General features: G+C 42.5%; 1 protein-coding gene across 1 annotated transcript; it reads left to right on the top strand.

Moving 5' to 3' along the window:
• The first annotated feature begins 28728 nt into the window (after positions 1-28728).
• Positions 28729-108372, top strand: MSN (moesin). Its single transcript, XM_052663355.1, has 13 exons — positions 28729-28946; positions 81345-81428; positions 92960-93055; positions 94388-94662; positions 95971-96054; positions 96759-96905; positions 98330-98426; positions 100107-100270; positions 102578-102708; positions 102969-103129; positions 104320-104412; positions 104758-104982; positions 105566-108372. The coding sequence occupies exons 1-13, from the start codon at positions 28935-28937 to the stop codon at positions 105728-105730; spliced, it is 1734 nt and encodes a 577-aa protein (XP_052519315.1). The 5' UTR covers positions 28729-28934; the 3' UTR covers positions 105731-108372.
• The last annotated feature ends 35807 nt before the right edge of the window (positions 108373-144179 follow it).

Here is a 144179-nt window from a genome sequence, read left to right as displayed (position 1 = left end):
TGCCATTTTGAATTCATACCAGCAATGTATGAATGATTCAGTTTCTTCATCATTATCAGCGTTTGGTGCTGTCATTTTTTTACTTTAGACATTTTTGTGGGTTTATAGTGATATCTCGTTATATAACCTGAGCTTTTTCATAGTGTTCACCTCAATGGAGTTCATGTGAGAGTTCATGTGTGTAAAGTGTATAGCATAGGTAGGTAATGCCACCTATGGTTATTACAAAAATGTTAATGATATCGTCCCCATCCTCAAAATAGTCATTATCTTATGGGAGAAAAAGACATGGGAACACATAATGTCAAACAATATCAATCCAGATGACATTAAATGGAGATGGCATTAATCAGAAATTATGAGATTCCAGACTGGGGATAAAAGATGGTTAAGGAAGATTTCCTAGGAAAGGTGATTTTTAGCTAAATTCTGAAGAACAAGTTAGTTTAGCTAAGCAAAGGGAGGGGTGGCATGGATGCATTTCCAATAGATAGTACATATGGAGTATGGTGGTCAGAAGTTTAATATGGCTATGATATATGAGATTGCAGTGAAGAAAAGTCATAGATGGGGCTGGGGGAAAGCAGTGAGGGATCAAGCAGGGACTTACTACAAAATGGAGTTTAGAATTAATCTCATAGGTACTGGGGAGCCACGAAATCCCCAGAAGTGACATTTGGCCAGATTGGAGACTTTTACGGTGCCCGTCATCTCCTAAGGCTTCTTGCTCAGATTCTTGTTGTCAAGGAGCTGGCTAATTTCTGGGTCTCTGACGGGCTGGCCATGCTTCCTTTTCAATGGTTTCTTACAAAAAGCTCCCTACATATTAGACATATTTATAATTCCTCCCCAACCTATCACCAAACAAAGCCCAAACATGGCCATAAACACATCATTAATCACATCTCAGTTCTTATTAAGACAATAAATATAGGTTTCCATGTTTAACCCCCTGCTCCAGTTTCCCATTTTTCCCCAGGCTTCTTTCAGGATTTCTTGCTTTCTCCTCCTGTTTCTGCCCTAGCAAAATTCAGAAAATCTGTGTTGCCTCATCTGTACCAGGAAGTGTGTTTTCTTTAATGGTCTGGCATTCCCCAAAACTATTTGTAATAAATTGAACTCTTCTCACACTTGTAGATTCTTTATTTTCTTTTAATTTATTTTTTTAATTTATTGACTGTTCTGGGTCTTCATTGCTGCACACAGGCTTTTACTAGTTGCGGTGAGCAGAGGCTGCTCTCAAGGCTTTTCCTTGTGGGGGCTTCACTTGTTGTAGAGTATGGGCTCTAGGGCACGCAGGCTTCAGTAGTTGTGGTAGATGGGCTTAGTTGCCTCACAGCATGTGGGATCTTCTAAGACCAGGGATCAAATCCAGGCTTTGGCAGGCAGATTCTTAACCACTGTTGCTGAAGCTGAAGCTTCAAACTTCGGCCACCAAATGTGAAGAGCTGACTCAATGAAAAAGACCGTGATGCTGGGAAAGATTGAAGGCAAAAGGAGAAGGGGGGCGACAGAAGATGAGATAAGTTTAGATAGCATTGCCAACTCAATGGACATAAATTTGAACAAACTCCGGGAGACAGTGGAGGACAGAGCAACCTGGTGTACTGAAGTCTATGGAGTCACAAAGAGTCAGACACAACTTAACGACTGAGCAACAACAACAGTCTTGACCACTGAACCACCTGAGTATTAGAAACACTTGTAGTTTCTAATGGTTTATTCTCTTGTCAACGTCATGAGTACTCTGGCAAGTCACTCAGTCACGTCAGACTCTTTGCGACCCCATGGACTGTAGCCTACCAGGCTCCTCCCTCCATGGGATTCTCCAGGCAAGAGTACTGGAGTGGGTTGCCATTTCCTTCTCCAAGATGGATATCAGCTCTATTTTATTAAAAAGGATGCTGAATTTCAGAAGGATAAAGTCACATACTGAAGCTCACACTGTTTTTAGGGCAAAGTTGGGCCTTAAGCCTATGTGGTCCAATGCCTTACTAGTAGATTAGACACCCCTTCTTCACTTTCTTGGCCAAATCTCTTTGTTCTCTCCCTACTGGTCCTTGCAACCCCCAAAGGACAGGCTTTGACTTGAAAGTTTCTACTTCTTGTCCAAGGACTCTGACAAAATGATTGAAAATGAGCAGTCAGAGAGGCATCCAAACAGGTCCAGAAGGAAAGCATATCATTTCATCACTGTACACTAGCCCCTAGATCCATGGTGGCACATCAGGGGAAAACCTTTAAAGGCCTCAAAAGTTTAATAGATTCTGGTCCCCTTGCCAATATGTAATTCAAAATAAAAACAATAAGGTGTTGAAATCACTGTACAGAATTCATTAATATCTGGAGTGTTTTTAAATATCAAATAGAAAAGTGTTCTCATTTTAGAGGTCACTTTTTTGTCCACTGGCTTTGAGGGTGACTATTTATTGGCCCATCTGCACTACATGGTAGGTATGAGTTCCTGATGACAGTAGTGTGCAAATATGTGGCCTGTTTGGGCTGACTGCCAAGCTTGCCTTGGTCCTTCTGTCTGTCATGGCCTCTGGGAGGCCCTGTCAGTTCCCACCCTGAAGAACTGGATTTTGTAAGAACTGTCTCCTGGACTCAGTTCAGGCTTCTAGACACAAATGTTTGGCTTGATGCAGGAGTTTAGGACAGGTCCGGGGACTGAGGTTCACTCTTTTCCCTGGCTCCCACTCCTTTTTTCTCTGCCTATTTCTGACTATATATATCCCTTTCCTTCTTTCTCTTTGCTTTTTTCTTGTCCTCCCTACTTATTCATATCTCTGAATCTTTCTCCTTCTTTGCCCTAGTCTCTCAGACTCTTTATCCTTTTCTTTTATCCTTTCTGTCTCCTTCCTTGTCATTCTGTCTTTCTCTATTTTCCTCATATACCAATCTTTCTTCCTTTGCTTTTTGATCTCTGTATATGTGTGTCTTGGTCTCATCATCTCCATCTTTCTCTTGTTTTCTTTCCCATCCCAGAGCCCACAGGGAGTTTTAAAGAGGATAAGTTGCTATATCTTGGGCTTTCTCTCTAGAGGAGTTAGGGATGGAGATTTAGGGCTAAATTTGAACTTCTCAAGTGTGGATTGGGCCCTCCAAGGAGATAACTAAAGCAGAAGGGAAAACTGGTTTATTCAGTAATAGAATGGAGGCTGGGGTGGGAACTTGGCAAAGACTGTGAGTTCCAATGTTCAGTCAGTGTCCTGGCCCTGTGAGTGAGGCCTTGAGGCTACTTTTGGAAGCTTTCAAAATCTCCCAGAAGACTCCTACCCTTTCCAATCAGCCTGGGCTGTCAGAGGATTCACTGATGATAAAAGAATTGAGGCCTGCCTTCTGTCTTTCCTGAGCTCTGACTAGCCCTGAGAAAACAATAATATCACTGCCCCAGAGTGGGGTGTCATGGAGAGAGAGGGGAGTAGTGGCAACTCATGGTAAGATAGCCAGGGAGCACAATGGAGGTGATACAGCACCTCAAACCCCAAGATGCCAAAGTATTCCATCTTGAAGGTATCCTAGAGATCAGCTGGTCTTGCTCCCTCAATATGTATACACGGGGAAGACTGAAAGTGGCACTATTAATATTTCTCTTAAAAGAAGGGAGAAAAAAGAAATCTCTTAGATCCATTTCTGTCACCTCTGCCCTAGCTTACTATCTTTGTCATAGATTGTTGCAATAGCCTAGTTTTTCTGCTTCTAGACTGTCTCTGAGCAATCTAGCCTCCTTATTTGCCAGACAAGCTTATCATAATTTGGGGTTGAGGTGGAATTGCAGGAGTGTGTCACACCTGCTTAAAACCTTCACCAGCTCCCAAGTACCTATTGGATAAAATCCAAAATTCCTTAGCTAGATATATAAGCCTAACCCTGTTTATTAGCCCCCACTTATCCTTCTAAATTATCCTCTTACTTGTTATGCTTCCCTTTGGAATGTTCAAACTCCCTGCCACTTTCCATATTCTCCTAACCTGACATTCTCTCTTTCCCCTCTCCCAACATCCACCTCTTCCCCAAAAAAATTTCACACATTTCTACAGATAGAAATTAAAATAGCTTATTGAATACCTACTTTCTGTCAGGCACTGTGCTGGGTGCTGGAAGTGTACAGTGAATGAAACCAGAGCAGGAGGACACAAGTGGCAAATAGGTAATGAATATAAAGAACACATGGTAGTCCTCTCATTTTATGGATGAGGAAACTGGGTCTCAGAGAGAGAATATGATTTGGCCACAGCATACAGCTAGTGCTGAGATCCCAAATGCAAATTTGATCCCAAATGCTAACTTTAACTTTGGTACTATTTCCACTATTTCTACTACCTACCTACCTGATCCTGCTGCCTTCAAATCATTTCCTTCACCTACCTATCTTAGCTCTCAAAATTATTACCCCATTAGAAAAGTACTCTTGTGCAGTAGCATTTGCTTCCAAGAATCCCCTATTAATGTGTCAAGACAGCATACCTAGAAGCCTGAGAACGCAGCACTTCTCAATTTATGAGCTTCAATGTAGCAGTCACCTAGCAGGAAACAGAAGAAAGTGGGTGCCATATGCTGAATTCTGATGGAAGGCAGAAGAAAGATATAGTAGTCAGAATGAGGGCTTAAATGTATTAGAAGAAAATATAGATTAAAATTTTTATAACCTTGACAGGATAAAACAGAAATAATAAAACAAATATTGATAAAGTTGACAATAGAAAAAAATTGCATTGTGAAAAATTAAAGTCAAAAGACAAAGGAAAAACTGCTGACATATTTGTAAGATATTTGACATATAAGGGGATGATATCCTTAAACTATAAAGGAATTTTCTAAATCAATAATAAAAAGAGAACACCTCAGGGGAAATTGAACAAAGGAATCAATTTATAAAAGAAGAAACATAAATGACTAACTTAATATTAAAAGATGCTCAACCTCACTAGTAATTATATAAATGGAAATAAAGAAGGGAATGTTTTTGTCTAGCATATTGGCAAAGATTAAATTGACTGATATCCAGTCTTGGTAAGTATGTGAGGATAAAAGTACTCACATGCACTGCTCATGAAATGAAAGCTAGAACAATCTTTGAAGATTATTTGGTGACCTGTATAAAAATTTTAAAGTTGCTTACCTTTTGACTCACTGAGGAATAAATGTGGACTAGACTGCAGAGGTATATGCATAAGGTTATTCATTACAATGTTGTTTGATAATACAAAATGAAAACCCAAGTGCCCTTTGATAGCAGAATGCACGAATAAACTATGATACATCATACAAAGAAACACTATGCAACAACTTAAAAATGGTGAAATAGATTTATATTAGTTGACATAAAAAGATGCCCATGAAATACTTTTGAGTGGAAAAAAAAGCAAATTATAAATTAGCATATAAAAAGTATAAATTATGGTTGGTGTGTGTACACCTCTCTTTCTCTCTAGCTTTATGGTTGTTATTGTTCAGTCATGTCCAACTCTTTGCGACCCCATGGTCTGCAGCATGCCAGGCTTCTATCCTTCACCATCTCCCAGAGTTTGCTCAAATACATGTCCATTGAGTTAGTGATGCCATCCAACCATCGTGTCCTCTGTTGTCACCTTGTCCTCCTGCCTCCAATCTTTCCCAGTATCAGGGACTTTTCTAATGAGTCAGCTCTTCCCATCAGGTGGCCAAAGTATTGGAATTTCAGCTTCAGCATCAGTCCTTCCGATGCATATTCAGGGTCGATTTCCTTTAAGATTGACTGGTTGGATCTCCTTGCAGTCCTAGAGATTCTCAAAAGTCTTCTGTAACACCACAGTTCAAAAGCATCAATTCTTCAGCATTCAGCCTTCTTTATGGTCCAACTCTCACATCCATACATGACTACTGGAAAAACCATAGCTTTGACTAAACAGACTTTTTTCCATTTCCTTTGTCACAAACACATTAGCCTTCTGACCATTGTACTAGGCACTACAAATTTATATATTAAGAGAAATATTATTTTTAGAAGAAATTCATCTGTACATTGGGTAGAGTCCTCTAGGGTCCAGCTTCGGGCATGGTATGTTAACAGGCACACAGACAAATGATAAATTAGAGTTTATCCAGAGGGACATAAGTAGGTTAGAAGGGACACAACTCACGGAAATTAGGTGAAGGTGCTGGAAACATTCCAGGGAAACTGATTCTGGTTTAAATAAAAGAAACTCTTAAAATGCCCTAGTTCTCTTGTTGATTGAGCAGGATGTCTAGCTAGGGATGGGGAGTGAGCTTCTCACCACTGGAGGTATGTAAGAAGAGGGTTAGGGAGTCAGATGGCTTCCAAGTCAGTTCTCTTAGAGTTTCTGAGAATCTCAAACCTGACAAATATTGTGGACCTGAACTACCTGCCTGAGACTGATGGGAAAGGCAAGGGTGGGAGTCCCTGAGAATTAAGCCTAATGGGATTTACAGTGAGTTAGAGCAAAGATCATGATCAGCCTGGCTTCCCACCTCCTGACCCTTGGAGAGATCTCCCCTTACCTCTCCAGGCCTCTCCTCCCCACCAGCCCCTTTTTTTTTTCTACAGCATCTAACCAGTGGGAATTGCAGGGCTTCCCACAAGGAGACTGGAACTCCTACAGCTGTTCTCTCCGTGGGGTCAATTCAGTTCAGTTCAGTCGCCGAGTCGTGTCTGACTCTTTGTGACTCCATGGACTGCGGTACACCATGCTTCCCTGTCCATCACCAACTCCTGGAGCTTACTCACACACATGTCCATCGAGACCTTGGGGTCAGAGAGTTTAATTGGCTCCATTGTTAGGCTGAATAGATAGGCCATTACCTAGGTGGTGTGAACCCAAGGGCACTAAGCAGATCCTCTTGTTTTAAGAGACTTCCCCAATGTCTGAGTTTTCACCATTAGTGCTTCGTCCTTTGAATCTTGAATGCTTTCCAAAGTTCCTTTGCAAAAATGCCAATAATTCCAGGAAGGGGATCACCTTAAGCTGCCAGGAAAAGGGGAAGAGGGGGAAGAGCTTCTGCATTCTGCAGAGAGCCTCCTCTGAGTGTCTAGAGAAGTTTTGTACACTGGGAGGCTAAGCAAAACAGAAGAGGGGAAGAAGACTTTGAAGAGGAAATTTTTCTATCCACGGGCCCAGTCTACTATGTGGTTAAAGCTTAGAAGAGCTAGACTCAGTAGCTGCTAGGCCTGGCTACACATTAGAATCACCCAGAGAACTTTTAAAAATACTGATGCCCAGATTTCACTCAAGCACAAAAGATTCTGACTTAATTGGTCTGTGGTGGGTGCAAGCATATTCATTTTTTGCAAATCTTCCCAAGTGATTCTAATAAGCAGCCAGGACTATGAACCAAGTTAAGAAGAGCCCTGCCAGATATAATCTATTGTGGGAGGGAACAAACAGGGTTAGATCTGCCTCCTGGTTCTCAGTAGTATGAAACCATAGGGAAGGGAAAGTACTAGCTCTCTGCTCCCCAGCTATACCCCTTGCCTAAAGGGTGATTAGAGGCAGGTGGGTTAGTTACTTGTATAGGTGACCAAACTTTCTGGTTTTCCTGGGAATTTTTTGGTTTTAAAACTGAAAGTCCGACATCCCCAGCAAATTGGAAAAGTTGATCACCCTACACAGGCTGAATGAAAGTATTTAAACCTTAAGTCACTTATTTGACCACAGACTTAAAACCATTACTTTCTGTCCCTCAGTTTTCTTTTCTATGAAATAGGGCTAGCCTTTGAATGCTTATACTGACTCTCTCACTGGCTGTTGTATAATGAATTAGCGTTAGTGAAAGGGCCCAATGATTTGTAAAGCACTCCACACACTACTGGATGGAATGTTATAAATAATAAGCACTACCTGCCAGGTTGTAAAGGTCATAAGATTCTTGCCAGTTAAATCTGTTATGTACATTGTGGTGATGGGCTGGTTCTCATTTATCCTTTTCTTCTCCCTCATGTGTTTTTTTTTTACCTCTTCCTTCAACATTTAAAAAAGTCTAGGATATCAGAGGTGGAAAGTACTTCAGACACCTTTCAGTCCTATCCCACCATTAAACAGCTGAAGAGAGAGAGACCTAGGAGGTAAAATGACTGATCCAAGATCATCATCCAAAGCCAGAGCTGGGATTCAAACTCAGAACACCATGATGCCCAGTCCCTTTATTCCAGAGTTATGTGACATTGCCCAACAACTTCCTGGACCCCCCCTAAGTCCATATGTCCTTTTTGAGGGCACTGTGTTTAATTTTTCCCACAAACACTGAGTATAAAGAGAAAAAGAAGCTCAAGGGACTATGGGAGTTCAAGACAGGGGAACCCTCTCAGATAAGATGAGCTGAGACTAGAAGAAAAGTAATAGCTATTTAGGTAAACAGGGGTGTAGAGGGTGAGGGAAGCTAGAAGGGAAAGGGCACTTTAGGCAGTGGGGAAAGCAGACCCAATGGCCCAGAGAAATCAAAATTGTCCAGTGGTTGGTATGACTAGAAAGCATGGTAATCAGTAGCTAGACAGATGAGACTGGTCATATATACCCAGCTAAGGGGTCTTAACTTTAGCTTTAGATGTCAGAACACCACTCTTCAGTTTTAAACTTGGGTCAGGTATTTAACTCTCTTAAACCAATTGTAACTCCAGGATGAATAGAGTGGAATTAATAAAAACAATGTGAGAGTTAGCATTATCCTCAATCTCAGAACAAAACACTCACTTTCCTGGCCCAAGTTGCTGAGTAATGGAATGACACCTAACCCTTACTCACCCCTGGAATACCGGGCTGGGAGGAGGCCCAGCTCCTACGTGGAGGTTCAGCTCCTCAGCCCCACCCTCCCCTGTCTGGGCTGAGTTTAGGCTGAGCCAGGTAGACTCTGGGCCCAGGCTGGCTGGTCTTTAGGCTGTCCCTCAGAGAATATGCTTTCCAGGTTGCTCTGGGACAAGGGGACTAGGGGCCTTGGGTCCCTTTACCCCTAGCAGTTCTTCCCCCTGGAAATAAATGCATCACCCAAGATCTCTGCTCTGATTGTTTCAGTCTGTATTGGTGGAGTGTTCCCTATCTGTATTCTGGGCTTCATGTAATGACCTCTTCAATTCAGTTCACTATAGCACAAGGCTCTTTCTTTCTCCCCCATGGAGTTTCCCTGAAGCATGTTCATTCACTGACAGTCTAATGAGGAAGGCAGACAAAAATAATTATAGAGCAGTGGGAGAGTTGGGTGTCCAAAGCATAGTTGTAGCACAGGGAAGGAAGGGAATTTCTGTGGTGGGGGAGGCAGCTTTCCAGGGAAAAATGACATTTGGCTTGAGATGTAAAGGTTGATAGGGGTTGGTCAGGGAGAAAAGGATTATAAAAGTGAGGGAGCAATAGACTTAAAGGAATAGAGATTTGAACTTACCTGGGGATGATTAGGTGTGGTTCCAGCACAGAGGAAATGCATGATGGTGCTGGAGAGAGCAGAGAATGCAGGAAGGAATGTTGAGATAAGATTGCTCAGCTGCCTCCTAGGCCTTTCCACCCGATGGTTCATGGGTACCTCAAACTCACTGTGTCCAAAATCTTCATCTTTTGCCCCATAAACTGGTCCTCTTCTAAAATTTCTAATCAATGAGTCCTGGTAATTCTACCTCTTCAATCTCCTGTAACTTATCCTCTTCTCTCTGTTTCTCATACCACCACAAATGCTGAGTACAAAGAGAAAAGGAAATTCAAGGAACTATGGGAGTTCAAGACAGGGGAACACTCTCAGGTAAGATGAGCTGAGGCTAGAAGGAAAGTAACAGCTCTTCAGGTAAACAAAGGTGTAGGGAGTGAGGGAAATCAGCAAGGAAAGGGCATTTTAGGAAATGGGCAAAGCATACCAAAAGCAGACTTAGTTCAGTACTGAAGAATTAATATAACTTTTCCCTTTCTAGAAAGAAAATTATGTGACTGATCATGTCTTTCTTTTAATATGGACCACAAGATTCTTGTAGTTGTTAAGTTGCTAATTCTTTGTGACTCCATGGACTGTAGCCCACCAGGCTCCCCTGTCCATGGGAAATTTTCCAGGCAAGAATTCTGTAGCAGGTTGTCATTTCCTTCTCCAAGGGATCTTCCTGGACTAGTATAATATAGTAGTTACGCTACTTGGATACTGGCTAGGATCAATTCAGTTCAGTCTCTCAGTCGTGTCCTACTCTTTGCGACCCCATGAATCGCAGCACGCCAGGCCTCTCTGTCCATCGCCAACTCCCGGAGTTCACTCAGACTCACGTCCATCGAGTCAGTGATGCCATCCAGCCAGTTAATCCTCTGTCGTCCCCTTCTCCTCCTGCCCCCAATCCCTCCCAGCATCAGAGTCTTTCCCACTGAGTCAACTCTTCGCATGAGGTGGCCAAAGTACTGGAGCTTCAGCTTTAGCATCATTCCTTCCAAAGAAATCCCAGGGCTGATCTCCTTCAGAATAGATTGTTTGGATCTCCTTGCAGTCCAAGAGACTCTCAAGAGTCTTCTCCAAAACCACAGTTCAAAAGCATCAATTCTTCAGCGCTCAGCCTTCTTCACAGTCCAACTCTCACATCCATACATGACTACTGGAAAAACCATAGCCTTGATTAGATGGACCTTAGTTGGCAAAGTAATGTCTCTGCTTTTGAATATGCTATCTAGTTAGGTTATAACTTTTCTTCCAAGGAGTAAGCGTCTTTTAATTTCATGGCTGCAGTCACCATCTGCAGTGATCTTGGAGCCCCCCAAAATAAAGTCTGACACTGTTCCACTGTTTCCCCATCTATTTCCCATGAAGTGATGGGACCAGATGCCATGATCTTTATTTTCTGAATGTTGAACTTTAAGCCATCTTTTTCACTCTCCTCTTTCATTTTCATCAAGAGGCTTTTTAGTTCCTCTTCACTTTCTGCCATAAGGGTGGTGTCATCTGCATATCTGAGGTTATTGATATTTCTTCCAGCAATCTTGATTCCAGCTAGTGTTTCTTCCAGTCCAGTATTTCTCATGATGTACTCTACATATAAATTAAATAAGCAGAGTGACAATATGCAGCCTTGACATACTCCTTTTCCTATTTGGAACCAGTCTGTTGTTCCATGTCCAGTTCTAACTGTTGCTTCCTGGCCTGCATACAGATTTCTCAAGAGGCAGGTCAGGTGGTGTGGTATTCCCATCTCTTTCAGAATTTTCCACAGTTTATTGTGATCCACACAGTCAAAGGCTTTGGCATAGTCAATAAAGCAGAAATAGATGTTTTTCTGGAACTCTCTTGCTTTTTCCATGATCCAGGGGATGTTGGCAATTTGATCTCTGGTTCCTCTGCCTTTTCGAAAACCAGCTTAAACATCAGGAAGTTCATGGTTCACTTATTGCTGAAGCCTGGCTTGGAGAATTTTGAGCATTACTTTACTAGCATGTGAGATGAGCACAAATTCTCAGCTCAAAAGTGTCAGCCCTAGTGGCTTCCATACCTGTCTTCTCTTCTTACTAATTTATCCTTTTCTCACCATCAACAGTTAGTTAATTCCATAATTTTGTCTTTCTGATTCTAATGTCTATCATCATGATTTTTAAATTGCATTTATTTATTTATCATTTTTTCTGTGGTAAGTTACTTCAGATCATTTGTGGAATATTGAGAGCTGGAAGAATTGACAGATGATTGGCCCACAGGAGATAAAATATGCCAGATCCTCATTATTTTCACCTGCACTATTACAATGGCTTCCAAACTGAGTTCTATATGTTACAGCTCCAGTTTGTCTTCTTCTGGCCTGCAACACTATTCTTTCTGGAAACAAATCCTGATCAAGACATCCACTTGCTTTAAAATCAACAGCAGTTCCTCATTGCCCTGAGGATAACATTAAAAACCCTTAATGTGAATTGCAAACCACTTTGCAAACTTACCACCTCTCATTTATTGTACTTATTGAATACCAGTTATACTATGTGCTAAATACTGTGCTGGGCACTGGCAATAAATAGTGATCAAAAATAATGTACTGTTCCATATGGTAATGGCACAAAAACAGAAATACAGACCAATGGAACAAGATAGAAAGTCCAGAGATAAACCCATGCACCTATGGGCACCTTATTTTTGACAAAGGAGGCAAGAATATACAATGGAGAAAAGACACTCTCTCAAATAAGTGGTGCTGGGAAACCTGGACAGCTATGTGTAAAATAATCAAATTAGAACACTTCCTAATGCTATATACAAACTCAAAATGGATTAAAGACCTAATTGTAACACCAAAAACTAAAAGACTCAGTGGAAAAGATAGGCAGAACACTCTGTGATATAAATTGCAGTGATTCTCTATGACCCACCTCCTAGAGTAATGGAAATAAAAACAAAAATAAGCAAATGGGACCTAATTAAACCTAAAAGCTTTTCACAGCAAAGAAAATCATAAACAAGATTAAAGACAACCCTCAGAATGAGAGACAATAATTGCAAATGAAGCAACTGACAGGGGATCGATCTCCAAAATATATAAGTAGCTCATGTAGCTCAATATCAGCAAAACAACCCAATCAAAAAATGGGCAGAAGACCTAAGAAGACATTTCTCCAAAGAAGATATCCAATAAACACATGGGAAAAAAAATGCTCAACATTGCTTATTATTAGAGAAATACAAATCAAAACTACAGTGAGGTATCACTTCACACCAGTCAGAATGGCCATCTTCAAAAAATCTACAGACAATAAATGCTGGAAAGAATGTGAGAAAGAACTGTCTTGCACAGCTGGTAAGAATGTAAACTGATACAGCCACTATCAAGAACAGTATGGAGATTTCTTCTAAAAAAAAAACTAGGAATAAAACTATCGTGTGTGTGTGTGTGTGTGTGTGTGTGTGTGTGTGTGTGTGTGTGTGTGTGTGGTTAGTCACTCAGTCATATCCGACTCTTTGCAACCCCCTGGACTGTAGCCCACCAGACTCCTCTGTCCATGGAATTCTCCAGGGAAGAATACTGGAGTGGGTAGCCATTCCTTTCTCTAGGGGATCTTCCCAACTAAGGGATCAAATCCCAGTCTCCCACATTGCAGGCAGATTCTTTACTGTCTGAGCCACCAGGCAAGCCCAAAACTACCATATGACTGAGCAATTCCACTACTGGGCATATATCCTGAGAAAACCACATTTCTTTCTTTTTTTTTTTTAATTTTATTTTTACTTCATTTTACTTTACAATACTGTATTGGTTTTGCCATACATTGACATGAATCCGCCACGGGTGTATACGAGCTCCCAATCCTGAATCCCCCTCCCACCTCCCACCCCATATCATCTCTCTGGATCATCCCCATGCACCAGTCCCAAGCATCCTGTATCCTGTATCGAACATAGACTGGCGCTTTGTTTCTTACATGATAGTATACATAAAACCACATTTCTAAAAGACACGTGTATCCCAATGTTCATTGCAGTACTATATATAATAACAAGACATGGAAGCAACTTAGATGTCCATCAACAGATGAATGGGTAAAGTTGTGGTACATGTATACAATGGAATATTACTCAGCCATAAAAAGGAACAAATTTGAGTCAGCTCTAGTGAGGTGGATGAACCTAGAGCTTATTATACAGAGCAAAGTAAGTCAGAAAAAAAAATTGTATATTAACACATATATATGGAATCTAAGCAGTGGTACTGATGAATCTATTTTCAGAGTAGGAAAAGAGACACAGACATAGAGAATAGACTTGTGGACACAGTGAGGGGAGAGGGTGGGACAAATTGAGACAATAGCATTGAAACACATACATCATCATATGTAAAACAGATTGCTAGTGGGAAGTTTCTGAACAACACAGCTCAACTCCAATCTCTGTGACAACCTAGAGGAGTGGGATGGACTTGGAGGTGGGAGGGAGTTTCAAAAGGAAGGGAACATATATATATATACTTCTGGCTGATTCATGTTGTTGTATGGCAGAAACCACCACAACATTGTAAAGCAATTATTCTCCAATTAAAAATAATAAAAAAAATATGTACTGGCCCTGCCCTCATAGAACTTACAATCTATTTGGGGAGACAGACATCAACCAGCTCAAGACTCAAATGAATGTATGCTTACAAACTGTAGTTAATTCTCTGGAAGAAGGTGGCTAGTTCTCTGAGGATATATGGCAGGAGTCCTAAATTTTAGAAACTTTCACAAGTAAGTATTTGATCTAAAAGAAATATGTTGGTGTTAACTAGGTGAATTGTATGTGTGTGTTTGGAGGGGAGTATGTAGCCCCTGCAGAATAAATAGTATGCAAAGATCTTTGTAGGGGATGGATTGGAGGAAGTGTGATACATTTTAGAAACAGAAAGAAGGCTAATGTAACTGGAGCATAAATAGCAACAGAAAAAGTTGTTTGAGAGGTTATAGTGGTAGACATGAGCCAGACCAAAAGGGTTTTTAAAAGTCATGACAAAGATGCTGTTCTTCATCATAAGAACTAAGGTAAGAAGCCACTGAAGGTTTTTAAACTACAGAAGATAGGATCAGATTTGCATACTGAAAAGATTCTCCTGACTGCTTTGTGGATAATAGATTGGAGGAGAGCCAGAAAGGATGTGGGGAGATCAGTCAAGAGCCTGCTGCAGTTGTCCATTTGACTCAAGTGGGACCAGGGTAGTAACAGTGGAGATGGGGAAAAGTGAGCAGATTTGAGATCTATTTATGAGGCCCATTGATAGAAGTTGGTAATGGGCTGAAATGGTAGGGGTAAAGAAGAAAGAGATGTTAAAAATAACTCAGGTTTCTAGAGGAGGACAGATTTGAGAGGGAAGATCAGAAGGGATCCACCTTTTAGAAATGTATTAGAGGAATGTGTGAGCTGAAGTCTCTGCCACATGACCCAGTGCTCCAGCCTTATCAATCTGCTTGCAGATCTCTAAATTTTTGTGATCTCTCTTGCTTTCTTGACTTTATAGATCCTGTTCCTTCTGTCTGATGTACCACTTTAATTACTTCCTCATCTTCATCCCCACTTTGCAGGAGGGAGGAGTGGCTAGAAGAATGTCTCTAAGGTGTGAATGTGCAGGATGTGTGTGCATGTGTGTGTGAATATAGAATAACCAAGTGAGTGCAGTAGTTAAAAGTGTGTGTCCTATGTCAGAGCATCAGGGTTTGTATCTTGTCATCTTCAGGTGTCAATGACATTGGGCAAGTTACTTAAATCTCTTCAGTTTCCTTGTCTATAACTCAAATATAATAAAACATGATTTGTAGTTGTTGTGATGATTAAATGAGATATTAATGCCTATCTAGCACATAGCAAGGCATCTGATAAATAATAAGCAATTAAGATTGATCATATTTATTGTTGATGGGTGTCGGTGTCTTTGTGGTGGGGGGTTGGGGTGGGCATGGGCATAGGCAAAGAAAATACCAGCCTGATATAGAAATACAGCTGCATTTCAAGGAAGAGATGAGCTTGGAAATGCAAGGTACAGGGCCTTGCTATGGACAGGGAGAAGGTGCCAATAATCACACTCTTCATAAGTCACCAAGAGAGTACTCACACCTAGGCCAGTATCCCGAATTCTATGACCTTTCTACTCAATCTAATGCTTTCTTTCACTAGAAGGAAAATGGGGGGAAAAAGTGGTTTGTAAATGTCAGGGTATACATTTCAGCAGGGAGATGGTAGAATGTTCAGGATGTGGTCTAAGGGAAGAAATAAGACAGGTGCAGCATATAGGATATATGTACAGAATATAGCATATTGGTGCAGCAGCATGTAAAGGAATGGTGGAAATAGGCAGTAGTTAAAAAAAGTTATTACTGTGTATAGTGTCTGTTGAGCTGGATTCTAGTTTCAGCTCATACTCACTGGTTGTGTGGTTTTGTGCAGGGCTCATATCTTCTGAGCCTTTTCACAGTAGGGCTGAGAATCTCTTGTCAAAACAAGGAGTAAATGAGATAATAAGATTGACATGTGGGAAAACAGACCATCACCACCACTATCCACAAATAGCAATGAGCAACATTGCTAAACACTGAACATGGCACAGAGCAGGTGCTCCAGAAGAGGTTCTTGAAAGAAAATCAATATCTGTATATATGAAACTATGAAAAAGAACATCTGTGTGGATAGACAGGTGGCTGATATACAGGACTCCTTTTCTGAGAACTAAAAGATTTAAGTGTTCCCAGGCTTCTAGCTTCTTTCTCCTACCAAACACTGGCTGGGAAGTTATTGGCCTCTTTTCGGTTCAGTCCCTTGGATGGAATGCCACCCCACACCGAGGGCCATTAGAGAGGGAAGGTGTGTAGAGCATAAGGCATGTTCAGGCTCCATTCACTTATCCAAACCAACCAATAGTAATTGAGATCCTACTCTGTGCCAGGTACTATACTGCATGCTGGGGCTATGATAGTAAACAGAACCTAGTTTCTGTCCTCATCAAAATTATGGTCTAATGGGGAGTGTAAGAGTTTTCTATGGCTACTATAACAAATTAGTACAAAATTAATTACTTAAAACAGCACCAGTTTATTCTCTTGCAGTTCTGGAGGTCAGGAATGGTATGGGGAGGGAGGATGGAGCGGGGTTCAGGATGGGGAACACGTGTATACCTGTGGCGGATTCATGTTGATGTATTGCAAAACCAATACAATATTGTGAAGTACTTAACCTCCAATTAAAATAAATAACTTTATATTAAAAATAAATAAAAATAAAATAAAATGGGTCAGCAAGACTACATTCCTCTTGAGACTCTGGAGGAGAATCCATTTCCTTGTCTTCTCCAATTTCTTGAGGTTGCCTGCATTCCTTGAGTTGTGATCTCTTCCTCTGTCTTCAAAGCCAGCAATGGCAGGTTGAATCCTTATCAAATCATTCATGACGTCCTCTCATGCCTTTCTCTTCCACTCTTCCATTTACAAGGACCCTTGTGATGACATTGGGCTCACTTGAATAATTCAGGGTAATCTCCTCATCTCAGTGTCAGCTGATTAGCAACCTTAATTCCTCTTTCTCATAAAATATAACATATTCACGGGTTTCCCAGGCAGTGCTAGTGATAAAGAACCCACCTGCCAATGCAGGAGATGTAAGAAACACAAGTTCAATCCCTGGGTTGGGAAGATTTCCTGGAGGTGAGCATGGCAACCCACTCCAGTATTCTTGCCTGGAGAATCCTATGAACAGAAAAGCCTGGTGGGATATGGTCCATTGGGTAGCAAAGAGTCAGACACGACTGAAGCAACTTAGCACAAACATAAAATATTCACAGGTGATTAGGATGTGGACATCTTTGGGGGGGGGCATTATTCTGTTATTGTTTCTACTGCAGGGAGAGGTAGACATTTAACAAGTAAATATACAGATAAAATATATTATTGAAGACTATAATCAGTGCTGAGGAAACAAATCGCTGAGATTGAGAATAAAGGATTTTGGGGCGGATGAGGGCAGAGGTCATTCTATTTTAGAAATAATGGACAAAAGAAAGAAATTATATTTAAGCTGAGACCTAAAGTAAAAGAAAGAGCCAGCTATGAGCTAGAGGAAGAGTATTCCAGGAAGAGTTTACCAGACAGAAGGAACAGCGTGTCCAAAGACCCCAAAGTGGAAAAAGTAAGACACTGAATGGTAAGTGGAAGTAGCCCAAGTCCAGCCTTTTCTAGAGAGTGGGAGAGCTCAAGTAGGAGCAGAGAACCTCACAGAAGTAAATTAAATAAAAGCAATGAGGTGAAGGGGTTTCATTACCTCCATCTCCATTCTCCATGTGGTCTATGAGGTAAAAGTCACAGGGATGAGAAGCAGACCTCCTAGTCCAGCAGGCCACCCCATGAGCCCTGCTGATTCAACTCCCTTGAAGGTGGGGGCAACGAGAATGTGGAGCACCCAAGGGCCAATGTACTTGCAGCTCAAGGATGGATCCAGACAAAGGCCTTTGCCCGGGAAGCCAGGATGTTCTCATCTCTACAGCAAGCATTATCAATCAGAAGGCCTAGAGCTGGGCAAGTTTCTGGGAGACCAAGAGAGAATCCAGGTCATAATCTTTGACTTCAGGAATTTTGGCTGGAGATCTGGAATTCATATCCTGGGAGGAATAAGACCTACTCAGTTTCCAGATCAGCTGCTAGACAAGAGAGCCCACATTTTTCCTGGGTTTCAGATACTGCCCCGAGCCATAGTAGGTACTTTGTTCAGGTTTACTCTCTGCAGAGAGACTCATGAGCCTGCTTCTGTACCTTTATTCCCCTCCCCAAGAACCACTCAGCTTCTATTTCCAGAAGATGTCCCCAAAGCAATAGAACTGTAGGATCTTCTCTCTTTGTTACTGACTTGTTTGATCCTTATTGCTCTTGATTTTGGAGATCCAGAAGAAAGAACACTGGCCTGGGAGTCAGAAGAGCTAGATTTTTCCTTAAGCAAGTTCATTCACTTCTCTTGGCCTTTATGTTCTCACATATAAAATGCGGACATGTAGCCTAGATGATGTTAAAGGTGTGATATTTCAGGATTCTGATTTGCTTTCATCTTTTCACAAGGATGTGAGAGAGGTGGCATTAGGCAGTGATGAAGGACCAAGCCAGTTCTAAGATTCAGTGTTTCTGTGAGCTAAACACAGGGCTCTCTCGCTTCTCCCAAGCACTCTGAAACTCAGAATAATTGACTAGAGGTCTTGGGACATCTGGCAGCACATTTGAGGCTTTGCAGATCTGAGGAAAGTAGAGCCGAACTTTCAAGCCCCTAATCCCAAAACCTTGGAGACAAGAGGCTGAAAGGGTTGGTGAGTGGTATGTGTGTGAGGGGAAGTGGAGAATAGCTCCTCCTTTTCCCCTGAGGCATTACACCCACCAGCAGCGCATCCTCTGGTGCCACTTGAGGGGGGGGGGTGTCCAGGAGCATATGACATGTCTGGTTCTGAGAGGCATGTCCAACCCAGTGGAAGGCAGGCCCCGCATTTTCTTCACTGACAAATATCTGCATAAGAGCTCTCACTGCATGTATACACATGGCTGGGTTGAACATAAGCAAAGTGCCTTGTGGGGAGGAGTGGAAAGAAGGGGAAGCACTCTCAAAATATAGTTAGGGATATTTGAGGCTTGCATTTCTCAGATAAAAGAAGGTTAGAATGTTTTCTGGTCTGAGACTATGGATTAAGGAATAAGAAAAAGTGAATCTAAATGTCACTGACTTGGGAATACACATCAGGAAATACACACAGATACATGCACATAGACATATAAACAGGAAAGTATGGGAACATATAGACAATACATATATGACCAAACAAAGGCATATCTGGGCCCAAGAAAACCCTGGAACCTACATCTCTACCCCAAAGACACATAGCTATGATAATCCTTTTTCCACATGCAAGCACCTTATGGTTTGCAAAAACACTTCTCATATTCAGCATTATATATCTTCTTGACAACAATCCTGGAAGGTATCAATTGCTATTATCTAAGTTTTTACAGATGAGGAAACTGAGGCTTGGGGTTAACCAATTAATTTGCCTAAATTTATCAAACTAGTAAATGGCAAAACAGGCTAAAACCAGGTCTTCTAACTTCAGATTCAGTGCTCTTTTATACTATCTCATGCTGCATTCCAAGTGGCACCTTCTTTCTCTCTTCTATATACATACAAAAAAATCATGCTGCTATGTTGCTGTACATGTGCATATCTCTATATGCTGCAGATATACATTCACATTTTCTGAATGAATAAAATGAATGGATGAATAATAATGTCAACTGGCTTAATGCATATATAAATGCATAAAGCCACCAGCAGAAGATGTTGAGCAGCACTGTTGTGGAGGCCTCAGTCAGTAATGAGGGGAAGGGTCTGTTCAAATCCCTGAGCCATCCTTCCCTCTGTTCCTTTTTCATTCACCTATGGGCTCCTTTTCAGAGCAAAGAAGCTTTCCATGATGGGCCAGTGATTTCAATTGGCCCAGGGAGATGAAAATTTTGATTCCCATACCTCAACACTTATGATGTGGGGACTAGTGGAAAGAACACAGTAGTTCTATAATAGATTTCTTCTCTGTCTCTCCCACCAGGCAATGAGCTCTGTGAGAGTGGGGACGTCTTCCATCTTTCATGGCTATATCCCTGAGGCTTAGTACAGTGCCTCCCCCCTCCCCGTGCCATCCCTCTGGGTCATCCCAGTGCACCAGCCCCAAGCATCCTGTATTGAACCTGGACTGGCAATTAGTTTCTTATATGATATTATACATGTTTCAATGCCCTTCTCCCAAATCATCCCACCCTCTCCCTCTCCCACAGAGTCCAAAAGACTGTTCTATACATCTGTGTCTCTTTTGCTGTCTCGTATACAGGGTTATTGTTACCATCTTTCTAAATTCCATATATATGCATTAGTATACTGTATTGGTGTTTTTCTTTCTGGCTTACTTCACCCTGTATAATAGGCTCCAGTTTCAGCCACCTCATTAGAACTGATTCAAATGTATTCTTTTTAATGGCTGAGTAATAATCCATTGTGTATATGAACCAAAGCTTTCTTATCCATTCATCTGATGATGGGCATCTAGGTTGCTTCCATGTCCTGGCTATTATAAACAGTGCTGTGATGAACATTGGGGTACACGGGTCTCTTTCAATTCTGGTTTTCTCGGTGTGTATGCCCAGCAGTGGGATTTCTGGGTTATAAGGCAGTTCTATTTTCAGTTTTAGTAAAACCTCAGAGGTCTTTTTAGCCACACTGCTGCTAAGACACATCTTTACCATCTTTTCCTCATGAGGTTGATTATTTGGACCAAAGCACAACAAACTGTGGAAAATTCTGAAAGAGATGGGAATACCACACCACCTGACGTGCCTCCTGAGAAATCTATATGCAGGTCAAGTAGCAACAGCTAGAACTGGACATGGAACAACAGACTGGCTCCAAATTGGGAAAGGAGTACATCAAGGCTGTATATTGTCATCCTGCTTATTTAACTTATATGCAGAGTACATCATGAGAAACACTGGGCTGGATGAAGCACAAGCTGGAATCATGATTGCCAGGAGAAATATCAATAACCTCAGATATGCAGATGACACCATCTGCAAATGAAGAAGAACTAAAGAGACTCTTGATGAAAGTGAAAGAGGAGAGTGAAAAAGTTGGCTTAAAACTCAACATTCAGAAAACGAAGATCATGGCATCTGGTCCCATCACTTCATGGCAAATGAATGGGAAAACAGTGGAAACAGTGTCAGACTTTATCTTTTTGGGCTCCAAAATCACTGCAGATGGTGATTGCAGACATGAAATTAAAAGATGCTTGCTCCTTGGAAGAAAAGTTATGACCAACCTAGACAGCTTATTAAAAAACAGAGAAATTACTTGGCCAACAAAGGTCCGTCTAGTCAAACTTTGGTTTTTCCAGTAGTCATGTATGGTTGTGAGAGTTGAACTATAAAGAAAGCTGAGTGCCGAAGAAATGATGCTTCTGAACTGTGGTGTTGGAGAAGATTCTTGAGAGTCCCTTGGACAATAAGGAGAATCAACCAGTCCATCTTAAGGGAAATCAGTCCTGACTATTCGTTGGAAGGACTGATGCTGAAGCTGAAACTCCAATACTTTGGCTACCAGTTGTGAAGAACTGACTCATTTTAAAAGACACTGATGCTGGGAAAGATTGAAGACGGGAAGAGAAGGGGATGACAGAGGATGAGACGGTTGGATGGCATGACTGACTCAATGGACATGAGTTTGGGTAAACTCTGGGAGTTGGTGATGGACAGGGAGGCCTGGTGTGCTGCAGTCCATTGGGTCGCAAAGAGTTGGACATGACTGAGGAACTGAACTGGCAACTTTTACAGGGCTTCCCTGGTGGCTCAGATGGTAAAAGAATCTGCCTGCAATGCAAGGGACCCAGGTTCAATCCCTGGGTCGTTAACATCCCCTGGAGAAGGGAATGGCTACATACTCCAGTATTCTTGCCTGGAAAACCTCATGAACAGAGGAGCCTGGCAGGCTGCAGTCCATGGGGTTGCATAGAGTCGGACAAGACTGAGTGACTAACACACACATACAACCTTTATATCTGTTATCCTTTTAATCTTTACCATCAGTCGGGCTTGTCATAAACTTTTTGCATACTGACTATCCAACCTATCCAAATTTTCTCCCAGATTTTCCTGTTCCTTCTCTTCTTCCTCCTCCTACTCATCTTTCTTTCTTTCCTGCCATTTAATTCAGGCTTATTGAGAAAATCGAATAATATAGAAAAAGTGAAAGTCACTCAGTCACGTCCAACTCTTTGCAACTCCATGGACTGTAGCCTGCCAAGCTCTTCATGTTTCCCGCATTGCAGGCAGATTCTTTACCATTTGAGCCACCAGGAAAGCCCAAGAATACTGTAGTGGGTATCCCATCCCTTCTCCAGGGGATCTTCCTGCCCCAGGAATTGAACTGGGGTCTCCTGCATTGCAGGCAGATTCTTTACCAGTTGAGCTACAGGGGAATTCCTAATATAGAAATACATACATTAAGAAGTAAAAATTCTCTGTTTACTCTCCACTCTAATCCCAGTCCCTGTTCCAGAGGTAGCAACCAATATAAATTTGCTATACATCTTTCCCCTTTTCTGGGAACTTACAAATATAAACATATTTGTTGTTGTTCAGTTGCTCAGTTGTGTCAGACTCTTTGTGACCCCATGGACTGAAGCACGCCAGGCTTCCCTGTCCTTCACCATCTCCCAGAGCTTGATCAAACTCATGTCCATTGAGTTGGTGATGTCATCCAACCATCTCATTCTGTCATCCTCTTCTCCTCCTGCCTTCAATCTTTCCCAGCATCAGTGTCTTTTCCAATGAATCGGCTCTTTGTATCAGGTAGTCAAAGTATTGGAGCTTCAGCATCAGTCCTTCCAATGAATATTCAGGACTGGTTTCCTTTAGGATGGACTGGTTGGATCTCCTTGTTGTCCAAGGGACTCTCAAGAGTCTTTTCCAACACCACAGTTCAAAAGCATCAATTTTTCGGTGCTCAGCCTTCCTTATGATCCAGCTCTCACATCCATATATGCCTATTGGAAAAACAATAGCTTTGACTATATGGACCTTTGTCGGTAATGTCTCTGCTTTTTAATATGCTATCTAGGTTTGTCATAGCTTTTCTTCTAAGGAGCAGATGTCTTTTTAATTTCATGACTGCAGTCCCCATCTGCAGTGATTTTGGATTCCAAGAAATAGTCTGTCACTGTTTCCATTGTTTCCCCATCTATTTGAAATGAAGTGATAGGACCAGGTGCCATGATCTTAGTGTTTTTGAATTTTGAGTTTTAAGTCAGCTTTTTCACTCTCCCTTTTCACTTTCATAAAGAGGCTCTTTAGTTCCTCTTTGCTTTCTGCCATAAGGGTGGTATCATCTGCCTATCTGAGGTTATTGATATTTCTCCCAGCAATCTTGATTCCAGCTTGTGCTTCATTCAGCCTGGCATTTTGCATGATGTACTCTGCATATAAGTTAAATAAGCAGAGTGACATATCTAGAAATATACAGATATTTTAATTCATAAATAGTATCATACTATTCATATCATTCTGTGATTTCAGAGTAAACAATAATAATAAAACCTCTTTTCAGAGTAGTTCCTGCTTTTAAATGCTGAATAACGTCTTGTTGTACAGATGTACCATGTATATAATCAGTCCCATAGTGATGGGTTATTATAAGTATTACAGTATATGTCCTTATAGATGCCTCTTTGTGAACAATAGTGTTTCCCTAAGATAGAGTGGTATTAAAGCATGCACACCTCCTCCATACACATAGAGCTGTGAATGAGTGGAAAAGGAGTAACAAGATAGGAATAGGAGGCTCTGTTCATTGGTCTTATTTCCTAACAGGAGAACTTGAGGCAATGTAAGGGGAAACTTGGGCCTTTAGAGAATCTGAGTTGATAGGCTTGTACGGCTGGAAATAGAATAGCAGATCTCTCTCTTTAGCTGAGCAATCTATCCTGAGCTTCAAAGATATACTGCAAGTATGCTGTGCTCCTTCCTCATGGAACACAAAGTGTGATCCCTTTCTAGGGACAACTACAGACAAGCCTGGAATGGAGAAAAAAAGAGAAAAAGCAGCAGCTGACAAGAAAAAGCAGGGTGTAGAATGGAGGCCAGATAAGCACTGCATACTCAAGCACTACAAGAGCTAGGCAGAGAGCACAAGGTGGCCAGGAAAGATCAAGGGAGGGCTTTGTGCAGAGACAAGAGCAAGCACACTGGGCTGTGTGTATGCAGTGAGACTAGCCTAGCTCGAGGAGTAGAGCTTTGCTAAGGAGCTGTGGGAGCAAGAGAAGCCTGCAAAGGTTAGGATGTGTGTATGTTGGGTGGAGGGGGTCATTGGATGTTTCTGAGCACAGGTGATCTCTGCCTTTCTGAAGATCACCAGGGTGACCATGTGGAGGATAGCCTGGTACTGCAGCCTGAAGTCAGGGAGACTAGGGAGTCAATGAGGATTCACAAAGGACACTGGCAGTGGAGATGGGGAGAGAGAAGCTGTGAAGAACAGACAGACAGACAGCAGGGCTTGGTGACCAGATGGTAGGGGGCAGGCAGACGAAAGTTAAAGATGATGACATCGTGTACGCAAAGGACAGTGCTAACAGAAAAACCACCAACAGATACAGAGCCACTGGGAAGGAGAGCTCCTGGGGAAGAAGAGGGTGAGTATCCCTTGCAGAGCCTCACAGAGAACCAGGCACCTAGCAGACACCTGATCACTGCTGGAGGCATGGGAAGGATGCACAGATGGATAGTTTCCTTCTAAGTGTATCGAGTTTGAATTGTAGGTTGTTCATGGAAGGAAGGGCCATGTGCTCAGTGGGCTGTTTTCTCTCTGGGGCCCATAGGCAGACCGGCCACATAGGTGTGGTTGCTGGACACTGGCTACTGGGGACAGGGCTGAGAGCTAGTGACTCCACTGGGAGACTGGGAAACCCTCTCTGCAGGGCTAATTTCATATTCTAAGATGGCACTGGCTCAAATTGAATTGATATTGGTTGGCTGGCGGGGGGAAAGCTCTCAAAAAATTTCCAGACTTACTACTAAGAAGCAGAGCCAGAGAGAAATTTTTTTCCCTCTCATTGTGGTCCATTAGTATGATTAATAATAAATATTCAACCCAAACTCTAGTTTTTCTTTCCAAGAAGTAGGTAGAAGATGGTTAAAAGCAAGATTTCTCTACTGCTCAGTTTCTACTCTCAGCCATATTATAGCAAGAAGACTTCTTCCCTTTGGGGAGACAAGAGTATATTTTTCTGTTATTTTCTTGTTTGTGTAAAGGGCACAGCTAGACCAATGCTTGGGCTGCTGATCCAAGGGAATTAAGAGAGAGAGAAGGACTTGGAGTGTGTAGCCTCAAGCTTATGTTTGTCCGCATCTCTCTGATACATATCTCTTCTATGAATGAAGGAGAAGAACAACTCAGAGGCTCAATTAATTCCTAAACCAAGCATCAGCCAAGAGCAATTGCGCAGAGTTAAGCTGAAGAAATCAAATTTAGATGTAAAGAAGGACTTTCTAACAGTGATGAAAATGAAAAGCAGCCCTCTGAGTGTTGGGAAACTTTCAACTGTTTACCATCCAATGGACTGGGTGGAGGAGGGGGAGGGCTTTTTTATTCAAAGTACTCCTGGCATTCAAGACTACTCCCTACCTACTTACTCTCTGATATTGCTTGTCCTGCACTATTGTGTCCTCTGAAAGAGGAATGCAATTTAGAATGCAGGAGCTTGTTTACTGCAGTGAGCTTATATCTTGAGTGGGAGGTGATTACAAGTTCAATCTCATTTCTCTCTTGAGCTTGACATAGGCTTTCACATAAATCAGCCTTATGCAGTTTCTGCTTGCTGTTTCTTAACTCTCACATTCAGAGTTGCTGCAGCTCTGGAACAGTCCCAGCCCCCTAGGAATCCTGAGCCTTTCCACTAGACTCCATGTATGGACCTAGAGCTCAGGTCAAATTTCTCCTTTTGTATCTCCTACTCCTGATTCAGACACCTCCACCCTAGCTTCATTGGACTCCACTTTGAGAATGTCCCTGTACTGCCTCTCATCTAGTTTTACTGCTTGAAAAAAAAATTGCCTGTTCCTCCTTGAACTTTGAATTTAGTTCTTCTAAAAACCCAGGTGTCTTCATACCTCTTACTTCCCTTACCCAGCCAACATATGAGGGGATGTTTAGCCCTTATTTTTACGTCTTCTCTCTACAAACACTGGAATAAACCTCATCATATCTGAATCTAATTGTTGAGATTACTTCGGCCCCAAGAACACTGAGCTAACTCAATTCACATGGGATCATGGTCGGGTGCAGGGTAGGTGGGAGGGTTCGGAAGTTCTGGCCATACAGGTATGACATATTTTACAAAGAGGTAAAAACAAAGGTATGTTTCAATGGCCATCCTGAAGAACAAGAGAGCACCTCAGCTTCCTCTGCTCTGCTTTGGAGACTTGGAGATATCAAATATAGGTCCCTCCTAGCCAGGAGGTTTCAAGTTTAACCTTCAAACAATGTTCAGTTGCTTGACCTGTAATCACCATACCAAGCTTCTGTCGGATAAAGTAGGGGTGACACTACTCTTCTGGTTCTAGTCTTCAAAAATTCTTGCTTGTATTATGGAAACAGCTTAACTGAATTCTTTGTCTTCTCTATTACTTCTGAATCCATTCTCCACACTGGTTGCCGGATCTTGAGTAAGTTCTTTCCTCTTTTGGATTCTCATTTCCCTTGACCTGAATGAGGTCTAGACTAAACACTCACTGATAGCCTATGTTTTCCTCCCATTCCCCACCCTTCTCCTCCCCAGGGGGCCAACCACCTCCTCCTCTCTCGGCCTCTCTTTCCATCAATCTCCTTAACGTCTGAACCCTTTGACTTCCTTCCCCTCACTTGAACTCCCGAGTCTCTTTTCCCTTTTAATACTGTATTCAGATGCTTGACATTCCCTAACCAGGTCTGTGTCTGTGTGTGTGTGTGTGTGTGTGAGTGTGTGTGTGTGTGAGTGTGAGTGTGTGTGTGTGTGTGAGTGTGTGTGTGTGTTTGTGTTTGGGGCATGGCATGTGGGGAATGACACACAGGGACTTTCCACTTTCCAGGATGGATAATGAAAGTTGGAGTTTCCAATCAACTTCCCCTCCCCTTTTAAGCATGTAGCCTAGTTCTAGGACCCTGTAGGCTCTAGAATATGAATGAAGGAATCAGTGAGTTCCTTGAACTCCTGGAGGAAAAGGGCCACTGCAATGTCAAGGAATGTGATTGATGTTGTTGCTACCCATGCTGCTGAGGCTTTCTGGGGTGTGCTGTTCTTCCTTGGGTCAACTGCTCAGCTCCAGAAAATGATTTGGGCAGGGAACTTTGCTTACCCTAACACTTATCAGTGAATCTTGACAGCAGTGGGAGAAGCTGAGGCACATTGACACATGGACCCCGTTGAGCTGGGAAAGCAGAGGAGTACAGAATAGGACTGCTGACTCCTGAGAGAAAATGCAAAGCCAGTCCTTATGCAACACTGCTAGACTCATCCATTGTCCTAGGAAGTTTACTTCCTTTCTTATCCTTTTATAACGTCAGACTGGGAAAGGACCTTGGAAGCCCAAGAGTTCAGCCCTTTCTTGTTACAGAAGGGGAACCTCAAGCCCAAAGAGGGGACAGGGCTTATCCAAGGCTACATAGTGGTCAGAGAGGGAGTTAATGGCAAAGCTATGACAAAATCCAGATGTCGTGACCATCCCTCCCAAATATCTTTTTCACTGCCCCAAACTGGCTCATCATCCCTGAGGTATACATTGCCCTACCTCACAAAAAATACTCAGACCATGCCTCCACACAGTTACCAGTGGATACGAGAAAGGATAGCTATGGCCCATCACTTTCAAACTAAAGCTCAGACTTAACTAGATGACTGCTACAGTTTAGAACACCTCTATGCTGGGATTCTGTGACCTTGACAAGAAGCAGGAAGGGTTCTGGCAGACGTATCTTAAAGGAATGGACTAGGGTGTATCTAACCTGGTGGAATTACCAGAAAGTGAATCACATATCAGTAAATATGTTGCAGTGGGAATACAGGATCAGGATTTCAAAAAGTTGGAGACTGGTATTTGAAGGAAGGAAAGTGAATAGAGGACAGATATAGGAAAAAGGAGTCCATTTTTGATAAAAAATGAGGATTGAGCAAGGATGGGGACAAACTATGATGGGAAAAGTCATATAGAATTCTGCAGAAGAGAACTGATGAAGCGTTGGAGAACCTGAGGCTGGTTAGCCAAGAGAAGAGAAGTTTCAGGCGGACATGAGATCTTCAGATCTCTGAGTTGTTTGGCAGAGTAGTAGATTTGTGTGGCCTCAGTTGCGATCCATAGGTGGAACCACAGAAGAGTTCAGATACACGCAGGAAGAACTTTCGGAGAGTCAGAGCCCTTTTGACAGGTAGTGAACTCCCATTAGTGTAAAGTTGTAGTCAGGGCTGTAAGCCTCTTTCCAGGGTGCGGCCTAGGGCCCAGCCCTACTTGGGAGGTGGGGCCGGATGGCCCGGATGCGAAGGGCCAAGGTCTGTGAAGGGAGTGAGAGAGGAGGCAGGCAGGCCCGGGTGAGGGCTGGGATCGCCCACTGAGGCGCCCAGGCCCAGCCAGGCCCCCAAGTAGCTGGTGTGGCCGGGCAGGGCTGGTCTGGGCGGGGCGAGGCTGGCGGCCGGCTAGAAGGCGGGCGAGAGGGCGGGGAGCGGCGCGGAAGCCCGGCCACATAAAGGAGCGGGCGGTACGACAGGGGCGGCTCTTTCCTGGGTGGGGTTTGTGAAGTCGTGGCCCGTTAGCAGGAAGCCGAGCAGTCGTCCCGACGCTAGAGAGAGACCCAATCCGAGCCCCCAGTCCCCGGAGTCAGCCGTGTGTACTGCGTGCTCAGCGCCGTCCGACAGCTCCTGGCCAAACTTCGCCAACTCTGCTCCCTTTGTCGCCACCATGCCCAAAACGGTGAGTGTCTGGGGTGGGCGCTGCCGGCCCTGGGGGCTCTTGCTGACCCTCGTAGCGCTTCGCCGATGGCCGGGGTCTTGGCCAGCCACGCGTCGGGTCGCGCTGCCGCGCCCTCGGCCGAGGCCTGGAGCAGGGAGGACTAGGGGCGGAGTCCAGTTCTGGCGCGTCCTGGAGTGTAGAGGGGTCCCGGGTAGAAGTGTGGGCCGGGCGGGGCCGGCCTCTTTCTCAGATTCTAGTTCCTTGTGTCTGGAATGCCATAGTAAGGAAGATTTCCTTAAGGGCCCAAGGTCTCTTTTTACCCCCGAAGGGCCCTGGGCGCAGGGTAGAGAATTCTCATCCGGAGGAAAACAGTTACCTCAGTCCAGGAATTGGCGCTTTTATGGGGCCAGGCTGCCTCAGACCAGGATGGGTCATGGGAACCGAGAAGCAAGTAGAAGGGTGGGAGCTGCTCAGGGCGGATCCCGCACCCCCACTCACCTTTCCCACAGCCTCCCCAGGAAGCTTCAGCTGTTTCCCACTAGAAGAGGAGAGTTGTGGACAGACTCATCGAGGCCACTTACTCTTGCCCAGGAGCGCTAACACTTCACTAGACACCAGTCTGAAAGGAGGGAAGAAGACTTTGAGAAGAAGACTGGTTTTTTCCTTCTCTTCACTCGCCAAATCCCTGCCTTTCCCATTACTCACTGGCTATTTCCTCCTGTCTACTCCAGACTGTTCTGTGAGGTGTGGACTGTTCTGTGGGGCCACACCTTTCTAGAGTGGTGGTAGCTTCTAGGATCTGGTCTCCACCCCACTGTTTTGAGAAGAGAAGCCTCCTGGGAGTGGGGCCTAGGGGGGCCGGATGCCCAGGAGGGAGGGGGGAGGGATGTGCCTGAATAATGAGCCCTGCTTGCTTTTGTGCAAGTCATGCCAAATGGCTGCCGAGGCCCTTCCCTTGCTCTGGAAGGCTGGGTGACCACCCTGGCTTGAATCTCTTAGGCCAAGCAGCTTGTTGCACTGGCTTAGGCTATGCAGTTCTGCCAGACCCTTCTTCTGAGGACAGCCTGAGCCTTGTAGAACTGAGATAGTGACTAGCAGTGGTGGGGAGGACTGAGGGTCCCTGAAAGAAATGGCTGGGGGACAGTACTTTGGGTGTGTGCTGGGCTTTGGTTGCCACGTTGCTGTGTTACAGCCTCACTGCCAAGTGATTCTTTCCTTTCCAGAACCCTGTCCTTCAGAAACAGCAAGTTTTCAACAAGTGTATACTCCCACCATCTTCATCGTTTCATTGTTCATGGTTTTATGACATGGGGCTTTTCCACACACTCCCCACTCCCATCCCACATACACACAAAGTGAGAGAGAATGGTTTTGAAAAAAGAGGTAGTGGGGGAACAGTCTCTGCCTTACAGAGGATTATAAAATTCCTTCCAGGACCCTCTCTTTGGTTTTATCTCTGTGGTTGACTCCCTGGCTCTTCTTCAGGTGTGTCTTTGCCTAAATAGGTGTGTGGATCTCTGGAAATTGACTGTGCCCTGCAACACATGTGGTATCTCTCATCCTCAGTTCTGAAATATCTATTATTTAAATGCAACTTTAATGGGCCTGAAAATGGTTTCAAAGTTTTCTAAACCACCATATCTTAGTGAAAAGTGGCAAAGAAGACAGCATGGTGATCTTCTTCCTGTTGTGGAGAGAGACTGGAGTATGAGCTGTTGGAGGTCAGGCCTAGGGTAGTGAAAGTATTTTTATGCAGACTGACTGAATCATGCTGGAAGGAGAGGGCTAAATTTTGATAGACTGGAAGCTTTGGAGAATTTCCCATGCTTTTTGCTTCAAAGAAAGTTTAACTTAGGAGAAACAACTGTATTATGCCTGTTAAGACCATGGAATCTTAACCTGAAAGGACTTTCCAAACTATCTAGTAGATCTCTCTCTCTCTCAACTAATGAGGATATTTAGGCCTAACAGGCAAGGACCTACCACCTAAGGGCACATGATGACAGAATCAAGATTGGGGTCCATGCTTCTTGATGCTCATCCCGTTGACCCTCTATTCTCACTTACTGAAGTATTATTGAAGTTGAGCCCCTTCTCTTGCTCAAAGCAAATTGACGTTTATTTTCAGGACTCTCTGGTCCTTAGATAAAAGGAAGTGGATGATTTGGGCAGAGTAACTAATGTTGGTATTTGTGTGGTCTCCTGGTGAGAGTTCCAGGTGTCACAAGGTGCCTCCTGTTACTTTTCTCATTCCTTATCCCACTGTTGAGGTATCCACGGGCACACTTCTAGTTCACTGCATACCAGCTAGTAACTTTAATAAAGGGAAAAAATTCCTTATTTTCCATTCCTTCTTCACTAGTGTGTGTGTGTGCATACTCAGTCACTAAGTCATGTCTGACTCTTTGCACCCCCTGGACTGTAGCCTGCCAGACTCCTCTGTCCATGGAATTTTTCAGGCAAGAATACTGGAGTAGGTTGCCATTTCCTCCTCTAGGGGATACTCCCAACCCAGAGATCAAACCCACATCTCCTCCATCTCCCTCATTGGCAGGAAGATTCTTTTACCACTGAGCCATCTGGGAAGCCTACTTCACTAGTGTGTTTTAGGTTACTTCTGGAGCATGACAGATAAGGAAGATAGTGGAAAAATGAATTCATTCATTCATATGAACCAATGTCTACAGTCTGTGCAGGCTTGGTTTCACTTTTACAGCCCATTTTCTCCCTTAGTCACCTCAGTTCAGTTCAGTTCAGTCGCTCAGTCATGTCCGACTCTTTGCGACCCCATGAATCACAGCACACCAGGCCTCCCTGTCCATCACCAACTCCCGGAGTTCACTCAGATTCACATCCATCGAGTCAGTGATGCCATCCAGCCATCTCATCCTCTGTCATCCCCTTCTCCTCCTGCCCCCAATCCCTCCCAGCATCAGAGTCTTTTCCAATGAGTCAACTCTTCGCATGAGGTGGCCAAATTACTGGAGTTTCAGCTTTAGCATCATTCCTTCCAAAGAAATCCCAGGGCTGATCTCCTTCAGAATGGACTGGTTGGATCTTAGTCACCTAGCTCCCTTTAAATCTGTTAAAACATGCCTTTCTGCATCCCTGCCCCCAACCAACTCTTGTATTCTGTGCCTCTACTTGCCAGTTTCCTGAGTCCACTTTAACTAGCCAGAATACAGGAGCTTATTAACTGCCATCTATACTTTGATGATGATAAGACAATTGTTAAAAAAAAAAAAAAAGTTTTCTCCCCTCTCTACCCTCTTTAAATTTTTCTTAGATCACAAAGTCTTTGGGACTCTGTATTCCCTAAAAAGTGATTGTTTTGAATTTTCAAGGTGTTCCTGAGTTTTTGGTTTATTGTTCTCATGGCAAAAGTGAGACCCACAAATAGGACGGGCTGACCTAGAATGATGCAGTAAGTCTGTAGAGAGGTTAAGATTTAAATCTGTGACTTAGTTACAGGATCATTCTTGGTAAAACCTCTTCAGTTTGTTGAGTTTTTAGCTCTAGTTCAAGAGGTCAAGGGAAAGGTGATCAAATGGTCATTGATGGGACCATCCATGTGAGCAGATGTAAAGAACCCAGCTCCTTAAAGTATTTGAGGGCTTCAGGGTCTGCATTCAGCTAAACTTTAACAGGGGCATGTGGACTGTTTATTCTCCTGCCATTCCTGGCATTGCTTGAGCCACTCGAGTGGCACTAAAGTGGTACTTGGTGAATAGAAGGCAAAATATCAGTCTTTTAACCCTTGAATCAGCCCTGCCTGTGGACTTCAAGGGTGGACAAGGGATCAGGAATGGAGGTTGTGTGAGAGACTGCTCTTTGGATTCTGCATCTATCTGTCCACTTCTTTGGTTCTCCAGTTCACTTAGCCCTCTGTGAAAGTTTAGATGGTAGAGCAGAAACCATCTTGGAGATTTCCTTTAGGCTTTTTCTTGAATAGCTCTCTGGGCAGAGATGGGCCAGTGGGGCAGGGGAGCCTTTGTGTGACCTTCAAAGGTACCAGCTAATCTATATTCTATCATCTTAGGCTTGGGGAAGGGAAGGCTGCTCTGTGAGTAGGTGACAGAGATGGTATGGATCACAGGTCTACTAACTCTTCATTATTATCTAGCTACCTGTAACAGTAGCTTATTTTAAGGGTGTTTTCACTTTTCTCTTTCTTTCTCCTCTCAGGAGATTGCTATACTGAATGATAGAGCTGGAAGGGATATTTAGAGGTCATTTGTTCTATTTCTCTGACTCCAATTCTCTCTGGATAAGATCAGTTGACAGCTAGATTTACTCTGAAATTATTCTAACAGTGTTACCTGGCAACAGTATATCTAGGTCCCTTTGTGTCTTCTGGGAGTCCCCCTCACTGGAATTTCAAGACTTAAGGTCCTTAGAAGGGAGAATATCTGGCTACCCACACTACTCGGATTGGGTCTTTCCTGTTTAATCTGGTGACAATTGGCATCATTATAGATTGGGAGCAGTCTGTTTCTAATATTTCAAAGATAGAACTGAGTTTATCATGTGTATCTTTCCCAACTCAGGATATTTTCTCCCTGCTACCTCACTCTATTCTTCTGCCCCCAAAGAAAAAATGGTATAAAGGTAGTTTCTTTTGGTGCAGTCTGCTGGTCAAGTGAAAGAGGTAGTCTTATTATGATTGACTGGTTTTGCTGTTCATCCTTCCTCTTATTTCATACTTGATAGAGCTGAAAAAGTTTTCAGTTCCAGGTTCTGATGTGTGTTATAGGAGCAGTCACTTGGAGGGTTAGCTTAGGACTGCATTAATTTGGAAGATGAGTGTTGGGAAATGGCAGGTAACCCTGACTTGATAGATTTCCTTCTTTTTCCATGTAAGAAGGACATCTTCCCTGACCTTAGTGATCCAAATGAAGTGGGCCTTTATGCAAGTTCTTTCTTCAGGCCCTCAATCTCTTCAACTTGTCATAAGAGAACTGTACTAGTAATAGATACACTCTAGGGATGCTAAAGCTGAAACTCCAATATTTGGCCACCTCATGCGAAGAGTTGACGTTGGAAAAGGCCCTGATAATCAGCTGAGAGGGACTGAGGGCAGGAGGAGAGGGGACAACAGGGGCTGGATGGCATTACCGACTCGATGGACATGAGTTTGAGTGAACTCCGGGAGTTGGTGATGGACAGGGAGGCCTGGCGTGCTGCGATTCATGGGGTCGCAAGGAGTTGGATATGACTGAGCGACTGAAATGAACTGAACTGAACTGAACTGAGGGACCCTTCTAGTACTGATGTTCCTTTATAAGTTGAGAAATTTCTTTGGATATTGTCATTTATTATAGAGAAACATTTATCATAAATTGAGTAACTCCCTAAGTTTGATCTTATTTTCTTTTTGTAAGTACATCTGTCCATGGAATTCTCCAGGCAAGAACACTGGAGTGGGTAGCCATTCCCTTCTCCAGGGGATCTTTCTGATCCAGGGATTGAACCCAGGTCTCCTACACTACAGACAGATTCTTTACCACCTGAACCACACCCTACTGATGTTCTTGAAAGCCTTGATGGTACAGACCTCAAACCTCCCATTTTTGTGTCTTCTTCCTTCAGACATTCTTTCCTTAAAATTTGAGTGCCTTCTTTGTACCAGGAAGTGTGCTAGGCTATGCTGAGAATACAGTTGAAGAGCAGTTGCTAAAAGGTATCTTCTTGTCCCCCTACACCTCTGGAGTGTTGTTTCTTCCTGGGTACTGGGTTCAGAATAGAGAGCTTCTAGCTTTGGAGTTGGTTTGTCTCATTAGTAGCTCTGACATGAATACTAGCATGTGTATTCTGGGCCATTTCTTCTTGATTCTATGGAGGGGAAAGGGCTATATCTATGTAGGGAACAAGAAAGAAACCAACTGAGAGTATATTGTAAAGATTGGGGTTGACCGAGGAGCCTCAAACACTGAAAACTTGATGGATTTCCCCTCTTTTCTTGTCACTGCCTGCCCGAAGCATAGCTCCTCCCTGCCTCTCTCCCGCCCTGCCCCCACTCCCCCAGTTCTGCTGAGAGGCTAGGAAGCTACTGAGTTATGTTTCAAGTTTACTTTAACCTCAAGTGTGGTAGTTAGATATTCTGGTAGACAGTGAGGAGGTGGTGGGCATAAACCAACCTCTTAAGGTATCTACCACCAGTGCACTGAGGGCTGGCTATTGTGGGGTGCAGCATTTCAAATGCATCTGTACTTGGGATGACCCAGAGCTTCCTTAGCCTTAAGTTGTTTCTCTTTTAGCTGATTGTTCTGAGTGGTCTGGGTTTCTCACAGAAGTGTTTTGAATCACAGAGTAAATGAGCTGGCCTTGAAACTTTTTAGTTTAAGTTTAGTTTATATTTTAGATGGGTACCAAAGCCCAGGAAAGAGAAGTGATTTGAATGAATTGGTAATAGGGCTGTGGACTAAAATTCAACTTGTCTGACCTCAGATGGGGGGAAATATTGAATGTCTGCCTTTTAAATGGAACTCACTGCAAGATACCCAGCATTTTCTTCTTTGTGCTACGGGTGACTAGAGACTTGACTGTAGGGTTAAAATGGTCCTGAAAGCAAGTCCTTCTGTGTATGTAGTGCCTAACTCAAAGGGTACTTTGTATGGAGATAATCCAGATGGTTCAGGTTCTGACCTTGCTTTTGGGATTGTTTGTAGCACTTCCCAGGAAGGTAAGTGTTTTGCTTTGACTGTGTAGCATGGTATAAAGTAGATATGTGCACAGGAGGAAGGTAAGGAGAGGAGATTAGCTATGTTTTCCTGCTTGCAACTAGGCTTCACTGTCCTAAGAGTCTTTATTGAGTAGAGTTCTTTCTTTCCCATATTCATAGCTGAAAAGGTTAGCCAGCTTGTTTAGGGTCACATGAAGTTTGTAACAGTATTGAAAGGAGAACTTGACTTTCCTGATTCCCAAGTTAGTGGTCTCTCACTGGACTTGCCTGACTTGAAAGGATGATGACTCTTTTTACTCATGGGACACCGACATCCAGAGAATTGGCTCTGTGGTGATTACATTAACAGTATGGCCATAATGCTGCAATGGAGTTCCCCTAAATAGCTTCTGCTGCAGCAGGTTTCAGTCAGTGGGTGACTCAGTTAGTTCCTCTGCGGCCTCAAAATGACTTTTTCCCCTTCCCGCCTGCCCCTCACCCAAATTCCCCACTTTCTCTTCACCATTTAAAATTTTGATCTCTGACCTCTTTGTATTCTGACTCAGTGGTCCAGCTTGACATGTTCCTTGAGTTAGGAGAATATTATGGTACTTTCTTTCACTTTGGTGACAATATTTGAATACAAACTGAAGTCTCCTGACCTCTGCTCTCACTACTTATCTCTAGGTTTTGTAGGCCAGACACAATGAAGGTGCATGTGTGCTCAGTTCAGTTCAGTTTAGTCGCTCAGTCATGTACGACTCTTTGTGACCCCATGAATCGCAGTATGCCAGGCCTCCCTATCCATCACCAACTCCCGGAGTTCACTCAGACTCAACGTCCATGGAGTCAGTGATGCAATCCAGCCATCTCATCCTCTGTCGTCCCCTTCTCCTCCTGCCCCCAATCCCTCCCAGCATCAGAGTCTTTCCCACTGAGTCAACTCTTCGCATAAGGTGGCCAAAGTACTGGAGTTTCAGCTTTAGCATCATTCCTTCCAAAGAAATCCCAGGGCTGATCTCCTTCAGAATGGATTGTTTGGATCTCCTTGCAGTCCAAGAGACTCTCAAGAGTCTTCTCCAACACCACAGTTCAAAAGCATCAATTCTTCGGCACTCAGCCTTCTTCACAGTCCAACTCTCACATCCATATATGACTACTGGAAAAACCATAGCCTTGACTAGACAGACCTTAGTCGGCAAAGTAATGTCTCTGCTTTTGAATATACTATCTAGGTTGGTCATAACTTTTCTTCCAAGGAGTAAGTGTCTTTTAATTTCATGGCTGCAATCACCATCTGCAGTGATTTTGGAACCCCCCAAAATAAAGTCTGACACTGTTTCCACTGTTTCCCCATCTATTTCCCATGAAGTGATGGGACCGGATGCCATGATCTTTATTTTCTGAATGTTGAGCTTTAAGCCAACGTTTTCACTATCCATTTTCACTTTCATCAAGAGGCTTTTTAATTCCTCTTCACTTTCTGCCATAAGGGTGGTGTCATCTGCATATCTGAGGTTATTGATATTTCTCCCGGCAATCTTGATTCCAGCTTGTGTTTCTTCCATTCCAGCATTTCTCATGATGTACTCTGCATATAAGTTCAATAAGCAGGGTGACAATATACACCCTTGATGTACTCCTTTTCCTATTTGGAACCAGTCTGTTGTTCCATGTTCAGTTCTAACTGTTGCTTCCTGACCTGCATACAGATTTCTCAAGAGGCAGGTCAGGTGGTGTGGTATTCCCATCTCTTTCAGAATTTTCCACAGTTTATTGTGATCCACACAGTCAAAGGCTTTAGCATAGTCAATAAAGTAGAAATAGATGTTTTTCTGGAACTCTCTTGCTTTTTCCATGATCCAGGGGATGTTGGCAATTTATTCTCTGATTCCTCTGCCTGTTCTAAAACCAGCTTGAACATCTGGAAGTTCACTGTTCATGTATTGCTGAAGCCTGGCTTGGAGAATTTTGAGCATTAATTTAGTAGCGTGTGTGATGAGTGCAATTGTGCGGTAGTTTAAGCATTCTTTGGCATTGCATTTCTTTGGGATTGGAATGAAAACTGACCTCTTCCAGTCCTGAGGCCACAGTTGAGTTTTCCAAGTTTGCTGGCATATTGAGTGCAGCACTTTCACAGCATCATCTTTCAGGATTTGAAATAGCTCAACTGGAATTCCACCATCTCCACTAGCTTTGTTCGTAGTGATGCTTTTTAAGGCCCACTTGACTTCACATTCCAGGTAGTGAGTGTGCGGGCTCAGACATGTCCAACTCTTCGCGACCCTGTGGACTGTAGCCTGCCAGGCTCCTCTGTCTATGGAATTTTCCAGGCAAGAATACTAGAATGAGTTTCCATTTCCTACTCCAGGAGGTCTTCCTGACCCAGGGATCAAACTCCTATCTCTTGCATCTCCTACATTGGCAGGCAAATTCTTTACTGCTGCACCACCTAGGAAGCCCCCAGTGCAGGTAGCTAGCCAAAAAAGGACGTTTCAGGCCTTTATAGAAAGGGGAATATAGAGTATTGGTGAAAAACACAAACTCTGGAACCAAATTGCTTGGATTCAGATCCCAGCTCTGTGACCAACTGTTAATAGTTTTGTAGCCTTGGGCAAGTTGCTTAACTTCTGTGCTTCATTTTCTTCAACTGTAAAGTTGAAGATACGTATCTGGTATGGTTGTTTAAGGATTAAATGAGGTAAGTTTTATAAAGGGCTTAGAACTGTGGCTAGTATCTAATCAGTGCTATGTAAATGTTATTATTATTTTATGGAACTAACCCTCTGCTGTGCTTCCATGGTGGCTCAGAGGTTAAAGCGTCTGCCTGGAATGTGGGAGACCCGGGTTCGATCCCTGGATCGGGATCCCCTGGAGAAGGAAATTGTAACCCACTCTAGTACCCTTGCCTGGAGAATCCCATGGAGGGAGGAGCCTGGTAGGCTACAGTCCATGGGGTTGCAAAGAGTTGGACATGACTGAGCGACTTCACTTTCACTTTCAACCCTCTGCTAGATAAGATGGGTAAGAATGAAGGCAGGCAGCTTGAATTCTCACCATTTATTGAGTGGTTACTAGGTACTATTTACTGTTCAGTTAAGTTCAGTCGCTCAGTTGTGTCCGACTCTTTGCGACCCCATGAATCACAGCACGCCAGGCCTCCCTGTCCCTCACCATCTCCTGGAGCTTACTCAGACTCACATCCATCATGTCCGTGATGCCACCCAGCCATCTCATCCTGGGTCGTCCCCTATTCTTGCTACCCTTAATCCCTCCCAGCATCAGAGTCTTTTCCAATGAGTCAACTCTTCGCATGAGGTGGCCAAAGTACTGGAGCTTCAGCTTTAGCATCATTCCTTCCAAAGAAATTCCAAAGAATGGACTGCTTGAATCTCCTTGCAGTCCAAGGGACTCTCAAGAGTCTTCTCCAACACCACAGTTCAAACGCATCAATTCTTCGGCACTCAGCCTTCTTCACAGTCCAACTCTCACATCCATACATGACCACAGGAAAAACCATAGCCTTGACTAGACGGACCTTAGTCGGCAAAGTAATGTCTCTGTTTTTGAATATACTATCTATGTTGGTCATAACTTTTCTTCCAAGGAGTAAGCGTCTTTGAATTTCATGGCTGCAGTCACCATCTGCAGTGATTTTGGAACCCCCCAAAATAAAGTCTGACACTGTTTCCACTGTTTCCCCATCTATTTCCCATGAAGTGATGGGACCAGATGCCATGATCTTTGTTTTCTGAATGTTGTTACTATAAGGAATACAAATAAATGAATGGAGGATACAGTTGCTGCCTTCATAGATCTATTTAACTGGAGATTTAGGGCGAACTCACTAAAACACAGTTTGAAAAAAAATGTATACATGGCATTTTCTATAGATTTTGAGAAGGGAGTTTATTGGGACATAAACAGGGTCTTGAAGGGTGTGTACCCTCAGGGGCAGTGGCTGTTCTGAGTGGGACAGTGACAGTTTCCATATGTGGGTGTAAACCAAGTGGCCCTAGGCCACACTGTTCTCTTGAAAATAAGTTTGCCTGAAATGAAGGAAGGCTTAATGTGCTTATCGTTTCAAGGGAAGCCACAGACTACATGTAAGCATAGACCAAGTTGCTCTTTCTAGGGTCATCTGGAGCCAACAAACAGTCCTGTTTCAATTGGCAAACGCCATCTGAAGGGATATATTCTGGGAGACTGTACCTTGGGTTTTCCAGCATTGGGTGAATTAACTAAGATAAATTTTGTTGTCTTTGTTGCCTATGTGGGTATGTGAGTGGCTCCTTCCTTCATGTTTCCAGATGAGCTAAACCAAGAAATAGAGCTTAGTGATTTCTCTTAAGGTCAGCAGCCTAAAGACAGCTTTTAATTCTCTCAGTGGCTTTGCTATGAGATAGGTATTTGAGAAAGGATAGAAGTGAGGGGAGGATTCCCTTGTGTTGTGATTGTGGTAGATTGAAAAGTGTGTCATTTCTGGTGAGGACTCAGCTGTAGTATCTGGGCCTTTAAACTTGGAAAAAGGATCTTTTGGGTGACTTTCAAAAAACAGCTCTTTGCCTGTGCCTGATGATAGAAGCAGATTGGATTCTCCTATCAGTGGGCTTGTTGTGGTATAAGGTTTGTGTTGACATAGTTCCTAGGCCAACGGTATGGTGACCTACCACTGTGTTAGCTTAGTAGTAATGTTTTGCCAGGTAGCTACTGTGATTGGTGACTTCAAAGGTTGAAGTTTCTTTCTGTGCTTTGTGACACTTCTACTTTGTAGGAATTTGATAGATACTTTGTACGGCCAGGATATCAATCAGAGTCTAATGAGTGAAAAATTGAGGTGTGGACATTTGATCGTATGTAATAATAACAAAGTATACAAGTATAATCATGAGAAATCTTTTTCTGGACATTTATTTGGCAGATAGGAGGGGAAATAAGGCATACCTATCAGGCCTGGTCAGCATTTCTTTCCTATCTTTAGTCTTGGCCTCCCTTAAATACCTGGGAAAGTTTAAGGCTCATTTTCCTCTAGTGAAGTATGTATAGATAAGGTTCCTAATCTTACTGTCTTGGTGTAATCTGCCTCTTACCCCTCCCACCTCCCTGTCCTTTTTCAGAAATCTCAGCCTGAAGGTTAGATAAGTATACAAAGATGTTCTAACCTGTTGTAAACTCTGACTGGAGTTGATTAATCTGTGGTATGGAGTTGGGGGGTGGGGGTCAAAGTAATAGCCCATTTAGGTGTCATTAATTAAGCTATACAAACCTTTGGTATTTTCAAAGGTTTTAAGTGAGCTAATCTTCTCTCCAAATATATTCACAGGTATTCCTGGGAGGTTGACTAATCCACAAAAGTTCCCTTGTTGAGAGCAAAAGTCATTTTTACCTTTTAATTTTTCTTTATAATGAAAGTATCAACGACAACAGAAATATATAACTGAAATAGAGCCCTTTTCTTCAGGTTCCTTACTCTTCTTGGCACTGGGGCCATGGTGGATCTAGCATATAATTGGTGAGAATATTTGCCACTTTGCTTCAGGGTTACACTATACCTCTTTGCTGTTACTTGGAGAAGTGCTCCAGCAGGACCTGAAGAAGGCCTAGGGAAAATTTAGATTTAGTTGCCTTTCTCTCTGCCATAACCCAGTCATTTTCCTAAGGTTGGGAGTTTGCTGCCTGGCCTTAGGCCAGTTGCCAGAGGAAACCAATGACTAAAGGCTTCCTCCCTGCGACGTCAGCTTCTGGAATCTTTCCTGATGATTCCCTACCAGTCAAGTATGCCTTATATGGCTATATTTTCCCCCCTGAAATGCCTTTGCCACCTCAACTAGTGTCTTATTTTTCTTCGGTACAGGGAATACCTTCCTCATGTTTGTATAATGCCACCTACAAACTTTTATTTTCTTCTTGTTTAGAGCTTGTTAGAACAGGAAGTGGCCCCTTTGTTGGGGCCAGGGTGGGGACCAGTGAGAAAGGAGAGAGGAAGATGAGAGAGCTCTGGAATGACTGATTTCTCCACCTTGCTTTCTTATCTTGTCCTCCTCACCGATGCCTAATCACCTCTCTCCTAGCTTCTTACCTAGATCTCTGATAGTCTAAGAGTAGTATTGCATGGCCTGAAGAGGCTCAGGGTGTGGAGGTAGGGTGGGGCCAGGTTGGGCTCTCAGCATCTGAAACTACTTCTTTGGAGTAGCCAAAGCCTTCAGTTGGAGAAGGCAATGGCACCCCACTCCAGTACTCTTGCCTGGAAAATCCCATGGACAGAGGAGCCTGGTGGGCTGCAGTCCATGGGGTCACTAAGAGTTGGGCACGACTGACGCGACTTAGTAGCAGCAGCAGCAAAACCTTCAGTTAAGTTCAGTTAACTTGCTCAGTTGTGTCTGACTCTTTGTGACCCCATGGACTGCAGCACACCAGAACTCTGTTAATCACCAACTCCTGGAGTTTACTCACACTCATATCCATTGAGTCGGTGATGCCATCCAACCATCTCATCCTCTGTTGTCCCCTTTTCCTCTCACCTTCAATCTTTCCCAGTGTCAGGGTCTTTTCAGATGAGTTAGTTCTTTGAATCAAGTGGCCAAAGTACTGGAGTTTCAGCTTCAGCATCAGTCCTTCCAATGAATATTCAGGACTGATTTACTTTAAGATGGACCGGGTGGATCTCCTTCCAGTCCAAGAGACTCTCAAGAGTCTTTTCCAACACCATAGTTCAAAAGCATCAATTCTTTGGCACTCAGCTTTCTTTATAGTCCAACTCTCACAACCATACTTGACTACAGGGAAAACCATAGCTTTGACTAGATGGACGTTTTTTGGCAAAGTAATGTCTCTGCTTTTTAATAAGCTGTCTAGGTTGATCATAACTTTTCTTCCAAGGAGCAAGTGTCTTTTAATTTCATGGCTGCAGTCACCATCTGCAGTGATTTTGGAGCCCCCAAAAACAAAGTCTGCCACTGTTTCCACTGTTTCCCCATCTATTTGCTATGAAGTGACGGGACTGGATGCTATGATCTTAGTTTTCTGAATGTTGAGCTTTAAGCCAACTTTTTCACTCTCCTCTTTCACTTTCATCAAGAGGCTCTTTAGTTCTTCTTTGCTTTCTGCCATAAGGGTGGTGTCATCTGCATGTCTGAGGTTATTGATATTTCTCCCAGCAATCATGATTCCAGCTTGTGCTTCATCCAGCCTAGCTTTTCTCATGATGTACTCTGCATATAAGTTAAATAAGCAGGGTGACAATAAACAGCCTTGATGTACTAGTTTCATGATTTGAAACCAGTCTGTTGTTCCATGTCCAGTTCTAACTGTTGCTTCCTGACATGCATACAGATTTCTCAAGAGGCAGGTCAGGTGGTCTGGTATTCCCATCTCTTTAAGAGTTTTCCACACGTTGTTGTGATCCACACAGTCAAAGGCTTTGGCATAGTCAATAAAGCAGAAATAGATGTTTTTCTGGAACTCTCTCGCTTGTTCATTGATCCAGCGGATGCTGGCAAGTTGATCTTTGGCTCCTCTGCCTATTCTAAATCCAGTCTGAACATCTGGAAGTTCATGTACTATTGAAGCCTGGCTTGGAGAATTTAGAGCCTTTACTAGCGTGTGAGATGAGTGCAATTGTGTGGTAGTTTGAACATTCTTTGGCATTGCCTTTCTGTGGGATTTGAATGAAAACTGACCTTTTCCAGTCCTGTGGCTACTGATGAGTTTTCCAAATTTGCTGACATATTGAGTGTAGCACTTTCATAGCATCATCTTTTAGGATTTGAAAGAGCTCAAGTGCAAGTCCATTACATCCACTTGCTTTGTTTGTAGTGATGCTTCCTAAGGACCACTTGACTTCACATTCCAGAATGTCTGGCTCTAGGTGAGTGATCACACGATTCAGTTGCTAAATTCTTTATATGTGCCTTTTGTATGCCTAGGCTTCTCACTTGGCTTTTCTGAGTGGGCTGGGCCCAACATCCTTCTTAGTCTTATCTCCAGTCCTGAGCTGTCTCATCCCAGCTTAGAAGAGCTGAACTTTTGACACAGCTTCAAGCACTTGTCTGTTGTTGTTGTTTTTTTTAATGCTTTTGAGTAGAAATGGTACACTGAAAAGACTAACAGACTGAATCAGAATTTATGGTTTTTAGTCTCAATCTGTGTGACCTTGGGCAAGTCACTTTTATGGGCCTTAGTTTTTCTATCTGTAAAATGAGAACACTGGCTTTTTCTGACATTCTGGTTACTTGTGCCTAGTCTTTAAGAAGATGATAAGAAGTTCATGGAAAGAGTGTAACAGAACAAAGACTATTTGGTGAAACTGCTTTTTCTTCTTTAGAGTAGTATTGGGAATATCATTCCCCCTGACCCTGTTCCCAGCTATCATTGTGTAAGTAGCCCTTTCTATTTCAGTGAGCTTTGCTTAAATGTATTGGATCAACCTATGACAGAGCTTGCCTTGAATATCCTGACTTGGAGAGACTACTGTTAACTGAGAGCCATGGGTGTGGGGCCTTGGAGTCCAGCCTACAAAGTACAGTCGCTGGCTATTTTGGATCCTTGGTGACTCCAAGAAGAATAGAAGACCCTTGAATTGGTCATTGTTCCAGTAGGGAAGGGGAAGACCAAGAAACAAACCAAAACTGAAATGCAAATGAAATTTGACTTCCTGTACTCCCTTCCCCTACAACATCCCTCTCCTTAGGATTATGAAATTGCTTTTGGCTACATCTAAAATTGCTAATCTCCCCTTCCCCTTCTTCTGTCTGAGTCATTGATGCCTTTGTTTCTCTTGGATCAGGAGAGCTAGATGATGTGGTCTTGGTTGGAGTGAAGGGGAGAGATTTCTAGTGAGGGAGATTGCCACAGGCCTAGTGTTCAGCCTTCAACTTATCCTGCATTTTGTGAATATGGCTTCCAGTGGTCTTAGATCTGTAGATGAAAGGGGAGGGATCTCTGAATTTCCTGTGAGGGAGTGATGGGCTTATGAGGCATAAGAGATTCACTGGAGATGGTATACCCTTGGCTGGATCTGTTTTTACCCTTCTTCCTCCTTAGTGACATTTTTTACAGTGTGTACATGCATGCTCAGTCGCTTCAGTCATGTCCAACTCTTCGCGACCCATGGACTGTTGCCCATCAGGCTCCTTTGTCTGTAGGATTCTCTAGACAAGAATACTGGAGTAGGTTGCTGTGGCCTTCTTCAGGGAATCTTCCTGACCCAGGGATCGAACCCATGCCCCCTTCATCTCCTGAATTGCAGGCAGATTCTTTACCACTGAGCCACCAGGGAAGCCCTATTTTCTACAGTACTTGCTTGTAAATCAGGGATCACAGGCTGTATCTCAGCCACCTAGGATTTGGTCATGAACATACTCTTCACCTGCTCTGAACCTTCTGAAGTGAGGGCAAGATAGAAGTCTTCTTTGTGTCTATCTTCTTTCCTTTGGCAACAAGTTCCTAGGGCAGAGAAGGCTTAGTTGGGTAAAACTGGACAATGCTTTTGGGTGGAAGATTCTTCCCCAGCATTTAGCTGGAATGGCCTCTGGCCCATGCAGGAGCTTGCTGCTTGGAGCAGCCACCTTGCTGGCAGCCTTTCCTTCTTAGGAGCCTTCCATGTGTTAAGGATTCCAGTTGCAGATGGTAGATTAGAAATGCTGTTGGTGAGGGAGAGAAAGAAAGATGATAGAGGAGAGAGATGGTGAGAAGGAAAGAGGAATCAGATAGAAGAGTGTTTATTTTTATACTTCCCGTTTTTGTAAAACCCAATATGGCATATGACAGAGTTTAGCAAATAGATGGAGACATCTTCCATAAATCCACCATTTTAACATAGCAATTATTATTCATGTGTGTGTCTCATCATATCTCACATATGTACCTTAGTTTTCCGTGGTATTATTGTATTGGTACAGTTATTGTATTTCCATGGTATTATTATATTGTACATAAGAAATCACTGAAAGCTTAGGTAAATGCACTTTAGTTTTTAAAAATGAGAATCTTTAATACCTTTACAAAATTTCATCCAATGACTATGTCATAATATACTAACCATTCCCCTTTTGGTGGGCATTTAAACTACTCCCAGCATTTGCCAGTATTTATATCACCACAGTGAATGTGAATAAGAGAAAATCTAAAACCCTTAGTGTGGTATATATGGAGAGCCCTTTGATACCTGGCTACATCATAGCTCTGTCTCTAGACTCAGGTCCCACTTGTCCCCATATGTACAATAACTATGCTGTAGCTTTGTGGGATCATTTCCCCAAGTAAGCCATACCTCTTATATCTTTTACCTTTAGCATATTTTTTTTTTCTTTCAACTTGAAATGTGAAGTGTATCTTCCTCACCTCCACCTACTCTGACACCTCCACTGGATGCTTTAATACTCCCTGTAGTATTAGTTACAGTGTCTTCTGTGTGCCCACTGTACTTTGTAAGAATTTCTGTTATGATACTTACCATGTGGTATTGCAGCCATCTGGGCTCCCATTCTGTCTCCTTTAGCAAAACAGTGGATTTGAAAGTTTCTAACTCTTCTTGCTTCAAGAAGGAGCTGTTGTTCAGGTAGAGATGGTTAATGATGGGCAGGCCTTGCACATAGTCAGTGACAGACATGGAGAAGGGTAATATATGCAGCAATAATACATGCAAGGGATCCAGTGTTGGATGAGCACCTGGTAGGACATACTCTGCTGCTACTGCTGCTGCTAAGTCACTTCAGTCGTGTCCAACTCTGTGCGACCCCATAGGCGGCAGCCCACCAGGCTCCCCCGTCTCTGGGATTCTCCAGGCAAGAACACTGGAGTGGGTTGCCATTTCCTTCTCCAATGCATGAAAGTAAAAACTGAAAGGGAAGTTTCTCAGTCATATCAGACTCTTAGCGACTCCATGGCCTGCAGCCTACCAGGCTCCTTCGTTCATAGGATTTTCCAGGCAAGAGTACTGGAGTGGGGTGCCATTGCCTTCTCCAGGACATACTCTAGGCACCAATAATAGAGAAAATACACCTTGGAGAAAGATAGGGTACATTAGCAACTTTAGGGAAGAGAGGCCTGAGAGAGAGTCTGTCTGACCTTGACCCACCAGTGCAAACTTCTCAAACCATTCCAATTCTCAGTTTCCCATCTGTAAAATGGAAAGAGTAATAGCATCCTACTCCTTAGGGTTATGGGTGAATATTCAGGCACTAATGCATCTGGAGGTGCTCTGTGAGGTATGGGGCACAGGGGAGGAAAAGTAGAGCTAGGGCACCCCATAATTTTTGTTTCAGTTGGCCTCTGTGTATGTTCTCTCTGTGTAGTTACTCACAAGCTTCTGAGCCCATAATGTCAGGTGCTATAATTTCCCTGAGCAAGCATTCCCGTAGGTACCCCACAACCTGATGCTTTTAGTGGGATATATGTAGGGAAGTCCCATCTCCCCACTTACCTGGGCAACATGGCTCCAATTGGCCCCAGCACAACCCTACTCAAAAATGGCCACAAGTGGCAGGGGAGGGAGGTACCATCTTCTCTTCAGCAACCAATGAGTGGTACTAGAGTAGAGGGTCTTCTAACATCTCTTCAGCTGGAGGTGTAAGTATTTATAGAAGCTATAGTAAAACTGGTCACCTTTCAGGCCTTCTGGCCTCAAATCAGCCAAGTACTATTAGAAGGACAGAAGTCATGTCTTCATATGCTTTTCAGAGGCCTGCCCATCCCACCTGTCTTGTGCAAACAGCTCATGGAGAGCTTTAAGGTCTTTGGATAGAGATTCTCCTCCACCTAGTGTGGTTTTTGTTTTTACCACATACTACTCATGACTCCTTCCTGCTGTCCTGGCCATCTGAAAACCCTAAATCCATCACAGAATTGTATGTTTTATAAAGGAAGCACATTACCTGAACCTATGGAAGATCTGCTGGTCATCTATAAAATAAAACAAGGGGAAGAGACTTGCTCAAGGTCATGCAGTGAGTCAGGGGCAGAAGCCAGTCTTTAAGCCAAGACTCCCAGGAGTATATTCTTTTCATTCTATCAGCTTGTTGTTGTTAAGTTGCTAAGTTGAATCTGACTCTTTGTGACCCCATGAACTGCAGCATGCCCACCTTCCCTGTCCTTCACTATCCCCTGCAGTTTGCTTAAACTCATGTCGATTGAGTTGGTGATGCCATTCAAACACCTCATCCTCTGTCTCCCCCTTCTATCAGCTTAGCTCATGAATAATTTGTTCATAAATACATTAATAGCTACTATTGTCAAATTGGAATTGTCTTGCACAGACTCCTTTGTTTAGGTCTACTAGAAAGCCAAACAACAGTTTCAGGGGCCCACTGGAAATTACCTAATGAGAACCTAGCTGGGCCCTGGCAGAATGGAGCTAAATAGTGCCAAGAAATGGGGAGGAATTTTTCCCTTTTGTGTACCTTGAAGAACCTGTTTACTTGTGAATGGCTAGCTTGTTCATAACTAATTTCTATTCCTTTTTGCCATGTCTCCACACAATACAGTAGTGTTCACACCAAGGGAGAATATTTAAATCAAAGTTTTTAGTGGAGTCTAACAGGTAGCCATGAAATTAAAAAACACTTACTCCTTGGAAGAAAAGTTATGACCAACCTAGATAGCATATTCAAAAGCAGAGACATTACTTTGCCGACTAAGGTCCGTCTAGTCAAGGCTATGGTTTTTCCTGTGGTCATGTGTGGATGTGAGAGTTGGACAGTGAAGAAGGCTGAGTGCCAAAGAATTGATGCTTTTGAACTGTGGTGTTGGAGAAGACTCTTGAGAGTCCCTTGGACTGCAAGGAGATCCAACCAGTCCATTCTGAAGGAGATCAGCCCTGGGATTTCTTTGGAGGGCATGATACTGAAGCTGAAGCTCCAGTACTTTGGCCACCTCATGCGAAGAGTTGACTCACTGGAAAAGACTCTGATGCTGGGAGGGATTGGGGGCAGGAGAAGAAGGGGATGACAGAAGATGAGATGGCTGGATGGCATCACTGACTCGATGGACGTGAATCTGAGTAAACTCCGGGAGTTGGTGATGGATAGGGAGGCCTGGTGTGCTGCGATTCATGGATTTGCAAGGAGTCGGACACGACTGAGAGACTGAACTGAACTGTACAGGTAGCTATGTAAGCATTTTTATATGTCTTTGTGAAGCAACTCAGAATTTGGCCCTAGAGTACCAAGAATAACCCAGCTTTTAAAATTTTTTACTTTTTTATATGTGTACTGCTCATGACAGCACCCTTATGTCAGAAGTCCAAGAGGAACTAAAGAGCTTCTTGATGAAAGTGAAAGAGGAGAGTGAAAAAGCTAAATTAAAACTCAACATTAGAAAAACTAAGATCATGGCATCTGGTCCTATTACTTCATTTCAAATAGATGGGGAAACAATGGAAACAGTGACAGACTTTATCTTCTTGGAATCCAAGATCACTGCAGATGGTAACTGCAGCCATGAAATTAAAAGTCGCTTGCTCCTTGGAAGAAAAGTTATGACAAACATAGATAGCATATTAAAAAGCAGAGACATTACTTTGCCAGCAATGGTCCCTATGGTCAAAGCTATGGTTTTTTCAGTAGTCAGGTGTGGATGTGAGAGTTGGACCATAAAGAAGGCTGAGTGCCAAAAAATTGATGCTTTTTAACTGTGGTGTTGGAGAAGACTCTTGAGAGTCCCTTGGACTACAAGGAAATCAAACCAGTCAATCCTAAAGGAAATTAATCCTGAATATTCTTCTGAAGGACTGAAGCTGAACCTCCAGTACTTTGGCCACCTGATGAAAGTGGTGGCCACTCTCTCTCAGGAAAGGGCTGACTCATTAGAAAAGACCCTGATACTGGGAAAGATTGAAAGCAGAAGTGGACGACAGAGGGCAAGATGGTTGGATGGCATCACTGACTCGATGGACATGAGTTTGAGCAAGCTCTGGGAGATGGTGAAGGACAGGGAAACCTAGCGTGCTGTAGTCCATGGGGTCACAAAGAGTTGGACATGACTGAGCAACTGAACAACAACTGCTCATTGTGGCATGGCCAGCAGGCAGGACTGCATTGGGTAATCTAATCCTGAGAAGTTTGTGCTCCTGAGGTTTAAGGATTGAGTTGGTTTCTCTGCTAAGAGATGGGTAGGGCCGGACATAGTTCTGGGAGGAGAGCAGGGAAATGCTATAGATCATCATGTTGGGTCACCCAGCAGCTGTATTCTGCTGCTGTTCTTGTTGTCACCACTAATGCCACCATCATCCAGGCTGCCTTAGGTCCCAGACTGCCCATCTTTTCAGATTTGGTAGAAGGTAGGCTTTTCTGTTTTACTAAAGGTAGGCTAATTTGAGGAGCAATAGGAGATACTTGTTCTCCCACACATTCCCTGAAAGAGGAGTATGGCCAGCATTTGACAGATATAGGAGTAGGCCTACTAGATAGGATTGGGTGGCCTAAAATAGCAAGAGCCTTTGAGGGTCATCTAGTCTTTAAAGGACTTTTTCCATCTGTTCTTATAGTGCTGAGCTAGACACTGTATGGAGAATATTAACAGACACAATCTGTGCTTTTTGGTAAGGCAGACAAAATAAGACTTTATTTTACAATTTTTGATTTGTTTTTTCATTATGAAACTGATACGTATTTGCTGTGGAAATAAAATAGCACTGAAAAATTTAAAATCTCCTGTCTTCTGCCCTGACTGTTCTCTAGACAACCAACATTTGTGTGAACTAGTTAGTTAATGTGAACTTAGATTCCTTTTTAAATGCATTTATACACATAGAACTTTAAATACATACACAATACAAATCCATACTGTTCAACTACTTGTGTTTTAAACTTACCGCATGGTGTGCAGCTTTTCATATCAAATCAGATTTTAGCATCTGTGTGGGCTCGTTAATAATTGATTTATCAAGTGAGTAGAACACTTAAAAGCATTTAAAAGTTTTTCACAAATGAAAAGGGCTTATATTCTTCATTGAATGGAAAACAAAGAGAACACTGTAAGGGTCTTCCTACCTGAGACCTGAGAAAGAAGGATTTCTGGAGAAGGTAGGAGTTGTGGATGCTTTTGTTGGGATAAAGAATAAAATGATGATAGCTGTTCCCCTTTTCAAGCTCTGTAGCCCTGACTTTTAGAGATTGCTGTGATTTCACCCATGCTTAAGTTATCTTAGTGGAATGATCGGTGGTAGTGAAACAAGAGAGAAGGTGGAAGGGCACAATATATAAAAGAATGATATAGTCATCAGTTCAGTTCAGTTGCTCAGCCGTGCCCGACTCTTTGCGACCCCTTGAACTGCAGCACACCAGGCCTCCCCATCCATCACCAACTCCCGGAGTTCACTCAAACTCACGTCCATTGAGTCAGTGATGCCATCCTGCCATCTCATCCTAGGACATGACAAAAACTGGTCAGAACCAACTAGGTCCAGGATGGTAGAAGACTTGCTTTCCAGTAAATCTTGAGTGTCATCATTACTCATTGTAATACGTTAGCATGCTAAATGACACATCCAACATGACAGTTCTGTTGTTGTTCAGTCTCAGTCGTGTCCAATTCTTGCGCCCCCATAGAGAGCAGCATGCCAGGTTTCCCTGCCCTTCACCATCTCCCAGAGCTTGCGCAAACCCATGTCCATTGAGTTAGTGATGCCATCCAACCATATTGTCCTCTGTTGTCCCCTTCTCCTCCTGCTCTCAATTTTTCCCAGCATCAGGGTCTTTTCTAATGAGTTTACTCTTTGCATCAGGTGGCCAAAGTATTGGAGCTTCAGCATCAGTCTTTCTAATGACTATTGAGGGATGATTTCCTGTAGGATTGACTGGTTTGATCTCCTTGCAGTCCAAGAGTCTTCTCCAACACTACAGCTCAAAAGCATCAATTCTTCAGCATTCAGCATTCTTTATGGTGCAACTCTCACATCCATACATGACTACTGAAAAATCATAGCTTTGACTATATGGACCTTTGATGGCAAAGTAATGTTTCTACTTTTTAATATGCTATCTATGTTTGTCATAGCTTTTCTTCCAAGGAGCAAGTGTCTTTTAATTTCATGGCTGCAGTCACCATCTGCAGTGATGTTTTGGGGCCCAAGAAAATAAAGTCTGACAGTTCTGAGGCTCAGCATAAAAGGCCAAAAAGTCAGCAGTGGCCCAGTAACTGGAAATCCCCACCTCTTCCCCAAAATAATTGTGATAATCCTCCTACTCAGTAGCCTAAGAAATAACCCAATGCATAAAAACTAACTGCCATATTTCAAGACTCTCTTGCTTTCTGAGATGGCTCATTCTTTGTCTGTGGAGTGTGTTTTTCTTTAAATAAATCCACTTCTTATCTATAACTTTGTCACTGATCTGTGATATGATATTAGGAACCTCAGATTTGCCCAGGAATAGTAGGGTAAACCACTTCCCTGTGCTTAAAGTAGCCCCTCTCCCTTTTCTGTGGTTTTGCCAATTTGGAGTAGTTTAATTCCAAACAGTACATGACTGAGAACCCTGTTCCTCAGACCTATTCTGGGCTGCTGTAGCTATCTGGGGTTGAGGAAAGAAGCTGTGTGTGTGTGCACACGCGCACACACACTTTGTTGGTGTTCACATTCCTTTCCAGTCTTCCCCAGGGAAGAATAGTGAAGTTGGATTAGAATCTGCTCTTCCCATACTTACCAGGGATCTTGTCTAGGTGGCAGCAAATTAGAATTTTGCAGAGTGTTCTGCTATAGCTGAGGCATCTAATTGAAGAGTTCAGAAAGAGCAATTTTTGAAATGCAAGTAAATACAGTTGACCTTCGAACAATACGGAGGTCAGGGAACCCCCCCTGCCCCACCCATGTACTGCCAGTTGAAATTCTCCTTTTAACTCTACAGTTGGCCCTCAATATCCTTGGTTCTACACCCACATATTCAACAACCAACCACAGGTTCAGCCAACCACAGATTGTGTGGTTGTAGTATGTATTTATTGAAAAAAAATAGGCTTATTAAGTGGACCGGCACAGTTCAAAGCCATGTTGTTCAGGGTCAACTGTTCAGTTCAGTTCAGTTGCTCAGTTGTGTCCGACTCTTTGTGACCCCATGAACAGGAGCACCCCCGGCCTCCTTGTCCATCCCAACTCCCAGAGTACACCCAAACCCATGTCCATTGAGTCAGTGATGCCATCTAACCATCTCATCCTCTGTCATCCCCTTCTACTCCTGCCCTCAATCTTTCCCAGCATCAGGGTGTTTTCAAATGAGACAGCTCTTCGCATCAGGTGGCCAAAGTATTGGAGTTTCAGCTTCAAAATCAGTCCTTCCAATGAACACCCAGGACTGATCTCCTTTAGGAAGGACTGGTTGGATCTCCTTGCAGTCCAAGGGACTCACAAGTCTTCTCCAACACCACAGTTCAAAAGCATCAATTCTTCAGCACTCAGCTTTCTTTACAGTCCAACTCTCACATGCATACATGACCACTGGAAAAACCGTAGCCTTGACTAGACGGGCCTTTGTTGCCAAAGTAATGTCTCTGCTTTTTAATATGCTGTTTAGGTTGGTCATAACTTTTCTTCCAAGGAGTAAGCGTCTTTAAATGTCATGGCTGCAATCACCATCTGCAGAGATTTTGGAGCCCAGAAAAATAAAGCCAGCCACTGTTTCCACTGTTTCCCCATCTATTTCCCATGAAGTGATGGGACTGGATGCCATGATCTTAGTTTTCTGAATGTTAAGCTTTAAGCCAACCTTTTCACTCTCCTCTTTCACTTTCATCAAGATGCTCTTTAGTTTTTCTTCACTTTCTGCCATAAGGGTGGTATCCTCTGAATATCTGAAGTTATTGATATTTCTCCTGGCAATCTTGATTTCAGCTTGTGCTTCCTCCAGCCCAGCGTTTTTCATGATGTACTCTGCATATATGTTAAATTAGCAGGGTGACAATATACAGCCTTGATGTACTAGTTTCATGATTTGGAACCAGTCTGTTGTTCCATGTCCAGTTCTAACTGTTACTTCCTGACCTGCATATAGGTTTCTCAAGAGATGGGTCAGGTGGTCTGGTATTCCCATCTCTTTCAGATTTTCCACAGTTTACTATGATCCACACAGTCAAAGGCTTTGGCATAGTCAATAGAGCAGAAATAGATGTTTTTCTGGAACTCTCTTGCTTTTTCCATGATCCAGCGGATGTTGGCAGTTTGATCTCTGGTTCCTCTGCCTTTTCTAAAGCCAGCTTGAACATCAGGAAGTTCACAGTTCACGTATTGTTGAAGCCTGGCTTGGAGAATTTTAAGCATTACTTTATTAGCGTGTGAGATGAATGCAATTGTGCGGTAGTTTGAATATTCTTTGGCATTGCCTTTCTTTGGGATTGGAATGAAAACTGACCTTTTCCAGTCCTGTGGCCGCTGCTGAGTTTTCCAAATTTGCTGGCATATTGAGTGAAGCACTTTCATGGCATCATCTTTGAGGATTTGAAACAGCTCAACTGGAATTCCATCACCTCCACTAGCTTTGTTCGTAGTAATGCTTCCTAAGGCCCACTTGATTTCACATTCCTGGATGTCTGGCTCTAGGTGAGTGATCTGTACATAATTTATTAAAAAAAAATTCTGGACCAGTGAACATTCCTGTTCTTAGAAGCTTGCTAGTTTGAGGGAATTGATCATGTTGAAGAAGTAAGGCAGGCAAGGAGAAGCAGGATTACCAGAAATGCAGGCTCTATTGTGCCCACTCATAGAGAAGACTGTACACACGGACATCACCAGATGGTCAACACCGAAATCAGACTGATTATGTTCTTTGCAGCCAAAGATGGAGACGCGCTATACAGTCAACAAAATCAAGACCAGGAGCTGACTGTGGCTCAGATCATGAACTCCTTATTACCAAATTCAGACTCAAATTGAAGAAAGTAGGGAAAACCACTAGACCATTCAGGTATAACCTAAATCATATCCCTTATGATTATACAGTGGAAGTGAGAAATAGATTTAAGGGCCTAGATCTGATAGATAGAGTGCCCGATGAACTATGGAATGAGGTTCGTGACACTGTACACGAGACAGGGATCATGACCATCCCCATGGAAAAGAAATGCAAAAAAGCAAAATGGCTGTCTGGGGAGGCCTTACAAATAGCTGTGAAAAGAAGGGAAGTGAAAAGCAAAGGAAAAAAGGAAATATGTAGGCATCTGAATGCAGAGTTCCAAAGAATAGCAAGAAGAGATAAGAAAGCCTTCTTCAGCGATCAATGCAAAGAAATAGAGGAAAACAACAGAATGGGAAAGATTAGAGATCTTTTCAAGAAAATTAGAGATACCAAGGGAACATTTCATGCAAAGATGGGCTCGATAAAGGACAGAAATGGTATGGACCTAACAGAAGCAGAAGATATTAAGAAGAGATGGCAAGAATACACAGAAGAAGTGTACAAAAAGTATCTTCATGACCCGGATAATCAACAATGGTGTGATCACTCACCTAGAGCCAGACATCCTGGAATGTGAAGTCAAGTGGGCCTTAAAAAGCATCACTACGAACAAAGCAGTGGAAGTGATGGAATTCCAGTTGAGCTATTTCAAATCCTAAAAGATGATGCCATGAAAGTGCTTCACTCAATATGCCAGCAAATTTGGAAAACTCAGCAGTTGCCACAGGACTGAAAAAGGTCAGTTTTCATTCCAATCCCAAAGAAAGGCAATGTCAAAGAATGCTCAAACTACCGCACAATTGCACTCATCTCACACGCTAGTAAAGTAATACTCAAAATTCTCCAAGCCAGGCTTCAGCAATACGTGAACCGTGAACTTCCAGATGTTCAAGCTGGTTAGAAAAGGCAGAAGAACCAGAGCTCAAATTGCCAACATATGCTGGATCATGGACAAAGCAAGAGAGTTCTAGAAAAACATCTACTTCTGCTTTATTGACTGTGCCAAAGCCTTTGACTTTGTGGATGACAATAAACTGGAAAATTCTTCAAGATATGGGAACACCAGACCACCTGACCTGCCTCTTGAGAAATCTGTATGCAGGTCAGGAAGCAACAGTTAGAACTGGACATGGAACAGACTGGTTCCAAATAGAAAAAGGAGTACATCAAGGCTGTATATTGTCACCCTGCTTATTGAGCTTATATGCACAGTACATCATGAGAAATGCTGGACTGGAAGAAACACAAGCTGGAATCAAGACTGCTGGGAGAAATATCAATAACTTCAGATATGCAGATGGCACCACCCTTATGGCAGAATGTGAAGAGGAACTAAAAAGCCTCTTGATGAAAGTGAAAGAGGAGAGTAAAAAAGTTGGCTTAAAGCTCAACATTCAGAAAACGAAGATCATGGTATCCGGTCCCATCATGGGAAATAGATGGGGAAACAGTGGAAACAGTGTCAGACTATTTTTTGGGCTCCAAAATCACTGCAGATGGTGACTGCAGCCATGAAATTAAAAGACGCTTACTCCTTGGAAGAAAAGTTATAACCTAACTAGATAGCATATTCAAAAGCAGAGACATTACTTTGCCGACTAATGTCCGTCTAGTCAAGGCTATGGTTTTTCCAGTAGTCATGTATGGATGTGAGATTTGGACTGTGAAGAAAGCTGAGTGCTGAAGAATTGATACTTTTGAACTGTGGTGTCGGAGAAGACTCTTGAGGGTCCCTTGGACTGCAAGGAGATCCAACCAGTCCATTCTGAAGGAGATCAGCCCTAGGTGTTCTTTGGAAGGACTGATGCTAAAGCTGAAACTCCAGTACTTTGGCCACCTCATGCGAAGAGTTGACTCATTGGAAAAGACTCTGACGCTGGGAGGGATTGGGTGCTGGAGGAGAAGGGCCCGACAAAGGATGAGATGGCTGGATGGCATCACTGACTCGATGGACATTAGTTTGAGTGAACTCCGGAAGATGGTGATGGACAGTGAGGCCTGGCGTGCTGCGATTCATGGGGTCGCAAAGAGTCGGACAGGACTGAGTGACTGAACTGTACTGAACTGAACATAACATGCCCCACCCTTCTCTTGTCTTCTTAGTTCCCAAACTTTCACAGTGGGTGGAGCAGAGCTTATGCTTGCCCAGCTTTCAATCCTGGCGGTTCTGCCATCAGAGGTTGACCTTGACTAGACCACGCCTACTATAGGCCACTGCAGGCATTATTGTCTTCCCCTTTAGACAAACAGGAAGCTGCCTGCAAATTGAGTGATTGGGGCAGGGAGAGCAAGTGTCTGAGGTCATATTCTAAAAAGGGAAAGGGAATGACATTTTAAAGAATTTCTTGGGCTACTTAAGAAGGCTTGGATCCAAAGTACTTTAGGCATTTGTTGTACTCCAGGCTTGTAGGAAGATCTGTGGTTTCAACATTTATTGTTTATGTGACCTTTTGGAAATCCCTTAACCTCTTTGAATCTACCAATCTTCATTGATAAAGTAGAGATGATAATCCTCAGTGTTGATGGAAAACTTGGATAGCATTAAAAAGCCCATGAATGTTAGTTCTGTAGAAAAGCAAGCATATAGGATTCTGGTGCTCAGAGAAGCATAAATCGTATTTTTACACCCTCTGTTGAGAAAGGCAGTAAAATGTGGTCAATGGATAAAAGACTTTCACTTCACCGTTAAGAATGGTTCTGATCCTTAAAAGAGTAAGCCTCAGTTATCAAGAAAACTTCACTTCTGTAGAACAGATCATTTATAGACCATTTGGGACCAATGACATATTGCCATATAATCAGATCTCAACTATCCATAATAAAAACATTCTTCTCCTAGCTATGTGTGGACTGCCTGACCTAAGCCATATGAGCCCAGAGAATGCAAACTCCCTTGGCTTTTGTAATAGTCCAAACAAGACATAGTTATGTAAATATTTCCAAAAAAATTCTTAAAGTAAAGTGGTTAGATCGCTACTGCTGAGTTTAGGGAGTAGCTGTCTGCTTTCCAAGTAATTCCCTGTTTAAAACAGCTTTATCAGATATGAATTGAAGGAATTCCTTTAAAGGTTGGCTGGCATTGTTCTGAAATTACTTTTTAATGTTCCTAGCTATACTAAGTCCATGTATGGACCAAAAGAATGAAAGCCCCTAACCCAAATACTGATAATTATTCACATTTGTGATCTGCATTGTTGTTGCCAAAACCATTTTTACCACTATAATTATTTTTTTACCACTATAATTATTATGTCATTTGATACTCATTAACTTTCTCCAGTTAGTAAGTTAGGAATGATTATCCTTGCTTTTTATATGGGGAAACTGAGGCTCAGAGAGGTTAAGTGACTGCAGAAAGCACTCAGATAATGCATAAGGGAAACAGGACTTGAGTGGGAGACAGAAGACTGACTTTAGACTGCATGGTGTAGAGGGTGTAGAACAGGGAAATGAGTATTGTTTCATAAAGGCCTCGACTTAAGCCGTAGTCATGATTAAGCCAGAGTTCTGAGGCTAGAAAAGAAGTTGCAGTTTTAAATTAGGCCCTTTCCCTGTTCTAATAGTTGCTAAATTCCCTTTAGTCTCTCCTAAAATACCATGGGGCTTCCTTGGTGGCTCAGTGGTAAAGAATCTGCCCATTAATGCAGGAGACACAAGAGATGTGGGTTCGATTCCTGGTTCAGGAAGATCCCCTGAAGGAGGACATGGCAACCCACTCCAGTATTCTTGTCTGGAGAATCCCATGGACAGAGGAGCCTGGCGGGCTACAGTCCATGGGGTTGCAAGAGAGTCAGGCATGACTTAGTGACTAAACAACAACAACAACAAAATATCATGAGTGAAGAATAAAATTTAGAGAGAATTACAGTAGTTGGGGTCTCTGAGTGGATGTCCACCTGTCATATTTGTTCATGTTCTGCCTGCTTGGGGCCTTGCCTGATACTTGTTTTGTAGCTGGCTTTCTGTCACCCTTCTTGCTGATGTCAGACCACTGTCTTCAGGGCTGGTCGAGCTTTCCAGCTGATTGGGCCAATAATTTACATGACTTTTGCTTTGCTCTTGGACACATAGATGTTGCTTGTTAGGAAGTGAGAATTGTTTGAGGATTGCTTAGGCCTAGCTAACATAGGGTCTTGTTTGGACCTTGGTGGGAACACAAGCATTGGTCCAACTTGTTGAGTGGAAGATGTATTGCGAAATTGTGAAAAGAGCACTCTTCTGGAGTTGAAGAACTGGAATTTGGTCTGAGCTCTGCTGCTAGCTTCCCAGAGCAATCTTGACCAGGCCTTTGCCCTTTTCGGACCATGGTGTATTCTACAAAGAATTGGTTTGACTAATGTCTGAGGGCCATTCCTGCTCTGAAAGGTTGTAATATATTCAGAGATGTTACATTCCCTCAGTAATTGCTCCTGTTCTGCTCCACTTTGGGTAGGGGGTTTGTGACACACATATTAGATATGCTCTCATTCTGTGTGATACTGGTCCAAATGACAATTCTACTAGCTCTGAGAGGTTGAGAGTAATCAGCTACACCTGGCTTTAGAGGAGAAACCTTCATAGAAAGGCTTTGGAAATCTTATGGAGTATATAATTGGGTGGAGGGTTAGGCAGGCAAGGGTGGCAGAAATCAGACATGGCCTGATCTGGGTAAAGAGGGAAGAGGTGCTCTGGAAAGGTAGTTCTCAGGGAGTCCATCAGAAACAGGCAGTAGGATGATATAATGGGGTATACAGTTTAGTGTAGTTCCTGGTCCCAAGTAGTTGGTAAGCCCTCAGGAATGTGACACTGTCACTAGGAAATATGTCACTAGAACAGTCAAAGGCTGTGGAAACAGCTTTCCTTTGTCACCATCCCCATTGTGTAGTGTGAGTTTCTTGGCGGCAAATGGAAAAACGCGTTTTGTAATGGCAGATAGGGCTGATCCTTCAAAAGAAGGGAAATTCATAATGCTTGCTTAATGTCAAAGCATGTGACGTTGAATTTACTATTGTCGATACATTTTAGTTTTGTTTTTTTTTTTTTTTTTTTCCTTGTGTATTTGAATCAAGTTTAGGAAAAGTGGGAAATTTGAACTCATGACCCTAGTGGCCCTAAGGGCTAGAATGAAGGTGGAGTTTAACTGTTAGGGCTGCCTTCCTTATAGTAGAGTGTTGAGTTCTTCATGGAACCAGCCTTCTGATCCAGTGGGAAAGACCAGCTTGCCTATACAGTTAGTTGGTCTTGGCCAGCTTGTGGAAGCATGTTGTAAACTCAGGTCTTGGCTTAGGGCTTTGAGCATCAGTATTTTTTTAAGAGCTCCCCTAGGATATTCTAATTCTGAGGCCTCTCCATGTTACATCTGAGAAAACTGAGCCTGAGAAATGGAGGTCCATACCGGTGCCCACACAGCATAAATATAGCTGAGCTGAGCTGAGACTGTCTAGGGCTCTTTCCACTCCATTTGTAGCTGGAAGTAAAGGTGACCCAGACAGCTCATTCAGGCATCCTCTAAACTTGGTTTTGGGGCCTGGATGAGATAGGAGTTATGCACCATGCCACCTGCTGCAAGTACTAGAGGAAGGGGTGAGGTTCAAAAAACTAACTGGACCCCAGGGAGGTAAGCAGCTCTCTTTAGAGCTCAAATTCAGTGTCTGGGCATGTGCATACTGGTGGTGGTGTGGGAGAAAGGATAGGACAGGATGGAAAGTGAGTAATGCTGTGGGCACCAAGGCATTCAGTTAGTGGGAACATTACAGAGAGTTGGTGAGTAAGAGCCCAAGGACGTGGTAACCTCATTCCTCAGTTACAAATAGAAGTGCTGGGCTGGGACCCTGCCCTGTGTCCAAGGTAAAGTGCTTTGGAACTGAAGACTGCTGATTCTCCATTTCCTGCTTAAGCTGGATAGCCTTTACATCTGATTAGTTCCCAGTCCTTGCTGCTCTTATACTTTCAGAGTATACCAAGCTCTGTCATAAGCCCTGGCACCATATCACAGTCTGGTCTTTTATTATTTTCCATTGTTTTGTATGTGGTACCTCAATTAAAGAATAAATTCCTTTTATGATAGGAAATAGGACTTTGTTCCTAGTCTCTCAAGGAGCACATGAAGGTACTTAGTAGAGAACAAGGCAGCACTTGGAGGATATCTTGGTTTCTTTTCTCCCTGCCCCAGCCTCCAAAGAAACTTTTGATTTGAAGAGAATGATGACTGGGAGCTTTTGGGTAAATATAGCACACACTGCATTCTGAGGGATCTACTCATTACACTTTTTCACTACTAGATGGGGAACCCTTTGAAATAGGGGCTTGTTATAAGCTCTGTATTCTGTGTATTCTCTGAGATTGTCAGAATCTCTGTATTCTCTTAATCTCCATATTCTGTAGTGCCCTGCCCCACACTTTGCAGGTGTTCAGTAGCTGCTGAATTGATTTGAAGACATTTCTTCTCCTGTTCCCTCCCTTGAGTCAGGCTAGTTTCTCTGGAAACCTATTTCCTGGGGGAAGAATCTGAAAGCTAGTGAAGAGGAAAGGGCTGTATCTGAACATTGGCTGTCAGTGGCATCCCTTGTATCCAAAAGCCCACAGTTCTTAGTATTAGTTGACTTTTAGGGTACACATACTTTCAGATATATGTTTGTTTGTTTGTTTGTTTTCCTATGGGAGGGAAAATATGAGGAGTCAGCATGGAGTGGGAGGTTAGAAGGTGGACATTCCTGAATGGTTTCTTTTTACCACTTCCTTGTGAGAGAAGTGCTAACTGGACCCTGAAGTACCTAGAGGTCCAGAGGAGAAAGGCTTGTTTGCAATGTTGGCCACTAATGGAGGTCTTTATCCTTGGAGTTTTGTGGTTAGCATTAGTTTCATTCTTAGCTTTCCCTCCCATTGAGTTTGGCAGCTCCAACTTGATTTCCTTTTGTTCTCCAAATATTTTCTAAGGGGATAGGGAGGGAAGCAAGCCACATATGTCCCTTTGTTTCTTGAGCCCTTAATAGGCTGGCTGGGAAGGTCTCCTTCTTCATACATGCCTCTTGGTCTTCAAGACCAGATGTTTGAGCCATAGGCCTAGGGATCAAGCTATCACTTACTCAGCCCCTGGTCTGGGGCCTGTTATTGAGGGGGTTCAGCTTGGCACAGGGCCCTTCTGGTATGTGAATGAGCCTTTCAGAAATAGGTGGTTAGTAGTCTAAGCTTATTATCTTTCTCCCCACCAATACCCTTATTTAGGAAGGGAATAGGCTACTGTGTATGATGATCTGGTCCAGTTTTCTTTGGTTAATTTTCAGATAAGACTCTTGCTGCCCATCTTCTATGGAAAGTAGAATGTGAAGGAGCTATTGGTTCAGGTTTGAGGTCTTGTAGATAGTGAATGGAGTTACTAGTCTAGTCTAGCAATTAGCAAACTTGTCTGTAAGGCCTGATTTTTTTCAGAATAGGCTTCACATTTTAAAAACATTGTTAAAGAGAAAAAAAGAGAACTATGCAACAGAGACCATATGTGGTCCATAGAAACAGTTTGTGACCCCATGGTACTTTATACTACCAATTTATTATACACCAATTTCTTATAAACTCATAGTTTCTCTTTCTTGAGCCAAGCATATGGTAGGCCTTTGGCTCTCTTGATTTATGACTGAGATGTTTGTAGCTAGCCTCTTCTGTGTTGGATGCTAACTAACAAAACCACTGTATCTCCTTCTGGTGTATACTTGGTGTCTTAGTCACTAGGGGTTAGAATTAGGATTGTATTCTTCTTGGAGGAGTAAGAACCTGACAAATGATGCTCTCCTCAACCTCTTTCTTCCTGTGAAAGACTTAGCTTTTCATCTCAAATGGCCACAAATCTTATAAGTAAGCAGCTCCTGTTGATGGTAATTACAGAGATGTGAAAACAAAATCACAAAAGTCCAAAGTTGAATATGACAGGGGATTCCAGAGCTGGGGCTAACTCTTCCTGCTCGCCCCCCCCACCCCCACTTCATCCCTGGCTACTTAGCCTCCTAAAATCAAACATAACTTTTTGAGAAGGTGCCTCCTTTGTGTTCTTTCCAGACTATGCCTGAACAGAAGGAATCCTGGGTACTTTTAGAGCAAGATACTGAGACTATCTGTTGTAGGGGTGATATCAGAGTGTAGCTCTTATCCAGACAGGGAGGCGCTCTTATCCAGACAGGGAGGCATTCTAAGCTCCATCTGGACCCCTTACATCTAGCGTTCTGGAGGTTTGCATTTTGTTAATTCTTGTGTGTTTATGTGGGTACATACCTGTTTGGGCACTCTTGCCCATTCTTGCCAAGTGCCTGGGAATGGAGAGGGTATGGTACCAAGGCTGAGTCATTCTCTTGGAAAAGTCAGGATTATAAGGTGTTGCACCAGATCTGCTTTAGAATGTTTTCTCTTCTCTCTTTTGCTGCCCCTACCCTTCTCCAAACACACCTAGGATTGTAGTTCTCCTGTCTATGCTCCTTTAGACCTGGACAGCTCAACCATTGAGCTTCCTGAGGGGTAACCAGGGCTGTTCCTCCTCTCTCCTTCTCTTCTGTCCCCAAAGCCCTATACCTCTACCCAACAGTATAGAAGACTTGTGGAATGTGTAAAGATGTTCTGACTCTTAGGGACTAGAGCATATTTGTGAATAGTCAGTGAATAAGGTTAGCTTAAATGGTTTTAAGGTAACAGTTAATGGTGAGCATTCCAAGTAGAGTTGCCTCATGTTTTTCTCATTACTTCTTTGGGAGGGTGTCTGGTCAGTATTGTTCAAGGTGACTTGAAAAAGGAGGATAGTAACCATAAGATAAATTTAGTGTGCTAATTGTGCAGAAATATTTTCAACCATTATTTATAGCTGCATGACCTTGAGTAAGGTGTTTAGCCTTCTGAATTTTAGTTTTCCATCTTTATTTTTAAAATAATTTTATTTATTTATTTTTGGTTGTGATGGGTCTTCATTGCTGTTCAGGGGTTTTCTCTTGTTGGGACAAATGGGATGCACAGGTTTCTCATTGCAGTGGCTTCTGTTGTTGTGGAGCACAAGCTCTAGGTGCGTAGGCTTCAGTAGTTGCAGCACGTGGGCTCTAGAGCCCAGGCTCAGTAGTTGTGGCCCATGGGCTTAGTTGCTCTGTGGCAAGTGAAATCTTCCTGGACCTGGGATCAAACCCATGTCCCTTGCATTTTTAGCCACTGTACCACCAGGGAAGTCTTTCATCTTTAAAATGGAGATAAAAATGATACTCACTTCCTTGGAATTTAGGAGAGAGAAAAGAGCTCATGCAGGATGTCTGGCATATTGAAGGTGCTTGATTAAAGCCCTATTTCTCTTAATTTATTTCATTGTATTTTACTCTCTTTAAGTATTTGAGATAAAATAATTTTAGGACCCTAGTTTAGGCTTTTCCTCTAATTTGTAAATGTGCTCCCTGCACTGTACTATCTTTCACTGCAGCCTGTTGAGGGGAAACAGTATAAGAATTTATGTGGGTATATCTTTTGCTCTGCAGAGAACCCCAGCTCTGGGGAGCCTTGAAAGTCCCAATATGAGGGAGTAGGGTAAAGGAGAAGAGGCATTATGAGACCCAGGTTAGATAGGATGGTTGTGGGATGGGTAAAAGAGAGAATGTGCAGAGGGGAAAATGGCTAGAGGAACCCTTACTCAAGAAGGCAAAACAGTTTGTGGGTCCCTGCCCCTTTGCAGAAGCCAGGCAGCCATATCTTAGGCCCACCCCAGCTCTTGCTGTGCTGGTAGCTTTCACTTCGTGTGTGTGTGTGTGTGTGTGTGTGTGTGTGTGTGTGTGTGTGTGTGTGTGTGTATGTGTATGTGTTAAGGTACAGGGGGAGGTCTTAGTGTGGTCACCCTTCCAGATATGCCTGTGAATAGACAGACTTTCTATGTGGACTGAAAGTGGGTTGTAATGGGATCTCTCAAGATCTGGAGTGTGGTTCCCCTGAGGTTTGTGGAAGCTAGGGTAGGGAGTCCTCATTAAGCTAAGCTGGAACCTTAGTGGGACTGTGCAGAAAAAAAGCCAGTTTCCAACATATATCTTGTATATTATGCCTTCTTGTCTGGCTTTGTCTTCAGGGATTTCTGTCTCTGATTGTGGCACACCCCTCCCCACATCTGATGAACTGCTGTTCAATACTGTGAAAAGTCTGTAGTGTATTCTCTTCTGATAGTTTCTGGCAAGAAGGTTGGGGAGCTGGGCAAAGAGGCCTTGACCCTTAATTTTGTACTTTTGGGAGGGATTTCACAAATTGGAAATTTTCCTGTGGCATTTGAAGGACCTACATCGTGTTTCTTTCCTCTGTGTTCTTGTACAGGCTATTTGTCTACCTGGAATACCTTGAGCTTCCCTTTCCCTTTAAAATATTTTCCCTGTGAAAATATTTTTATCATTCAGGACAGGTCTGCTCTTTCTCTAGAAACCTGCTCTTCTGCCTTCTCCATTATAGCCTGGGTCCCCTTTATGTTTCCACAGTTCCCTCTGATTACTTCTCTCACTGCTCTTGCTGTACAAGAGTATGTGGTACATACTCATACTCAGTCACTGTCATGTCTGACTCTTTGTGACGCCATGGAGTGTAGCCTGCCAAGCTTCTCTGTCCATGGGACTTTCCAGGCAAGAATACTGGAGTGGGTTGCCATTTCCTCCTCTAGCCCATCTTCCCAACCCAGGCATTGAACCCACATCTCCTGTGTCTCCTGTATTGGCAGGTGGATTCTTTACCACTGAGCCACCTGAGAAGCCCTGTCCAACATGATAATTCCTCATTTACTTGCAACCCCTCCTCTATAAGAAATACTCTCACATGCTTGCTCATTTACTTTCACATATGTACATGTACAAACTTTAGAATCATCATCTCATGGCCTGGTCCATGCTGGGTGTCTTATAACTTAGTGGTGTGTGGAACGAGCATGTGTATATATGTGACTGTCGGGAGTGGAGTTCCTTTCTGAAACACCCGAGGTAAGTAAGAGTTGGCCCTTTTTACTTTTCTAGGCCTTATTAGAATCATAGGTAAAGTTTTGGGCTCTGTTTGGATTATGGAACATCATCTATTGCCTGGGAGGCTACTGGGTAATTTCTGTAGAGATTGTAATGGGCCTTTTCCCTGCTGCTATCTAAAGAAAGTAAACCAAAGTTAGGGTAGGGGTGCTTCTTACTCTACCTGAAGAACTCTGATGTATGTAAGTGTTTGGAGTAAGTGGTTTCATGCATGCTCACTTTAGCATTAGGGGGTACAAAATTTGTAAGTTTCTGGTGGTAGGGGTGCTAAAAAACCTGGTATTGTTGGTTGGATAAAGTTAAACAGTTTCTACTGGTCTTAGTAAATTAGTAGCTGAGCTTGTGGTTTGGAGGGCAAGATGTGGCTTTATCAACTCAAAAAATACAAAGCCACCTTTTAGAGAAGTTTTGTTAACTGTGTAGGAACCATAACTAATAAGCTGGATGTCATGTCTCTGTTCTGCTACTGACTGCTCCCCTCACTGTTCCCTAAAACTTTTCTAAAACAGTCATAGATGCACAGAACTCAAGGGCATTACTTGGGCTCTCTAAAACTCTGCTTTCAGGAAGGTGACTGTAACAAAAGTGAAGACTGTGGCTACAAACAGAGGTACCCTAGGGCAGGTATGACACCAGATGACACTTTTCAGCCTTTAACACATCCACTGGAAATGGGTGCTGAGTTGGTGTTTCCATAAGGATAAATCTTGTTCCTTGATGAATGCTAGAGTTAGATTGGGCTGCAAGATTAGGTGTAAGAAAGCAGCAGGCTGGTTGGGACTGGGGATGATTTGTTTAGGGGTAATTGACCAAGTTCTCCCATATAAACCTAACCTGGTATTATACTCACTGAAGGTCTGCACTTAGTGAGGCAGCGCTGTGGAATGGCCTCTGCCTTCTGATTTCTCACCCTGTATGAATGAGGAGGCCCTCCCTGAACATTCAGATGGAATGTTCAGCCACATTCTTTGCTACTTATAGTCTGGGAAGGAAAGAAGAAGAGGAGTCAGGGTGTCAGCTGGTTAAAGAGGAGTGAAGGGAGATTGAACAATGAGTGGGCTCAGTCTGGTATCCTCTCTCCATTTCTTCCTCTGATCTTGTTGGGAGAACTGTTCCTATTGGCCTGAAGTCATTTTCTTTTACCCAGTGGCCAAAGCACTCTAGGCCCATTAAGACCCTATGTAAATCACGTTGCTTTAGCAGAAATGTTGATACTGGCACCTAAAATCCATGTGTAGTGAAACTTCAGTGATATTTGGGATCCTTTTAAAAAATTTACTGTAGCTTTGTATCTCCTGGTTCATTGATCAAGGAAGAGCATTGGCATGCTTTCTTTGTTTCCAAATATAGAAGTTGCCAATTTGTATTTCCTCAGAAAATTCATTTTTCCAGAAGTACTTTGGGCCATCACCATCTTTCTGTAGACATGGATCTTCCAGTATGGTAAATGCCCCCATGGTTAGCTGGTCACCCTTCCTGTCCTTTTCTGTGAAAGTGGGAGGTTACCGCAGATTTTTCAGCTTGATCAAGCAGATTACTCCAGCTCCCTCCCTAGTCAACCAAAGCCTCCTCCAGGGAGGGGAAGTGTGGTAATGACATTATCTTTCCCCAGGCAGCCACATGTTCTCTGAGAACAGGATGTGGGGAGGGCTGGGCCCCAGTCACAGGGTATGGGGGTGGGCGCGGGAAAGTGGGCTGGTAGTGTGGCCATGTGGGTTGATGCCTGCCTCCTTAGCTTTGAGAGGCATGAAGAGCCCTTCTGTTCTCAAGTGTTAATTCATGTGTACACCCACCCACCCACCCATGACATGTCCGTGTTCTTACTCTAAGAAAGAACTGTAAACACCTATGAGTGAGGACCAGCTCTTCAGGCTGGAGAAACTCAGTGGCAAGGAGTGGGTGGGCTCAGGCAGCCTGCTGTACCAGCCCATGCCTTGTGACTCTGTAGCCATAGGCCATTTTGGCAAGGTTTTGTCGAGGGAGCTGGGCTCCAGTAGAGAATGTGGTTGCTTTGTTGCTTCTTCCCAGGCCCTTGTCAGTCCCCTCCCTACAGATGGCTCTCTAGCACACTGAGGTGATTTGAATGTTCAGTTTGCTTTTTGCCCCGTCCTCTTCTTTTCCCTGCCCCCACTATTGCTGGGGACCTTTGGAGATGTGCTGCCTGGGGTGGGGAAAAGAGGATGTAGCTAGCTTCCTGTGCAAGGGAGGGTGGGGCGCCCGCCTTCCTGCCTGTCTGCCCACCCTCCCAGCTGCCAGTGCTTGAGGAACTGACTGTAGAGTTAAGTTCAGAGTCATAAGAGGCATAGGGGCTCTCTGAGGCATAGGGATGAGGCTTTGTTCTTCTTGGTCTCTCTTTACAGTTCTCCACCAACAGGGATTGCTGGGCTCCCTTTTCCTAGAAACACAAGGCAAAAAAGTACTTTTAGGCACCAACTGGTCCAACCATCTCATAGCACAGATAGGGAAACTGAGCCCCAGGGAGTCTTTAAGTCCTCTAAGGAATCAGTGGCAGACTTAAGTAGAATTTTACAAGGTTAGAACTGAAGCTCCCTCCCTCTCTCAAGCTGCTGGTCCAGTGGTTGACAAACTGTATTTGGCCAAGCTGGTAGCCTTCCTTTGACCAGAACAGTTCTACTTTTATGTACATTATATCTTGAAATTTCATGAGATTTTCTGTTTGGGAAAGTGAAGAGGCAGGAAGCTGCTGAAAAAAGCAATAAAGTTGAAAACAACTGATCAAGACCTACCCAGTACATTGGTCACACTCTGACCTAAGAGGAAGGGACTGTCTCAAGGTCACTGGTCCGCTGTTCTTGGCTGATTGCTTCTAGCTAATAGTGTGGCTCCCTCAACTATAGGAAAGATTGTTCCCATCCTGTGTTGCCTTGATCTTCTCCCATCCCAAGGAGAGCCCCTCTTGTAGCACCATGAGACAAGAGCTAGAGGCCATTAAATTTATTGGATGAAATAAATGATAGCAAGTAAGCCTTTGGAAGGACCTTCTTGCAACCTTAAATAAAAGAAAATTGGGAGGGCAAAGTTCCAAGCTCGGGGGACCTGGGTTCTAGTCCTGTCTCCTTCAGACTTGGACAAAGTGCCATTTACCTCACTGAACCTCCATTTCTCCTGTCTATAAAACAGTGCTGATCTGTAGATCTATAGACATCTATAGACTCTGCCTTTTGTACAGACTTGAGTTCAGCGAGAGGATGCATGTGGACAAGTGTCTTTTATTGCTTAACTGATTTTAATAACATGACATAAAACCCTTACGCCTGATATAATTGTTATGTAAAATACATAGATGAATACTGTCTTCTTTTAAAAATATAAAATAAATAAGATGTGAAAGTAGGCAAATTTACATTAAATGAATGAAAAAAAATTAAAAAGTTTTGCTTTCCATATCATTTGAAGAAGGGGAATTATAATTTTAAGCAATGTTCAAGTTTATTAAACAGATTTTTTAAGTTTTATAAATGTTTAACTTTCATCACCTTCAAGGTTTATGTTACTCCCAAATTTTGCATATAACTGAACTTTTCAAATCTGCTAACACTTGCTGAATTGATTCCACTCTGGATTCTAAGGTGTCAGTTTCATCTTGCAAATTTTTCTTTGCTTCTGCTAACATTTCTTGTGTTTCTTCCTAAGAATGGCTAATGAAAACATTACCAGTCTGATAAGGTATCATTAAGCAGTCATCTGCAAGCATGATATCCTCACAAACATCTTCTAAATTTTGGAGTTATTTCTTTTTACTTCTATTTCTTCATTTAGTTATATGATTCTACTTGTATTCCATGCTAATTTGTGTATTGTAAGACTGACATCTGCAACCACCTTCTTCATGGTGGCTTCCATCTTGGGCCATAAGTGTCTTTTAAACTGTAAAGCACTGTGCACATGGGGTTAGGATTTTTATTGTATAAGGGTGAGTCAGAAGTCCTGCATTTGATAATGAGGTTGCAGGAGAAAGGTACCAAAATGTATCAAATATCTAATACATGCTAGGTGCCAAGCCAGTTTGTTTTGTATAAATAAAGGAGATGATGCTGTTCCTCACAACTATCTTGTGAGGTAGGCATTGTTACTCCCATTTTACTTGGAGGAAAATTGATGCTTCAAGAGATCGAGGGACTGGCAGTGCACCAAGGGACTCCCTCTAGAGTCCACACTGTCCGTCATATATTTGTAAAGAGATCTTAAGAAAGTGCTGTGGTTTCCTTTGTAACTTTCCAACCCATTCCCTGATCTACTCCAGTGTCTCTCCTCTCTTGTTGGCTTCATGTCACAGCCCTGGGCTCTGTACTCCTTGCTTTCCTTGGTGGTACATATACCAAGTGCACTTAGGCGTCCTTGTTTGGCCATTAGTTGATGGAGAATCCCTTTAGGTCAGCAACCTTTTTGTTGATAAGAGGGGTTTCTTACTCCCCTGGGGAGCTGGTAGGAAGGGCCTAGGATGTGTTGCTAGTTAGAACTGGCTCTTGTCCAAGGTCATGCAACTAAAAGAAAGTAGTTGCTTCCCTTCATTGAGACTCAGTTTTCTCATTTTTAAAATGGGCCTACAGATGCTTCCTTTATATGTGCTGATAAATGTTTCACAACAAACTCTCTGGTGAAGCCACAATTTGTACTGTTTACCAATCCCAATGGTATAAATACTCTCATCACTTGTTGTTCAGTCACTCAGTTGTATCCAACTCTCACCACAGCTGATTTCAAACTACCAACATAGGATCCTTGAAGGAGGACTTATACAGAGATCAGCTCTAGTGTAAGTTGGTTCCAGTGCACTGTTATTGATTGCACCTATCTTAGAGTCCCCAGCCTGTTCCCAACTTCAACCTGTTCACATCTGTATGCAAATACAAGGCTTGCTCCCTAAGTTCCCACAGCATCTAGGAAAGGGAGAGTATCATTTAAGGTCTGCTCCTTGCCTGAAATTCTCCCAAGATAGAATGTTTAAGGGGCATAGAACTTGAGAAGATTTTGATTGAGGCTCTAATTAGAGTATTTTTGATCAATGTTGTTGGGCTGCTGAGGTATTTGTACCAGTTGTTTCCTTCCACTGTCTAATTCTTAACTAGATTGGAAGATAGTGGAAGGCTCTGGACAATGGCCTGAGGGTTTGGTCATTCCAGAAAGCACTCAGCTTACTGTTTGAAATCCCAAAGCCTCTCCTCCCTCTCCTGCCTGTAGAGCCTGCTCTGCTGGGTTCTAACCTGAAGGTCCCAACTATGAGGATCTCTGGGATAGAAAGTATTTTGGAGGATGGGAGATCTGGTTTGACCTCTCATCTCGTCTCAATAGCATCTATGCCAGGTGATGTTTCTTTAAACTTCCCAGAGGATAAGACTCACCTGGGACAAAACTACTGCTTTCCAAGCTCCTCCTCTGAAGTGTCTTTTTCAGTAAGCTTGGAGTGGGGTCCAGGAATCTAGATTTTTAAACTAGTGCCCCAAATGATTCCCAACAGTTAAGTTTGGGAAATACCACATTGCCACTGCACAATCCTCTGCCACATGGGTGTCATTTTGTCCATTTTACAGGTAGGAAGATTGAGAGATCATGGCTTGTTTTTGGCAGAGCTCGATCCTGCCCTCAGGTTTTTAGAGTGCATAGCTATGTTCCTTCTACAAGAGAGGAATTACTTTAGTAGGTAGAGAAATTGCTTTAGTATGTAGAGAAATTACTTTAGCCCCTGATCTTTTGTGGAGGTAAGCTGCATTTAACTCTGGAGAACCACTCACTAGGCCCACTGGCCTAGATGTCCCTGTAGTTACTGCTATCTACTTGGCTTTGTTTCCCTTCAGTCGAGCATCTGGCTGTCCATATTGACAGTTGACACCAGCCCTTGAGAGGCTCTATTCCATGCCAGAGGTTTGCAAATTTGTCTGGGCCTTAGAATTATATGAAGGTCTTAATTCTGATGCCTGGGTCCTGCTTCTTATATAATAATAAATCATGATCTCTGTGGGTGGGGCCAGGAAATCTGTCTTTAAAATTTTTCCCAATTGATGCTGATTAGCCTATCTACAGACCCAGTTTGTGATATTTCTGGATACCAGCTGAAGGAGTTTGGGCGTTTTGGTGGGTTGTGCTGGAGGGCTGGGAACCTGTGTATATTAATGGGACACAACTAGAGAAAATGGCAAGGCAGAGCGTAGGATGAGGAAAGAAGAGCAGGCATCCTTTAAAAGGACAAGGTAGCCTAGGTGCTCTGTTGTATTCTGCCTCACTTCAGGGCTCTGCTTCTTGGGGGGAAATCCCTATCCCTCCCAAGAGAAAAAACATTTAAAATAATGCAAGGATGTGTGTGTTTCTGCCTGATATGCATGGCTTCAAATTGTCTAACTAACTAGAAATCTAATCATATTTTAGAGTTTCCCCCAAAATCAAAGGGCCCTTAGGCTAGAAGGGCCCTCTGCAGGTCTTCTTGGCAACCCATAGCCCTTCAGTGTAGTCAAACCGGCTTTAAGTTCAAATTATTCTGGAGAGATTAAATATTTGCAATAACATGGCTAAAAGTGGAGGCGCTAGTAATCATCACATTCTACTTATGATATGCCAAGTACTTTCTTGTCTGTTATTTTAACTTAAAATCTCCTAATAACCCTGTTGTGAGGTTGATATTAGGTTCATTTTATATATTAGAAAACTGAGTTTTAGAAACAGGAAAGTAAGAGAGACTCTAAAGCATCTTTCAGCTATACCAAGATTTATTTCTCAAATGACTGAGACCATTATTTCTAGGATAAGGACTCCAGTTTTGTGAGTCCCCTAGATGCCAGGTTTGACTGTTGGCATACCAGCAAGGTTGGCAGGAAGCCAACCGTAGCTTAGCTCTGGGACCAAAAACAGAGCTTTTTTTTTTTTTTAATTGGAGTATAGTTGACTACTATATATCAAATAGATAACAGTGTGCTAGTTTCAGGTATACAGCAAAGTGAATCACTGATATCCACTCTTTTAGATTATTTTCCCATATAAGTCTTTACAGCGTATTGAGTGCTATACAGTAGGTCCTTATTAGTTATCTATTTTATATATAGTAGTGTGTGTGTGTATGTGTGTGTGTGTGTGCACACGTGCACTCAGTTGTGTCTCTTTGCAACCCCATGGACTGTAGCTCGCCAGGCTCTTCTGTCCATAGGATTCTTCAGGGAAGAATACTGGAGTGGGTTGCCATGCCCTCCTCCAAGGGATATTCCTAACCCAGGGATTGAACCCGAATCTCCTGCATCTCCTGCATTGGCTGGTGGATTCTTTACCACTGCGCCGCCTGGGAAGCCCATATAAGTAATATATATATATATATGTTAATTCCAATCTCCCGATTTATCTCTACCCCTTCCTTATAACCATAAATTTGGAAAATAGAGTTTTTTTTTTATTTAGCTGGAAGCCTTCTCTTGCCCCTACATAGTTGACTGATCCTGTCTTCAGCAGTTTTAACACAGGACAGGGCAGAAATCCCATGAGTAATGGATGGAATCCAAGCTGATTCTTAGGTCAGCTCCAGTGCCCTTCAGAGCTGGGATGCTGGAGGTTGCTGTGGTGTGTTTCTGAGCAGAGAGAATAGAGCCCTCTTCTGGTGTTCTGCGTAACTAGTGTCTCCAGGCAGCTGCAAATGGTCTGTGTTTCCAGTCTATAAATACTTCTTGTGAAACTTGTAGGCAGGAAGCTGGGTTAAGCAGGAAACTGATGCTAGTGACTGAAGCCCTGCTGGGTGTGGCCCCAGAGAGAGGCTTAATCCATGTGAGAGACTTATTAATGATAAGCCCTCTTTTCTTTAAATTCAGTGGCTTCAAAGTTTTATGAGAATTGAAGAAACTGTTGTTCTTGGCTACCTGGATATAAATCCATTCCTCAAATTCCCTGCCTCCTTCCCTGCTGTGTCATCTTCACCCTCTATACCTCCCTGCTCTGTCCCCACCTCCAGCTTGGGTCTTGGCTGTACCTGCTGCCAGAGACCTTCCCAATTAGTTGCTATCTAAGTTTTAAGAAGAAATAGGAGACCTTTTAGTTTCCTTCCTTGTGGTTATAAAAGGTTTAGTCTCTCTAGAATGAGTGATGGTGAATGTATCAGAACCTAAAAGTTAGGCTTGCCCTCTGTCATAAACTAGACTTCCATTCAGTGTCCGCTAATAGTTTTTAATGGAAGCAAGCTGGTTCTGCCTTCTCCACATAGTCTTTTCAGCTCAACATCCTGATTTGTCTACTGTTTTTTAAGTGCTAGGGTGTTTCTATTGCTTATTATTGCCAGTGAATCCAGAGCAAGGCTTTTAATCCTTGCTCTCACACTGTCCAGCAGCTGTGTGACTCTAGGCCAATGCTTCCCCTTCCTTGGACCTCAGTTTCCTCAGCTGCATATTGTAGAATTTGAATCAAGTGATCTCTAGGTTCCTTTCAGGTCTGATAGTTGGGGATTCTAGATTATTTATTCTGTTGGAGAATAAGGATGAGAAGTTCAGAAGGGTTTATTCTGAAGGAGCCAGATGAGGTTCTAGGATGAGTAGATTGAAATCTTGAGGAAATTTAAAGAGGAATGGCCATGCTAAGGAGCTTATAGGGCAGAACCCTGTGCCTAGGAGGAGAGATGAGTTAGGGTAGGGGGTAGGAGAATGGGTGGTGTTTGCTCCTGGGGTATGGTTTGGCTGAGCTGATTTTGAAAATAAGTCCTGGAGTTAGGTATAAATGGTGAGGAGCTAGTTTCCTTCCAGACCTTAATGTGTTGAGAGGCAGAGGGGGACTCTACCTCAGTCTCAGGTTAAGCAAAAGGCTGTGCAATTAAGGCTGGATTAATGGGAAAGCTGTAGCTTGCTAAGGTTTCTGATTGTTTATCTCCTTTTTACCTTTGGCTCTGTCCTGAGCTCTCCTCACATAGCGACAATGTAATTATGTCCTCATTGTTAACAAAGGTTAGTTTTGTTTGAGGTTGCTCTCCCAAATATAACTGAGCAAGTAATACCCAGGCTCCAATATGCCCTTGTCTCCCAGTTGAAGTGATTCTTAGGGAAGGCGACTGGATCAAAGCAAGTTAAAAGGAACCATTGTCTTCCGTGCCCTTTGCAGCAGTTAGAGTAACTAAAGAATTACTGCTGACCCACTAAAGGTATGGGTGTGTATGGGGTCCAGGTGGTCTCCTTTCTAGAACCTACTGGGGAAAAGCATGGCATAGGAAGGGTTAACTGTAGGCAGGTCTTGTTGTCTGTTTTAAGTAAGGGTCTGGCAATGGGCAAGAAGAGGTCAGAACAGATAACTGTACCAGGTCCCACTTCCAAGTCCACGGGAAGGAGCTGAGTTGCTGGGAAGTGAGTGAGTCAGTGGAGAAGGAGGAGGGGAAGGGAGAGGGGGAGAATGCCTCCTAGGCTAGAGATTAAAAGCAACCCTTGTTTTACCCCTTATGGAAAACAGCTGCTTGAGTCAGTGCTGTCATCTCAAGAGCCAAGACAGACCAGGCCCTGCCCTGCTTTAGCGATAGTTCTGGCAGCAGGAAATGGAGGATGCTAGAGCCTAAATAATGGGGAAAGGCAGTTTGAGTGACAATGTAGTTAGTGACTGCCCTCTGTCCATGGAAGAGACTGAAGTTCTGGGGTTGCCCTAGTAGGGCTCATCCTACCTCTGGCCACCCTTATGCACTTACCTTTGCCTTCTCCATAGCAGCAATGCCACTGAAAGCCCAGAAGACTTGGGCCTTTGAAGAATGGGGAGGTGGAAGGTGAGAGGTGAGGTCATTGAGCTCAGACCCAATTGGGCTGACTCACAAGCTCTGTCCTGGCAAGGGGGCCTTCCCAAGTAATGCTTCACAGATGTGCCCAGGTTCCCTTATACTGGAGTGTTTGGGCCTTAGCCAAAATAGTTGCCAAGGCATTGTCTGAAGTCAGCAGTGAAATCAGCATGACCAGAGAGGTAGGTGGAGTCAAGGATGGTGCTCTGGAATGTCCAGAAGGCCTGTCTTCACCACTTGCTGGCTGAGTAAGTGTGGTTTTAGTGATGTTAAGTGAGACTGTGAGTGAAGGAGCTTGGCGCATTGTTGTTAACATAATTTGCTCGTTTCCATCTTTATGTTACCTGCCTCTTTGCTCATCAGTTTCCTTATTCATGATGTGGAGTTGGTAATGCCAGTTCCTTCTGGCATACAGACAGGTCCATTGTTCAGACAAGTCAGTTGTGATTATTTGACTCTGTCTCTGCTTTGTCCTCTGCGTGTCTGCATGCTCAGTTGTGTCTTGACTCATTGTGACCCCATGGACTGTAGCCCACCAGTCTCCATTGTCCATGGAATTTTCCAGGCAAGAATATTGGAGTGGGTTGCCATTTCCTCCTTAAGGGGATCTTCCCGACCCAGGAATTGAATCCACATCTGTTGCATCTCCTGCATTGGCAGGCGGATTCTTTACCACTGTGCCACCTGGGAAGCCATCCTCCAAATTCCTCTCTGGTAAAGAGCCATATTGTAGTTCAGTAACATGGAGCAAATGAGAGGAAACTTTGTCCCGATCTCCTCTCTGTGGCCCAGCTACTGCTCATCTGGGTACTCTTGGCCCTAGGAAATGAGAGAGTTCCTTATTTGAAGTTGGCCAGGTCTAGAGGGCAAAGTTCCCCAGCTGTTGCTGTCAAGGCAGAGGTAGGTAGTTATTTTCTTTTTTAGGCCTGCCAACTGGGGACATAGGAGAGATCCAGTTTGTTGAGGGCTTTGGATGACAGACTACTGAGATGGGCTATAGACCAATGAAGGGCTTGCTTGGGAATTGTCTGTATTCAATTTTTCAATAAATAACAGTGGATTTATTGTTCTTGGGCTAGGGGTGGGTGGGCTAGTGTATATGAGTGACACCCCCACCACCACCACATCCAGACTCTTTTTGTTCCTTAAACCTTAAATGATTTCCAGAGACACAGTTTTCAAGGACAGGCTTAGACAGGGCCTTAGTTCTTTTGCTGGGGACCACATCTTGAAATGCTATCTTACCCAGGCCAGCTTCTCCATTCCTGCTGAGCTGTGGGGCTGCCTGGGAACTTTCTGCTGACTTTGGAGGCTTTATCTTCAGATTCTTGCCTTTCAAACTAGACTACCCTCGTCTCTTCATTGATAATGAAGAGGCCAGGCCCAAAAGGAAGGCAGTGGGTGCCCACTTGTGTGAGCATCCTGTGTGGCAGTGGATCTGGGCCTGCAGCTCCTTGTACACATTTGGGTCCCAAATTACTGTTAAGGAAAATGAGAGATTTTCTTTGATCACCATTTCTGCCCTATACCTATCACCCTCAGCCCTGGTCATGCTATTACCCTTGCTACCCCTACCGCCAACACACTGAAAATCAGGAGAACACAGACCCATGATCCTGTCTTCAAGACTCACATTTTATTCTGAGTTGAGTGGTGGCAAGAATAGAAGTCCCTTTGTATTGTGTTTGCTTTTCTTCTTAATTTTTTAAACCTAAAATTTTTTGTCTCCACAGTGAAGTTCAGGGAACCACAGGCTGCTTTCTCTTGAGATGCAGCCACAGTGGAATGACAGAAACTCTGAGAAGGGATTCTAGAGACATAGGTTCCAGTTTAGTTTCAACTGGACAGCATCAGATTGAAGGAGAGCTCTTTCTTGTTCTGGGGCAATGCTCTATATATGATACAGGACGTATGAACAGTTCTAGCCTCTCTGACATACTTATTCCTAACCCAGACTGAGTTCTTTTCTACCAGTTGATTTATTTAAGAAACATTTATAAACAAATATTTCAGTTAAATATTTGGAGTTATGGGCTAGCCCCTGAAGATGATAGATTGTTATGATTCCTTTGCATCTACCTTCCTGGCCTCTGTGACCACTCTTCACCTTGCAGGCCTCATTTATCCTGGAGGAGCTCTGCATCCTTGCATCTCTGTCTCCTTTTGGGCCATTGCTTTGTGTCTCTTTCTCTACCTGGGACATCTGGGTGCTCTTCGCCCCAACTTCCACATTCTCCCTTTTTCAAAATCCTTATCTTTAGATACCCTGCAAATACCACTTTGAACTGTGGTTCTGTATTTCCACAAAAAAAGTTTCTTCTGTTCTGGCATGGTACTTCTCAGGGTTTCCCTTGTATGTAATAATTTTCCTGTTATTCAGTAAGTACCTTGGAGTCAGAGACTGATTCTATAGCTCTACTGCAACCATAGTTCCCTAAACATAGTATTCCATTAATATTGGGTAAACTGAAATAAATTTATAGAGAGCTCCTTAACCTGGAGTCCTTGGGCCTCCATGAAATCCATGGGTATAATTTGAAGTGGGAAGGATCTATGAAGATGGATGGAGGAAAATTTACATGTTTGTTTTCACTGACTTCTCACTAAAATTTAACCCTTCTTTCAGTTATGAATTTAGGCCAAAAAAAGACAGTACCTGTGACTGTGTCACCAATGGAAATCTAAGATACTTTTATATTACAGTTTAGTTACTATAGATTTTTCAGAACATCATTTATGCTGAAGACAAGGTTGAAATTACAGTAATAATAACTAATAAGAACTAGTGTTAGGTAATTATATAATATATTAATAAAGAAGTACATATTAAATTTTGATAGCTATTTCAATATAATTGGTCTCTTTATATCTACTTTGTTTCATGCATTTACAAATTTCTGAGAAGTCAATCCATAGACCTCACCATACTGCTCAGAAAGGTCCATAGCACAAAAAAGTCAAGATGTAAAATGTCCCCACCTCTGAGTCTGTATACTATGCTATATCTATCTCTTGTATCTCCTTGCTTAATACTGTTCATTTAGCCAATATCTTGTGAGTACCCATTGAATCTTAGATACTAGAGAAAGTGAAAGTGAAGTCGCTCAGTCATGCCCAACTCTTTGCAACCCCATGGGTAGTAGCCTGCACCAAGCTCCTCCGTCCATGAGATTTTCAAGGCAAGAGTACTGGAGTGGGTTGCCATTTCCTTCTCCAGGGAATTTTCCCAACCCAAGGATTGAACCCAGGTCTCTCACACTGTAGACAGACGCTTTACTGTCTGAGCCACCAGGGAAGTCCCTAGATACTAGAGAGGTAACTCTAACTGAGATAGAAGTCTCAAAATGAGAATGAAATTTCTCAATATACTAGAAGGGCTATTGTCCCTTTTCTACTTCTTATCTGCCAAGTCATTGGTATTTTGAGGGCTCCCCAACTCAGCTCAAGTGTGATTTAAGGCTAGATATGGAAGCGAATATGAATGTGAGAGTATGGATGTATGGATGTGAGAGCTGGACTGTAAAGAAAGCTGAGTACAGAAGAATTGATGCTTTTGAACTGTGGTGTTGGAGAAGACTCTTGAGAATCCCTTGGACTGCAAGGAGATCCAACCAGTCCATCCTAAAGGAAATCAGTCCTGGTGTTCATTGGAAGGACTGATGTTGAAGCTGAACCTCCAATATTTTGGCCACTTTATGTGAAGAGCTGACTCATTTGAAAAGACTCTGATGTTGGGAAAGATTGAGGGCAGGAGGAGAAGGGGACAACAGAGGATGAGATGGTTGGATGGTATCACCGACTCAATGGGCAAGAGTTTGGGTAGATTCCAGGAGTTTGTGATGGACAAGGAGGCCTGGCGTGCTGCAGTTCATGGGGTCGCAAAGAGTTGAACATGACTGAGTGACTGCACTGAACTGAATTGAAGCCAAATTCTAGTCCACTGGGCCTCACTCATTCTCCCTACCTTATGAGGGTCCATTATATGGAGGTCACTGAATTGGCAGAGAGCCTGGGTAACACTGAGTCAAAGTGGCTAATCTTGCCTGCTGTCTCCCACTGAGGTACTTGCCTTACTTGTCCCTGTCTTCATGGCCTTTCCTGTCCCATTGTCAATCCTGAAATAGATTTCCTCCTTGGCTCCTTGGTGAGATTTATTTACAAAATTGTTCCCCAGGCCTGGTCCTAATCAGAATTGTTTAGCTGGCAAAATTGCTGTCTGGCACCCTCTTCCCCACTAGCTGACCCCTGTGCTCAGGAAAAGCCCATAGGTATTAAAGACTGATAAGGCTTAATGTTTTAGCTACTCCATGGGGATTTGTATCTTTGACAATTCTGCTTTTATTCCACCCCAATAGAATAAGTAATATGTGAGCATTCCTAGAAATGTAGATTAGTTTTCTTTTCAGTTTAAAGAAGAGAGGATGCACTCATAAGATCACTACCCAAAAACCAAGACTGACTAACACTTGGGTATGGTTCCAATAATCTCTTTTTGAATACTTTTTACAAAATTGAGCTCATGAAATCTTGTTGCTTACTCTTTCTTAATATTACTGAAGTGTTTTATGTGGGCATGAAATAATCATTATGAATATTTTGTTTGACCATGTAACAAGCCATCATGTGGCTATATCATATAGGTTACCTAAGCAAAATGTCCAACAACTAAAATACTTGGGGCTGGTGCCCTGGGATGACCCAGAGGGATAGTACGGAGAGGGAGGAGGGAGGGGGAGTTCAGGATGGGGAACACGTGTATACCCATGGTGGATTCATGTTGATGTATGGCAAAACCAATACAATATTGTAAAGTAATTAACCTCTAATTAAAATAAATAAATTTATATTAAAAAAAACTTAATCTTTGGAGGTTCGAAAGGGAGGAGATATATGGCTGATTCATGTTGAGATTTGACAGAAAACAACAAAATTCTGTAAACCAATTATCCTTCAGTTAAAAAATAAATTATAAAACTTAATGTTTGGTTTCTTTTAATGGAGATATTTTACACTTTGATGTAAGAGAGATTTGACATGTTGGCTTAAATTGTGAGACTTGGACTTAGATCTGAATTTAAACCCTGTCTTCCCCACTTACTAGCAATGTAACTTTAGACAAATCTCTAAGTATTCATGCCCAATGTGGAGATAATCCTGTTTCACAGGATGATTATGATTATTGGGATAGTACATATAAAGTGCCTAGTGAGTAGTAAGTCTTCATGCATGAAAGCTGCTGCTTATTGTTACTGTTAATACTATTACCACCGCTACCAAATTTTCAGCCAAAGAATCCTATCTCTACTGATGAAATATCAGCTATCGTTGACTTTGGCTAGGTGATCTATTCCTAAGAGTAGAGGGTACTTTTTCTAGTACATATGAAATACTGTGTGTTTCCATCTGGGCCTGTCCCTGTCCCTTTTCCCTCTGCTTACTTGGCTTTGGTAGCACTTCTGTCCTGCTAACACCTATCTCTGTTGAAGGCCCTTTCCTCTCTTGTGCCTAGGGAGACCAATGAGACATACATACAGGAAGTGTTAATGATGCAAGTCAGTATATAGAATCATAGACATCAGCACTGAAACGGCTGTTGGAGATTGCCTAGTATAATTGACAAACTCCATCTCCTGCACTCCTGCTGTTGCACAGGTGAAGGGAACTAAGGCTCAGGAATGGGATAAGATTTATTCAAGGTTGTAGAGTAAGCTAGTTATGGTGCTAGGCTTGGAATCCAGTGTTCTTTATCCTGCTCTTAACTTGCCTCTATGAAGACCAGTGCTGTAGATAATCCAGGCTATAGATCAGAGGTGGGGAAAGAATGCTGTGGGCTTGGAGCTGCCTCATGTAGGTGGAGAAGGCTTCCTGGAAGAAGTATAGCCAACATTTGTTTCCTTTTGATAGTAGGTTTACTTGCATTCATTTGTTTGCCCCTTGATAAGCACTGCCTTGTAGCAGTGTGGGGGTTTGTCTTCAGTAAACTGGTTGGGAGCAGAGGGCTAGGTTACTGTTTGTTTTAATGGTCCCCCTTCCTTCATACCAGTATCTAAATTCCATAGGTTCCTGCACCTTAGTTTCTTCTCCTGTAGTTGGACAGAGACTTATCCCAGGCTCTGCTGAGCATCGAGTCAAACAACTGACTTATCTCCTTTGATCTCATCCTAGATCAATGTGCGTGTGACCACCATGGACGCTGAGCTGGAGTTTGCCATCCAGCCCAACACCACCGGCAAGCAGCTGTTTGACCAGGTAAGGGAGGACTTATTGCTTCTTAGCCTCCCACTTCTCCCAATAGCTTCCACTATAATGCCCACTTTTGAGGAATTTCTTCTCCTACTCACTCCTCCAGGAGAGGTCAAAACAAAGGCTGACCTCAGCCTTAATGAAGTAGGCAAATTTTAACTCTGGCAGCCTATATCTTGGATGGCCCCAATCAGTCCTATCCTTGGGGCTAAACATGGGAGAAAAGAGAAGCGAGTAGGGTGTGACTGTGCTAGAGACTTTAAAAATGCCAGCAGGCAGATCCCTTCTCTCAACTCTGAAAGATGTAAGTGATCTCTTCTGTTTTAATGATGAGGCTCAGAAATTAAATGATTTTATTGCTCTCAGCTGGTATCTGCCTGGGATTTGAACCCCATATTCTTGTCACTGTACAACATGGCTTCTGTCACTTGGTTTTTCTTCCCAGTAGAAGGAAACCAACATATTCTTCCTGTAGTAGTGTGCTCTATGTACATTTCCCTCAAGGAATATTGGGACTTAAGATATCACAGTGGGTGAGAAATGCAATAAGAGGATACCTCAGCTCCTATAATCCTGACATGGAGATAATACTGAAGTAGTCATCCCCATCTATAATCCAAAGAATATCTCTTAGTTGTGAATCACCATTGTCAGAAAGGATGTGCTATATAACAGCCAGGTGGGGGCCATAGAATCTGTCAGCATCAAAGACTCTCCAGGGGCCAGAGGAATGTGCCTTTTGTGACCAGACTTCCAGGACTAAAAATGGGGCTCTTACTTCCAGAGACTGGAATCCCTCCAGACAGGCCATTATCCTATTTCCACACCAGCCTCTGGTGAGGTGAGAGTATGACATTGTCCTGGATATTGGGACCACATATCCCCTTCATGGATTTTCCATGCCCTCCTGCTTCCCTTTCTCCTTTGCTCTCCGTGTACTTCTGCTGTCTGAGAGCTTACACATACTTGGGAAGGGAAAGGAGGAAAGAGATTATATTCAAATAAGATCATTCTTATTTGAATAGAGGAAAGAAATAGAGGAAAACAACAGAATGGGAAAGACTAGAGATCTCTTCAAGAAAATTAGAGATACAAAGGGAACATTTCATGCAAACATGGGCACTTTAAAGGACAGAAATAGTATGGACCTAACAGAAGCAGAAGATATTAAGAGGAGGTGGCAAGAATACATAGAAGAACTGTACAAAAAAGATCTCCACAACCAAGATAACACGATGGTGTGATCACTCACCTAGAGCCAGACATCCTGGAATGTGAAGTCAAGTGGGCCTTAGAAAACATCGCTATGAACAAAGCTAGTGGAGGTGATGGAATGCCAGTTGAGCTATTTCAAATCCTGAAAGATGATGCTGTGAAAGTGCTGCACTCAATATGCCAGCAAATTTGTAAAACTCAGCAGTGGCCACAGGACTGGAAAAGGTCAGTTTTCATTCCAATCCCAAAGAAAGGCAATGCCAAAGAATGCTCAAACTACCACACAATTGCACTCATCTCACACGCTAGTAAAGTAATGCTCAAAATTCTCCAAGTCAGGCTTTAGCAATACATGAACTGTGAACTTCCAGATGTCCAAGCTGGTTTTAGAAAAGGCAGAGGAACCAGAGATCAAACTGCCAACATCTGCTGGATCATGGAAAAAGCAAGAGACTTCCAGAATAACATCTATTTCTGCTTTATTGACTATGCCAAAGCCTTTGACTGTGTGGATCACAATACACTGTGGAACATTCTGAGAGAGATGGGAATACCAGACCACCTGACTGGCCTCTTGAGAAATCTGTATGCAGGTCAGGAAGCAACAGTTAGAACTGGACATGGAACAACAGACTGGTTCCAAATAGGAAAAGGAGTACATCAAGGCTGTATATTGTCACCCTGCTTATTTAACTTCTATGCGGAGAACATCATGAGAAATGCTGGACTGGAAGAAGCACAAGCTGGAATCAAGATTGCCGGGAGAAATATCAATAACCTCAGATATTCAGATGACACCACCCTTATGGCAGAAAGTGAAGAGGAACTAAAAAGCCTCTTGATGAAAGTGAAAGTGGAGAGTGAAAAAGTTGGCTTAAAGCTCAACATTCAGAAAACAAAGATCATGGTATCTGGTCCCATCACTTCATGGGAAATAGATGGGGAAACAGTGGAAACAGTGTCAGACTTTATTTTTTTGGGCTCCAAAATCACTGCAGATGGTGACTGCAGCCTTGAAATTAAAAGACACTTACTCCTTGGAAGAAAAGTTATGACCAACCTAGATAGCATATTGAAAGGCAGAGACATTACTTTGCCAACAAAGGTCCGTCTAGTCAAAGCTATGGTTTTTCCAGTGGTCATGTATGCATGTGAGAGTTGGAATGTGAAGAAAGCTGAATGCCGAAGTGTTGATGTTTTTGAGCTGGGGTGTTGGAGAAGACTCTTGTGAGTCCCTTGGACTGCAAGGAGATCCAACCAGTCCATTCTGAAGGAGATCAGCCCTGGGATTTCTTTGGAAGGAATGATGCTAAAGCTGAAGCTCCAGTACTTTGGCCACCTCATGTGAAGAGTTTACTCATTGGAAAAGACTCTGATGCTGGGAGGGATTGGGGGCAGGAGGAGAAGGGGACGACAGAGGATAAGATGGCTGGATGGCATCACTGACTCGATGGACATGAGTTTGAATGAACTCCGGGAGTTGGTGATAGACAGGGAGGCCTGGCGTGCTGCGATTCATGGGGTGGCAAAGAGTCGGACATGACTGAGTGACTGACCTGAACTCACTGAAGATCATTGCATTACTATGAATACATCTGACTGGTGAGGGAAGAGGATGGAGATGGAGATGGTACAGGGCTGTTTTCCATTCAGATCTCTATATAAAAAGAAGGAAAATATGGCTAGAAATGTGAGACAGTTCAGGCATGTCTCCTGAGTCCCTGATGTCATATGGTAGAGTAGGATAATTGCTGTCTATGACTAATACAGATGAAAGTTAACATTTTTCCAGGGCTTCCTGTATGTCAGGTATTATGCCAGGCATTTTGTATACCATATCACTTGACTATCACAAAGCCCTATGAGTGCAGAGATTAGTACTGGCCCCATTTTACAGATGAGGAAACAAAAATCTTCATATTATTAGCTACGTCTTGGGAAAATTATTGAACCTTTTCGGGTTAGTAGTCTCATCCCCGCCCCCCACTGTGCCCCGCCCCCCACCCCCCAACCAAAATGCATCTAATGTTTACCTCACAGGCTTTTTGTGAGATTATGAAAGGGTCTATTATTTGTATCTCACTTTGTACCCAGTGGCTACCCAGTGGCTTGCAAGGATATATAAAATTCAAAAGGATAAATTAGAAATAGGTGAGAAAGACTATAAGAAAGTGCATATAGAGAATTGAGTGTTATGTGAAGCATCTGACATATAGTAGAGATGTAATGAATGATAGCTTTCACTTTCACTTTCACTCAAATGCCATGACACTTCTTGTCTCATTCATCAGATAGAGTTGAGAGATTGGCTTGAAGAGCCTCAGCCTATGTAACTTTGGATTTAGCTGGAACTTGCTTCTTCTCTGGAGTTTGTTTTATTTCAAATGTTGAAAGGTATTCATTGATATTTAATTTGAGAAAGTACAAATTAGAGGAACATTTAAACACACATTTACTACAATTAATGTGCTAGCATTCATATAGTTCACAAGTGATTACAATGCTAATCTTGAATATGACATTGCATTTTGATTATATTAAGGTTTTGCCTTCTCCCTTTGCATGCAGGTTTTATGTTGGAAAGTCTATGCAGGGATAGCCTAGTGAACTAGAAAGGGCACTAGATAGAAATTTTGGGCCTTATGGCTGGCTCTACCACTAATTCTCCTGATACCTTATACAAACCTTTCCCTCTTTGGGCTTCAGTTTTCCTGTCTGTACAGTGTCTAACTGATACCTCAAATCTGGTTATCTCAGAAATTTATGGCACTTATTTCTGTAATCCATATTTGTTTTTTTCCCATTTCTAACCCCACTATTTGGATTTCAGATGACCCCGTTCTGTAAAAAGGAGGGAAATGCTTCACTTGATTATGATTTGCAGTTGGCATATACCAGGGAGTGGGGAGGGCAAAACTACCTGACAACTTTTCCTGTATAGGCTTCTTAATGTCCCTGGGACAAAAAGGAGAAGGTGTCCATACCATAGGTAGGCTGTTGGGCCCTTTGCTTCAGACAACAATATCATTCTGAGCAGCAGCTGTAGAGAGGAGAGTATGAGCCAATGTGAATTTTATAGTCCAGCTGGGAACCAGAGGTTCCCTAGACCTCTGCCCAGACTCATTCCCAGAGCTCTGGTTCTATGCCTAATTTCTTTCAAGTAAATGACACCATCCTCTGCCTTCAACACTGGGGTCTTTGTCCATTTGTGTTGAATGGGGTAACTGTGGAGGGTGAGGAAGGTATAATTTAGAGACTAGGGCAGAAAAATCCTTGGACAAAGAAGTTTATTAACTTCAAAAAGCCACAAGACCAGGCAATTCTTTGTTAGTGTTTGTTTGGTTTGCATACTGTGGATGTGGTTCTGAGGGAAGCCCATATGGTAGGGATTCTTGGCTGGATTGGTGTGCTAGTTCTAAAATCTACTGCTTCCCTAGAAAAGCCCTTGAGAAACTTGAATCTTTTGTATGGGTGGAGAGAGGAAAGGGAGGAAACTGTGAAGTTCATGATTCCCAACCAGGAAGATCAGTGTTTTGAGAAAAATCATTTAGTGAGTACCTACTATGGACTAACTTTGGCTCGGTGTTTTAAACCTTGCAGTGACCCTGCCTATAAGAAGTGAAAGAACACACTCTAAGTTATATAGTTAGTAAATTGTAATATGGAGTTTAAATTATAGCTCTGACTGTAAATAAAACAATACTTTTCCCTACTGTGCTACACTGGGGTGAATGAGCCTGTTTGGCTCAGAGAATACTCAAGAGGATATGTATTCTCTGTCTTGAGGTCACTGAGAGGCTATCATTGGAAGGAAGGGGCAGTCATGTTCTGTGATGTCAGAAGGAACAAAGCTGGGACCCCATAGGTGAAAAGTACCAGACAAAAAGATTTGAACTCTGACACAGAATTGAGCATCTGGCATTTTCAGGGTCAAGGCAAGTCTGGACGGGAATCCTCAGACCTGTCCATGTTCACAGGCCACTGGGGGATTTGATCTTTTCCCTCTCTCCAACTTGATGAGGCATAAGGGAGGAAGTCTATTATGTTTAACCTTCTTTCAGGGAGATCAGGGGCCTAGGAGGAAGGAGCTGGACTCCTTGGGAGGGACTGACAAAAGCTTTGGGGCCATCCTGGAATCCAGCAGTTGTCTGGCTGATGACCAGAGAGGAAGCTGACTGGAGATGAAGCACACTCCTTGGCACCAGCGATAAATAATAGGCAACAATGGGTCTCCATAGCTTGAAGAGGCCCAAGGCATGGTGGGAAAGGGAAATGGGGCCAATAGTTCTTCCCACTTGCCTTTGTCTCTTGTGAGTGTGGAGGAGTGAGAACATCTAGGGAGGAGAGAGAGAACATTTTTCTATAGCAATTTTTGTCACTTAGCCCTACTTCTAAATCCTGAGGTTCTTCCAAGGGCTCGTGATTACCTAGGTGCCATAAGTTCCACTTTAAGAACCCTCTACTTGTCTCCTCCTCAGCCATGGTCTATAAGCTCTAGCTCTAGTCTAGCTCTACCTGTCCCCTCCACTTAAGGTTTTAAGCTGCAGAAAAGAAGTGAAATCTCAGAGCATCTATCCATTCATTTATCTATTCATTGACTGATTCAATATTGACTGAAGGTCTACTGTGTCTTGAGAAGGATCTCTAGGCCTATCAGATACCATCTCTGTCCTTAAGGAACTTGGAGTTACTCACCTTTGGAAACAGAAAAATACATGCAACTCTCCTCTCATGCTGAATGAAAAAACATCCTTGAGACTCAGGTTGTACATAGAGGTGGTATATAGAGCATGGGATTTAGAGTCAGCTTGGGTTCAAATTCTGTCTGGCTGTTAAGCTGTGTGACCTTGGATGGTTCGTTTAGCCTCTTAGGACTTTACTTTTCTCAGTAAAATAGTAATCACACAATTTTAGAGATTTTGTAGTCTTATTTAATCCTCGAATAAGTAAAGTGCCTGGTGCATAGCAGGCATTCTAATGTTGCTTGTTCTTATTAAGAGCTAAATAAGTGGGTGGAATTTCCCCTGGGAGTTCACATAATGGAGCCATGAAATCAAGAGGCTTTTCTGGCTCAGTGAAGTTCTTAGGATTTGTAGACTCTGCATTGAAGACAGCAATCCTCCTTTTTCCATTTTTATTTTATAAAACACCTAATATCTGTTATTGTAATAGTTGTATCTCCATCTTATAGATGAGGAACTGAGACTTGGACAGAGGAAAAGACCTGTTTAAGGTCAGATAGCTAGGACATAGTATAGTGGTTTGAATAAGGCACATAGCATTTGCAATTTTCCCAGTACCTTTTGTCAGCTGTGTCCTCTGTGACTTCCCCTTTCTTTGCCTGTTTCCATTCTAAAAGCAAAGTTTGGTCCCTATACTTAGAACCCTAGATGAATGTGCTCTGTGTTATAGAGTAGGTGGCCACTTGGGCACAGTCATTGTAGGGTAACAGAATCAGAGATGGTGACAGCCCCTCCTGGAACTTCCCAGTTGTGCACTGATTTGCTTTCAGGTAGGTGATTGATGCATTGGAGAGGGAAATGGCAACCCACTCCAGTACTCTTGCCTGGAGAATCCCAGGGACAGAGGAGCCTGGTGGGCTGCCATCTATGGGGTTGCACAGAGTCGGACACGACTGAAGCGACTTAGCAGCAGCAGCAGGTGATTGATACAGCTGCCTCGGGTATTTGGGCATTGGTGCAGTTTTGCATTGGAGAAGGCAATGGCAACCCACTCTAGTACTCTTGCCTGGAAAATCCCATGGGCGGAGGAGCCTGGTAGGCTGTAGTCCATGGGTTCGCTAAGATTCAGACACGACTGAGCGACTTCACTTTCACTTTTCACTTTCATGCATTGAAGAAGGAAATGACAATCCACTCCAATGTTCTTGCCTGGAGAATCCCAGGGGGAGCCTGGTGGGCTGCCGTCTATGGGGTCACACAGAGTTGGACACAACTGAAACGACTTAGCAGCAGCAGCGGTTTTGCACATAATGTCTCATGCACTTAAGGCTCAAGCCTTGCTTCCCTATCCTGCTCTTGGCTTCTGAAGTGACTGATTGTGTCAGTAGTTTATTTATTCAGATAGATGCATAGAGAATATGGGGAGGGGGCTTTGGGTTCTGGAATTGGCCTAATCCCCTCTGCCCTCCCCAGATCTCAGATATAAGTAGCCTTCACATGCAAAAAGAGGCAAACAGAGTTCTTTCTTACTTATGATGCTTCTGGTAATTAGTGACAATTTTCTGAGAGGCAAGTCTATTTCCCTCATTGGACCCCAGTTTTTTAGTTTATGCTGCTTGAATCCTGTAATGCTCCAGTCTGTTTTGGGGGTATTATGTGGCTGAATATAATCCACAGCCAGTATTTTGCAAACTAAAGTCCTAGCCCCCTCTAGGTGAATGTGCCAGGTTCCAAGAGGTTCACAGACCTGTAGACTGAATGTGATTTAGTATCTTGGAACATCAGTTGTACTTGTAGATATCTATTTTATTGTTAAAATATAGATATTTAAGGAGTAAACAGTAAATTTTGCACAAATGATTAAACCTTCAGGCTTCAAAGAAATTATAATTTACAGCTAGCTATCTCCTTGTATTCTGACACTTCCAACCCCACCCCCATCCCCTGGGTATATGCATTCATTATCTTCTGTGGCTTAAAAATGTCTTCCATGGCAGCTTTGAGAAATACTAGCTCAGGCCAGATAAGGTTGCTGTCTGAAATCAAAAGGAGCAAAGAAAGAATTTTTTTCTTAGAGATGCAGCCACTTCTCAGAGTGGAATGGTAATGAACCTGCTCATTGGAGCCACAGATGTTTTCCCGGAACCAGTACCTAGATACTCTTTCCCACTAGAAAATGAGGTTTCTCTTTCCTCTGAAGTAAGTTCTCATCTGGAGGCAAAGCTTAAAGCAAGCTAAGCTTGGCCTCATTCCATATTTTAGGATTTGAAAATGGGGCCAAGAGTTGCTTGATCAAATGATTCCAGCACCCTGTGGACCTTAATTGGAGATTTCCTTACAGCCTGGGGTCCATGAGTCATCTGTTTTATCCTTTGTTCTTTTTCAGTTTCAGTTCTGACTTCAGACCGTATTTCCTTCACCCAACATACTCACTTCCTTACTTTGGGACTTCAGTGGAGGCTAAGAGACATCACTCTTTCTCCAAGCCTACAGTCTAAGGAAGTAGAGCATTTATATGCATCTAATTTCTTTGTGTTCATAGGGAAGAGGCAGTGCTCAGAGAGATTAAAATGCCCTGCTGATCCTGATACCTTTTCTTTTGATATCACTTTAGCTATTACATTATCTTCAGAGATACTCTAGATCCTGGAATTATTTTAGCTCCCATGATCCTCCTCTCATCATACTCCTAACCATCCCACTAGTGAAGCAGGAAACATAGTGTAAATAGAGGCCAAGGAACTCACTCCTGAGACCTGTGGAACTGACTGTGTGGTCTGTGCCTGCCTCACTTCCTTTTCATTCTGGTGTCTCTTGAGTTTCTACACCTGGGCCGCTGGTACAGGCAAAAGCCAGTTGCTACCCTACTAGTTCTGTTCCCAGTCTGCCCTGCCATGACTTAGCATCCTGTCCTAATGGTCCATTTTCAACATCTTCAGTGGGTCTTTTTCTATCCTGGGGCTGCATTGTTTCTTGAAGCTTATTTCTTTACACCAATTGCACCTGTACACACTATGTTCTGCAGCCTTATGGAAAACCATTAATTAGGCCCTATCTTAGATATTTCCAGTGGTCGTGTATGGATGTGAGAGTTGGACTGTGAAGAAAGCTGAGCAACGAAGAATTGATGCTTTTGAACTGTGGTGTTGGAGAAGACTTCTGAGAGTCCCTTAGACTGTAAGGAGATACAACCAATCCATTCTGAAAATCAGCCCTGGGTGTTCTTTGAAGGGAATGATGCTAAAGCTGAAGCTCCAGTAATTTGGCCACCTCATGCAAAGAGCTGACTCATTGGAAAAGACTCTGATGCTGGGAGGGATTGGGGGCAGGAGGAAAAGTGAATGACAGAGGATGAGATGGCTGGATGGCATCACCGACTCGATGGACATGAGTTTGGGTGAACTCCAGGAGTTGGTGATAGACAGGGAGGCCTGGCGTGTTGCAATTCATGGGGTCGCAAAGAGTCGGACATGACTGAGTGACTGAACTGAACTGATCTTAGATATAGGATGTAAGAGGTGCTTAAAAAAATCTCGCCTATCCACATCCTCTCCCTTTATCCTCTGCAAAAAAAAAGAAAGAAAGTCACTGTCACATTTCACCATGACTACTTTGTATTCTCCATCTAAAACCTGATGGTAATGCCTATTGACTTAGACTCAGAGACTCACCTTTCCATCAAATCCTGGAAGTCTTGATCTTTCCTCATATAGTACACCTTCCCTCATTTATTTTTTTCTAATCATGTTCCTTGTTACCCAAGTTGTCAAGAGGTATGTGGGAAATGGGGCTGCATTTCTTGGTCATTTACAAATAACTTAATTAGTAGATTGGTAGAACTTCAGAGCATAAAGAAGTCATTTAAGCCACACCACTCATAGTAGATGGGGAAGCTAGATAGATGAGGAAACTGAGGCCCAGAGAAGGAAATGTATTGCCTTAAAATCACACAGCAAGTGGGAGACAGAAGTGAGACTTCCACTCAGGTTTCTTGATACCTGATTCAAGCTATGAAAGGGGAGTGTAATCATCATGAACACCCTGGTGAGCAATGAAGGTTAATATCTTGGCAATATGGCTTCTCTCCAAAGTGATTGTTGACTGAGCCTAGTGGGAAAGCCAGGAGCTATATGTAGATGCAGAGGTAGTCAAATTTCATTTTCTGGCTGGGATATCTGGGCCAAAAGAGAGACAAGGCAGTTAGTCACTTGGGAACCCCAGAGCTTCTAAGCTCTTTTGAACCCTTGGCCTTAGGAGATAGCAAATGAGAAAAAGGGTATAGGTTTTAGAGTCATATACTTACGATTCTAGTCTAGATTCTATGGTTTTAGACAGATTGCTCTCTAAGCCTTATTTTCCTCATTTATAAAATGGAAATAATAACTATCTCATGATTGTTCAGTATTTGGTACCTGGCACATAATAGGTACTTAATAAACATGATCTTTTTCCTTGAGGCCTCTGAAGCTCTAGATTGTAAGCTCTGGGAGTGACTATGGGTCTGGCCTGGCCTTGGATGCATAGTAGAAACTTTGTGGATAGATACAGTGCAGTGTGTATTTGTACATGCACATATCTATCTGTTTTGAGGGGGAGATAATGATTCATCTACAGGGAAAGACATTAGCAACGCTGGGTCCCTGCTACTTGTTTCTAACTCCAGGTAAATTTCTTCACCTCAAATTCCGCCTCCCACCCCAGTAGAAGACAATATAAAGAAGACTCCTTGATGCCTCATTAGGATATGGCTTTATTACCTCTGTCCCCAGTGGTGGGCATGCTAGGGTTGAGTCAGCAGCCAGAACTATTTACATGCTTATGTCATGGACTGGAAAACAGACCCTGTCTATCTTTTCCTGGCTGTCTTTCCTTTCCTGCCCCCTGCTCAGCCAAAATGCCCAGTAGCTGAACATCATGGGGCCCTTCAGCTACTATACTCATTCCTACTGTCAACCTGTGTGAGTAGTAAAGGAGAATCATGACTGAGCTCTAATCAGGGCTGAAAATAAGCATCTTAGCCTCTAAGCGCAGCACAGGTTTGGGGTCTATAAATACCACAGTACATTTTTTTCTTTGGGCATTGTAAGTAGGACTTAGCCTGAAGGGTATGGGCATTATTCCTAGTTGCTAAACATAAAGAAGGAGTCCAGGAAAACACGATTCAGGAGTTCAACCAACAGTTTCTACCTTTAGCCTTTACCCTACCCTGGGAGTATGGAGCTGCATGGCATAACTGAGTGGGATGGTGTTGGCAAAAAGCACTGAATTTGAATGGGTTTGGAGACAAACAATCCTGACTCTGCTACTCACTAACTGAACCTTACTTTTATTTATCTGTAAATTGGGCCCAGTTGTAATTATATCATAGGGCTATTGTGAAAATTCAAGCAGATAATGGATATCAAGTTATTGGTATGTGGTAGTGCTTATAATTGATCTAGTCCATACCTCAGCAGAAGTATTTGGTGCAGAGAGATGTTGACATTATTTCTTAGCTACTGCCCAAGTGTATTTTATTTCCAGACCTGGGTGCCTTATATCCTTTAAGGTCAGGGACCACATGGGCACCACATTTGTCTCCTCTGTGCCTGGCACAGGGTAGGCACTCAATCAATGATTGTTTTCTGTTTTGCCTTTCAGGTGGTGAAAACTATCGGCCTGAGGGAAGTTTGGTTTTTTGGTCTGCAGTACCAGGACACTAAGGGTTTCTCTACTTGGCTGAAACTCAATAAGAAGGTAATTGCTTACTCCACTGCCACATTTGGAATCCACTCTTCTACTAGACTTTGCTCAGGAGTGTAAAATGTACAAGCTGGCAAATCTAGGGCATGTAGGGCTCCATTTTTCACTGGGTGGTCTCTCAACCGCTAGATCAGAATAAGAGCAGAGCTCTTGCTCTGTCTCTATTTGGATTTGTAACAGTGAGAATGGCCAGTGTCCAAGGAGGATGGGACCCACTTATGGATCATAGTTATCAGTAGTTCTTCTAGAGGAGGTAACCTTTTTTTCCTTTCCAAACTCAAGGGCTTTAGGAAATTTGTTAGAGAGTCACAGACTACTGAACTGGAAAGAATCTTGAAAGTCTCATAATCTTATCTTGTCTATTTTCTTGCCTGTTAACTTATGCCTGCACCCCATAAAGATGTGTCCTTCTTTCTTAATTTTCTCAGTTGAACCCCAAGTGAGACGGTTTAAGTATAGTGAAAGTGAAGTCGCTCAGTCGTGTCTAACTCTTTGCGACTCCATGAACTGTAGTCCACCAGGCTCCTCTGTCCATGGGATTTTTTAGGCAAAAATACTGGAGTGGGTTGCCATTTCCTTCTCCAGGAGATCTTCCCAACCCAGGGATTGAGCCCAGGTCTCCCGCATTGTAGGCAGACGCTTTACTGTCTGAGCCACCAAGGTTTAAGTATAGGTCCATTCAAACTCTCCACATCCCAGCAGCATCTCTGCAGGAACATGGCAGTTCTCCAGCTCATCATCCTCAAACTGTCTGACTTTGTCCTTGGAGGTCTCCGTACAGTCCTATGGCTTATTTCCCCAATTGTGTCTAGAGGGTGAGTGCCCTAGCTTTTACTGGCAGATTCTTCTTTACCCAAAGAGTGGAGACTTTTGCTGGGAAAATGTGGAACCATTAGTAGCCAATTTCAGGCTTCAAAAGACAATCTGATTTGTCCTCTTGTCTAATCAATTCCCAGACCTCAGTCATACATCCTAGTCTTTGTTGATTTATGGAGTTGGAGGAGAGTCTTAAAAGAGGAGTTTCTTAAACCTACCCTCAGAATGTAGGGGCAGTTGGATATATTGTCTGATGATGGCTTAAGGGCTTATGACTATCAGCAGGTGTTAAGTTATTATAAGAAGAAATTCCCAATAGGAGGCAATTATGGATGTGGGCTTGGGTCCCCAATGAAAGTAATATGTCTCTTTTCTGAATTACCAGAATTGTTACCCAACTCTTTGTGATTATCCAAATTGATGACTTTCCAGTGTCTTCTCCCCACCCTACAGCCACTCCCCTACCCCTAAAATCTATTTTTTGAGAACATAACCCCTTGCTGCTCCTAGGTGACTGCCCAGGATGTGCGGAAGGAAAGCCCTCTGCTTTTCAAGTTCCGGGCCAAGTTCTACCCTGAGGATGTATCTGAAGAGTTGATCCAGGACATCACACAGCGACTATTCTTCCTGCAAGTGAAGGAGGGCATTCTCAATGATGATATTTACTGCCCACCTGAGACTGCTGTGTTGCTGGCCTCCTATGCTGTCCAGTCCAAGTATGGTGACTTCAATAAGGAAGTCCACAAGTCTGGCTACTTGGCTGGGGACAAGTTGCTGCCACAGAGGTGAGGTGGTGTCCTGGTGATCTGCCCTGGTCAGAGTGAGCTGTGGCCCAAAGCTGATTTATTCCTTTTATACAAGGGTTGCCAGATCTGTCCCTCTCCACTAAGGTCTGTCTGAAGACCATGTTATGATGCTCAGACAGACATACTTGCATATGGCACCATACTCTGTTCTTATTTCTCTGGTTCTCAAAATAAAACACTTTTTTCCCTCCTCTGTTTGCCTATTACAGAACTTCATTACTGTGGAAACAGTTGCTTATATTGAGAACCAGAGATGAATTGCTTCTCCTTGCCCCAGTTCCAATTTATTGATCCTTGTCACTGATTTAGACTTCTTGTATCAGAGGTTCATTGGAGTGAGAAATACTTAAACCAGGGACATGGGGAGCTCAAAACAGTCTTTTAATATTGATACCCAGTATACAGAGATTTCTCCTTTTGTAAACTTCAAAACTGAACATTCTCAAATTCTAATTATTTTTATTTTAGCATCACAACACACAGAATGAATAAGGCAGGCATAATCCTTATTTCCTGGCTAAGGAAACAGAGATGCAGAGGTACTCACTCTGACCTGCTGAATCTCCCACAGCTCATTTGTGGCAACCTGGAACCCTAGTCTCTTGATTTTTTTTTTAACCCTACTGCATCCAATCACTATTTTATATAGGCTTTTAAATTGGAAGGAAAATTATGCTTCATTCCAGTAACCTCCGTCGCAGTGGAGCTATAGCAAATGTACAAATCACCTGAAGGTATTAGGGATAGTGGTTGTGCCCTGGCACTCTACATAAATCAGTCACTGCTATAATGTCTGAAATAGCATATTTAAAGCAAGCCTTGTTTATGATCTAGTAGATCTGAGAGTTATTGTTATGATATAATTACAACTGGGCCCATTTTACAGATAATAACAGTTGAACCTGTTAGTTTTTTCCCTAAACCATTTGAAATCAGTTCTCACTTCCATAGCCACAGGCTATATCTTATCTCTGAGCAGTAGTCTCACAAATGCAAACTATTGGCCCCACAGAGATCTAGGAGAGAGTATGCATGCCTCCATGAGGCCAATTTCTCCTCTTAGTCTCGCAAATCAGCACAGTTAATATGTTACTGCTTTGCTTGGTGACCACAGCACCTTATTGGATTTTCTGGTTAAAGGTACAAAGGAAGATATTCCCACTGTCCTTCTTGGTCACCCATTCTGTATGTCTCATACCCCACAGGCACTTCCCTGTGTCTAGTTAATACCTCCTGCTATAATTTCAGTCTGCTTCTGGTGTAACTAACCCCACATTGTCTTTCCAGGGTCCTGGAGCAGCACAAGCTTAACAAGGACCAGTGGGAGGAAAGGATCCAGGTGTGGCATGAGGAGCACCGGGGCATGCTCAGGTAAGCCTACCCTAGGAACTGTGGACTCTATGCCCTTGCAAGGAGAATAAGAGTTGGTTCAGTGGGGAAGAAGCAGAGGCTAGGAACACTGGAGGATGTTGGAGAGAGACAGAAATGCAGTTTACAAGATGTAATTAGAAATGGAAGGCAAATCAGCACCATTATAAAACTGTGCTTTTTGTGGATGATGGGAGCTGATAGCCCAGATCAGGGGATCCTGAGATTCCCTCCCCTAGGAGTTTCTGAGCCACGAGGGGCCCCTCTTCAAGAATGAAATGAGGAAGGATCTTTATGAACATGGCATACCATTTGGGAGATGTCTAATTGAAGAACAAATCTTTTCATTTTGTCATCACCATCTCATTTGGGCTCTGCTAATAATGTGCCTGTGTAAAAGGCTTCTGTGATAGCTAATATGCCAGAGGTCAGCAAGAGTCAGCCTGCCTTTATTCCCCTTGGGAATCACAGACCTTAGGCTCCTATGAACATGTTTTGGTAAAAGTCACGTTTTGCTGTGTTAACCATCATCTGCTCACCTTCCATCCTCTTTTCAATCCCTTTTGGCAAGATTCTTGTCAGAAGTGGAGAGCAAGTAGGCTTTCTGTCTCCCTGGGTCTGATTCATAGGCGCCCTCCCCTTATTACTTGCCCCTTCTGCCCCCTGCGACCCCACCCCCCGCCACTGACTTCCGTTCTGTTGTTTAGGGAGGATGCTGTCCTGGAGTATCTGAAGATTGCCCAGGATCTGGAGATGTATGGTGTGAACTACTTTAACATCAAGAACAAGAAAGGCTCAGAGCTATGGCTGGGGGTGGATGCCCTGGGTCTCAACATCTATGAGCAGAATGACAGGTATAGTTCAGAGCTCGCTTTTTAACTTTTTATTTTGTATTAGGGTATAACCAATTAACAAACAATGTTGTGATACTTTCAAGTGAGCAGTGAAGGGAATCAGCCATATATATACATGTATTTATTCTCCCCCAAACTCCTTTCCTATCCAGGATGCCACATAACATTGAGCAGAGCTCCATGTTCTATACAGTAGGTCCTTGTTTGTTATCCATTTCAAACATAGCAGCATGTATATGTCCATGCCAAACTCCCTAACTATCCCTCCCCCCTGTCCTTCCCCTCTAAGAACCATAAGTTCCTTTTCTAAGTCTGTGAATCTGTTTCTGTTTTGTAAGTAAGCTCATTTGTATCATTTCTTTTTAGATTCCACGTATAAAAGATATCACATGATATTGCTCAGCTTGCTTACTTTTTTGGGCTACTTTGACACCTAGGACTTGACAAAGTATGATTTTACTTCCTGGGTCCCACCTGTATCATTCTTTTTCTACCTAGATTAGACCAGCCCAGATGATCACACAACCTCCCTCAAGCCTCTGAATCTTGGCATTGACTAGACTTTCACTGTCCACTGTGGTATCTTCTGGCCACATGTAGCTGTTGAGCACTTGAAATGTGGCTGGTCTGAATTGAGATGTGCTATAAGTATAAACTACATTGAAGACTTAGTGTGAAAAAACAATATAAAATGTCTCATTAATGCATTTTAAATATTCATTTACATCTTCATGAACATTTACATGTTCAAAATACATGATAGGATTTTGCATATACTGGTTTAAGTGAACTGTTGTTATAGTTAATTCCACTCTGTTTCTTTTTACTTCCCTGTGGCTACTAGAAAATTTTAAATTGCATGTGTGATAATTTATATTTCTGTTGGATAGCACTGGTTTAAAACTCACCTTGTCAGGATTTGTAATTAATCTCACTTCATATGATGATTCAGTATTTTTTGACCTATAATCTCTCTTGCTAAAGGCTTATCTCACTAGCTTATTTTTTTCCCTTGGTTTTCTCTTGATGAGTATAAAGATCACTATATTATTGTTTTGTGTAACTTCTGAGTCTTGGAACTCATTATTTACTGTCCTCTTAGATTTTACAACCTTGAGTAGAAGAAATCCAGTGAAGTAAGGCTGGTGATTCTTTGAGAGATTGTTACAAGGTCCATGCCTCAACAAAAAATAAAGCAAACCTTAGTTGTTGGGACAAGGGATATGTTGATTATAGTATCAGAATGTCCTTTGTGAACTCTCAGTGCTGGCAGCTGACCTGGTGGCATGTGATGATACTAGCTGAGCTGGCAATTAATCTGTCTCCTTAAGGGAGAAGTTGGTGGTGGGGAGGGCAAAGCACCAGCCCTCTATGTCCTTCTTACCTTGCGTTTGTCCTAATGATTTTGGTATCCATTTTTACAGGCTGACTCCTAAGATAGGCTTCCCCTGGAGTGAAATCAGGAACATCTCTTTCAATGATAAGAAATTTGTCATCAAGCCCATTGACAAAAAAGCCCCGGTAAGTGACTTCTCCCACTGGCCAAGGCCTAGGTAATGGTCACACTGGCCAAGGCCTACATAATGCCAGAACTAATCATGTCATTGTATATTTCTCTCCTTTCTCTGGATTTTTGTGTATGTGGATGGGAATAGGAGGCACAAAAAGTGATTGGCAATGAAAAAGGATGTTGACACCAATAAATGGTCAGGAGGCATACTCTAACTGGTGCTACCTTGCTAACTGTGTCTCAGGAGAAGCATGGATTAGGGAGAAACACAGGCAGTCTAAGTTCTGTCTGTTAGCCACTGTTTTTTACTTCCCCAAGGCTCTGGGGTAGTACATCTTATCTTTTAAAGCCTCTAGGCTTAAAAAGTGGAAATCGTTCATGTACTTAATTTATCTCTAATTGTGGAGAAAGGAGAGAGCCAGGAGAAGTCCAGATCCAAATGTTGTTCTTTTTGTTATAACTTTGCTGCTGTCCTCTTAAGACTTTTCTCCAGAGCAATCCAAATACAGAAGAATGCTTTGAGTCCAGTCATTCCTCTAACATGATTGCCATACCTGTCACATGTAGTTGCCTGTGGCTGACAAGACTGAAAAACTGGGGATTGGGAATAAGATAGAAAACTGTGGTGAGAGTCTCCTCTTTTGATGTGCTATGTCCAGCAAGGGCCAGTGGCCATGCTGAACTAGACACTTCTCATGAGGTCTCAACCTTCTTCTAGCTTTGAGGTCTCTGAACTTTCCCTGCTAAGAACTTTATATATTAGTCTCCTTCAACCCTCAATGATATTGTCAGGTAGGTAATGGCATTCCTATTTTATAAGTGATGAAATTGAGTTTCAGAGGGATGGAGTGATTTGCCCAAAATCATACAGCTAAAATGGTAGAGCTGGAATTTATACCTAGGATGTTTGACCTCTAGAGCTTGTGCTCCTTCTACTGCACTCCAAGCTATGTGAGATGGTAGCAGTTTGGGTTCAGTGGCAGAAGAGCTGGTGGTTAGCCCATCAGCTGGGGACCGTGGTCCAGTGGTATTTGTAGTAACAAACTCCAGCTCACTGGATTTTCTTGTGTGTGTGTGTGTTTTAACTGCTGTTTTGCTCAACTTTCATCAGAAAGGTAAGTAACAAAGCCAGCTGAGACCAAGGGCTTATTTAAAACACAACAACCAGGATAATTGATGTTCAGGAGACTTACATATTCATGTGTATTTACAAATACATTGCCTTATTCCAAATAGGATTGAAGGGACTGGCTCTAAGATACGCTTTTAGAAGATATAGAACCAGTACAGCTCACTAATACTACACTCACCAAGGTATTATCTAAAGATTATTGTACATCTAAGAGAGTTTCCTGAGACCCAGCAGGATATTTAATTAGCAGATGAAGTCAGTTTCTGTCTTTCAACTGGATTGAGGGTATTTTAAGATGATTTTTCATAAGCAAATGTTGAAAGAAATTGTGGCTTGGTAGGAAGAGCACTAGTTTTGGAGTTAAGAAGCCTGGGTTCTAGACCTGGGTCTGCCACTAACTTGCCATCTGACCCTGGGCAAGTCACTTCACCACTCTGATAATTGGTCTTCCCATCTGTAATATGATTGTTTCAGTGCTTTTTAACTTAGCTTTTCAGAAGGCAGAAGCCCACTTTCATCTTTCCCTCTACACTCTTTCTGACTGCTGGTTTTCTACCAGGACTTTGTTTTCTATGCTCCTCGGCTGCGGATTAACAAACGGATCTTGGCTCTGTGCATGGGGAACCATGAGCTATACATGCGCCGTCGCAAGCCTGACACCATTGAAGTACAGCAGATGAAGGCACAGGCCCGGGAGGAGAAGCACCAGAAGCAGATGGAGCGGTAGGTGGTGCGGAACTGAAGTGGGGGCTGGAGCTATGACAAGGAAGCTTTTCAAAGGTGCCAAGGCTGCTAAAGGCAGGACCTGAAGTCATCCTGGTACTGGGGGAAAGGGAGCTGTACAGGGATGACACCTCTTCCTTTAAGCCTCAGACATCCTCATCCCCAGGAATCAGGCATTTAGAACCCTAGGATTTCAGAGGTTCATAAGAGAGAGGGGCTAAAGGCAGGACATGAAGTCATTCTGGTACTGAGGGAAAGGGAGCTGTACAGGGATGACACCTTTTCCTTTAAGTAAGTCTCAGACATCCTCATCCTCAGGAATCAGGCATTTAGAACCCTAGGATTTCAGAGGTTCATAGGAGAGAGGGGCATTTCATAGTTCCCTATTATCTATAGCCCTCATGCTATTGCTCTTCTAAGTGGACTCTGGGTTGCTCTGGGCTATCTGACCAGTATAGTGGTAGTAGCAAAAGGCTCCATGCACATTTAAACCTGGACTCTATAGGATCTTTTGAGTGGAATTAGACAGAGCTACCAGATTTTTCCAGCCCTTTTGCACTGTGCCCCCTTTGCTACTCAAAGTGCATCAAGGCTTAGCAGCATCAGCATCAACTTTGAAACTGTTTAGGAAGGCAGTATCTGAGACCTACCCCAAATGTGCTGATTCAAAATCTGCATTTTAAGATCCTAGTTAACCATTTCTTCAAAGAAGATGTGTAAATGGCCAGCAGGCACATGAAAATACCCTTAGTTATTAGGGAAATGCAGTTTGAAACCTCAGTGAGGTACTATTTCATACTCACTAATATGGATATAATAAATGAAAACAGAAAATAACAGCTGTTGGCTAGGGTGTGGAGAGACTGAAACTCATGTTCTTCACTGTTGGGAATGTGAAATGGTTTAACTGCTTTAGAAAACAATTGATGGTTCCTCAAAAAGTTAAATGTAGAATTATCGTATAACTCCACAATTCCCCTCCTAAGTATATACTGAAAAAAAAAAAAAATTGAAAACAGATGGCCAAACATGTTGGCACAAACAGATTAAACAGATGGCACACACATGTTTGTAGCTGTGAAATACACAGTAGCCAAAAGGTGAAAACAGCCCAAATGTCCATCACTGAATGAATGGATAAACAAATTATTCAGCTATCCAATGAAATATTATTCAGTCATTAAAAAGAACAAAATACTGATACATACTATAATGTGAATGAATATCTAAAACATTAAGACCCCAGGTGATTCCTGTACACGTTAAGGTTTGATACCACTGGTCTAATAGATACTCTATCATAAAGAGTTTGGAATCTCAGGAAGCTTCTAATCTAGTAGGCTGGAAAATGACTCCATGTAAGAGAGGTTAGACACCAAGGTTCACATTTATTCTGGAAAAAAAAAATGGTATGAGGATCAGTTTACAGTACTGGTTCTGGCAGGAACCTGCCCTGCAGGACCTCACAGTCTAGTAGAAGAAAGGGGAAAAACAGTATATGCATAACTATTCAGGGCACAATGCTGTGTCATTCATTCACTCAATATATATTTATTGAGCAGTGAACAAAAGACAGAAATCTCTGCTCTGCTCCCATGAAGCTGTCATTCTAGTGGGATGAGACAGGGAGATCAAATAAGCATATTATAGTCTGTGATATGATAAGTACTATGGAGAAAAATAACAGGGTAGAGGGCTATGGAGAAGGATAGGGCCAACTATTTTGAGAGAAAAGACATCTAACCAAGGGAGAAAAGAAGGACTACTGGAAGAGGTGCTGAGGCAAGAAAAAGCCAATACTTAATTTATATTTACAACAAATTTTGAGAGAAAGGAGCCTAAAACTGAACTTCACAGGGCAGAGGATTAATGCCCTAGCCATAGAGATCAACAGACTTGAAGCACAGTGTATCAGTCAAAACTTTTCTCTCTGTAACTCCATAAGGTAGAAAGGGCAAGACTTACACATCTTACACATCTTACACATAGGATTACTAAGAACAAGAGCAAAGAAATAATGCAGCTAAGGTCACCCACTGGTTACTCACAGGGTAGTGGATGAGCTGGGAGTCCAGGTTGGACCTCCTGATACTGGGACAAACTGGCAGGGCTCTGAGCATACCAGCCCATGTGGGGCTATGATGTGAGTACAAGAATATAGGGAAAAGGGAGAGTGATCTTGCCTCACAAGCCCCAACTATGTTAGATGGGTGGGGACTGAGGGATCAGGGCCAGAAGGTCTTGGGGATCCCAAGGCTTCCATGTGGCCTTGATATCCTGTTCCATTCCTTCTTTCTCCTTTCCTAGTGCTCTGCTGGAAAATGAAAAGAAGAAACGTGAGATGGCAGAAAAGGAGAAGGAGAAGATTGAACGGGAAAAGGAGGAACTGATGGAGAAGCTGAAGCAAATCGAGGAACAGACTAAGAAGGCTCAACAAGGTGAGGCTTGGAGTCATCTTGGAGACTGGATTTTCCCACAGTCTGACTCTGTGAGCTGGAAACCCTTCTGTCTGAGCTGCAGACTCGGGGCATATATTCAAGATGTGGCTAAAAGAATAGAGGAATGATGAGGCAAAAGGAAGAGTGCCTAGAGTTTTTTGCCAACTGTGCCTAGGGTGAAACATTTCCAGGAAGGAAGTTAGGTGTCCCTTCTTAATCTCTGCACTGTTTACCACCTTTCCCCTTCCTTCTCTTCCCAGAACTGGAAGAACAGACCCGCAGGGCTCTGGAACTTGAACAGGAGCGAAAGCGTGCTGAGAGTGAGGCTGAAAAACTGGCCAAAGAGCGTCAAGAAGCTGAAGAGGCCAAGGAGGCCCTGTTGCAGGCCTCCCAGGACCAGAAGAAGACCCAGGAACAATTGGTAAAGCTACAAAATGGGATGGGATTATGGGATCTGAATTTTCTCTTCTGTCTGCCTACCTATTCACAGCTACCTCTGTTTGCACATCTGGCTCTTTTTAGCAGAGTACCTCTCTGAAGGCTTCCAGCAGATAGCTCCTTCAGAAGCAAGCTGAGAAGTCACTTCCCTAACCCTTACTTTTATTCTTTTTCTTAGCAAGTGGGGACTTGAGCTGATGACCTGACAAAGTAGAGAGGGAGGAAAGAAGGGATTCACACCTGATTGACTAGCTATGTGTGTTACAAACTATACGATCAACTTTTCACTTTTCCTTACTTTCTTATTTACTCTTCCTAATAATCCTATGGGGTTAACCCATGTGGGATAATATGCCCAGGTAATGAAATTAGGGCTCAGAGAGGTTGAAGAGACTTGCATAGGTCACACAATTGTGACTAAGAATGAGAAGTCATTTCTGATTCTCTTTTAAGGGTTTGCTCCCTAAAATCATGTGTAAAGTTGTATGTCTATACATTATTTATAGGGGAGGAAGGTGAGCATCTGTACTTTCATCATGATTTCCAAGGGTTCTGTAACTCAGAATTTAAGAACCTGTGGCCCAAATTCCTTAACATATGCTTTTACCCTGTACTGTTTGGAGTGGGAGTACAGGAAACTAAAACCTAATTTTCGGGGGAAAATGTCCTCTGGGAGATTTGTCCAAGATGTGAGGGTATGCATAAGCTTTATTTCCTTGGTCGTATCACTCTGTGACACTTGAGTGTCATGCCTGTACTTGTCCTGAGAAGATCTTAGTGGAGGCCTGAGCATTGTAGGATAACAGGAAAGGGTCTGCCACTTCAGGCAGTGACACAGTGACCTCCAAAGCTTTACTGAGGCCCTAACTCTGCAGTGGGAGAGAGAAGAGAGGGAAGAGAGTGACATGAAGAAGAACCAGAAGTGACACGTTGTTTGCTTTCAAGTCTATAGTCTAGTCGAGGCAGGGAGTTAATAGGGTGCTATAGTAGATCTGAGAATGAGAGTGTTCCCTCTGGGCTTCCTGGAGGAGGTGCGGTAAAAAAAAGTCTCCATAGCAGCATGCAAGTGAAACAGAAACTTCCCTGTTAGTTCTCAGAGGATCTGGGGTTGAAGAAACTTGGGCCCTAGGGACCAGAAGGCCCACTTCTCATAAGCTTCCATTTGATCCATAGGCCTTGGAAATGGCAGAGCTGACAGCTCGGATCTCCCAGCTGGAGATGGCCCGACAAAAGAAGGAGAGTGAGGCTGTGGAATGGCAGCAGAAGGTAAGACATAATGCCCAGGACTAAGCAGTGTGGGATGGGATATCATGCATAAGTTCTTGGATTCCTTAGGTTTGGGTTTTGTCACTTTTCCATCCTTCCTTGACAGTGTGTATCATGGGAGGAGCTCAAGGCTCTCTCAAATACTTCCCAGAATTCTCCAGTACCCCTAGGGAATTTGGTACAATTACTCCTCTTATACAGCTGAAGGAACTCAGGATCAGTCAGGCAAAGTGGCTTGAACTACCTGGTGCCTGCTTTCTTCTGGGCCATTCTAGGCACATGTAGGGATGCTGTAAGTTAATCTGGTTTGGCTGCCAGCCCTTTCCTTCCTCTGTTACTGAACAGGCTCAGATGGTACAAGAAGACTTGGAGAAGACCCGTGCAGAGCTGAAGACTGCCATGAGCACGCCTCATGTGGCAGAGCCTGCTGAAAATGAGCAGGATGAGCAGGATGAGAACGGGGCAGAGGCCAGCGCTGAACTGAGAGCTGATGCCATGGCCAAGGATCGCAGTGAGGAGGAACGTACCACTGAGGCGGAAAAGAATGAGCGTGTGCAGAAGCACCTGAAGGTATCCAAGCAGACCCAAAGGGTCATGGAGATCATGTATATTGACTTAGTAGCCATGGCCTTCCCTATATCATTGGGGTAGGAGAGAAGGAGAACCTGTCTCAGTGCTGTGTGGGAGCTTGAGCATTTCTCAATGAGGGCTTTAATGGAGGGATCTCTCACTTATAAATCAGACTCTGAACTACCTGTTCCCCCTACTTTTTTTTTCACTCTGTCCTCCATTCATATTCCATTTACCTCTTATATTCAGAAAATATTTAGTTGACACAATTCCTACCTAAATCTTTGATGTATAGCTCTACTCGCAGAGAATACCTGTCATCAATTGATCCACTCAGTTGGTGTCTTTTGTTTTATTCTTGCTCCACTGAAATTCTAACAGGGCTGGAAATGGCTCTCAAAAAAATATGTATGTGTGTGCGTTTGTGTGTATAAAGCGTGGGGGCAGCAGGAGTGGAGTGGGAGGGGAGAGAGAAAGGTGAAGGAGAGGGTGGGACAGGATAAATCAGGAAATACATTTGGTTAATAAGGGGAGGTAAAATTAGAGGAAGCCATTAACCCTTTATCCCCTTACACCTTCACAGGCCCTCAAATCAGAGCTGGCCAATGCCCGTGATGAGTCCAAGAAGACTGCTAATGACATGATTCATGCTGAGAACATGCGACTGGGTCGAGACAAATACAAGACCCTGCGCCAGATCCGGCAGGGCAATACTAAGCAGCGCATTGATGAGTTTGAGTCTATGTAAAGGGCACCTAGCCCCTAGGGACCCCCTCCCTTCTTCCTTGCTCTCACACTCTTATACTCTTGCCTAACTCACACTGTGCTGGAGCCATTAACTAAAGTAGTCCTGGAGTCACGCCAAGCATTCAGTGCAGCCATGGGACCAAACCTAGCCCCTCAATCCTTACTCAATTCCCTAGGCAGAGAGATGGCCACTATGGTGCCAATGAGATCCTCTTTTTCCTCTGTCCTGGGTGATCTGGCTTGCTTCTCAGCTCAGAGGCGCTTCCCACTTGGTTTGGGAAATACTCTCATATTTAATGCTGCTCTGCAGGAGTCAAGTATGGAGTATGTTGAAAACTGGCCCTCACCCCTGCCCTACCACAGCCTTCATCTTCATGGTCTTGTGATTTGCAGAATTGAAGCATCACAGATTTAGAGATGAAGGCAGGGCCCTAGCTACATGCTCTAGAATGTCAACTGCCCTAGGATTAGGCCTCCTAATGTCCATTCCTTCTAGAGTTACTTATGCTTTGTAATGATTGGAGGCTAAAAAGATGTTCAGTCATTCTTCTCTCTACCTCCCAGATTGGGCCTGTTACAAATTCAGTCCCAATAAGCCTTGTCCCTGAGTTCAGACACTCATTTTTCTCTTCAGGGTGATATGGGGGAGAATATGCCTTCAAGAGGCTTCCCCAACATCCTGCAAGGCTGTTAGCCCTTCTGTTCAGACATGATTGGGTAGAGAATATGCCTCTATGTTTTATGGGAGCCTAGGCTTATTTCAGGTGAGCTCTATGGGCAGATATATCCCTTACTTATTATTCTGTGTTCCTCTTCCCTTCTTGGGACCTGCCCTTCCCCACTCTAATCCACAAATCCCCTCAGATAGAACAATAGGGATGATTATTCCCAAACCCAGCCAGCCACATCTAGGACTCTTGCCAAGGGGAGGAAATATTCACATGTGGCTTCAGTATTTTCACCTCCAGGGGTCCCAAACCACTTCTCCCTTCAGGGCTAGTTGGGCCACAACTTCTGCTTCAGAGTCATTAAGGCCTTGGTTTCATGAGTCCTGGATCTTGATGTCAGTTGGCTCAATTGGTAAATGTGTGGAAGAAGCCAAGTGTGGTGAGAGAAGCTTGTGGCCCAGATCCTACAGTTTACTTGAGCCCTACCAAGTGCCTAACAGCCCCTTCCCATCGCCCCTCTCTAAGGTGATGATTGGGTCCTGCCTCTGTTTAATAAGCCTTTAACCCAGATCTTGCCACCAGCTGTGCTATCCCTTGGAGCTGTAAACGAGAGAGCTGTTAGGGGCTCTGGTCTGGTCTCTTTCACGCCGCCACCTCTTTCTCTCAACCCAGGAGCAGCATCCTCTTCCTCTCTGTCTCACGTGTGCTCTTTTTCTTTCTACAAGTGTTATATATTTTAGCAGCATCTAACTCAACATTGATTTCTGCATTTCTTGCTAATGCACCCTTAGAAGATACTAGTCTTGGGACAGGATCATTTTGGCCTCATTCCTTTACCACCCCTACACCTAAGAAGCATATTTTGCTAGAAAAATTAATGTAAGAAGCTTTCAGTATTAGTGATATAATTTGTCACTGTAGGTCATACAATCCTTTTTTAAAGTACTTGGTATTTGGTTTTATTGTTCCCTTTTTTTCCTGCTTTCTTCTCAAAGTTCATTCCCCAAAGGGACTCTACTGTACTTCCATCCAGTGCCCCTAGCCCAGAGTCCATGGCTTTGATCCCTCCATCCCCTTGTCTTCTGCTTGACCTCGGGAAATCGTATGTGCATTGCTGTGTATTATATTGACACTCTCTTGGTGATGTGCCCTATATTTGCTAAATTCAAACCTGGAATTATGGGGCAATCCAGCTGCCTTAAAGATAGTATACCACCCCACCACCACCCCCCTCCCCGCCGGGGGAAGCTGGGGAGAAAGATTAGATTTTATATTCAGGGTTTTTTTGTGCATCTTTTGGGGTTTTTTAAAAATTTGTTTTTGGAGGGGTTTATGCTTAACCCATGTTCTATTTCAGTGCCAATAAAATTTAGGAAGACTTCACTATGACTTAATCTTTGTTTATGGTATCAGTGGATGACTGTAAGATACTTTAATGTAATTTCCACTCTGTGAACCACTTTTCTATCCCTGGTCACTTTCATTCTCACTTCAGTCCTATTGGGAATGTGTATGACTATCCATCCTCATTTTATAGAGGAAGGAATGAACTTGAAAAAAATAGAAGAGTAGAATAACTACCCAAGGATACAGGGCTGCATGAATTAATAGTCTGTGTCCTTTCCATAGTCCTAGGCCAATTTTTCCTATGTAGATGGGCCCTGCATTGACCATGTGATGCTCTTGGGTTTGTTTGGCCCTGGGTCTGCTTGTAAGGAGTGGTTTATATCTCTGGACTCCTCCTGGGATGGTCAGGCCCTTTCCTGCCTCCTTGTCAGGAATGCCTCCAAGCTTGCCCACCTCCTACTACCCTCACTTCTTGTAGTGTCAGTGAAGGTCAAAGAAATTACCTTGAGTTGAACCCTGTTGCGGAAGATAGTGGGAAGTGGAGTATGAAGTGAGAATGGAGAATATATGTATGTACAAAAGCTGTTGGGCAGTACTTTATGGTTTATAAAACATGTCAATTTTGTAACCTTGCTATGGTTGTCCTAGTTTTACAAATGAGGAAACTGAGACTCAGATAAGCCTTCTAGGTTGTCTTGGACCTGGCATACTCACACCAGCTCCCTTCTTGGTGAGTCAACATGTGCAAGGAAAAGCAAGTTATGTATTCTGTGAGCTTTAAATCCTTACAACAACCCTTTGAGGCAATGGCTGTCAAACTTGTCTGCATATTAGAATCTTAAAGATTTCAAAGCCTAGACCACTTTCTCAGATCAAATTATAAATTCTAATAGTGGGAAATGCTCTGAGAATATACTGTTTTATCCTATTTTATAGATAAAGAAATGGAGGCCCAATAAAATGAGTTAATTTCTCCAAGGTTTCAGATAGAAGTAATAGAGCCAGGATATGAACATAGGCAATCTAGTTCATGAGCCTGTGCTCTTAATCACTACACGGTATCTTTTCCCTGATATTTCCACCAAGGACCTGAGGAAGGACAGACATGCACTGGGAAGAGGAAATACATTTGATTCTCTGTATCTATGGAATCTACATCCTCTGATTCAATCAACTATGGATTGAAAATATTTGAAACAATTCTGGAAAGTTCCAAAAAGCTAACCTTCAATTTGCTGCATCTTGGCAACTATTTACATAGCATTTACATTGTATTAAGTATTATAAATAATCTAGAGATGATTTAAACTATACAGGAGGATGTGCATAGATTATATGCAAATACTATACCATTTTATAAAAAGGACTTGAGCATGCACTGCTTTTGATATCTACAAGGTACCTGTAACCAATCCCCTATGGATACTGAGGGATGACTGTACTTGCACAGCTTCAGTTCTAAGGCAGCAAATAGAAAAGGCAGAGGAACCAGAAATCAAACTGCCAACATCCGCTGGATCATGGAAAAAGCAAGAGAGTTCCAGAATAACATCTATTTCTGCTTTATTGACTATGCCAAAGCCTTTGACTGTGTGGATCACAATAAACTGAAAAATTCTTCAAGAGATGGGAATACCAGACCACCTGACAGGTCTATTGAGAAACCTATATGCAGGTCAGGAAGCAACAGTTAGAACTGGACATGGAACAACAGACTGGTTCCAAATAGGAAAAGGAGTACGTCAAGGCTGTATATTGTCACTCTGCTTATTTAACTTCTATGCAGAGTACATAATGAGAAATGCTGGCCTGGAAGAAGCACAAGCTGGAATCAAGATTGCTGGTAGAAATATCAATAACCTCAGATATGCAGATGTCACCACCCTTATGGCAGAAAGTGAAGAGGAACTAAAGAGTCTCTTGATGAAAGTGAAAGAGGGGAGTGAGAAATTTGGCTTAAAGCTCAACATTCAGAAAACGAAGATCATGGCATCTGGTCCCATCACTTCATGGCAAATAGATGGGGAAACAGTGGAAATGCTGTCAGACTTTATTATTTTTTCGCTCCAAAATCACTGCAGATGGTGATTGCAGCCATGAAATTAAAAGATGCTTACTCCTTGGAAGGAAAGTTATGACCAAGCTAGATAGCATATTGAAAAGCAGAGACATTACTTTGCCAACAAAGGTCCATCTAGTCAAGGCTATGGTTTTTCCAGTGGTCATGTGTGGATGTGAGAATTGGACTGTGAAGAAGGCTGAGCATCGAAGAATTGATGCTTTTGAACTGTGGTGTTGGAGAAGACTCTTGAGAGTCTCTTGGACTGCAAGGAGATCCAACCAGTCCATCCTAAAGGATATCAGTCCTGGGTGTTCATTGGAAGGACTGATGCTGAAGCTGAAACTCCAGTACTTTGGCCTACCTCATGTGAAGAGTTGACTCATTGGGAAAGACTTTGATGCTGGGAGGGATTGGGGGCAGTAGGAGAAGGGGACGACAGAGGATGAGATGGCTGGATGGCATCACCGACTTGATGGACATGAGTTTGAGTAAACTCCAGGAGTTGGTGATAGACAGGGAGGCCTGGCGTGTTGTGATTCATGGGGTCGCAAAGAGCCAAGCACGACTGAACTGAACTGAACTGAACTGATGTTCCCTCCAGCTTTAACCAGAGGGTGCCTGTTTCTGTATGCTGTGTATGTTGGGCTATATATGTGCAAATATGGGAAACAAGTGGTCTTACGTTTCCAGGAAGATGGATGTGGCATGCAAGATAATGGCCCCCCCACAAAGGTGAATATATTACTTTATGTGGCAAAAAGGGACTTGGGGATGGTGGTGTGATTAAGTTAAGGAGTTTAAGTTTGGGAGATGATTCTAGATTATCTGGATGGGCCCAATGTAATTACAAGTGTCTTTAAAAGGTCAAAGAGGGTCAGAGAAACAATTGAAGAAGCAATGTTGATGGGTTTGCAGATGAAGAGGACACAAGCCAAGGAATACAGGTGGCCTCTAAAAACTGGGAAAGGCAAGGAAGCAGATTCTGCCCCCAGAACCTCCAGAAGAAACACAGTCCTAGCGACTCAACTTTCACTTTTCACTTTCATGCATTGGAGAAGGAAATGGCAACCCATTTCAGTGTTCTTGCCTGGAGAATCCCAAGGACGGGGGAGCCTGGTGGGCTGCTGTCTATGGAGTTGCACAGAGTCGGACATGACTGAAGCAACTTAGCAGCAGCAGCAGCAGCTAACTCTTAAGCTCAATGAAACCCAGTTAAAACAAGCATACAGTAAAAAATGGAAATCATCCACTCATGAATATGATACCAAAACCTGGAACCATGTGAGGAGGAGAGTACAAACGCAGGAAATGGGAACTGCATTTGAAATGAAGAGACCAGCAACTTAAAGCAACTATATAGATAGATAGATAGTGAAGTCGCTCAGTCGTGTCTGACTCTGCGGCCCCATGGACAGTAGCCAACCAGGGTCCTCTGTCCATGGGATTTTCCAGGCAAGAATACTGGAGTGGGTTGCCATTTCCTTCTCCAAGTGATCTTCCCGACCCAGGGATCGAACCCAGGTCTCCTGCATTGTAGACAGACGCTTTACTGTCTGAGCCACCAATATATATATATATGAGACTGCTATATCAAAACTTTATAGGAAATGGAACCCTCCCCCACCAAAGACTACAATAGATACGCACACGTAAAAGAAAAAGTAACACAAATACAACACCAAAGATGAGCCAAAAGAGAACAAAACAGGAAGAGAAGAATAAATGTCCTACAAAAACAAACCCTAAACAATTAAGGAAATGAATGTTGATTTGAAGTGAACTTAAATATTGAGATTTATGCTAAATTTAATTGAATTTCATGCTGCAAAAAAGACTCAGACTGACAGAATATATATAAAAAACAAGACCTGTATATATGGTGTCCACGAGACACCCACTTCAAATCTGGGAACACATACACTCTGAAAGTGAGAGAATGTGAAAAGATATCCCATGCAAATAGAAATCAAAAGAAAGCTGGAGTAGCAATATTCATATCAGACAAAATAGACTTTAAGATAGAGACTATTACAAGAGACAAAGAAAGAAAGTACATAATGATCAAGATATCAATAAAAGAAGAAGGCATAAGAATTATATATGTATTCAATATAAGAGCACCTCAATATATAAGGCAAATCCTAGCAGCCATAATAGGGGAAATTGACAGTAATACAATAATGGGACATTTTAACACTCCACTGACACCAATAAACAGATCATCCAGACAGAAAATTAATAAGGAAATACAGCCTTGTATGACACATTAGACCAGAGAGACGATTGATATTTATAGGACATTCCATCTGAAAGCAGCAGAATACACTTTCTTCTCCATGAAAGTGCATGTGGAACATTCTCCAGAATAGGTCTCATCTTGGGTAACATATCATGCCTTGGTAAGTTAATTAATTAATTAATTTACTTTTGGCTGTACTAGGGCTTCTTTGCTGTGCATGGGTTTGCTCTAGTTGTGGCGAGCAGCAGGTCCTCTAGTTTCAGTGTGCGGGCTTCTCATTGCAGTGGCTTCTCTTATTGCAGAGCACAAGTTCTAGGCAAGTAGGCTTAGTAGTTTTGGTGGTGCATGGGTTTAGTTGCTCCATGGCATGTGGGATCTTCATGGACCAGGGAACAAGCCTGTATCCTCTGCATTGGCAGGTGGATTCTTAACCACTGGACCAACAGGGAAGTTGAAGCACTGGTAAATGTAAGGAAATTGGAATCATATCAAGCTTCTTTTCCAACTGGCGTCCTCTGGGATTAGTAATCAATTACAGGAAAAAAAAAAAGAGGAAAAAAAAACAAAAGTTCAAGGAGGCCAAACAATAGGTTATTGAACAACCAATAGATCACTGAAGAAATCAAAGAGGAAATTTAAAAATATCTAGAGACTTATGACAACCAAAACTTTATGATCCAAAACATATGGGACACAGCAAAAGCAATTCTAAGAAGTTTACAGCAATACAATCTTACCTCAGGAAAAAATAAAAATCTCAAATAAAAAAGCTAACTTTAAGCCTATAGCAACTGGATATAGAGAAACAAACCCAAAGTTAGAAGAAAAGAAAACATACATATCAGAGCAGAAACAAAGAAAGCAGAGACAAAGAAAACAAAAGCTAAGATATAGGAAACTAAAAGCTAACTCTTTGAGAAGTTAAACAAAATTGATAAACCTTTAGCCAGACTCTTCAAGAAAAAAAGGGAGAAAACTCAAATGAGTAAAATTAAAATGAAAAAGTTATAGCTGACACTACAGAAATCAAAGGATCACAAGAGACTACTACAAGCAACTATAGGCCAAACAACCTAGAAGAAATGGAGAAATTCTTAAAAAGGTACAAACTTCCAAGACTGAACCATAAAAAATTGAATATATAAAACAGAACATTCACAAGCACTGATATTGAAAGTGTGAGAAAAAACCTTCCAACCAGCAAAAGTCCAGGAGCAGATGGCTTCACAAGTGAATTATGTCATTTAGAGAAGGATTAACTCCAACCCTTCTGAAACTCTTCCAAATAATTGCAGAAAAAGGAACACCCCCAAGCTCTTTCTATGAGGCTACCTCACCTGGATATGAAAACCAGACCCAGATATTAAAAAAAAAAATACAAGCTAGTATCACTGATAAATGGGTGCGACCATCCTCAGCAAAATACTGGTAATCCTAGTCTAATAAGATATTAAAGGATCACACTCCATGATCAAGTGAGAATTATCCCAGGGATGCAAGCATTCTTCAATATACTCAAATCAATCAATGTGATGCACTACTTTATCAAATTTTAAAACCATGTTATTGTTTCAATAGGTGCAGAAAAAACTTTTGAGAAAATTCAACATCGATTTATGGTAAAACTCTCCAGAAAGTAGGCACATAGAGGGAATCTACCTCAACATGATAAAGGCTATACATGACAAATCTATAGTCTTCCCAGGTGGTGCAGTGGTAAAGAATCTGCCTGTCAATGCAGGAGATGCAAGAGACTTGAGTTTGATCCCTGGGTTGGGAAGATCCACTGGAGAAGGAAACGACCCACTCCAATATTCTTGCCTGGAAAATTTCATGGACAGAGGAGCCTGGCAGGCTATAGTTCATAGGGTTGCAAAGAGTTAGATTCGAGTGAGGATGTACATACACGTGATAAACCCACAGGTAACATTATTCTCTATGATAAAAAACTGAAAGCATTTCCTGTAAGATCAGGAACAAGATAAGCATGTCCACTCTTGCCACTTTTTTTTTTCACTCTTGCCACGTTTTTTTTTTTCACTCTTGCCACGTTTTTTTCAACATAGTTTTAGAAGTTCTAGCCATGGGAATCAAAGAAAAAGAAATAAAAGTAATCCAAACTGGAAAACAAGGGAAATTGTTGCTGTATTTAGAAAATCCAGACATGCCACCTGAAAACTACTAGAGCTCATCAATAACCTTAGAAAAGTCATAGCACACAAAATTAAAAGACGGAAATTTCTTGCATTTCAATACACTAGCGATTACAGATCAGAAAGACAAGTTAAGGAAACAATCCCATTATCATCACATCAAAAAAGAATAAGATACCAAGGAATAAACCTACCTATGGAGATCAAAGTCCTGTACTCCAAAAACTGTAAGATATTGATGAAAGAAATCAAAGATGACACAAACAGATGGAGAGATATAACATGTTTTTTGATGGGAAGAATCAATATTAACAAAATGATTATACTATCCAAAGCAGTCTACAAATTAAATGCAATCCCTATCAAATTAAGAATGGCATTTCCCCCAGAATTAGAAGAAAAATTTTACAGCTTGTCTGACTTCTGGTGGATGAGGATAAAAGGTTGTGTAAGCTTTCTGATGGGAGGGATTGGCTTTGGGGAAAACTGAATCTTGCTCTGGTGGGCAGGGCCATGCTCAATTCAGTTCAGTTCAGTCGCTTAGTTGTGTCCAACTCTTTGTGGCCCCATGAACTGCGGCACACCAGGTTTGTCTGTCCATCACCAACTCCAGGAGCTTGCTCAAACTCATGTCCATCAAGTAAGTGATGCCATCCAACCATCTCACCATGTCACCCCCTTCTCCTCTTGCCTTCAATTTTTCCAAGCATCACGATTTTTTCCAATGAGTCAGTTCTTTGCATCAGGTGGCCAAAGTATTGGAGCTACAGCTTCAGTATCAGTCCTTCAATGAATATTCAGGACTGATTTCCTTGACTATTGACTGGTTTGATTTCCTTGTTGTCCAAGGGACTCTCAACCGTGCTCAGGAAAACTTTAATCCAATTTTCTGCTGCTGGGTGGGGCTGTGACCCTCCCTGCTAGTTGTTTGACCTGAGGCAACCTAGTCCTGGAGTGTAATTTATGTGCTTAGTCACTCTTTGCAACCTCATAGACTGTAGCCAAATTCGCCTGTTGCTCCAGGCGTTTCTTGACTTCCTCCTTTTGCATTCTAGTCTCCTAAAATGAAAAGAACACCTTTTTTGGGTGTTAGTTCTAAAAGGTCTTGTAGGTCTTCATAGAACCGTTCAACTTCAATTCTTCAGCATTAGTGTTTGGGGAATAGGCTTGGATTACTGTGATATTGAATGGTTTGCCTTGGAAACGAACAGAGATCATTCTGTCGTTTTTGAGATTGCATCCAAGTACTGCATTTCAGACTCTTTTGTTGACCATGAGGGCTACTCCATTTCTTCTGAGGGATTCCTGCCCACAGTAGTGGATATAATGGTCATCTGAGTTAAATTCACCCATTTCAGTCCAATTTATTTCGCTGATTCCTAGAATGTTGACATTCATTCTTGTCATCTCCTGTTTGACCACTTCCAATGTGCCTTGATTCATGGACCTAACATTCTAGGATCCTATGCAATATTGCTCTTTACAGCATCAGACCTTGCTTCTCTCACCAGTCATATCCACAACTGGGTATTTTTTTTGTTTTGTTTTGTTTTGTTTTGGCTCCATCCCTTCATTCTTTCTGGAGTTATTTCTCCACTGATCTCCAGTAGCATATTGGGCATCTACTGACCTGGGGAGTTCCTCTTTCAGTATCCTCTCATTTTGCCTTTTCATACTGTCCATGGGGTTCTCAAGGCAAGAATGCTGAAGTGGTTTGCCATTCCCTTCTCCAGTGGACCACATTGTGTCAGACCTCTCCACCATGACCCACCCGTCTTGGGTGGCCCCACAGGGTATGGCTTAGTTTCATTGAGTTAGACCAAGCTGTGGTCCATGTGATTAGATTGACTAGTTTTCTGTGATTATGGTTTCAGTGTGTCTGCCCTCTGATGCCCTCTTGCAACACCTACCATCTTACTTGGGTTTCTCTTACCTTGGGTGTGGAGTATCTCTTCATAGCTGCTCCAGCAAAGTGCAGCTGCTGATCCTTACCTTGGACAAGGGGTATCTCCTCACTGCCACCCCTCCTGACCTTGAATGTGGACTAGCTCCTCTTAGCCATCCTGTGTCCGTGTAGCCACTGCTCCTTGGACGTGGGGTAACAGGCAAATTTGGCGTTGGAATATGGAATGAAGCAGGGAAAAGGCTAACAGAGTTTTGCCAAGAGAATGCACTGATCATAGCAAACACCCTCTTCCAATAACACAAGAGAAGACTCTACACATGTTGACATCACAAGATGATCAACACTGAAATCAGATTGATTATATTCTTTGCAGCCAAAGATGGAGAAGCTCTATACAGTCAGCAAAAACAAGACTGGGAGCTGACTGTGGCTCAGATCATGAACTCCTTATTGCTAAATTCAGACTTAAATTGAACAAAGTAGGGAAAACCACTAGACCATTCAGGTATGACCTAAGTCAAATCCCTTATGACTATACAGTAGAACTGGGAAATAGATTTAAGGGACTAGAACTGATAGATAGATTCTCTGATGAACTATGGATGGAGGTTCATGACATTGTATAGGAGACAGGGATCAAGACCATCCCCATGGCAAATCAATGCAAGAAAGCAAAATGGCTGTCTGGGGAGGCCTTACAAATAGCTGTGAAAAGAAGAAAAGTGAAAAGCAAAGGAGAAAAGGAAAGACATAAGCATCTGAATGCAGAGTTCCAAAGAATAGCAAGAAGAGATAAGAAAGCCTTCCTCAGGGATCAATGCAAAGAAATAGAGGAAAACAACCAAATGGGAAAGAGATCTCTTCAAAAAAATTAGAGATACCAAGGGAACATTTCATGCAAAGATGGGCTCGATAAAGGACAGAAATGGTACGGACCTAACAGAAGCAGGAGATGTTAAGAAGCGTTGGCAAGAATACATAGAACAACTGCACAGAAAAGATCTTCACGACAAAGATAATCCCGATGGTCTGACCACTCACCTAGAGCCAGACATCCTGGAATGCAAAGTCAAGCGGGCCTTAGAAAGCATCACTACAAACAAAGCTAGTGAAGGTGATGGAATTCCAGGTGAGCTATTTCAAATCCTCAAAGATGATGCTGTGAAAGTGCTGCACTCAATATGCCAGCAAATTTATAAAACTCAGCAGTGGCCACAAGACTGGAAAAGGTCAATTTTCGTTCCAATCTCAAAGAAAGGCAATGACAAAGAATGCTCAAACTACCGCACAATTACACTCATCTCACACACTAGTAAAGTAATGTTCAAAATTCTCCAAGCCGGGCTTCAGCAATACCTGAACCGTGAACTTCCAAATGTTCAAGCCTGTTTTAGAAAAGGCAGAGGACACAGAGCTCAAATTGCCAACATACGCTGGATCACGGAAAAAGCAAGAGAGTTCCAGGAAAACATCTATTTCTGTTTTATTGACTATGCCAAAGCCTTTGACTGTGTGGATCACAATAAATTGTGGAAAATTCTTCAAGAGATGTGAATACCAGACCACCTGATTCGCCTCTTGAGAAACCTATATGCAGGTCAGGAAGCAACAGTTAGAACTGGACATGGAACAGCAGACTGGTTCCAAATAGGAAAAGGAGTACGTCAAGGCTGTATATTTTCACTCTGCTCATTGAACTTATATGCAGAGTACATCATGAGAAACGCTGGGCTGGAAGAAGCATAAGCTGGAATCAAGATTGCTGGCAGAAATATCAATAACCTCAGATATTCAGATGAGACCACCCTTATGACAGAAAGTGGAGAGGAACTAAAAAGCCTCTTGATGAAAGTGAAAGTGGAGAGTGAAAAAGTTGTCTTAAAGCTCAACATTCAAAAAACGAAGATCATGGCATCTGGTCCCATCACTTCATGGGAAATAGATGCGGAAACAGTGGAAACAGTGTCGGACTTTATTTTTGGGGGCTCCAAAATCACTGCAGATGGTGATTGCAGCCATGAATTTAAAAGATGCTTACTCCTTGGAAGGAAAGTTATGACCAACCTAGATAGCAGAGACATTACTTTGCCAACAAAGGTCTGTCTAGTCAAGGCTATGGTTTTTCTAGTGGTCATGTATGGATGTGAGAGTAGGATTGTGAAGAAAGCTGAGTGCCAAAGTGTTGATGCTTTTGAACTGTGGTGTCAGAGAAGACTCTTGTGAGTCCCTTGGACTGCAAGGAGATCCAACCAGTCCATTCTAAAGGAGATCTGTCCTGGGTGTACTTTGGAAGGACTGATGCTAAAGCTGAAACTCCAGTACTTTGGCCACCTCATGTGAAGAGTTGACTCATTGGAAAAGACTGATTATGGGAGGGATTGGGAGCAGGAGGAGAAGGGGAGAATAGAGGATGAGATGGCTGGATGGCATCACCAACTCGATGTACATGAGTTTGAGTGAACTCTGGGAGATAGTGATGGATAGGGAGACCTGGCGTGCTGCAATTCATGGGGTCGCAAACAGTCGGATACGACTGAGTGACTGAACTGACTGACTGACTGGACTGTAGCCTTCAGGCTTCTCTGTCCATAGGGATTCTCCAGGCAAGAATACTGGAGTGGCTTGCCATGCCCTCCTCCAGGGGTTCTTCCCAACCCAGGGATCGAACCCAGGTTTCTCGCATTGTAGGAGGATTCTTTACCAACTGAGCCACCAGGGAAACTCAAGTAGGGCTAATGTTCTACAAAAGGACTTATGCCAACATGTGCTTCCCAGGATACTGCTGCCACGGCTCCTGTCCTCGAGGCAGGCCTCTGCTTCCCCAAGCCTTGGCAGGAGACCCTCAGACACTCACAAGAAGGCCTGGTTCAGCCTCCTGTGGAGTCACTGCTCCTTTCTTTTGGGTCCTGTTGTGCACAAGGTTTTGTCTGTGCCCTCCAAATGTGAAGTCTTTGTTTCCTCTAATCCTGTGGAAGTCTCAATCAAATCCCACTGGCCTTCAAAGTCAGATTCCTTGGAGATTCCCAGTCCTTTTGTCAGATTCCCAGCCTAGGAAGCCTGATGTGGGGCCTAGAAACCTTATAATAGTGCAAGAACTTCTTTGGTATTATTGTTCTCCAGTTTGTGAGTATCCCACTTGGTTGGTATGGGATTTTATTTTATCATGACTATGCCCCTCCTACAATATCTTTGTGGCTTTTCCTTTGTCCTTGGATGTGGTGTATCTTTTTTTTTTTTTTTTTTTTTTTGGGGGGTGGGTTCTAGCATCCTCCTATTGATGGTTTTTCAACAGCTTGTTGTGATTTTGGTGATCTTCCAGGAGATGAGTCCATGTCCTTTTACCTAGCCATTTTGAACCTTCTCTTCAAAAATTTTACAGTTTGTATGGAAACAGAAAAGACCACAAATAGAGCAAAGTTGAGAAAGAAAAGTAGAACTGAAGAAATCAGGTTTCCTGACTTCAGACTATACTACAAAGCTGTAGTCATCAAGACAGTATGGTACTAGAACAAAAACAGAAATATAGATCAATGGAACAGGATAGAAAGCCCAGGGACAGGCCCACACACCTAATATATGACAAAGGAGGCAGGAATAAACAGTGGACTATCTTTTCAATAAGTGGTGCTGGGAAAACTGGACAGTTACATGTAAAATAATGAAATTAGAACACACTCTAACACCATGCACAAAATAAATTCAAGATAAAGTACTAAATATAAGTCTGGATACTATAAAAAATTGAAGCAAGATCGTTTTTGATCCACCCTGTAGAGTAATAAAATAAATAAATGGGACTTAATTAAAATTAAAGTCTTTTGCATTGCAAAGGAAACCATAGGGAAAAAAAAAACCAAAAAGACAAGCTTCAGAATGGGAGAAAATGTTTGAAAAGAAAGCAACTGACTATTGATTAATTTCTAAAATATACAAACAGCTTATGCAGCCTAATATAAAAAATAAACAACCCAATTAAAAATGCACAGAAGTTCTAAATAGACATTTCACCAAAGATGACATTCAGATAGCCAATAAGCACGTGAAAAGATGATCATCATGCATTATTAGAGAAATGCAAATCAAAACTACAGTGAGGTATCATCTCACAATGGTCAGACTATCATCAAAAACCTATAAACAACACATGCTGAACAGAGTGTGAGGAAAAGGGAACCCTTTTACAGTGTTGGTGGGAATGTATTTGGTACAGCCATTATTGACAACAGTATGGAAGTTTCTTAAAAAATAAAAATAGAGTTACCATCTGATCCAGCAATATCACTGCTGGACATATTTCTGGAGAAAACCATAATTTGAAAAGATACATGCAGTCCAATGTTCATTGCAGCACTATAATAGCCAGGACATGGAAGCAACCTAAATTTCCTTCAACAGAGGAATGGATAAAGAAGGTGTGGTACATATATACAATAGAATATTACTCAACCAGTAAAAGGAATGAAATAATGCCATTTGCAGCAACATGGATGGACCTAGTTGATTGAGATTGTTGGATGGATAGGTTAATGCTTTGTTATAAAATTTGACAAATTTCAATAATTATTTCTTCAAATATTTTTCTTTCTCTTTTCTCTCCTTGCATTCGCTACTTTCATTAGTGTTGTTTGGTGGTTTAATGATGTCCAACATTTTTCTAAGACTGGTTTTCTTCATTCTTTATTTCTCTCTGTTCTTTGGATTGCATAACATCTATCAGTTTATTTCAAGTTTACTTACTCTTCATTGCCAGTTCACGTCTATTATATGCATCTATAATTTTGGGAAAATGTACATAACATAAAACTTAACTATTATAACAATTTTTACCACAGAGTTCAGTTGTATCAAGTACAATGTACACTGTGGTAAATTCATCACCACTATATATCTCTAGAAACTTTTCATCATCTCAAACTGAAACCCCATAACCATTAAGCAATCAGTTCAGTTCAGTTCAGTCACTCAGTCGTGTCCGACTCTTTGCGATCCCATGAATCGCAGCACGCCAGGCCTCCCTGTCCATCACCAACTCCCAGAGGTCACTCAGAGTCACGTCCATCCAGTCAGTGATGCCATCCAGCCATCTCATCCTCGGTTGTCCCCTTCTCCTCCTGCCCCCAATCACTCCCAGCATCAAAGTCTTCTCCAATGAGTCAACTCTTCACATGAGGTGGCCAAAGTACTGGAGTTTCAGCCTCAGCATCATTCCTTCCAAAGAAATCCCCGGGTTGATCTCCTTTAGAATGGACTGGTTAGATCTCCTTGCAGTCCATTAAGCAATAGCTCCCCAGTATCCTCTCCTCTTAACCCTAGTAACCCCTGTTCTACCCTCTGTTTTTATGAGTTTGACTTTTCTAGGTACCTCATATGAGTGGAATCATGCAATATTTGTATTTTTGTGTTGGCTTATTTCTCTTAGCATGTCTTCAAGGTTCATCCATGTTGTACCACGTATCAGAATTTCATTTCTTTTAAGGCTAAATAAGATTTCATTGCATGCATATACCACATTTTGTTTACACATTTATATATTGAATGGCATTTGTATTGTTTCCACCTTTTGGCTTTTTTGAATAATGTTGTGAAGATGAACACATAAATATCTGTTCAAGTCTCTGCTTTCAATTATTTTGGTTATATACTCAGAGATGAATCTGATGTATTGTATGGTAATGTATGTTTACTTTTTTGAGGAACCACTGTATTGTTTTTCACAGAACCTATAAGTTACCGTAATTTTAACCTTAGAATTTTCATTTTTTTTATTTCATTTTATTGATGTTCTGTGTTTGATGAGACATTGTCATTATTTTTTTTTACTTCATTTTTATTGTAATTTTTCTTACTGTAATAAAATTCACTTACCAGAAATGTCATCCTTTTAAGATGCATAATTCAATGGATTCTATTATATTCACAAGGTAATGCAAACATTACCACTATCTAATTTTGGAACATTTTCATAATCCCCAAAGGAAACCTCAGACCTGTTAGCAGTCTCTCTCCACTTCTCTCCTTCTGCTCCCACAAATCCCTGAAACCACTAACCTGTTTTCTGTCTTTATAGATTTTCCTGTTCTAGATAGTTTACATAAATGAAATCATATATGATGTTTTGTATCTGGCTTCATTCATTTAGGAAAATCTTTTCAGGAAGATTCATACATATTTTTACATGAATCCTAGTTTACTCTTTGGATGAATGAATAATCCATTTTATTGGTATACTAAAATTTATCTAATTGTTAATTAATGGAAATTTGAGTTTTTAAATACTTTTTGATATTATAAATAATGCTAATATCACTGCTGCTGCTGCTGCTGCTAAGTCACTTCAGTCGTGTCTGACTCTGTATGACGCCATAGACGGCAGCCCACCAGGCTCCCCCGTCCCTGGGATTCTCCAGGCAAGAACACTGGAGTGGGTTGCCATTTCCTTCTCCAAAGCATGAAAGTGAAAAGTGAAAGGGAAGTCGCTCAGTCGTGTCCGACTCTTCGCGACCCCATGGACCGCAGCCTACCAGGCTCCTCTGTCCATGGGATTTTCCAGGCAAGAGTACTGGAGTGGGATGCCATTGCCTTCTCTGGCTAATATCACTATTCATGTACAAAATTTTGTATTGACATATATTTTTATTTCTCTTGTAATGGAATTTCTGGATCATATGGCATGTTTACATTTTGAGGAGAATTCCTCAGAATTTTCCATATGCAAGATTAAATCATTTGCAGGCAGAGATAGTTTTACTTCTTGCTATTTAAATGGAATAAATTTTATTCATTTTAATTGTCTAATTTCTCTGGCTAGAATTTCCAGCAAAATGCTAAACTGAAGTGACAAGAGCTGACTTCCTTATATTGTTACTAATTTTAGTGTGAATGCTTTCAGTTTCATGATAGAGTATGATATTAGCTGTTCTTTTTATTTTTTTGTAGATGCCTGAGGAAGTCCCCTTCTGTTCCTAGTGTGTTACATGGTTTTTTATTTATCATGAAAGGAATTTTGAAAAATGTTATATTTGAATCTATTAAGATGATCATGTGATTTGTTTCTTTGTTCTATTAATACTGTGCATTACATTGATTGCTTTTTATATGGTGAGTCAGCCTTGTATTACTGAGAGAAATCTCTCTTATTTGTGGTATGTAAATTCTTTTTATATGTTGATGGTTCTGTTTGCTAGTATTTTGTTGAGAATTTTTTTATCTATAATCAGAAAGGATATTGATCCCTAGCTTTCCTTCCTTGTGATTTTTTTTTTGTCTGATTTTACTATCATTGTAATGCTGGCCTTATAAAATGAGTTGGGGGACTATGGCCTCCTTAGTTTTTTTGGAAGAGCTTGTGAATGGCACCAGGTTTAGGAATCTAAGACTCCAGGATGTACAAGACTGACAGGCACAATTTACTAGTAAATCCACATTATCTGTTGAAATATTGAAACACTTTGATGCCAGTAAGTAAATGGTCATGGTCTTTATTCTTCCTAACATTGCCCTGTCCACTCTAGTCTCTCTTTCAGGACTTTCTAGACTTTCCCACAATCAGCAACTAAAAGATTTACACTTGGACTAGCAGGCGAGTTTTCATAATCCTGCTCCAGTTCTATGATCAGTTTGCTTTCTGATAGGTTGCTGCCTTGGCCCTTTACAAATTCTAATTATATAATAAAGTGAAGTTGCTCAGTTGTGTCCGACTCTTTGCGACCCCATGGACTGTAGCCTACCAGGCTCCTCTGTCCATGGGATTTTCCAGGCAATAGTACTGGAGTGGATTGCCATTTCCTTCTCCAGGGGATCTTCCCAACCCAGGGATTGAACCTGGGTCTTCCACATTGTAGACAGACGCTTAACCTTCTGAGCCACCAGGGAAGTCCAATTATATAATAACCATCCTCCAAATCTGAAGACATGCCAAGTAGGGACATTGAGGCAGGAGTCCATTGTGGGCCAATGGAGGGAAGGTAACTGTGATTCAGATATGTCCAAGTTGTTCATAATTCACTTTAATAACATCAGTTCAGTTCAGCCACTCAGTTGTGTCTGACTCTTTGTGACCCCATGAATTGCAGCACACCAGGCCTCCCTGTCCATCACCAACTCCCAGACTTCACTCAGATTCACGTCCATCGAGTCAGTGATGCCATCCAGCCATCTCATCCTCTGTCATCCCCTTCTCCACCTGCCCCCAATCCCTTCCAGCATCAGAGTCTTTCCCAATGAGTCAACTCTTCGCATGAGGTGGCCAAACCATTGGAGTTTCAGCTTTAGCATCATTCCTTCCAAAGAAATCCCAGGGCTGATCTCCTTCAGAATGGACTGGTTGGATCTCCTTGCAGTCCAAGGGACTCTAAGGCTAAATAACAGTCCCAATAATATCTGAGGTCATTGATCTCAGTCCAGGCTGGGATTTGCTTAAGAACAGGACATGTACACCAATGTTCATAGTAGCATTGTTTACAATAGCTAAAAGGTGAAAACAGGCCAAGGCTCCATCAACAGATGAATGGATTAAAAAAATGTGGTATATACATAGAACATAATATTATTCAGTCATAAAAACAAATGAAGTTCTGATATGTGCTGCAATATGAATGAACCTTGAAAATACTGTGGTGATAAAAGTCAAACAGAAAAGAAAACATATTATATGATTCCACTTATATGACATATTTAGAACAGGTAAATTAATACAAACAAAAAAGTAGAATAGAGTTTACCAGAGGCTGAGGGTAAAGGAGAATGAAGATTTATTGTCTAATTATAGGGTTTCAGTTTGGGGTAATGGACAGTAGTGATTGTTATACACATGGTGAATGTACTTGATTTGCATATTTAGAAATGGTCACAATGGTGAAATTTATATTATATTTTATACTATACATAATTTATCACAATAAAATGACTTTTTAAAGAAGAATGGGGGGGAGAGTGGCCAAGATTATGGAGTAGGGAAACCCTGAGCTCACCTCCTCACATGGTCATGCCAAAATTACAACTGTTTACAGAAAAACTATTGGCCAGAGAAACAGAAAGATGAGTAGGAAAGGTCTCTTACAACTAAAAATATGAAGAAGGAATCATAATGAGATGGGTAAGAGGGACTGAGATGTGACAAAGTCAAGACACATACCTTAGGGTGGGCAACTCACAATTGAGAGGATAATTACAAGCTCAGTTTCTCCCCAGGGAACGAGTGGTCTGATTCCCTCATTGGGCTCTCCAGTCCTGGTGTCTTGCACCAAAAAGACGAATCTTTCATATGTTTTGCTTTGAAGGTCAATGAAACTTATTTGGGGATAGTGAGAGGTCTGTGGAAAAGAGAGACTCCATTCTTAAAGAGTGCATATAGAATGTCACACACTCCAGCACTCAGAGAAGAAGCAATGACTTGAAAGAAGCCTCAGTCAGACTCACTTGGTGATCTTGGAGAGTCTCCTGGGGACAGGATATAACTGGAGCTCATGCTGGGAACATAGACACTGCTGGCAGTAATTTTTGAGAGCTTGTTCTACCATGTGTATTCTGATGCTGGCAGGCAGTATTTTAGAATCCTCCATTAATCTTAGTGCCAGGGCCTGACTTCACCCATCAGCCTTTCTTCACCAGTACTGGTATGCCTCAGACCAAGCACTGAGTGGAGATGCAGTTTCACCTACTAGGAGGCCTGATGCCTTTGTACCATCTGTACTCACAACATCCCTGGGCAACAGCCTTATCCACCATAAGGGTCAGAACAAAGTCTTGCATACTAGTGCACCAGCAGTAGCCCTGGGACACTTGGAGCCCAAGAGTTGGAGATCCTTGGACCCAGCTCTGCCTACCAAGGACCTGGCATTAGTCCTAGGATCTGGCCTCATGAACCACTGGGTGGGCACCAGCTTCAAGATACTCTGGGATTCAGCTCCACCCACCAATGAGTTTACATCAGTTCTGGGACTCCTGGACCTTGCAATCAAGAGACCTCATGACCTGGCTCCATTCACCATAGAGCCAGCAGTAGCCTCAGGATACAGCCCACCCACCATTAGGTGGGCACCATCCCCAAACCACCCCTGGGCCCTGGTCCTTCTTTACTGCAGGCCAACACAAACTCTAGCATACCATGGGGCCCTCAGCCAACTACTCTGAGATCCAGCCCCACCAGGAAACTTACACCAGCTTTGGGACACCCCACATCCTGCAGCCAGTTGTGACAGGCTGGCACTAGATCATGGACCCCTATCCCCACAAATGCCCAATCCAGAAATTGGATCAACCATCAGTGGACCAGCACTAGCTTCAAGAGCCTCTAGGGCTCTGCATCCAGTGGCCTTGTGACACCCTTCCCCACACACAAGTGATGAGTAGCCTTTATATAAAGTGAGGCTTAGCAACCAACCAGAGCAGCCATGCCCACCAGACTACTCACAGTTGTCTACTCACTACAACAGAAGGACTCATGAAGGCCAAATAGGGGACACTCCTAGAGAACATAGTTCTGGGACAGGGGCCTGGGGGATATGCTGCTGGGATGCATAGGCAATCTCCTGCAAAAAAACACTTGTCTATGTATAGAACAAGTGAACATAGTAGGAAGTCACAAAAATGAGGTTCTGAGAGACTGGTTTACCAAGGAGAATTTGGATAGGCACAGAAGAAGAGAAAAAATAAATCATACAACCGAGAGATAGAATAATACTTGAAGAATGTGTATTATTCAAGAATAATACTTGAAGACTATTGGCCAGCAGTTTGCTACTTGCCTATGAGATAAGTACAGAAATGGAAGCAAGCAGTTAGAAACTTTTCTAGCACCTTGACACTGCCCTGACATCCAAGCTTGTAGTCAGTGGACTTTTCTCGTTGGACAAGTCATAGACCAGTTAGGGTACCATCAAACTTAATGGACAGGGTCATGTGTGGCACAAGCTGCATCCCAGGAATATACACTAGGTCTACATCACAACATATTAACACTTTCATGCTTGTGATCAACTATAAACCAACAGTGTATAAAACTCAGAAATCATTTCTCTCTTCAAGAGGCAAATTATATACTAGAGAATTGTTGAAATCAGTGACTGATAAAAGGTGGAAGAGTAGTTTGAAGATAATAGGATGACTTGCTTCACTTTGGATAAAAGGTTTAAATAAATATCCTGAGTTTGCGAAAAATGCTTTAAAAAGCTATTCTTCCTTTCCTATTGACATAGCTTCTGCAAGAATGGTTTCTCTATTATGAGTGTTATCAAATCAAAACCTAAAACAATTTAGGTAGACATTATGCCTTATTAGTAACATGTCATTAGCCCTGTAATTTTTTAAATTTTCTTCTTTTTTTTTTCCTATGCTATGTTTGTTATTGTTTACTGAAATGTCATTTTGTCTGTTAAATCTAATAATAAAAAGTTTGGGCTTATATTAAAAAACAAAACAAAACACTTGTCTAAGGTAAGAAAACATAACCAACCTACCAAATACATAGAAATAAAACCAGTAAATTGGGAAAAAATGAGGTGATAGGGAAATATATTAAAAATGAAGGAAGAAGATAAAACTCTAAGAGAACTAATTTAAGTAGAGATAAGCAATCTAACCAAAAAAGAGTTCAAAGTAATGATTGTAAAGACGTTCAAAGACCTTTGGAGAAGATTTAATAAAGAGTGAGAAATTTAACTTTTTAATAAGGAGTCAGAAAATAACCAGAGTTGAAAGTATATAACTGAATAGCTGAAAAAAAAGGTATGTAGATTAGATGATACAGAGGAACAGATAACCAAACTGGAAGACAAAGTAGTGGAAATCACTGAAGCTGAACAGAAAAAAAAAAAAAAAAAAAAAAGAAAAGAAAGAAAGACATGAGAACTGTTCAATAGACAACTGGGAAAACATAAGGCATATTAACATTCATCTCAAAAGTGTCTCAGAAGGAAAAAAGTGAGATAAATATACAGAGAACATACTGGAAGGTATAATAGCTGAAAACTTACTTAACTTGGGAAAGGAAACAGACACCCAGATCATTTAGGAAAAACAAAATCTCCCAAACAGGATTAACACCAAGACATATTGTCTTTAAAATGGCAAAATTTAAGGAAAGAATATTTTTTTAAAAAATGAGGTAAATGTAACAAATTACATATTGTTCATACTGTTTATGGGGTTCTTGAGGCAAGACTATGGAAGTGGTTTGCCATTCCCTTCTCCAGTGGACACATTTTGTCAAAACTCTCCATCAGGACCCTCCATCTTGGGTGGCCCTACATGGCATGGCTCAAGGTTTCATTAAGTTAGACAAGGCTGTGATTCAAGTGATCAGTTTCGTTAGTTTTCTATAATAATGGTTTCCATTCTGTCTGCCCTCTGATGGATAAGAATAAGAGGGCTGTGGAAGTTTCCTGATGGGAGGAACTTGATGTGGGGGAATCTGGGTCTTGCTCTGATGGGTGTGGCCATGTTCAGTTCAGTTCAGTTCAGTCGCTCAGTCGTGTCCAACTCTTTGAGACCCCATGAATCACAGCACGCCAGGCCTCCCTGTCCATCACCAACTCCCGGACTTCGCTCAGACTCACATCCATTGAGTAAGTGATGCCATCCAGCCATTTCATCCTCTGTCGTCCCCTTCTCCTCCTGCCCCAAATCCCTCCCAGCATCAGAGTCTTTTCCAATGAGTAAACTCTTCTCATGAGGTGGCCAAAGTACTGGAGGTTCAGCTTTAGCATCATTCCTTCCAAAGAAATCCCAGGGCTGATCTCCTTCACAATGGACTGGTTGGATCTCCTTGCAGTTCAAGGAACTCTCAAGAGTCTTCTCCAACACCACAGTTCAAAAGCATCAATTCTTCAGCACTCAGCCTTCTTCATAGTCCAACTCTTACATCTATACATGACCACTGGAAAAACCATAGCCTTGACTAGACGGACCTTAGTCAGCAAAGTAATGTTTCTGCTTTTGAATATGCTATCTAGGTTGGTCATAACTTAGCTTCCAAGGAGTAAGCATCTTTTAATGTGATGGCTGCAATCACCATCTGCAGTGATTTTGGAGCCCCCCAAAATAAAGTCTGACACAGTTTCCACTGTTTCCCCATCTATTTTCCAAGAAGTGATGGGACCAGATGCCATGATTCTAGTTTTCTGAATGTTGAGCTTTAAGCCAACGTTTTTGCTCTCCTTTTCACTTTCATCAAGAGGCTTTTTAGTTCTTCTTCACTATCTGCCATAAGGGTGGTGTCATCTGCATATCTGAGGTTATTGATATTTCTCCCGGCAATCTTGATTCCAGCTTGTGTTTCTTCCAGTCCAGCGTTTCTCATGATGTACTCTGCATATAAGTTCAATAAGCAGGGTGACAATATATAGCCTTGACGTAGTCCTTTTCCTATTTGGAACCATTCTGTTGTTCCATATCCAGTTCTAACTGTTGCTTCCTGACCTGCATACAGATTTCTCAAGAGGTAGGTCAGGTGGTCTGGTACTCCCATCTCTTTCAGAATTTTCCACAGTGTATTGTGATCCACACAGTCAAAGGCTTTGGCATAGTCAATAAAGCAGAAATATATGTTTTTCTGGAACTCTCTTGCTTTTTCCATGATCCAGCATATGTTGGCAATTTTCAGCTCTGGTTCCTCTGCCTTTTCAAAAACCAGCTTGGACATCTGGAAGTTCACGGTTCACTTATTGCTGAAGCCTGGCTTGGAGAATTTTGAGCATTACTTTACTAGCATGTGAGATGAGTGCAATTGTGCAGTAGTTTGAGCATTCTTTGGCATTGCCTTTCTTTGAGATTGGAACGAAAATTGACCTTTTCCAGTCTTGTGGCCACTGCTGAGTTTTCCAAATTTACTGGCATCCTGAGTACAGCACTTTCACAGCATCATCTTTCAGTATTTGAAATAGCTCAACTGGAATTCCATTACCTACACTAGCTTTGTTCATAGTGATGCTTTCTAAGGCCCACTTGACTTCACATTCCAGGATGTCTGGCTCTAGGTGAGTGATCACACCATCGGGATTATCTGGGTCGTGAAGATCTTTTTTGTACAGTTCTTCTGTGTATTCTTGCCACCTTTTCTTAATACCTTCTGCTTCTGTTAGGTCCATACCATTTCTGTCCTTTATCGAGCCCATCTTTTCATGAAATGTTCCCTTGGTATCTCTAATTTTCTTGAAGAGATCTGTAGTCTTTCGCATTCTGTTCTTTTCCTCTATTTCTTTGCATTGATCACTGAGGAAGGCTCTCTTATCTCTCTTGCCATTCTTTGGAACTCTGCATTCAGATGCTTATGTCTTTCCTTTTCTCCTTTGCTTTTCACTTTTCTTCTTTTCAAAGCTATTTGTAAGGCCTCCCCAGACAGCCATTTTGCTTTTTTGCATTTCTTTTCCATGGGTATGGTCTTGATCTCTGTCTCCTGTACAGTGTCACGAACCTCATTTCATAGTTCATCAGGCACTCTATCTATCAGATCTAGGCCCTTAAATCTATTTCTCACTTCCAGTGTATAATCATAAGGAATTTGATGTAGGTCATGCCTGAATGGTCTAGCGGTTTTCCCTACTTTCTTCAATTTAAGTCTGAATTTGGCAATAAGGAGTTCATGATCTGAGCCACAGTCAGCTCCTGGTCTTGTTTTTGCTGACTGTATAGAGCATCTCCATCTTTGGCTGCAAATAATATAATCAATCTGATTTCAGTGTTGACCATTTGTGATGTCCATGTGTAGAGTCTTCTCTTGTGTTGTTGGAAGAGGGTGTTTGCTATGACCAGTGCATTTTCTTGGCAAAACTCTATTAGTCTTTGCCCTGCTTCATTCTGCATTCCAAGGCCAAATTTGCTTGTTACTCAAGGTGTTTCTTGACTTCCTACTTTTGCATTCCGGTCCCCTCTAATGAAAAGAACATCTTTTTTGGGTGTTAGTTCTGAAAGGTCTTGTAGGTCTTCATAGAACCCTTCAACTTCAGCTTCTTCAGTGTTACTGGTTGCGGCATAGACTAACTGCAGGCAGCTGTGACCAGCGCACTCAGTGCAGGCAGTTGCGACTGGCGCACTAAGTGTGGCCGAGAGGAGCTACCCCACATCTGAGGTCAGGGGTAGAAGCCAGGAGGACCCCGTGCCCAAAGGGCTGTGCCCGGGAGGAGTTACCCCACCTCCGAGGTCAGGGGCAGTGGCTGAGAGTGCCAGGCTGTGATGGTGCAGGAACGGCCAATAGGAGCTACCCCGCGTCCAATGCCAGGGGCGGCGGCCAGGAGGAGCCACCCTCCGCCCGAGGCCAGACACAGTGTCAGGGAGGAGCAACCCCGTGCCCGAGGCCAGGGGTGGTGCCCAGGAGGAGCCACCCCACGTCCAAGGAGCAGTGGCTGTGTGGGTGCAGGAGGGCCCAGAGGAGCTATCCCATGTTGAAGGTCAAGAAGGGTGGCAGTGAGGAGATACCCCTCATCCAAGGTAAGGAGAAGCAGCTGTGCTTTGCTGGAGCAGCTGTGGAGAGATACCCCACGCCCAAGGTAAGAGAAACCCAAGTAAGATGGTAGGTGTTGCAAGAAGGCATCAGAGGGCAGACACACTGAAACCATAATCACAGAAAACTAGTCAATCTAATCACACTAGGACCACAGCCTTGTCTAAATGAAACTAAGCCATGCCCGTGGGGCAACCCAAGATGAGCAGGTCACGGTGGAGAGGTCTGACAGAAAGTGGTCCACTGGAGAATGGAATGGCAAACCACTTCAGTATTCTTGCCTTGAAAACCCCATGAACAGTATGAAAAGGCAAAACGATAGGATACTGAAAGAGGAACTCCCCAGATCGGTAGGTGCCCAATATGCTACTTGATATCAGTGGAGAAAAAACTCCAGAAAGAATGAAGGGATGGAGCCAAAGCAAAAACAATACCCAGCTGTGGATGTGACTGGTGATAGAAGCAAGGTCTGATGCTGTAAAGACCAATATTACATAGGAACCTGGAATGTCAGGTCCATGAATCAAGGCAAATTGGAAGTGGTCAAACAAGAGATGGCAAGAATGAACATCAACATTCTAGGAATCAGCAAACTAAAATGGACTGGAATGGGTGAATTTAACTCAGATGACCATTATATCTGCTACTGTGGGCAGGAATCCCTCAGAAGAGATGGAGTAGCCATCATGGTCAACCAAAAAGTCAGAAATGCAGTACTTGAATGCAATCTCAAAAAAGACAGAATGATCTCTGTTTGTTTAGTGGCCATGCTCATTAAATCTTTAATCCAACTTTCTGCTAATGGTTGGGGCTGGGTTTCCTCCCTGTAGTTTGGCCTGAGGCCATACTATGGTAGGGGTAAAAAGCAAGAGAATTCCAGAAAAACATCTACTTTTGCTTCATCAACTATGCTTAAACGTTTGACTGTGTGGATCACAACAAACTGTGGAAAATTCTTCCAAAAGATGGGAATACCAGACTACCTTACCTGCCTCCTATGAAATCTGTATGCAGGTCAAGAAGCAACAGTTAGAACCAGACATGGAACAATGGGCTGGTTCCAAATTAGGAAAGGAGTATGCCAAGGCTTTATATTGTCAGCTTGATTATTTAACTTATATGCAGAGTACATCATGTGAAATGCCAAGCTGGATGAAGCACAAGCTTGAATCAAGATTGCCAGGAGAAATATCAATAACCTCAGATATGCAGATGATATCACCATTATGGCAGAAAGCGAAGAGGAACTAAAAAGCTTCTTGATGAAAGTGAAAGAGGAGAGTGAAAATGTTGGCTTAAAGCTCAACATTCAGAAAATGAAGATCATGGCATCCTGTTCCACTATTTCATGGCAAATAGATAGGGAAACAGTGGGAACAGTGACAGACTTTATTTTCTTGGGCTCCAAAATCACTGTAGATGGTGACTGTAGCCATGAACTTAAAAGATACTTGCTCCTTGAAAAAAAAAAAAATGACTAACCTAGGCAGTAATTTAAAAAACAGAGACATTACTTTACCAACAAAGGTTTGTCTAGTCAAAACTATGGTTTATTATTGGCCTGTAAGGAAAGCTGAGCACTGAAGAATTGATGCTTTTGAACTGTAGTATTGGAGAAGACTCTTTGTTGTTTGTTTTTTTGACATAGAAATCATATTACTTGTATTTATACATGTATTTGGCTTCCCAGGTGGCACTAGTGGTAAAGAATTGGCCTACAATGCTGGACATGCAGGTTCAGTCTCTGAGTTGGGAAGAAACCCTGGAGTGGGCAATGACAACTCACTCCAGTATTGTTGCCTGAAAAATTCCATGGACAGAGGAGCCTGCTGGGCCACAGTTCATGTGGTCCCAAAGAGTCAAGCACGATTGAGTCCATACATACACAATGCATACATATATTGACCATTTCTGGGCCCTTCATTCCTTTTAGGAGATCTGGATTTCCTTTTGGCATTGTTTATCTTCTGACTGAAAAACTTCCTTAATGTTTCTTGTAGTGAAGTCTGTTGTTGAGGGATTCTTTGACTTTTGAATATCTTAAAGTCTTTACTTCACATTTCATTTGGAAGATATTTTTGAGGAGTACTGAAATCTAGGTGTACAATATTTTTTGAATCCTTTAAAGATGTTGCTCCACTGTTTTCTGGTTCATATTGTTTCTATTGAGAAATCCACTGTAAAGTTTATCTTTACTCCTCTGAACATAAAAATTTCTTTTTTTCTCTTTGACTGTTATTAATATTTTCTCTTTATCACTGCTTTTGACCAATGAATCATAATGTAACTTTTAATTGTTATTTTCTCCATGATTTTTTGTGTTTGAGATTTATTGGATTTTTGCATCTGTGGATTTATGTAGTCCTTATTAAATTTGGGGCATCCCTGGTGACTTAAAAGGCAAAGAATTTTCCTGCAATGTGAGAAACCCAGGTTCATTCCCTGGGTTGGAAAGATCCCATGGAGAAAGAAGCAGTTACCCACTCTAGTATTCTTGCCTGGAGAATTCCATGGACTGAAGAGGCTAGGGGCCACAGTCCATGGGGTTTCAAAGAGTCAGAAACAACTGAGCGTCTAACATTATTATATTTGTGGAAAATGTGGCCATTATTTCTTTAAATAGTATTTTATATTCTCTTTCTATTTTCTATTTATCCTATCGTACTTTTTGAGAATTTCAGTTATTTATGTTAGGTGTTGGCAGTTTTTTTCAAAACCAACTGATATTCTGTATATATGTTTTTCAATTCCTTTTTTCCCATTAAAATTAATTGGAAGCTAATAACTTTACAATATCATGGTGGTTTTTGCTATATATCGATATGAATCAGCCATGGGTGTAAATGTGTCCCCTAATTCTGAAACCCCCTCCCACCTCCCTTTCCACCCCATCCCTCTGGGTTGTCCCAGAGTACTAGCTTTGAGTCCCAGGCTTCATGCATCAAACTTTGCACTGGTCTGCGATGGTGCACATAGTGCAGGCGGCTCCAACAGCGCACATAGTGAGGGGGGCTGTGACAGCGCACATAGCACAGCCGAGAGGAGCTACCTCACTTCAGAGGTCAGGGGCAGAAGCTAGGAGGACCCCATGCCTGATGGTCAGCGGCCAAGAGGAGTTATCCCACGTCTGAGGTCAGGGGCAGCAGCCAAGAGTACCAGGCTGTGACAGCACAGGAAAGGCTGAGAGGAACTACCCCTGAGGTCAGGGGCGGCGGCTGGGAGGAGCAACCCAACATCCAAGGAGTGGTGGCTGCACGGGCTCAGGAGGGCCTAGAGGAGCTATCCCACATTGAAGGTCAGGAAGGGCAGTGGTGAGAAGATACCCCTCATCCAAGGTAAGGAGCAGTGGCTGAGCTTTGCTGGAGGAGCCGTGAGGAGATACCCCATGCCCAAGGTAAGATAATTTAACTCAGATGACCATTATATCTACTACTGTGGCCAGGAATCCCTTAGAAGAAATGGAGTAGTCATCATGGTCAAAAAAAGAGTCCGATATGCAGTAGTTGGATGCAATCTCAAAAATGACAGAATTATCTCTGTTCGTTCCCAAGGCAAACAATTCAATATCACAGTAATCCACGTCTGTGTCCAAACCAGTAACAAAGAAGAAGCTGAAGTTGAAGGGTTCTATGAAGACCTAGAAGACCTTTTAGAACTAACACCCCAAAAAGATGTCCTTTTCATTAGAGGGGACTAGAATGCAAAAGTAGGAAGTCAAGAAACAGCTGAAGTAACAGGCAAATTTGGTCTTGGAATACAGAATAAAGTAGGGCAAAGGCTAATAGAGTATTGCCAAGAGAACACAGTGGTCATAACAAACACCCTCTTCCAACAACACAAGAGAAGACTCTAAACATGGACATCACCAGACGGTCAACACCGAAATCAGATTGATTATATTCTTTGCAGCCAAAGATAGAGAAGCTCTATACAGTCAGCAAAAGCAAGACTGGGAGCTGACTGTGGCTCAGATCATGAGCTCCTTATGGCCAAATTCAGACTTAAATTGAAGAAAGTAGGGAAAACCGCTAGACCATTCAGGCATGACCTACATCAAATTCCTTATGATTATACACTGGAAGTGAGAAATAGATTTAAGGGCCTAGATCTGATAGATGGAGTGCCTGATATACTATATGGAATGAAGTTCATGATATTGTACAGGAGACAGAGATCAAGACCATACCCATGGAAAAGAAATGCAAAAAAGCAAAATGGCTGTCTGGGGAGGCCTTACAAATAGCTGTGAGAAGGAGAAAAGTGAAAAGCAAAGGAGAAAAGGGAAGACATAAGCATCTGAATGCAGAGTTCCAAAGAATGGCAAGAAGAGATAAGAAAGCCTTCTTCAGGGATCAATGCAAAGAGATAGAGTAAAACAACAGAATGGGAAAGAGATCTCTTCAAGAAAATTAGAGATACCAAAGAAACATTTCATGAAAAGATGGGCTCGATAAAGGACAGAAATGTTATGGACCTAACAGAAGCAGAAGGTATTAAGAAGAGGTGGCAAGAATACACAGAAGAACTGTACAAAAAAAAACTTCACAACCAAAATAATCACGATGCTGTGATCACTCACCTAGAGCCAGACATCCTGGAACATGAAGTCTTAGAAAGCCTTAGAAAGCATCACTACAAGCAAAGCTAGTGGAGGTGATGGAATTCCAGGAGAGCTATTTCAAATTCTGAAAGATGATGCTCTGAAAGTGCTGCATTCAATATGCCAGCAAATTTGGAAAATTTAGCAGTGGCCACAGGACTGGAAAAAGTCAGCTTTCATTCCAATCTCAAAGAAAGGCAATGCCAAAGAATGCTCAAAGTGCCTCACAATTGCACTCATCTCACATGCTAGTAAAGTAATGTTCAAAATTCTCCAAGCCATGCTTCAGCAATACCTGAACCGTGAACTTCCAGATGTTCAAGCTGGTTTTAGAAAAGTCAGAGGAACCAGAGCTCAAATTGCCAACATATGGTGGATCATAAAAAAACAAGAGAGTTCCAGAAAAACATCTATTTCTGCTTTATTGGCTATGCCAAAGCCTTTGACTGTGTGGATCACAATCAACTGTGGAAAATTCTGAAAGAGATAGGAATACCAAAGCACCTGACCTGCCTCTTGAGAAACCTATATGCAGGTCAGGAAGCAACAGTTAGAACTGGACATGGAACAACAGACTGGTTCCAATTAAGAAAAGGACTACATCAAGGCTGTACATTGTCACCCTGCTTATTTAACTTGTATGCAGAATACATCATAAGAAATGCTGGGCTGGAAGAAGCACAAGCTGGAATCAAGATTGCCAGGAGAAAAATTAATGACCTCAGATATGGAGATGACACCACCCTTATGGCAGAAAGTGAAGAGGAGCTAAAAAGCCTCTTGATGAAAATGAAAGAGGAGAGTGAAAATGTTGGCTTAAAGCTCAACATTCAGAAAACGAAGGTCATGGCATCCAGTCCCATCACTTTATGGGAAATAGATGGGGAAGCAGTGGAAACAGTGTCAGACTTTATTTTGGGGGGCTCCAAAACCACTGCAGATGATGACTGCAGCCATGAAATTACAAGATGCTTACTCTTTGGAAGGAAAGTTATGACAAACCTAGATAGCATATTCAAAAGCAGAGACATTACTTTGCCGACTAAGGTCCGTCTAGTCAAGGCTATGGTTTTTCCAGTGGTCACGTATGGATGTGAGAGTTAGACTGTGAAGAAAGCTGAATGCCGAAGAATTGATGCTTTTGAACTGTGGTGTTGGAGAAGACTCTTGAGAGTCCCTTGGACTGCAAGGAGATCCAACCAGTTCATTCTAAAGGAGATTAGTCCTGGGTGTTGTTTTGAAGGACTGATGCTAAAGCTAAAACTCTAATACTTTGGCCACCTCATGCAAAGTCTTGACTCATTGGAAAAGACTCTGATGCTGAGAGGGATTGGGGGCAGGAGGAGAACGGGACAACAGAGGATGAGATGGCTGGATGGCATCACTGACTCGATGTACCTGAGTTTGAGTGATCTCTGGAAGTTGGTGATGGACAGGGAGAACTGGTGTGCTGCAATTCATGGGGTCACAAAGAGTTGGATATGACTGGGCGACTGAACTGAACTGAACTGAATGCCCTATAGATATCAATGAAGTCTAGCTTGTCCACTGTTCAGTTAAAGCTTGTGTTTCTTGCTAATTTTCTGTTTGGTTGAATTATCTATAGGTATGAGTATTAAAGTCCCCTACTGTTATTGTGTTACTGCTTACTTCCCCTTTCATACTTGTTTGCATTTATTAACAAGGCAGTGGCAACCCACTCCAGTACTCTTGCCTGGAATATCCCATGGACGGAGGAGCCTGGTAGGCTGCAGTCTATGAGATCGCAAGAGTTCGACATGACTGAGTGACTTCACTTTCACTTTTCACTTTCATGCATTGGAGAAGGAAATGACAATCCACTCCAGTTTTCTTGCCTTGAGAATCCCAGGGATGAGGGAGACTGGTGGGGTGCCGTCTCTGGGATCACACAGAGTCGGACATGACTGAAGTGATTTAGCAGCAGCAGCAGCATTTGCCTTACATATTGAGGTGCTCCTATATTGTATGTAAGTATATATATATATATATATATATATATCATATATATATGATTGTTATATCTTCTTTGATTGATCCTTGGATCATTATGTAGTATCCTTCTTTGTTTCTTTTCACAGTCTTTATTTCAAAGTCTATTTTATCTGACATGAGTATTGCTACTCCTGCTTTATTTTGGTCTTCATTTTCCTGAAATATCTTTTTCCTGGCCTTCACTTTCAGTCTGCATGTGTCCCTAATTTTGAGGTGGGTCTCTTGTAGACAGTATATATAGGCGTCTTGTTTTTGCATCTATTTGGCCAGTGTTTGTCTTTTGGTTGGACCATTTAACCCATTTACATTTAAGGTAATTATTAATAAGTATGATCCCACTACCATTTACTTTGTTGGTTTGGGTTAGTTTTTATAAACCTTTTCTTTGTTTCTTGTCTAGAGAAGATCTTTAAGCATTTGTTGAAGAGCTTGTTTGGTGGTGCTGAATTCTCTCAACTTTTTCTTCTCTGTAATACTTTTGATTTCTTCTTCATATCTGAAAGAGATTCTTGTTGGGTAGAGTTATCTTGGTTGTAGGTTTTTCTCTTTCATCACTTTAAGAATGTCCTGACATTCCCTCCTTGTCTGAAGAGTGTCTACTAAAAATCAGCTTTTATCCATATGGGGATCTCCCGGTGTGTTATTTGTTGCTTTTCCCTTGGTGCTTTTAGTATTTTCCCTTTGCATTTAATTTTAGTTATTTTGATTAATATGTGACTTGGGGTGTTTCACCTTGAGTTTATCCTGTTTGCGACTCTCTGGGATTCTTGGACTTGGATAGCTATTTCCTTCCCTCATTTTAGAGATGTTTAGGACTATTATCTCCTCAAGTATTTTCTCATGCCCTTTCTTTTTGTCTTCTTCCTCTGGGACACCTATGATTCGAATGTTGGGGCATTTAACATCGTCTCAGAGGTCTCTGATGTTTTCCTCATTTTTTTTTTTGACTTCTTTTTAATTTTTTTCCCTCTCTGCTTCATTTATTTCCACTATTCTATCTTCCACCTCACTTATCCTCCCTTCTGCTTCAGTTATTATATTGTTGGTTTCCTCCAGAGTGCTTCTCATCTCAGTTATTGCATTATTTATTATTGATTCATTCTTCTTTATTTCTTATAGGTCCTTGTTAAACATTTCTTGCATCTTCTCAGTCCTTGTCTCTAGTCTATTTATCTGTAACTCTATTTTGTTTCCAAAATTTTGAATCATCTTTACTATCATTATTGTGAATTCTTTTTCAGGTAGACTCCCTATCTCCTCCTCTCTTGTTTTGATTAGTGGGTTTTTATCATGTTCCTTCACCTGCTGAATATTTGTCTGCCTTTTCGTTTTGTTTAGACTGATGTGTTTGGGGTGCCCTTTTTGCTGGCTGAAAGTTCATGGTCCATTTTAATTATGGGTGGGGTTGGGCCAGCAGCTTGTCAAGGTTTCCTGGTTGTGGGAGCTTGCATCTGTGTTTTGGTGGGCAAAGCTGGGTCTCTTTTCTATGGAGGGCAATGAAGTGTCCAGTAGTGAGTTTTGGGGTGTCTATGGGTTAGGCATGGCTTTGGGCAGCCTGTCTTTTATTGTTCACAGTTATGTTCCTGTTTTGCTGTAGAAATAGCATGGTGTGTCTTGCACTCGATCTTGTTGGCTCTCACATGGAGCTTGGTTTCAGTTTAGGTATGGGGACTTTTGGATGAACTCTTGTCTATTATTTTTCCCTGGAGTCATGAGTTCTCTGATGTTCTAAAGTTCTGGAGTTAAGCCTCCTGACTGGCTTTCAGTTCTTCTCTTACGGTAGCCTCAAGACTTCTCCATCCATACAGCACAGAAGATAGAACCCCTAGGTTAATGGTGAAACAATTTTCTACAGCTAGGAACACTCAAAGAGATTCACAGAGTTATATAGAGAAAAGAAGAGGGAGGAAGGAGATAGATGAGACCAGGAGGAGAAAAGGGAGAGTTAAATGGGGAGAGAGCAACCTCGCCCGTAATCAAATCCTTAAGTGCTCTTTTTATCTAGGCTCACTTGTTCAGTTGTGCTGTGGAGAGGGAAGGAAGCTGCAAACAAGTACCATTGGTATGTGTGGGGAGTGCTCACTGTGGATGGACCACACTGGGTTTGCTGCAGCCCAAGGTGGTGTGCGCTTCTCAAGTCCACACTGCTGAGGTTTCAGGGTGCTCTGCAAGGGCACTGTTCCAAATGCACCTTACCTTTTGTGCATTTCCCAGGTCTTAGCCGCTCATATCTCAGGTGCTCCACAGGGGCACAGACCCAGATGAACTGTGCATTTTGTGCCATCCCAGGACCAAGTAGCTCAAGTGAGCAGGTGCTTGGTGAACACAGTGTCTCAGGTGGAACATTCATCCTATGAACCTCCCTGGTTCCAGCCACTTGGTTTCCCTGGTGTCCCATGAGAGCACAGTCCCAGGCATGCTGAGTGTTTCCTCTGGGGAGCTGATCTCAGTCTGTGACACTCCTGGCAGATGTGAACCATCCTTGATTCCAGGAGGATGTGGTTAGCAACCGAGGGCCTGCCCACAGTTTGGTGGAAGATGTGATCTCTGAGTCTGAGATTGTAGCAACCCCTTGCCTTCTGGCTCTGTCTGTCACATATTTGCCTCTCTGTCTCCAGGGAGGGAGGGCCCTATATGGCAGCTGGGCAGCTGACTTGCTTTATTTTGGCACTCACTCAATGCTTTGTTTTGTGAGCATGCCAGCTGTCAACAGGCAGCATTAGAGCCTTTCATGAGAAAGGTCTCTTTTTTTTTTTTTTGGTCTCTCTGGCAATCCCACGGTTTGGGTTGCTATCTCACATTAGCTCCCTCAGATTGTCCTCAGGGCATTCAGGCCCATCCTTACTATAAGGACCAGTGGTGCAGCCCATGCCTTCCTGCCCAGTTCCCACCTGCTAGTAACAGACATGAGCCAATTCTGTACCACTTCTCCATCTCCACCTCATCTTATTCCTCCACCGTCTTGGGACCACCCCTGAGAGTAAATATTGTAAGTTCTCATGATAAAAAATAAAAGCAACTATAGGCTTCCCCAATGGCTCAGCAGTTTAGAATCCACCTGCAATGTAGTAGTCACAGGTTCATTCCATGGATTGGGAAGATCCCCTGGAGAAGGAAATGGCAACCCTCTCTAGTATCCTTGCCTGGGAAATCCTGTGGACAGAGGAGTCTATGAAGTTGCAAAAGAGTAAGACACAACTTAGCAGCTGAACAATAACAAATAGGTGGTAATTGTTATCTAGATTTATTTTCATTTTACAGTTATCAAATGTCAAGTTATTCTGTTGCACACTTTAAGCTAATATATTGTTTTGTATCAATTACATCTCAATAAGAAGTTAAATTCATGTAAATGAGATGTAAATTGCCGGGAGCTAGCGTGAAGAATCCTGGCTGTGGCAATGGTCATGAGGAAGGAAGCCAGACAAAACGCAAAGGCGTGATCTAGCTTCAGGGGTTCCCTCTGAGTTTTCCTGAGCATGTACCCCAAAATCCAGAGTCAGCCTGATTTTATTGTTCTGTGCTTTCCACTGTTCTGACACTCTCTGGAAAGAGTTAACTCAGGGCTTCAGTTAACAGTCTCCTGCAAAAGGAGTGTCTCAGCTCAAACCCCTCTGATGGCTCTCTAACTTGCCTGACAGTTAGAGACTTTTACAATTTGTAGATTGTTTATAGCCCCTCAACCACAAGAGGCACAAAGCTTAAAGCATTTTAAGATACAGAGCCTTTTCTAAGAGCTAAAAATCATATTGGTGATTGGTTTTCACTGTTGACTCAATGACTGCTGCCAGGCCTCCATATTCTTTATCTTTTAGACACCTGAAGGATAATAGGGATATAGAAATAGGAATGTAGTAGTTTTGACGTTAGCAACACTAGATTTTTGAGTTAATTACTTTTCTTTGTTATATATCACTGCACTCCTCTTGTGTCCTTGCTATGTAAGAATGTAACTTTAGTGCTTTCTGAGAGTGGCACCAGACTTTGGGAAGAGCAAGACACATAAGTCTTCTGGTTGACAAACCCTTATCAGAAAAGGGCTATAAACTCCGCCCATGGCAAAGGACATGAGGAAGGAGGCTTGGCATACGCAAAGGCGTGATCAAGCCTCAGGAAACCCCCTGTTCCCAAGCATCTACCCCAAAACCAGAGTCTGTTTTATGCTCTCACCTACACCTCTGACTTTATGGGGGGCTCTCCGCCATAACCGTTTCTCTCAGAGAAGGAGTAAACATGCAGCTCCAAGGCAATAAAAATTATTGGGCGTGACAAGAGTGTTTCAGCTTACGGACTCCTCTGAAGATTATCTAGCCCACCTGTATAGGTTCGTCTGGCCACATGTGATTGTTTACAGCCTCCCAATCTGAGAGGCACGAGATGTTTTAGACTTACTAAAGGCAAATTCTCTTGGGGAGTTGGAAATTATTAGTATAGTGGGTTGGTTAAGAATTATATTGGTGAAGGGTTTTTCATTTGTTGTGCCAATAATTGCTGCTAATTCCCTGCCCTGGGTGTGACAAGAGTGTCTTAGGTCAAACCTCTCTGCTGACAGACTAGCTTGTGTGACAGGATTATCCATACTCCTGCCACATGATTGTTTACTACCTATCAACCATAAACAGCACAGAGAGTTTTGGAGTATTTTGAAAGTCTTAATTAGCATAGGGCTTTTCTCATTGTTGAGTCAATGATTGCCGCCAGGCCTCCATATCCTCAGGCACCTGGGAATATATTAATCAATGTATTTGGAATATAGAAAAGGAAATATAGTAGTTTTAAGGTTAGCAATACTAGACTTTTTGAGTTAATGAATTTTCTCTTTTGTAATAGATCACTGTACTTTGTTATAAATCACTGTGTCCTTGCTATGTAAAAATGTAACTTTATCACTATCTTAAGACTAAATAGATCTTAAGGGGAACATTGGTGAAAGGATTTTCATTCGTTGGGTTGATGTTTGCTGCTAAATCTCCATATTCCCTGCCCTTATAATGAATATAACTAACATATAGGAGAAATAAGTATTAACCTTTAAGATAAATCATGTTAACCTTGGGTTAAATAAATTCCTTTCTTGATTGTAACTCACAACACCCTCACCCTATAGGAATGTAACTTTATTTGGAGGGTGGTGCCTGGTTTAAGAAAAAACACCCTTGGAAAAAATAAGTTTTTTGGTTATCAGAAAGAAAGAATCATAAAATCCCTAAGACCTTTTTATGTGAAGCACCTGATTTTGATAAAGGTCAGGACTGCTGACCCCCGCGTGACTCTGTATTCATCCCTATATGTAGCAAAAGGTATATAAGCAAACCCTAAAAATAAAGAAATCAGATCAGTTTCCGGAAAGACTGATTCCCCCATGTCGCTTCTTTCTTGCTCCCTGTCTTTCTGGCTGAATTCCAATCTGGAGCATGGATGCTATTCCATGTAAACCAAGTTATTCAGCCTCTTTTTCTCCACTAATTTTCCTACTACACTATCTGTTTCTAATCTCTCTATATCTCTGTAATTAAATATGTATTTTTCCAAGGATGCCGACTCTGTCCCCACCTTCGAATCACCCTGGATCCACCAGGGCTGGACCCCGGCAAATTGCCCCTCTGGCCAGAAGATGATGTAAACCACCTAAGACTTGTGTATACAACTAGGTATGAAGAAAGAAAGCCTGGTTTTGATAAGAGTCAGGGCTGCTGATGCTGCATAATTTTATATTAACCATTGATGTCTATGCACAAAAAAGGTATAAAAGGCCTTTCTGGACAATAGGGGATGGGCCAGTCGCTGGACTGGTTTCCCCCGTGTCTTCTCTTTACTCTAATTTCTGGCTGAATTCCAATCTGGGGCGTGGAGGCTCGCCATGTCTACTTACTTGCCCTGGCTTCTAAGATCCGTAAGAGAGGGAGCCCAAGGCAGGACACCCTCCGATATTCAAACAGACGCCGGTGGTCTAATGTAGATGGTGCAAACTTCTTGTCTCGAAGTTTTATTGGCTTTGCACGTAAACCAAGTTATTCAGCCTCTTT

Source organism: Budorcas taxicolor, chromosome X, assembly GCF_023091745.1.
Source record: "Budorcas taxicolor isolate Tak-1 chromosome X, Takin1.1, whole genome shotgun sequence".
Lineage (NCBI taxonomy): Eukaryota > Metazoa > Chordata > Mammalia > Artiodactyla > Bovidae > Budorcas > Budorcas taxicolor.
Note: the sequence above shows the minus strand (reverse complement) of the source record. Positions and strands in the feature narration are given on the sequence as shown.

Excerpts from the sequence above, each read along its gene's own strand:
- MSN (XM_052663355.1), top strand. Across the intron at positions 93,056-94,387 it reads GGCTGAAACTCAATAAGAAG|GTGACTGCCCAGGATGTGCG; the intron begins GTAATTGCTTAC and ends TGCTGCTCCTAG. Across the intron at positions 96,906-98,329 it reads ATCTATGAGCAGAATGACAG|GCTGACTCCTAAGATAGGCT; the intron begins GTATAGTTCAGA and ends CCATTTTTACAG.